At 38.0% G+C, this 144179-nt stretch overlaps 2 protein-coding genes across 5 annotated transcripts in view; one reads left to right on the top strand and one right to left on the bottom strand.

The window, feature by feature from the left end:
* The window catches only part of dpp4.L (dipeptidyl-peptidase 4 L homeolog), a gene marked incomplete at its 3' end in the record, with an annotated part of 23187 nt that extends 7449 nt beyond the window's left edge, over positions 1 to 15738 (top strand). The window contains 17 exon segments of the mRNA NM_001086459.1: positions 7442 to 7531; positions 8797 to 8888; positions 8975 to 9049; positions 9311 to 9363; positions 9845 to 9917; positions 10077 to 10197; positions 10343 to 10503; positions 11249 to 11352; positions 12606 to 12735; positions 13192 to 13230; positions 14066 to 14170; positions 14465 to 14532; positions 14998 to 15045; positions 15665 to 15719; positions 15722 to 15724; positions 15726 to 15732; positions 15734 to 15738. Of these exon segments, the coding sequence (NP_001079928.1) occupies positions 7442 to 7531; positions 8797 to 8888; positions 8975 to 9049; positions 9311 to 9363; positions 9845 to 9917; positions 10077 to 10197; positions 10343 to 10503; positions 11249 to 11352; positions 12606 to 12735; positions 13192 to 13230; positions 14066 to 14170; positions 14465 to 14532; positions 14998 to 15045; positions 15665 to 15719; positions 15722 to 15724; positions 15726 to 15732; positions 15734 to 15738 (1229 nt within the window).
* A 12336-nt stretch (positions 15739 to 28074) lies between these two features.
* On the bottom strand, positions 28075 to 132796 carry slc4a10.L (solute carrier family 4, sodium bicarbonate transporter, member 10 L homeolog). Of its 4 annotated transcripts, XM_041576030.1 has the most exons (26): positions 132477 to 132796; positions 96862 to 96943; positions 79011 to 79157; positions 75030 to 75168; positions 74082 to 74242; positions 71743 to 71931; positions 61586 to 61674; positions 54483 to 54640; positions 53536 to 53623; positions 50464 to 50610; positions 49661 to 49761; positions 48827 to 49001; positions 48568 to 48701; positions 47826 to 48071; positions 45863 to 45968; positions 44596 to 44757; positions 43930 to 44043; positions 43461 to 43622; positions 42422 to 42673; positions 41082 to 41150; positions 39061 to 39234; positions 38785 to 38907; positions 37151 to 37218; positions 35982 to 36098; positions 33487 to 33522; positions 28075 to 31736 (listed from the first exon to the last, which is right to left on the bottom strand). In XM_041576030.1, the coding sequence occupies exons 1-25, from the start codon at positions 132522 to 132524 to the stop codon at positions 33510 to 33512; spliced, it is 3264 nt and encodes a 1087-aa protein (XP_041431964.1). In that variant the 5' UTR covers positions 132525 to 132796; the 3' UTR covers positions 28075 to 31736; positions 33487 to 33509. The 4 variants fall into 4 exon arrangements, with proteins under 4 accessions (XP_041431964.1, XP_041431962.1, XP_018092348.2 ...); XM_041576028.1 differs by lacking the exon at positions 33487 to 33522; XM_018236859.2 differs by lacking the exons at positions 33487 to 33522; positions 132477 to 132796 and adding an exon at positions 109867 to 109936.
* Between the last annotated feature and the right edge of the window lie 11383 nt (positions 132797 to 144179).

Raw genomic sequence — 144179 nt, 5'->3', positions numbered from 1 at the left:
GTGTACCAGTGTAGGACTGGGCCTCCTAGCGCCCACCAGAGAATCTGAAATTCAGGGCAAACTTATTAGATGACCGAGCAGCAAATAGTATTGAAGTTATATAGGCTTATTTTCACTTACGGCACACCCAAACCCCAGGGGAGTATCTGGCTTCCTGTGTAGACTGGCTCTTCTGCCGATAACAGACACCTTTGGCCTTGGCCCTCATCTACTCCAGTGTGTGCAGGTTCTACTACACAAGAATCCAGTAATCCCTCAGGGGCAGGCAAGAGAGAGAGCCAAATTTATATTCTGGGAAGGAGCCAATCTGGAGAAGATCTGGGCCCATGTGGGCCTTCACTTATGTGGTCAGAAAGGGTGGGGTTTGGTATTTTGTGATCAAAAATGATTTTTTTTTTTTTTCTGAGCTGTAAACCACTACATCGGCTTCATTTTGTGTTTCTGTGTTCATTTTGAGTATCCGTTGTACATAAGATTTGGTGGCAAATGGAGTTCTGCAAGGTTGTTCTCTGGGAGACAAGTCTGTAGGTTTTGTTCCTAATCCTGGAAATGATCCTTTACAAAGAACTAGCTGAAGTGGTTTTAATGCTATCAATCACACTGCATTAGAAAAGACATAACCAATTCAATGAAATTAGAAAGCGGGCCCTGGTAACATAACCGGACAGGGGAGGGATGGTGCGATGATGTGGTTATGTGAGGCCTGAATTTAGGTCCCAATGGGTTATGGGATACTTAAGCCTTCTAACCAGTCACTAACTGGTCTTCCTGAATGGTGGAGCAGGTAGTGGACACACCTTTCCCTTACATACCCCTGTCCTCTGTCATTAAAGGGTAGTTAAGGAGGTGGTGTTGTGGGTTATTTGTCATTTTCAGCTTGATGGGATCCCCCTTTAAAGAAGGGTAGAAGCTGTAGGTAAGGTCTGATTCTAGTAGCTGTGGCTATAAGCCGACATTGATTAATTCATAGGGAAGAGGTATAAAACAGATGGGGAGTGCTTGGAAGGAAGAGGTAATCATGTAAGATATTTTGGAAGAAGGGGAAGAAATAGACATTCAACATAGTCAAAGAAACGCAGATCAGACACATTGGAGAGTACAATGAATAGATACCAGCAGTTGAGAGGCTAGAATGTTATGTTCACAAAGGAGTGGGAGGAAGTAATTTACATGGCTTATTTAAGGTAAAGACAAAGTTGTGCTGAGCATTGTACAAAATTATTTGAGGAATATCCTCAAAATATCCAAAAAAATTTTAAAAATGTAGTCATGATGAGGGTGGGAGTGACAAAGGGAAGTATAAAAAGGCTTGATTATCTTTGATTTTGTCAATAGCAATAGAGATTCAATGACACCTTTTTGTCCATTAGACTCACTAAGGATAACTTTGAACTTCATAACAAATGAATGAAAACACATAATGCTTTGCGCTGGATACCTCAGTCCAATACTTTACCCAGTATTTACAGAAAACTAAAGATGATGTAAAGCAGGCTTCTGAATAACCTTTTTTTCACTTAGGTTATGAAACAAGCCAATCTAAGATATCCACGTAGGTTTGATGGAAAAATCACAGAGCATGCTTATCTTTTTGTTAAGTGATGTCCAAACCTCTCCACAAGATATTCTTCATGCTAGTACCGACCAAAGATAAACTGTAGGGAATTAACTGATCTGGAGGAAACATGCTGAATAATCATGACATGACAGACAAGTAGTTGTTAGACTAATATAACTGAAAGCCAATGATTCAGTAGAGACAACAATCAGCATTATGAACTAATTAACCTTGTCAACAGTTTGAGCAAAACCAAGTCACAGAGGAGTTGTGTAATATATAAAATCTGCCTAACTGCTAGTTGATCAAGAGGATGCGAACCCCCCCCATCTTATGAGTTATTGTAGAGTTAACAATGGTCAGTACCTTGTCTTTTGTTTAGTGTTATTTTACCAGAATTAGGCCGTTCAGTTTGGCTCCATATCTACCATTCTAAATTCAAGGAGAACATTTAAAGTGATACTGACACATGCCTATATATCTTATAGGAACGTGTCTGCATGCTTTAAGGGTAATGGTCCAAGAAGATTAATTGTCAGCGATAAATCTCCTCTTCTGTGGCAACTAATCTCCTGTAAATCCATACCCACTGGCAATAAAGCAAATCGCTGGTGGTAAAAACCTACGTGTCCATTCAGTTTTCCAAAATCGCTTGAAGTTGTCTCCTAAAGAGACTTCAGAAGACTGAAACAACACATGGGGTTTACTACTGGCAATTCATCTTTATCACAGGCAGGTCAGAAAAACATTTACAGGAGATTAGTTGCACACAGAACAAGATATGTATCACTGGCGATAAGATGCTTGCTTTTAAACAGGTGACCAGTAAATGTTACCTGCTGTTTGGTTGCTATGGATTACTGCTCCTTGGCAAACTTGGTGCCTTTTTATTACAAACAGTAACCCCTTTAAAGCCGGTAGGATTATTTTGCCTTCAATATCGATTGATGCAGCGTAGTTATGATCAAGTACAAGCACTGTTTTACTATTCTATTAGAAGGAAAGGAAGGATTTTACAAAAATTGGATTATTTCTTTAAAATGTATATATATTGGAGATGTCGTGTTGTTCAGAGCTTAAGTTTCTGGATAAGAGCTCCCATACATGTATTTGAGGTATATTCGAAAGTTGCATTTTTTTTCACTATGCAAAAAAGTGAAAAATTACACTTAAAAACTCTTAAGACTGTTTGTATTTCGCAAGATACAAACTTTGCTTTTCACCCAGTGAAATCTGTTAGAAACAAAGCCATTCTCATTTGTTTTCAGTTGGATACACAGGAAAACTTTGAGAAACATCTGGCAATCGGGAATTGTAAATCATTCTTAAAATTATTATTTATGTTTTGGCTTCACAGTTCGTGGCAGCGGACGGGGTTTCATGCAGAGCATGAAGTGTGGGGAAAAACATAATTTTCCACAATGAAAAAGTAACTGTTAGTGAGTTATTAGCTGTTGGTGATCTAATCCTTCCACTTCCTTATAAAACAAAATCCTTTATATTGCGACTTGGTACAAAATTTACTGCTTAAGACTCAGATTTAGAGTGGATCATTACGGGAGTCTGTGACTTGTTAAGTTTAATGATTTATGGCATTTTTTATGTCGGTAAATGGCCAATTAAATGCTGCATTACCTGTGCAGGTGAATAAGTGCTTTAAACTTAATTCTCAGTTACCTAATGTGTTTAAAATAAAATTCTATTATTTGGAGTCAGCCAGAGATCGTTACCATTAACTGCTTATATGTCATTAATGTTGCTATTAGTCTCATGGCACATGTCGTTCATCTGTCTGTCATTTTTTAATTGGGGAGGTATGTATAAACCTGAGCATGCAGCTGCTCATTTACTTTAATGACATGATGCATGCAGGGTTCAGCTACTTCTGTCTGCTAAAAAAATATTGTGCCATGAGCTTTAAATAGAAAAAAAAACAAAAAAACTAGGAATTCGTATTGCACCTCTGGATTTCAGGACTAGTGATGAGCAAATTTTTTCACCATGCATAGGTTTGTGGCGAAATTCTGCATTTCGTCATCGATGGATTTTTTCACAAATCTGTGACACAAATTTGCCGCGAATAAACACGCATTCACTTCAATGCAATTGGTATATATATTTTGCTGCAAAAAAAAGTAGACTTAGGGGCCGATTCACCAAGGGTCGAATATCGATATTCGACTGGGAATTAAAATCCTTCGACTTCGAATATCGAAGTCGAAGGATTTTAGCGCAAATAGTTTGATCAAAGGAATAATCCTTCGATCGAACGATTAAATCCTTCGAATCGAAGGATTTTAATCCAACGATCGAAGGATTATCCTTTGACCAAAAAGACCTTCCCCATAGGCTAACATTGACTTCGGTAGCTTTTAAATGGCGAACTAGGAGGTGGAAGTTTTTTCTTAAAGAGACAGTACTTCGACTATCGAATAGTCTAACGATTTTTAGTTCGAATCCTTCCATTCGAAGGTCGAAGTAGCCCAAAAAACACTTCGAAATTTGAAGTTTTTTTACTTCTAATTCTTCACTCGAAGTTAGTGAATCGGCCCCTTAGTTTAGCAGTTTCGCAAAGTTTCTGCGAAACAAAGGAAATTTGCTCCTCACTAGTCAGGACACTTTAAATTCAACTTCCTTATGGTGGTCCAACCTTTTTTTAAAAAGCCTCCTTAAGCTCATATAAAGATCAGACAATATTGCCGTAAATTCAAAACCCCTAGAACAGCAAATTTTGTACCCCAAATCTTAACCTGACTGGCCAGTCTGTGCTTTATCAATGGAAACAAATGTCCATTTTCCCCAAATGTTATCCTAACTTGGCATATGGGTTTACTCCCTACTGCCACAGTTCTAGGGGAATATGTATTATGCTGTGTAAAAAAAAATTCGCTTAACAAAAAGGTTGTAAAAAGCTGTGTAAAATAAATGGAAATTTGATCACATTATGGTCACTATTGCTCAGAGATTTAATTACTTGCGCATTTGCTATACATTTTGGGTGATTACAGGTCACTAGATCCAGTATAGCTTCAGCTCCCTCATTTTCTAATATGACCTCCTCCTTTATATAAGCTTTGAAATCCTGCCTAACAAACACATACCCCTCCTCCTTTTCTATTGCATCTGCCCCACCGAAAGACAGTATAGCCACTGATATTAACTGTCCAGTCATGTGACTCATTCAGCCATTTTCCGGCAACACCAAAATCATATTTTCCCTCCAGGGTCGGACTGGGGGGCCCTGGACCCACCGGGACTGTTGTCCAGGGCCCCCTCTGCCGCCCGCCCCCTACTGTGAGGCGCCGTTTGGGCCACATGCATGAATGCGCAGATGGCACTGCACGGTTTTCATATGACCCCCCCCAGCCTAGCTGCTACCCCGGCAATATGCCCCTAAGCATTTGCCCAGGGTAGCAGATAGGCTGAGGGAGGGGGGTCTATGTAGGGTAAGGTGGTGGTGTTTTTGTTTTTTTTTTTAACTTTACTGTTGAATTGTCCTTTAGACAGGGAGGTTCCAGTATTAAATGTATATTTTCGAATGCAAGGTGTCTGAATGGTAAAATGGGAGAGCTGGAGGGAAAATATTATTTTGGTGTTGCCCCTTGGTGCAGATTCTGTCCAGTGGAGTTCACGGCAGCCATCTTCTGGCTCTTCGTTACAGGACCTAGGCAAGCTGGCAGAAATTCTCCCATTACTATTGTTAATTTTAAAAAATGTGCCCCTTAGAACTATATCACAAACAAAATAGACAAAAATAATGTATTAAGTGTATCCACCAACTTATCCCACCACAGAGAAAAGAAAAAGTTGTTCATCTCAGGCAGGTAACACTCAAAACACACAGCACTTATTACTTTTATTTCACTTACTTCCTCCTTGCACCCAGCATTGCCAGCATGAATAGCAAAACACCATTATTTACAGCATTTTTTACACAGTGAAGCCTGGAAATGTGTGGTGTATCCTTCTGCTGTTTTTACACAGCATAGTAAATATGCCCCCTAGTGTATTTGGGGAGGTCAGCCCCACATTTTGGGGGGCCGCTGTATTAGACACTGATATTTTGAGGCTGCTTTTAATTGCTACTTTTTTAATCATCTACTCACTCCCCAGTATGGAATTATCCTACTTACCTAGCAACCAGACAAAAGTTTGAATAATAGACTAAAAGATGAATAGAAAAGAGCCTGAACAGAAAGATGAGCAGCTTATAAACAATGATGACAAAACTTGAGTATGGATCTGTTTTTCAACCCTTAAAATTTTCAGTTACTCTTAAGACATGATATATCAACGTTCAAATTCAAATGTTTACAGCAAGGTTCAAGATTTGTAAAATAGTTTTTTTTTTTAAATTCCATAAATTTTTATTTTGGCAAATAGTCCTCTAATTGTCACTGTATTAAGAATGTGGGCATATATCTTTGTACCATGGATATCCATGATCAGACATCAACATTGCACCATGTCGGAAAATTCATGGTACATCAACAGATTAGGAAGTAAAGAAGAGATGCAGCTCTTGATGTTTCAATCTCTTGAACAAATGGTATTATGGAAATGTGGCCACTAATTCATATTAGCTAGTGTTTGGCCACTTTTAAAAACGGGGCAGAATAAAGGTACCTCTACACTTAAATATACATTCTACCCTGTCTATATCCTTTTTACAATTTTTCATTGGGGAAATGGTCTATTTGCTTTCAACTGTAGCACTTACATCCCCATGGCTAGGATTATCTTTATAGTGACCCTGCACTATAAAGCCTGCAAAATTAGATTTACAATGTATATCTCCAGAAAGTATACAAATTTGTTATTTATAACACACCTAGTCCCTGTATATGTTTTTGCCTTCATGCAACACCCAATAAGTAAATTCACTTCTGTAGTATGAATTCTGCTCCGTGCCAGGCAGTACAAAGTAAGGTGATTATGAATGCACTACTTACTTGGAGGGTAATGTAAAAAAGTGCAAAGTTTGCTACAAGCTCAGTAACTCTTGACAACATAATAGCCTCTATTTACTACGCAAAGATTTGACTGGTTGCTTTTGGATACTGGACCTGCAGAAACTTGCTCTTGTGTTCTGTGGTGAGGGTAAAACAACATGCCAAATGCTGGTATCTCACAGATGTACAGAAAGAAGGTGTGGGCTCTACCCCTGGTGTCCATTGAAATGGACAGTGGACTATGGACATGCAAAGCATTAATGAAGTCCACCCCATGTTTATATTTCCATAGCAACCAATCAGTGTTTTTTTTATACTCTCGAATAATGGATACACATTTCTGCTTTCTAAACAGTACAGTGTGGAAATTTTAACATTACTCTGGTTATGGTTTATAGTCCTTTGGAAATACTGGATCCCTGTGCAAATTGTTTTGGCATATTAACCCATAGTAACCACTCTGCAGAAGACTGATTAAAGATAATGACTAACTGGTTGCTTTGATGAGTTATTGCACTGGTACAAATTTACCCAATGAGAGTACATAAGTCTTATTCTGTGATAATTATGGTGTTTCTTTACCAGCCAAGTCAGCAGCTGAATGGGTTTACAACAACCTATTATTAACATTCTAAAAAAAATAAAGCAGTTTAATTTACAAACCACAGCTGAGCAATAAGGAAAACAAATTACTAACTCAGAAATTGTTGCATATCCTAATACTAGCAATGTTTCTACTTGTGTGTTGACCACTACACTTTGGAAGCCATCCTCTAACACAATTGTTAGCAGACATGATTTAGGATTGTTGCATATGAAACACTTTTTAAAACAGAACATGTGATCTGGTTCTGATATTTTTCTTTGACGTTTTATGGAAAATGGGAATTATACATTTTATATTTATATCTTATAAATTTTTATTCAGCAGAAAAGGTAGATGAGCGCAAGACATATACACTGGAAGACTATTTTGGCGATGAGTACAGGCCCAAATCATTTGGCCTAAAGTGGGTTTCAGGTAAGCGTTTTTCTGTTTAGATGTAACCAATGAAGGGAGGAGCAGATCTCCTTGAAACTCATTTTGGTATACTGTCATGTAATGCTACCCTATTTACCCCAAAACTACAAAATCTCCTGCTAGCTAGTCACTGGCACTAGTGAGGGTGGCACCCAAATACTTATCCCAACAAACTGTGCTTACAGTCGAGTACATTTCTACAGTAGGATCCAAACCTCTGGGGAATATATTTTTTCCATATAACAAGTTAACTCTAACTTTAGTGGTATCGCTGCGGAGCGCCGTTCAAAAGCAACAACGGAGTCTGGCGTTTGAATATCAAATTTTCGGCTTTATTGAGCGCATTAAAATTGTAGAGGGGGGTTACAAGTTAACTCTACCCTATATAACACACTTATAAGTAGCCACTTAGTTTGCTCTTATATGATTGGCTCCACACGGTCTTCTCCATATTCCTTGGTTTGAGGGTTATAACTATGTGAAACATCCTTAATCCCCCAAAATAGTCAAAAATAAATCAGAGCCTAGGTTTGTCTAATTAGTACATCCAGTCAATTACCTTTGACAGATGGTATTGCCTAGGCCAATGGCACTTAATGCTTAGAGTTGAAAAATAGCGAATTGAAGATTGCATTTAAGTGATGTGAAGAGGGAGAGCATTGAACATGTGCTCTACAGTTAGGAGTTGAAATAGCACATAGAGTGAAGGGAGTTTAGATAGGTAGAGGTTTCAACAAAAGGATACATTCTCTCAAAACTTGTTTCTTAGAAATCGGTCAATGGAGTTTGAGAGAGAAAGGAGAGATGTTGCAAAACAGAAGTACTTAGCAAAGCTGTATATTGGTTTACAATTTCTAGAGAAGGAAAATGTTTACACAGGTTTTAATTAGCCTTTGTCTTGTCATTGATGGGTTAGTGGAAAAATCATGACCATTTTGCTGTTATCTTGAAGGTTACTTGGTAACATGTATGCACAGTTTAGCATAGGCTTCTGCAGGCTTGAACAATGGCAAACTGCACGAACAAACCTGCTATTCGGCAATGGACTTGGTCCACCAGAGAACCTGTCAGTGCCCAATGATTCTTAATTAATGGGTTGGGATCCAAAATTACATCACCATACTCTAGAGATGGAATTCTCTCTTTTGCTATCTGATGTTTCCTGTCTCAGACAATATGGTACCAATGTAGCAAAATGGAAATTAAGAATTTTTCAGAATTAAGCAATTTAATTGTGTTTATTTTTATTTTTTCTCTTCTTCTAGAAAATGCGTTCCTCTTCAGGGCCAAAGACAATGTGCTCATTTTTAATGTTGATAACGTGAAAACAACAGAAATAATTTCCAATACCACAATTGTAGGTCCAATATTTATTCTTATTAAGAACTTATGGACCAAATCAAACTTCCTGGTATTAAATTATTTAATTTGTTCATTCAACAGTTTAATAGCAATTCTTCATTTTATACACTCTCTGAAGATGGAAGATTTGCATTGTTGCAGTATAACTATGAGAAGGTAAGAGTGAACGGTGCTTTGTGGATCATGAGGTATCAATGTCTGATCCATATGTACTTTAATTATTGGTATTGAGTTTGCAGTAATCCTTACCATACAATCTGTTGGTAGCATGTTGGTTTAGTCTAGCAAACATTTCATAGGTTGTTATGGGTACTCAACCTGGAGTAAACTTTACAATGGTTATTTTACTGCCCCCCAGTGTGTTCCCCAATGAGCCTTAATTGTCTTTAATCATGATTGTGTTTTGGTTTCTTCCAGATATGGAGACATTCATACACAGCTTCTTACCATATCTATGATGTTGAAAAAAAGTAAGTTGCTTCACTTTGCAAATTTGAAGCTTTTTTGATAATCCTCAGTAAATATCCAATGCCAATAACCCATGCTGTCCTACTCTTAGTTCTCCTATGGCATTTATAGGCTCTCTGTCTCTTCCTTGTAAAGACAATTAACTTGCCCCCTGTCCACCTGTAGAGTCTCTATGTGAATGTTTCTCTTGTATAAGACCGCTCAAAGGCTTTCATGGTCTCATAGTTTCAAAGTCTGAATGCATTCCTGGTGGACTCTGTGATGGACTCTATGATCTCACGGACTAGTACCTTGCTGTAATTTTATGGATTTAAATATTAACCTGATGTCATAAAAGTTTATAGAGATAATGATCATTAACCTTAGCCTTAAAATCGAAATCAAGAAGCTGTAAAATGTTTAATTGTATTTACTGAAGTGATAGGAATTGCTGTTTAGGTATAATTTTTTTCTTATTTTTAAATAACTGATTTTTTTTCCCAGAGAAATTGTGGCTTCAAACAAGCTTCCAGACAAAATTCAATATATAACTTGGTCACCCATTGGCCATAAACTGGTAAGTTACATCTTTAGAAATAAATCTGCAAATGGTTTTATGAATACAAATTTCTATGGTAGCAAATAATCTTGGGGTTGGGGGTTGGTGTCAATTTTGGTATCCCTCATTACTGTCAATGCCTGTGCCTATAAAGTCAATGGTTCTTTTCTACCACAGGCCTATGTTTGGGAATATAACATTTATATTAAAGAGGTGCCAGGAGAAAACAGTACCATGATCACCAACAATGGAGAGCACAATAAAATTTTAAATGGAATCCCAGACTGGGTGTATGAAGGTAAATGTTTAAAAATCAAGTTTTCAAAATTTACATTTTAGAAAAAAATAAGAGTGCAAATTGTCAGCAGCACATTGTTAAAAATAGACCTGTGTGGGACATGGCCAATCTATTCTGAAGAACTAACAACATACTGTGTTTACAGAGGAAATGTTTTCAACAAATTATGCTTTATGGTGGTCAACAAATGCAAAGTTTCTGGCCTATGTGGAATTCAATGATACTGATGTGCCAGTTATAGAATATTCTTTCTATGGAGAAGATTCTGATCAGTATCCACATACGGTTGTTATCCCATATCCAAAGGTAAGTAGTTAATGTCTTTTTTTTTTTTTTTTTTATAGTGTATTTTCTTTACATCAGAATATATTCAAGATTGTGCAGTGTTTTTGTTTTTGTTTTTTTTTAAATTGTAACAAAGTTTATTAAGAATGGAGATGTAGTAGGGAGAAATGGTGCCTATAGTAGCAATGGGGTTAATAGTCTCTGGGAAGGGACTGTAGCTGTTGGATAGCAGGTATAGTAGGGAGAGATGGTGCCGAAAATAGCAGTGGGGATAATAGTCTCTGGGAAGGGGCTGTGGGATAGCAGGTATAGTAGGGAGAGATGGTGCCTATAGTAGCAGTGGGGATAATAGACTCTGTGAAGGGACTGTGGATGTGGGATACCAGGTATAGTAGGGAGAGATGGTGTCTATAGTAGCATTGGGATTATAGTCTCTGGGAAGGGACTGTGGGATTTCAGGTATAGTAGGGATAGATGGTGTCTATAGTAGCAGTAGGATAATAGTCTCTGGGAAGGGACAGTGGCTGTGGGATAGCAGGTATAGTGGCGAGAGATGGTACCTGACTATGGGATAGTGGGAGTGGTGGTGGTGGTGGTAGTCTGTTGAAAGGGACTGAGATGGGAATAGGGACAAGAGTAACACTGTAAATGGAAGAATACAGAAGACTGCATATAATACATAGCTACTAACAGAGCTAATTTCAAAAAATGTAAGCGGTTCTACAGTATACTGTACCTGTTAATGTAACTGTTTGGTTTTTCCAAGGCAGGAGCTAAAAACCCCACCGTGAGACTGTTTGCTGTGAATACCTTGTCCCTTGCAGTTGTCAACCCTGTGGAAATTGTTCCACCAACAGAATTAAGAACTATGTAAGGAAATAAAATTCACTTAGAGTGTAATGCACTGTATAACTAGATTTTATAAGGCACTAAAACCACACACGTCAAGTGACTTGCATTATCTGTATATAGCCTAGTGCAGAGTATTCATTTGTATAACACACATTTATAGTTATGGGATCCGTTATCAAGAAGCACAATATCCAGAAAGCTCTGAATTACAGAAAGGTCATCTTCCCATAAACTCCATTTTATCCAAATAATCAAAATTTTTAAAAATTATTTCCTTTTTCTCTGTTATAATAAAACTGTACCTTGTACTTGATCCAAACAAAGATATAATTAATACTCATTGGAAGCAAACCCAGCCTATTAGGTTTATTTAATATTTAAATGTTTTTTTAGCAGACTTAAGGTATGAAGATCCAAATAACGGAAAGATCCGGAAAACCTCCGAGCATTCTGGATAACCGGTCCCATACCTGTATCTGGAAAATATTGAATACACAAATTCCATCCACTGCGTAAGAATATACACGTATATGCTGTAGCATTCTGACACGCTCAATATTCTAAACTAGAAAGTGCTGAGCGTATAAAACTAGTTTGCAACATGCATTAGAAGAAATATCGGAGGTCTGCCTCAAAGAAACATTTAACACTTACACCATCTAGTGGTTAACTGTAATACAACAAAGGTTTTAACATCTTTTATTCTTACATTGTTATATCTATTTGTGGGGTTTTAGTAGGTGTTTTCATGGCAAAAAAAAAAAAATCAAAGAACTAAAATATACTGTGTAAGTATTCCTATTTAAGAACAGAAGCAATGTGACAATGATTCCCAGATCAAGGAAAGATTAAAATGCTTTAAAGGGGCGGTTGACTTTTGAGTTAACTTAAGTATGATTTATAGAGTGATATTCTGAGACAATTGGTTCTTATTTAGTATTATATTTGGCTTTTGAGTTAATTAGCTTTTTATCCAGCAGTTCTCCAGTTTGCAATTTCAGCAATCTGGTAGCTAGGATCCAAACTGGCCTATGAAGTAGAAATAATGAAAAAAAACCTATAAAAAAAATAAATAATGAAGACCAATTGAAAAGTTGCTTAGAAATAGTCTTGCTATAGCATACCAAAAGTTAATGTAAAGGTGAACCACCCCTTTAAAATGCCCTTACAAGTACCCTCATTGTGTTTGGATAAGAAGCTGCCTGCCCCTGTATCTTGAGCTTCGACCGTATAGCCAAAAGTATATTTCTGATTTTACAATATTTTCCCAGTGACTATTACATCAATGGAATTAACTGGGTGACCGATGATAAGATGGCTATTCAGTGGCTTCGAAGGATCCAGAATGTTTCGTTACTTACTGTGTGTGACTCTGCAGGTGCAGCATGGAACTGTCAACCGGTAGGTCATCAATTACCCTCTCAATTAGATAGAATATTCGGGTAAATTGAAATAAGCTATCTTTATTTGAGATGCAACCTACCAAAGGGAAGGGGCACATTATTATTTTATGGGTTAGATAAAGTAAACTTGTCAAGGCCCTTCATTCCTCAACACCATGTAATGGTAGGCAGTTCAGGCAGAAAGCAACTCAATTGCTTAACCATATTCGGTGCATGGACAGCTTTTGTTCCATTGGATACAGGGGTAAAAAGTAAGACACAAAAGCAAAAAGAGTGAGGGTTTTGACTTATAGCAAGCAGCTCAAAGGTTTCAACTCAAGGGGATAGTTTTGTGCATAGGGCAAGATTTGTATCACAGAACCTTCGATTATGTTGTCGTAAAGTGACCTTGTTCAGGCCTTAAATACTTCAGAGACTGATGTTAAACACTTTTTTTTTTCTTTTTATTTACCAGCCAGTTTATGAACAAAGTTCCACAGGCTGGGTCGGATATGTAAGTAAATTATTTTTTTTTAGTTCATTATTATTAGAGCTTATGCAGACTGATTCTGTGAGGAACAAATAAGAAATGTTCTAATGTTTGGGATAAACAATGGCACTTTTACGACTTGAGATTTCTTTAGGCACCAATGGAAGTCATTTTCTGACTATACAAAACCATTGCAGCTGCACTATGCGCCCACTCCCTCTACTACAAGCTTCTAATTAGTGGGTCAGCCTTACCAGCAAACTATTTCATAGACGAGCCCAATCGGTCAATAATAAAGGGGAAATATAATTTCATATTAAGTATAGGTTAATGTTCTAAAACGAAACTGCATCTCCATAAATTATTTAAGGCCCTTGTACAGTGATATATATACTGCCATACCGCCATATTACTGGTGATAAAAAAAAATACCTTAACTGAAATAAGAGTTTGTACACTATTAAAGATACATTTCTACCCTTGAATAGCTACCTAGCAAAGACCTTAATGATGTAGGCAAAATATGAAAGGTGCTACAGTACCAAACATTTACTGGTCTGCTGTTTAAAGCAAATGTTTCATTGTTTGCAAAGGACAGAACAGGAGCAAATGTTGTGCCTGTTTATGAAATTCACAAGTAGGAGACCAGCTCACAAACCTGCCACTAATGGGTTCAGCTTGACCATCCATCATTTTTCAGTTTACAGCAGAAATACACTCTTCTCCTGGCATCCCACTGAAAGTTGTTTGAGTATATGATTACTTCTCTAACAGACCACACAAGGTTCCAAATTAGTATGTACTCTGTATTCATATTTCACAAGTGTGCTTAATTGAAAGATTTTTTTTTTCTCCTTAGTTCCAACCTTCCTCTCCGTACTTCACCCAAGATGGCTCAAAATACTACAAGGTTATTAGCAACAGAGAAGGCTACAAACATATCCATTTGTTTGAGGGATCCAATGTAAGTTCTACCTTCTCATTTGAATGTGGAGTCATTCCACTACCCAGGGAGCTAATCTGACCTGAACATGGACATTGTATTGGTGTGAAGATGCTAAGCCATCATCAACCTGACACTGATTATGTAGCCTTGTTTGCAATCTTCCCCTACCCCCATCATTCCAATCTTGACTAATTCGTCAAATTGTATTTAGTCAACTATTTCAAAGCACAATATTCTGTATCTCTACCTATCATTGCAGCACATAGTATTTCCATTCTAATTTTTCTTTTTTCTTTTTTTTCTTGCTATAAGGTACCGATTCCTATAACCAGTGGGAATTGGGAAGTAACCAGCATATCTACAGTAGCCAGCAACTTTCTGTAAGTAATGCCAAATAAAATACTTTTATTTGAGCTATGGATTGAGCAGACATGATCTCGTCATCTGGCACACACTGGAAAATGGGTGTGCATCCCCCTAAGCTTAGCTTCTCAACAGCTGCTCAGAGCACACTTGAGTATGTGTAGTGTAACTGACACTCCTAACAAAATCCAAATTTTGTACCCACCCACGCATGCATGAATCATTACCATTATAGTCAACTGAAACTTTAGGCTGCTGCAGGAAGTATATAAAGTACAGCATTTCTACCCATATTTGTTTTTAGGGTTAAGTTTTCCTTTAAGTATAAACTTCAAGTTAGGGCATTTTGGGGCATGGGGGTGATATAGACAGAGCTCCTTTTCACAGCTTTTCTAACCGGAGCTTAAATTCTTTACTTTAAAGCAAAACTGGCCAATTTAGTATGGAAAAAAATTCTTAAATACATTTTTGTTCTGCTTTAGGTACTATATAAGCAACGAAGGATTCCCTGGAAGAAGACAACTTTATAAGTAAAGATTTTTACTTTTTTTGCGCTAAAGTGCAAGTTGGAAGATTGTATATTTTCTTCAAGCATTCTCTGAATGTGACATAAAGAACTGATAAAGGACATATTCTAAGGGAAAAGATATACAAGTTGTGGGGTAACTCAATGGGGTTTATTTACTATGGGCAAAACATGGTTTAATGCATTAAAGAAATGCCATCACCCATGTTTTCTGCATTTAGTACCTGCCAAGCACATTCAAGAATTGGGTGAGTTTTGTTGCAGGTGATGTGGTGAATAGTAATAGGCACAATTCAGGAATTAGCCCAGGGCCCATAGTTCTGGGTGAAGGGCCAAAATTCATAACAATAAAATGTTGTGATCATTTAGTCTAAAACAAATGTATGTGAGCAATAATATGATCTCGGACTAGGTAATAGGTGAGGGTCCCAATGCTGTTAGTCTGCACCCCTGCCTGGTGGATTGCTGCTCTGTCACATAAGAATGTCTTTCATTGATGCCTTAATCACAAAGCTTATTTTCATTATGTTGAAATCCTATACACAAGTAGATAATGTAAAGAACATACAGTTGACCGTTGGGTGCACGTGTTCTACATTTAGGATGCAATAATCTTTCTGCAGGATAAGATTAGATGGTGGCTCAAACACTGCTCAATGTGTCACCTGCAATATCCGGCAAGAGAGATGCCAGCAATACTCTGCATACTTCAGCAAAAACTCCAAGTACTACTCATTGAACTGCAATGGTGAGTAAGGATGTGTCTTCCCTATGTGTGACATGGACGCCAACAATAATTCCCAACTGGTTGTTGAGTGCAACGTGCTCCAAAAGCAGGTTTTTATTGATACTATTGTGTGATTGCCTCATCTGCCCCTTTTACATTGGCTATTTGTGACTTCAACAATTTAAATGTAGTTCGCAGAGTGTCATCTGTATGCTCTAACTTTTGACACACTCATATGTACGTGTGTTTTAGGAAGACCATAATAAGCCTCATAATTTACACTTCATAATTTTTTTTTATATGCTAGGTCCAGGAATTCCTATTTACACTCTCTACAACAGCAGCAATGATGATGGTAAACAATTTATTTTATTTTCCCTAGAAATATTCATATCTTTGTCTTGTGTAACAGAAATGTACTGCCTGAGAAAGAAAACAGGCCGACTTTTTCCTCAGATGGCTTTTAGGTGACCAATTAAAGGCATACACAACTCCAGTCTCCATTCTTTGACATTGACAGGAATGCAGTGTGCATTGTACGCTGCAAATGCATTTAGTGTCTCCACCGTATGCAATGTTTGCTTGCCACCTATGTAACTTCAACTATTACCTTGTATCTTTAATGATCATGGAACTACTCTGACTTCTTAAATCCTTATACTGAACAGCAGAAAAAAGATTATCAGTTCGGTCAGCTGATAAATATCGATTGCATGCCTTTCCATTTATCTGTGCCAATATGACTGACCATGCACTGCTTAATTGCTGTTTTCTCCTTTTGCGTTCTGCGCAAGAGTCACCCCAGTATTTGTTGATTGGACATTAAGACTCCTATGATTGGTCATTTCAGTTTTCTTGCCTGCTAATTTTTTTCTTGTAGCAGTAATGTTTGGAAAATACTAGCTTAAATAGTGGATGACTATAATAGGGGTCAGCCTGGTAGTATGCATGTGTGCTAGATAGTATCAGTAGGTGCAAAGTGAAATAAGTAACCGTTAATATGCTATGATTTTTTTTTCCCCCTCTGTTTAAGAAATGCATGTTATGGAAGATAATGAAGAATTAAGAGTACTGTTGGATGAGGTTCAGATGCCCACAAAAGAAAATAAATCAATCACAATAGATGGCTTTGGTATGTACCTTCTTTGTCTGCATTCTTTACAGACCATTAACGTGTAACTCATAACAATAGGATACATATACATTAACAGACGTAATACAAACACTGCATTAAGCAATAGGAGATGAAATTTAAAAAATAGATTAAAATATTTAAAAATTAAATAAAATATGTCTTTGAATAGTCCAGTAAATAAATATTGCAGATGCCATGATTATGGCTGGCTAATTAGTGAGATGAATAAGAAGTCCTATAAAAACCAATGGCCACCTTCAATGTAACAAACCAACACATGGACTGGATGGACTTGTTGACTCTTGATCCCATGAATTTGATACAGGTATTTCACCTGTTATTCACGATGTCGTGGACCTGGGTTTTTCCGGGTAACTGATTTTTCCAAATTTTAGGATCTTCATACCTCAAGTCTACTAGAAAATTATGTAAATATTAAATAAACCCAATAGGCAGGTTTTGCTTCCAATAAGGATTAATTATATCTTAGTTTGGATTTTTTATTTATTACAGAGAAAAATAAAAAAAATGGGTTTCCAGATAATGGATCCCATACTTGGTTATGTAAGTAACAAGAAAATTATCTGAGAACTATTTATTCAGTTGAACCTTTTTTTTTTTTTGTTATAGAATTGTGGTATCAGCTGACCTTACCACCGCACTTTGATAAATCAAAGAAATACCCTTTGTTGATTGATGTGTAAGTATTGTAAATGGGAAGCTGAGGTTTCAGTTGACTGATGGAATTATTGTAAAGTGTGTTATACATTTCTGAGACACAGAGACTTCTTTATAAAGGCATTTCATATGCAGTGGTTGTGCTCATGACGCACGGCAAAGGTGGACATATTTCTGTAGAAATACATGGATAAACTCTTGGGTTATAGGGGTCCTCAGCAGAACATTCAAATTGTGTGAGTTGGGTATACAGTAGCTTTAAAGGGCACGTAAACCTGCCGTATAATGATCCCGTTGCAGTCACCAGCTCTAGACTGATTTAGGTGGTGGCCCATACTTGAGTACAGATGCAAGCAGACTCTACAGTATGGATCATGTTCTAATATAGGGAATTTACTGAATATTGGCATGATTTTTATGTGATACTAGCTAGAAACAATTTTCAAAATGCATCCATATGGTAATCATATGAAGAAAATAGAAAGCCATCTGTACACTGGTGGACCCCCTGGAAAGCTGGGGAAAATTGTTTTATGATTTCGCTTGAAGAATTCATTACTGATTATTATTGTAAAAAATGGTGGTGCAGCACTCCAATAGTACAGGGCCCCAAAGGCCAAGACTGATGGATTAATGGCATTGGTGCTAACTTGTACCAGTGCAGTTACCAATAGGAATTAATCACCAAATAGTTTACATCTGAATGTCGCAATATCACAGCAATCTATTTAATCATTATAGATACGCTGGGCCGTGCAGTCAGAAAGTAGATCAATATTTCCGGTTGAACTGGGCTACATACCTGGCAAGCACAGAAAAGATTATTGTGGCCAGTTTTGATGGAAGAGGAAGTGGCTACCAAGGTGATAAAATCATGCACCAACTATATCATAAACTTGGAACATTGGAAGTCCAAGATCAGATCGCAGCGGCAAGGTAAGTTTTTAAAACTGTAAGTGTGTACAATCATGTCTTGTTAGATGGCTATGCTTTAATGATGTGAGATGATTTTATTATGTATCCAGTTTATAAACATACAAAATATTTTCTCCTTACAGAGGATATGTATATTCATCTAATCTAGAACCTAGAATCTAGACACATGATTCTTAGTAAAGTAATATTTTGCAGAGTAACCTTTTATGTAACACACATGTGTGCCATAGCCCTAATAGGTCCTGTTACTCCTGATAATTAGACATGTCCCTATAAGCCTTTGGGGCAGTCCAATAAAGTCTTAGCAGGGTAGGTGGGTGTTCCAGACTTGTTTCAGCCTTCTACTTTGTGAGGATGATAGATGTTTTTCAGGTTTGTAGACCTACTTATATTTACCATTTATTTAGTGTAGCGGTACTATACTTCACTCTACTTCTTTAATTCAAGGGCATCATGGAAAATTAAAAACTTATTATTGTTCTGTGTTTTTTCCAATGAAGGCATTTTACAACCCTGGGCTTTGTGGATCCCAAGAGAATGGCTATTTGGGGATGGGTAAGTGTGCATCCAATACATATTCAAGTATCCTACACTGAGCTGCTCAGCTAGTACCACTCACCAGTTAAAGGTTATGTACATAACCATTGTTACTCAAAAAAGTATCAATAATGCTTACTACTAGCACACTTTAACATGTAAATCAGGATAAATATGATTGGACCTATAGTCCAGCATCAACAGGGAATGATGATAAGAGAATGAATTTGTTATGCAGACCCTGAGCTAGTGCTCCGCTTCATTGATACCCCCACTTGCAGCTCCCTTGAATTGGGCACATATACAATAGATTAAAATTTCAACAAAGCTGAAGGACAAACTTTTTTGGCCCAGGGACAGGAATTAAGGTGGTGGCTTGGTGCTCACTAGAATGTTAACCCTGGCTGGTGGGTTTCCAGTATAGAAGAGCACAGGCTTGGGGCCCAAGACTGGCAATTATAATTACTGGTGGGTGCCTAACAAATGATCACTCCCTAATGATGGTCCTTTTTAGATCATTACAGCAACACTGCTTTTTCTAAGATTTCTGCTTCTAGTGGCTTGTTCATTGCATGAAGATCCTCCTGTCTGCTCTGTGTGCCCCCTTACTGTCATGTTAATCGTTACTGTGGTTTACAAAATGTATTTATTTTAATTTATATTCCGACAGTTTACATTGTGAGTAAAATTCAAACACACCATGAAACTTCTATATGTATAATATATACAGCATCTAATGCCTGTTATAACTGGTGCAAAGTCTAAATTCTAGTTCCTCAGTAACCAATCGGTTTTACTGGTCTGCTGTTTTAAAGCAAATACTGTTATTGGATGCTATGGGTTTTTAAACACTTCAGCAAACATTGCACCTTTTACCACCATAATTATCTATTCTGCCAATAAATGAGTCTGCAACAGCTCACTCATTTCTTTCTTCTATTTCCAGTCTTATGGTGGCTATGTAACGTCTATGGTACTTGGAAGTGGAAGTGGATTATTCAAGTGTGGAATCGCTGTGGCTCCTGTTTCAAGCTGGCAATATTATGGTATTTGGTTCAAATCATTTCTCTTAATAGCTTAATTGCTGTATTAAACAATGCAGAGCAGTGCAAATGTAGCTAAATAGACAGGGCAAGAAGTTATTAATCATCGCCCTCTTAGAGAAGCTCCTGTATAAATAACTTTATCAACCTGGGAACCTGGCAGCAGCAAACACAGGGAGAGAAATAGCTCCTTATCCCCCTCTATTTATTTAAATGAAGGATACAAACAAAACCAATTTGCTATCCATAATTAAAAAAAAAACTGGTGGAATACTTTGATTTAACCCTTTTTCTTAGCTAATGCTGAATACATGATTATAACTATGACTTGAGTTTGTCATAATGATGTCTTTAGTTGGGCCAAGTTTATAAATAATACTATACTACTAATCCATTTAATGAATGGAGGGGTTCTCTTCAGCTTTATTTCTTCTATCTCCAACAGATTCTATTTATACTGAGCGATATATGGGCCTTCCTACACCAGAAGATAATCTAGATCATTATTTGGTAAGGAACCAAAGTCTTTTGTTAACATGTTTGAATGTGCAAATGTGTGAGGTTGGTTAGAAAGAACCCATAAGGGTCATCCAAAATCCAGGAGATGCTGGATTTGGCATACTTTTACAGGTTCTCCCTAATTGAGGAAATTTGGGTGCGTGTGTGTGATTGGTGGGGTTGGATGATGGTATCAGAACATATGTGTAGATGCGATTGGAACAGCTGTGGCCAACATGTTCACCTAACTATCAAAATGGTATCAGTGGACTTATAAGGATTTATGATATGTCATGTAAATATTGGTCATAAGCAAGACCAAAATGTCCTGGCAAAGAAGGGATTAAATAGATCCCACAAACACAAATCACCCTCCACCCATAGGGGTCCCATAGCTGTATATAAACCTTCCCTACTTAATATTTTTGCTCCCCCTAGTTCTCCAGAGTACTATAAATTGTATCCATACTCTGATGTCTTTCTTCCTTCCTTCTCTTGACCACAGTTTTCCTTTACTCTCTACCCTTTCAACTTCCCACCATTCTCTTCTTCTTCCCATTTCTTTTCAGTGCAATTTTCTCTTAAATTCAATCTCGCATAACCTCATGTACATAACCTCATGTACCAATCATTCCCATGTCCCATTATCCCGATTTATCCTTTCATCAGTCACACCCCAAGGACTTCTCTTCTGAACAAGCACTATTCTCTTTCCTTAAAGTTCCCTTCTCTTCAGTGCTCTGCTTTTATCTTCTTCTTCTACTTCACCAGAATACTCTCTGCTGCAGGAGCACACTGTTCATGCGTGGATCCGAGATAATTAATTTTAATTCTGTCTGAGCAGTGGCACATATTTCAACTACTTGGTTCATCACTGCATTCTGTATTGTATTTGGAGCACATGCTGAACTTATGTGAAATAAGCGCTCCAACTCTGCAACAACACAGTGGCTGACACACACATTAAGAAGGGGTCTTCTCTACTGTGCCTCCTATGGTCAAGTCACCAAGGGGTAGACCTTTGTCTACCTACCCCTAGTTCTGGCCCTGACCTCAAGCTTAATTACAGTTAAGAGAATTCTCCAGTGTGAATCATTCTTACTAGCTGTACTGCAGCCATCGCTTAATATTATTTTGTATTCAAACTTAAGAAAGGCAAATATAATGCTGTTTACAGCTAGAAAAAAAAATAAGTTCATTGCTTTGCAATATTTTGCAGTGTGAAAACATATCTGTGTATACAAAGTTTCCTTTGTGTGAATTTAATGTAGCTTTTGGGAACCCAGAAACTGTTTAGCAACCACTTCAACAGTGGAAGAAAATGTTTGCTCAAAAAAGATTATGCCATCTTCAAGCATGTCCTAAAAGTGTGCAAATATAATTTGCAGTGCAATACCAATCTACTGAAGAATATTACTTTGGGAAATGTAGCATTAAATATAGCATGTTGGATTAGCTTAGTCTATTAAATATAGTAATCGCTCATTTGTGTAGGTTCCAAATTATGACAGGTTAGCATTGGTCTTCCAGAACCCACTGCAGCTTAGGCACATCTGTTTTCTACCAAACCTGCTTTCATACCTATTTTTGCAAGGTTCTGTAAAGTTCTCAGGAGGTTGCGCAAGAAGTTTAATCTATTATTTTTATTTCTGTGATTTTTTCACTGTTCATATGTGATTGTGTTTTGCAGAGTTCAACAGTCATGGGTAGAGCACAGAAGTTTAAGGATGTTGAGTATCTTCTTATACATGGCACAGCAGATGGTGAGCAGCAGCTAATTAATCTTATAGCACCAGTGACAGATTTCTAGCATCAAAACTGACAAAACAGAAGTTTGATGGCCAAATGTTGCATCACTGGACTGAAATGAAATGTTTTTTATTTAGCATTAATTTGTCTGCAACTGTCTGATTAGTAAAGCAATTATTCCTGAGAGGTAGAGGCTCTGGGAAATTGCCTTGATAAGCATAAACCCCTTTTGTGTATTGCTGGGAAAATATTTATAGACTCTGGAATAAGAATTTTTATGTTCTTAATTGCATTGTAGGTTACATTTTAAGCCAGAAAAAAACACTTATTTACTTTTTTTTTGTTGCTTTCAGATAATGTCCATTTCCAACAGGCTGCTCATATTTCAAAGGCTCTTGTTGATGCCCAGGTGGACTTTGAAACAATGGTAAGGATTGTTCTGCTACAATAATTTCTGTGATTGTTATGGGCTTGACTATTAACAATGCCGGACTTGGGCAGTCTGTGCGCAGAAACACATTGCTTCGCTTATATTCAAACACAAGTGCAAGCGTACACAAGGCTGTGTATTGATGCTGTATATTAAAGGTGCTTGCATTCAAACATGCTCATTGCATTACCAAAAAAAACACGGTGGACCCAGGCTCTTTTGGGCCCCGCTGGCCCAGATCCGTTTCTGCACTTCCTCTTATTTCCGCTGCAGCATCGAAAAAGTCATGAGCATGTATGGGGGTGCGGGGGGGTATCGATGGCACAGAGGAGTTTGCAGTTGGGGGCCTGGAGCATGGTGTGGGGGCCCCTGAGGCTGTGGGCCCTGGGCCCCCAGTTCTGAGCAAACAAAGATCTATGTGTACATAGGGGCAGATTTATTAAGGTCTGAGTTGTGTTTTCCATGAAAACACAAGCTTTTTTTTTAGTTGGACTTTTTCGGCTAAAACTCAGGTTAAAAAAAAAAACAACTTTTTTTTTTTTTTTAAAAATTTCGAATTTTTCGAGATTATACACCTACCCTGGAAATATGTGAATCTGAAAATACACCATCTAAAACCTGGCGAGGTCATGTTGCAGTCAATAGCATTCTACCTGATAAATAACCCCCTAATGACACAAGGGAACCCTGGAGCTACTGTCATCCTGAATGTGGCAGTAATTCAGAGTTTCCACAGCAGGCTGCATTTATAGGAAAGACAGACTTGCTCCCAAGAATCATACGCTAATGTTTTTTTAACACCAAGGGGCACATTTACTAAACTCGAGTGAAGGATTTGAAGTAAAAAAAACTTTGAATTTCGAAGTTTTTTTTTTTTGGGTACTTCAACCATCAAATAGGCTACTTCGACCTTCGAATCGAACGACTATTCGACCATTCTATAGTCGAAGTACTGTCTCTTTAAAAAAAACTTTGACTACCTACTTCGCCACTTTAAACCTACCGAGCACCAATGTTGGCCTATGGGGACCTTCCCCATAAGGTTTCTAAGTGATTTCTAATCGAAGGAAAATCTTTCGATCGAACGATTTTTCCTTTGATCGATCTAAGTATTTGCGGTAAATCCTTCGACTTCGATATTCGAAGTCGAAGGATTTTACTTAACCCTCGATATGGTCCTCCAATAGTCCCCTTAGTAAATGGTCCTCCAATAGTCCCATCATTCATGTGAACGGGTGCAGTGCAACAATACTCAGCCTTTTTTTGCTGCCCAGAAATCTTTCATGTTCTTTTCAGAAGACTTTATTGAAAGACCATTTCAATTTGCTAACTAGAAAATGCAGGTATATTATATGTGGGTGAACTGGCCTCCAAGCCAGGAATTCAAAAATAAGCACCTGCTTTGAGGCCACCAAGAGCAACAGCCAAGGGGTTAGTGAACAACATGATGCTCATGAGCCAATTGTTGAGGATCACGGACTATATATTTAAATCTTCAAAAAGAGTTTTTAGCCTCAACTATACTTGTAAAGCCTATAGAACTGTACACCTAGTTTTTATGAAGTTAATTTGCCTCCAAGCCAGGAATCCAAAAATAAGCACCTTCAAAAAAACTTCAAAGCAACATAAAAAAAAGTTAGCCTTCACTATAGTTGTAATGCCTATATAAGAAACTTCAAAATAAGAAATTGCAAAATGCCTTATGATTTTGGAAATTGTCACATTATTTTTGCATTAATTCTTAAAATTTCTATCATCTGTTTTCCCATAGTGGTACACAGACAAAGATCATGGAATTGGAGGAACAGCAAACAGGCATATCTACACCCACATGAGCCATTTTTTAAAACAATGTTTTAACATCCAGTAGAGGCAAATACTTCTATGCGTGCACAGAAGAGCATCTCACCCATCAATAACTTTTCTTGGCCATTCAACTGTGCACTTGGGCAAAGCATGATGTTTACCAAGCAAGAAAATATAGAACTGCCTATTTAAACTACTGTATTTGGTGACAATTGGTGCTTGTTATCTTGAAGGTGTACTTTCATCCACTGAAGTTTTGTTTACTCTTATGCTATTGACCTTTAAAATTAGACACATAAATAAAAATGTTTTGCCCCATCTACTACATTCCCCCAAAACTAAAAACACTTCATTAAGTAAGGTTAGTGAAATTAGGCATTTGCTTTCATAATTCAGCAAGACTAGAACGTTTAAAGCAAACTGCATTGGGGTTTTTTGGGTTGCTCTATAGTTATATAGGCAAATACAGCATATGTTACTACATAACCCTCTTCGTGAGTTGCTATGAAGTGCTCACCAGTTGCTTTTACATAGTCCTCTGAATATAGAGTTTAGCTATTGTGTTGTAGTTTTTTTGGCTAAAACTGCACTAAGCAACAAAAAGACTACTCTAATGTGTTTATTTAGTATTTATGGAGAAGATTTATTCAAAGAAAATTTCTTGACTACGTAAACCCTTTTCTCTGGCTGCTATTACACATCTTCCTTGAAGGGCACACACCATTATAGTGGGAAGCTTTACATAAGGGTTGTTTGTTTAAAGTACAAACATAGGTTACTTGAGCTAGTGCCCAAACCAATCGAATAGCCCCATTTTGTACTTAAAAGAAACTAGTCCTAAAGAAACATGTTTAGTTATTGGTTGCTGGCACTCTACTGATTATGGCAAATTTCTTAAAGCTCTAGAAGAACATGACATGGTTCCTTACACATATCATTCTTTAGGCTGTGCTGCTTATTAGTATTATTATCATTAATAGAAATAGATCCCTAGATCAAGATTTAACAAATTTAGCCCTTATTGTAAGCCTTTCTTTAAAAGCCAACTTTATTTTTAATTAACTTCTACCCTTTTGTTATAGTGATTCACCTACTAAACCTACCCAAAACAGTTAAGTCATCAAAGCACTAGATCATCATCTCCCAAAATACATTATCTGGGTATTAAAATTTAGTCTGCCTATTGTTACCAATAGGAATGAATATTACAGAAAAATAGCTCAAGGCATAACAACCCCTGTAAGGGCTATTCAGACCTACTATTATGACAAATGTTTGTGTTATTCCAAAAACTTGCATTTCTGGTGGCCCCTAGTATACTTCTGGTCCATCAGCTTGATATTGCAGGTTAATTAGGATTATTGGATTTCTAGCTGGGTGTTGAGAGCCTGATCTTCTCTCATTGTGACTTGTGCTTAAGAACAGAGCTCTGTACCACATTATCCAACATAATTTTGCATTTAACTGAGCATCCAATGTCCCTTCATTAATGCTAACAGAATGTAGTATTACTCTGTAAAAGCTGTAATTATTCTGTTTAAAAATGGTTGTAGTTGCTAGGTAGATGGGATGCAATGACGCCAAATGCTGTGCCACCACTCAGAGTTCCCAACATCTTAACTTAGCCTAGTCCCCTTACTCTTAGTCTTTTATACCAACTGAAAGTTAACAAACACCAGGAAACATCAAACTTTTTCAAATAAAATTATTTTAAAATGATTGTGTTCTGAGCTTAAAACGCTTCACATTTACATGGCTTACTGTACCTCATTGTTTTACATTTAGATCTCTTGTAAAAGTGTGCTGCTAAACAATGTAATAAAATAAATTTCAAACAAGGTGTACTTATTATAATTGCATTAATAAAATAATGAGACGATACTAGGGCGACTACTGGAAGAGTTTTGAAGGGTCATAAAATATGATTGTACCCAGGTTTAAAAAGTTGTTTGCCCATGCTTAATTACAGAAGCGGAAAGAATTCTCCAACATTTGATTAAATATCAAAGAAAAACACAGATATTTAACACTAGAATACATCATTACTAATACATGTTATGCCTCCAGTGACAATTACAGAAGCAAAGAACAGGGAGATAAGATACAGAGAAGGCATGTTTGCCACTTCTGCTCATGCTTTGGATGTTTTACCCACGAGTGTTGCTTTAAGAATCCATCAGATGATGCTGGACTCCTGGTATGCTTTTAAAGGGACGTAAATATTCCCTAAAATGTACTCTCTTGCAGCCCCTAGCTCTGCACATTTGGGGGCCCATTTACTTAGCTCGAGTGAATGAATAAAAAAACTTCGAATTTCGAATGTTTTTTTTTTGGCTACTTTGACCATCGAATGGGCTACGTAGAAACTTCGACTTTTAAAAATCGTTCGACCATTCGATAGTCGAAGTACTGTCTCTTTAAGAAAAAACTTCGACCCTCTAGTTCGCCACCTAAAAGCTACTGAAGTCAATGTTAGCCTATGGGGAAGGTCCCCAGAGGCTTAGGTAGGTTTTTTTAGGTCGAAGAAAAATCGTTAGATCGATGGATTAAAACGATTCGAATGATTTAATCGATCGAATGAATAGCGCTAAATCCTTCAAAGGATTTAACTTCGACAGTCTAATATCGAGGGTTAATTAACCCTCATAATTCTGAGCTTCTGGATAACAGGTTTCCGGATAACAGATCCTATATCCGTACTGCAATTAAAATTCCAAAGGGCAGCTCTAGTTCTATGTTAAGTGCCTGCAAAAAACTATCACTGTATATGAAGCCAGGGGGCTTATTCACAAGTTACTAGATTTTGGGGGGTTAAAAAAACACAACTGTGGAAAAATTGTCATGGGAAAAAAAAATTTTTTTCAAAATGAATCAGTTAATAGTGCTGCTCCAGCAGAATTCTGCACTGAAATCCATTTCTCAAAAGAGCAAACAGATTTTTTTATATTCAATTTTGAAATCTGACATGGGGCTAGACATTGTCATTTTGCATTCTAATGAATATGCAATTTTTTTTTAAAAAAAATTTTATCGAATTATCACCACCTAAAACCTAGCCACGTTTTTGATTTTTTGAAAAACAATTGTGAAAAAATTGCAATTATAGGAGAAAAATTGCAAACCAAATTTTAATAAATAATAATTCATAGATGCTGTGTAAAAGATGGAGAAGTAGATTAATAGTAGTTAAATGATTGGTTTATATAGATTTTTCTACCTTCAGGATTCAAAGTGAATTTATGGTTTAAAGTTTGTAAAACCTATTTAAGAAGGAGTTGCTTTTTTCAAATCAAAATAGGTGCACTGTTTAAATTTTTAATTGTATATACAGAAGTATTATGCTGTATAGGCCAGATTTTTATATTATTTTTTCACATTGCACATTTTTAAATTTTTTATATTGCAGAGATGTAAAACCATTCTCAACCCCGTCCCCCATGTATAAGTTCTTTCCGTATGCCATGTGTGACTGGTTTCTAATAACGCAAAGAATAAAAGGTACTAAATATTTATTTTCTTTATGTAACCTGAAGGTGAAATCACAACGTATGCACAAGCACACATTACATAAACATCTGTAATAAATAACATCAAAACTGTTTTTCTTTATTACTGTAAATATGAAATTAAAGGGAAGCTGAACATCACGTAGGTTGCATTCTGCATACTTTTTTTCTGCAGTTGAATTGGCTGGAATAAACGAGAATTTCACAAACATTCACTGACAGTCACATAAACATAAACAAAACTTAATTCAAATACTCAATGGAATTGTTTTTTTAAAGAATCTGAGTTTTCCATGATGCTATCTGCTGCTATTCTTCCCTGGTAAGTAGTGCGCATGACCATAAAATTCATTTGGAATGTTGAGATGCATTATATTGCTTAATTGTGGGTGTAGTCAGTCACATAGGGTCATTATCCACTTGACTGCTGGGGTTTTCATTGACTATACAGAGCAAATCAGCATAACACTATGCCAGTGCTGGAATTTACTAGGACTAAGCATGGTTCAATAGGAATCTTTAAGGGTATAGAAGGCCATTATAGAGTACAAAATGCTCTGCAACACACACTCCATCTCATTAAACTGGTGGGGAAAAAAGGTTGTTTCATATTTCATTAAAACATGAGCATCGAAAGTCACACATTTACATTTTTGTAGGTCCTTATGGTTAATAACAATAAATAATACAATGTACGCCACATACATAAAAACAGTAGCAAGTGACAGATTCAACATATGTTAAAACAATAATCCGAGACTAATGCAGCGATGCCGCTGTGATCTCCCAACTCTAATGGGTTCATAGCGGGAGAATATTTATTAGCCATCGATGGTCCGATTCGTTTGAAATGATGTCAGAAAATCTGATTTCTTTATCTAGCTTCCACTACCCTTTTTATGTAGGATTTTTTTTTTCTAATTTTATTTTAAAAATGAAAAGCTTGGGATTTCCCAATACAATATTTATTTTTTAAAATAAAAAATAACTCGCCACCTAAATCTAATAAGATTTAGGTGGTGAGTTGTTCATTTTTTTATTTCAAAAATAAATATTGTAGGGGGAAATCCCAAATGGAGAAAAAAAGGCAATTGAAATCAGAAAATACAACAAAGTTGCAAAGATGTTGTCTGATCTTGTTTTACCCAGACATCAATGGATCATAAATTTTCCCGCAAAATGCTGTGACAAGAAAACCTACACATGGGGTTAGTTCATAACACTTTGGCGACAAACAGAGATGTGCATTATGGTTCCTTGTGTAGAAATCAATAAAAGCCAACAGGAATAGTTTTAAGGGATATAATGTACAGAAGTGTAAAATGTATATACAAGCCTGTTGGCATCTCTTGTAAGGAGCTCTAATGTTAAATTTAATTTGTAATACTCATCTCCACACTCAGAACTGAAAATACTGATATTTGACTTTCTATGAGAGAGCAAAAGTAAAAAAAAATAATTTTATATATCTAGGTATTACAAAAGTATTGTATTGTTTTGTATTTTGCTGGAGTTGTCTAAATATACTTACATATTTCTAGGTATATAAATATGTACACAGTCTCAAAATAGAGCCCAGAATCTTGCGGTACAAATTATTTTTGTTGCTATTGATTGAAATTCATTATCTGTACTATAGCTATTGTTGCCAAAATAGTGGGTAATACTAAACTTTTAAAATAATTATATTGTTTTTGCTTTTTAATTTCATCTTATAACAAGGTTTTTCTAAAATATAAAAAAAATATTTTGACTTGTAGCCCCAAATGTCTGGAAGTTACTGTATTTTTAAATATTGTGTATTGTATGCTATGAAAACAGTTGACGTAACAGCAAAAAAGTGTCTTCACCTCAACAAAGTTGCTTTCAATGAATTTTTAAAGTTAATTTCACAACTTGATAATACAAAATGAGCTCAGTTACAGTTACCTCATAAATAAAAAGCAACTGGCATAACGGTTCTGAGGTCTTTCATGCAAAACAAATAGTGGAGAATGTCTTTTTCAAGATATAAAAAAAACTCCTCTTATGATCAACATGGAAGATACAACTGTGCTCATAATTTTTTTCAACTGAATATCAATTTTGAATAGACAAGACTGGGAGAATTTAATAAAAGTAATATGTGGAATAAAATTCATAAAGTTAAAAAAGAAAATGTACATAATGAAATACAGTATTCCATGGCATTTGTTCAAAATGTCAACATTTTAAATGCGTTTAAAATACATATTGTTTTCTTTCTTTTTGAAAATAGTCTGCAGGTTCTGAAAATTTATATTTTAAAAATATGCAAAGGCGATTTGTGTTTATTTTTCTGTTAATAACTCTTATTTATTTCCCTCATAAATGTTTTTAGATTTATTTATGTTTTTTCCAACCAGAAGTTCTTTCTATATGACTTACTGCAAAGTACAATATATCACATACAGCTACTAAAAGGACTAGAGGAATAATTCAGGGCAACAAGCTAACAACTTCTGACCTGCAGCCAAATGAGGTGATGCAAATTGCAAAAAACATGGTGCCTTGCACCATGCATTTTGCACTTGCACCCCTATCAGTAATTGCTTTGAATAATTGTCAACCAGATCTGATATTTAGAAGCAGATTTATCAAAATTCTGTAGTTTAAGGGTTTTTTGAAATATGTAAAAATGCATTTCTGGTTTTAGATTATTCTGAATAATGGAATTCCAGATATAAAGTCCCATACATGTTTTCTAAGGAGGATATTATTTGCAACCTTTCTCTGCTTTTAGTCCATTAAGACCAGAGGTACCTTTGGGGTATGTGCAATATCTGAATGAGATTAATTAAATTCTAAGATAGAATATCTGTTAAGCTCTAAACTAAATCTATCATCTGGTACATATACAGCTATATACATTAACTGCCAAAGTATAAAAGTGAATGAAATTGTCAAAATTTATTAAAAGGTGAATAATTAGCCTGGCCTATTCTGCCTCTAATATGAAACCATAATCACATGGCTTTGTTGATAATGCCCAAGGATTCAAAATTTTAAATTAACCCAAAAATTCAAAAAACCATACTTGTATTGCATTAAAATTAGCCCAATTCAGATTTGTTTTTCCTGTGATTTTATAAATCAGTTGTGTGATAAAATTTCCCCTAGAAAACAATAGAATGTGACTGATCAACAATTTCTTATGAAAAGCCAGTAGGAGAAATGGTAGATTTGGAAATAACATAATATCAGGAAAAGGTTAATAAATGTGATTAGAACGGCTGAGAAAATGTCAGGAAATCCCAATTCAACCTTTGATAAATCTCTAAGTCTGATATGGCCAATAGCAGTGCAAGTAAGCAGACAAAAATGGTGTGCAAATGTGTAGCTATGTAATCCATAGAGTATTCTGCAAAAAAAAAAAAAAAAATCACTTTTGCCTAACACCCCTCCGCATAAAAATACTTTATTGCTGACTCATCTGACAGTGAAAGGGGTACAGCTTCTGTTTAAAAATAGTTATATATTGCACTGCTAAAGGATGGGACAATTTCCAGCTGAGTGATCCAATACAACACAATTCATCTTCACCTCTTCTAGTAAAAATAGACTGAAGAGCAAGTCAGAGACAAGTCTCCCTGTCGAATCCTTTCCCTGAGGCAGCCTTTTTCTTTTTCTTGCTAGAAATTAAAACACAAAAACAACAGTTAGTAGGAAATGTTCTTGAGGAACACCGTACACCAGCACAACACTGTCCCATGTCATGCAGCACAACATGATTTGCAAGCCATCAAGACTGGCTTATTTTAGTAACTACATGCAAGCAAAGAAGGTTAGTTCCATGCAAACATTGGTTTTACATTTATACTGTTACATCTACTATTGTTATCTCATAATTAGGGAGAAGGTAAGTGCACCATTTCATAATATTTGGATTGCAAGTTAAGGTCTGTCAAGGAAAATTCAGACGATGTGGTTATACGGCTGCTCTATTGCAAAATCCAACGAAACAGCCATCAACATTTATATAATCTAAATGGGCAATTTTATTATGCAGATATTGTGTATTTTTTCCTACAATTACAGCCAGGGAATCTTTTCAGGGTACATTAAGCTGTTCACAGCCATTCAATTTGGTAAGTCAGCTTTACTGGTTCCCACCTTGTAAGGCCTATGTTGGATTCTGGTAATAAAATGACCAATTTCCATTATTAGAATTAATTTTGGATTTTTTTTCAGGCAAGTCACAAAATAATTAACTGGCTGCGCTGCCTGGTACCCTTGAGATCCAATCATCTGTCCCTTTGGTTCCACGACTGAATCAACATGTATAATTAACAGTAGTCCTAAAATTATTTAAATTTTGTTTCAAGAGCACATTATTAGGATATGCAAATATATAAAAATCTGATTCAGTGTATATTGACATACTGCCTCATGTGATCAAGTTGCCCATTTTAGGATTAATGCAATTGTTTGTAGTGATGTAGCATTCACTTGTTCCAGACAGGAGAGCAAAGGGTTTAGGCGACCTGCAGAAGAACTTTTTTTATATCCCATCTACCAATACTGAAGGTTCTGGAGGCACTGAAAACCCTCTAGAAAGCATGTAACAACAGAGCACATACATACATGCACAGTAAGACGCAGTCATTAAGTGATGTCATGCAGTATTTTGGGATAACAAAAACAATTAAGATCTGATTTTCTGTTCTTTACCCAAACCAAAAGTTATTTTATAGAGTACCTTTGTAACTGAAAATTATATTATAGCATTATATAGTGCATAAAGTACCCCCTCTTGGAAAATATAAGGATATTATAAGTTACCGAGGAGTTCCATGACTCATATTTTGCAACTGGGGGTACTTTATTTATTATAATACACAAGTTTTAGTGAGCCATGTGACAGAAATTACATCAGAACTCACAGTTTATAACTGATGACATCAGAACTCACCGTTTATAAGGATATAATTTACAAGATAGTCATGGCTTTTGGGTATTATATATATATATTCCTTCTGTGTCTTAGCCATAAACCTTTAGTGAATTTCAGTTCTTGTTGCATACCTAAGGGCTGATTTACTAAGGTAGCTGTTTACTTGCATTTTGATATTCTAACTTGTAGTAGTGTGATCAAAGCTTATTGTTAATTGGTAAATACTGGTGCGGTTTAGCACCTATGTTAGTATATCAGACCCATTAAGTTCCATTTCTGATGTCTAAAACAATAATTCAGGTTTCTTTTCATTTTTGTTTCCCAAAATGTATGGTTTTTATAGAATTTAGTCCAATTGCCAACTGAAATGGCTGCAACCCAAAGCTCACATGTGTGTTCCAGACCTTTCAGTTAACAGAGGGTTTGATTAATTGAGCAGGCTAGCAATGAAATGCAATTTAGGGCAACTTCCATGGCTAGGATCTTACCTTTAGGAATCAGCTTCAACAGATTAGGAAGGGGAGCTTATGACAGAAATGCAATATGAAACAATTAAGTACAATATGGTCAATTTTTTGTGCTAACTATAATAAATTTACATAACATTGTGGCATGCTTTAAATTCTGCGTACATAGACTATGGACAATGATAACCTTATTATGTCATGTAAATTATAGTGGGCTGAAAAAATTTATAATTGTATTAGAATAACCTCAATGTACTAATACTGCATATTAGAAGAAATTATGCCCAGTACAACTATAGGAAACAACGAAGGATGCAATTATGCAATTTATAATCAGTGATATATTTTTGAGGGCCAAGGATTTATTCCCCTAAATTTCAACTTTCAACTTTCATTTTGCACACTCACTCTGATATATGCAGATGACCAGGAGAAAGGGTAACTATATTTTAGCACATACAGCTAACTAGTGTTTGCTAATTAAAGGGAATGGGTAGGAATATAGTCCAGGAAATACAGGGCTTTTAATAAGGACTGGTATTTAGATTTTCCAAATTCTGATACTACTTCTCCTCCTATCTATATTACCCAGCAATGTAGCTATTTCTACTGTCTATGTCTGTGGAGCAATGAGTTCTAAATGAAGAATCCTGGGAGGAAACCACAATTCTTGTTCCTAAATTTTGAAAATCTGGTGTCCTTTTTTTGTATTCCTATTTTTCAAAGAAAAACTGGAGGGCTTAGTTACCAAGTGCAGGGCAGGGTGAAAACTGCAAAAAATAGGCATGTTTGCCTTACCCTGAACTCTGCAGACTGGGTGCAGGTCTCTGCACTCCATTTTTTGGGGACGCTGACACCAAAGGGAGTGATTTTGTGCTCTGGCACGGGTGTAGGTAAATAACCCCTTGGATCGCTTTCTTTGTGAAAACATTGGGGTTTCAATTGTATTGTTTCTATATTGCATACTATTTGGTGCAATGGGTATAAAAATGTGTGGCTATGCATTTTATAAGTAACACTCTGTAATGGAAGTAATATTGGAATTTTGGGACACAATAATAAGACATTTAGGGGCAGATTTATTAAGGGTTGAATTGTAAATTCGAATTTAAAAAAGAAAATTTTTGGTTAAAACTCTCAAATTAGAATTGGGAAAAATCTAAACTTGATTTGAATTTGAAAATTGAGATTTATCAAACCTAGACCCTTGGAACAATTCGAATCCGACTATTCACCACCTAAAATCTGCCGAGTTAATGTATAAGTCAATGGGAGAGGTCCAGTGACCCATTTGATGATGTTAATAGCCTTTCTGACATTCGAGTTTTTTTCTGAGAAAAATAGATTTGAGTTTAGTGAAATTCAATTCAAGTTTTCGGGTCGGTAAAATTTATTCGAGTTTTAGATATTCGATTTTTTTCATTAAATAACCTCCAGATCGAATTTCGAGTATATTTTAATTGATTCGAGTTTCAAAAAAATTCACATGAATTCGAAATTCAAAATTCAACCTTTGATAAATGGGCCTCATAATGTGGTAGTTGCTGTTTACACATCAACATATTTAATTAATGAAAAATTAATACATTTATTTAAAAAAAAAATTCTAAAGTTAATAAAAAAGAATAATTTTCTTTATTGTGATGATGAGTTACATATAATAGAGTGCAATCTGAATGGGCTAAACTTATCTACTGTATTTGTATTTTTCAAGTAATATTTACAGAGCATTCGCAAAGCACTTACATTAAAAAGGGAACCAACTTTTCTGGCAAATATACTTTTCTTATACATAATATTCTTATCTTAGCACAGTGGTTCATAACAAATGCACAATGACTATAGCACAGTTTTTTGAAAAACAAAACAGTGACTGTAAAATAGTACACAATTCTTTTATATGAAAAACGGAGAAGCCAAAATGCATTACTGTTGACTACACAACAATATATATATAAAATCAAATGGAGTAATGTAATGTAAAAAAGAGGCAACATTTGTGCAGGTCTAGTAACTCATAATCAGATGTTTTCCAATCACTTACTACCAAATGCTACATGTTGATGGTTGTGATATGCTATTAGGTCTGTAGCAAACTTTACAACTTCATTTAAATTAGCCCAAAAGATGTTCAGACTTCACCTAAAATCAGCTCTGTGTGCTGTACAATCTACATTAGCTTGACTACAAGGACAAGGAAAGCAGCAAATGTGACAGTTTGGACATTCTGAGATAATGCACTGAGATAATGTGCCTCAAAACTATTGGAAACTCTTGTTTGGATTCTAGAACATGAGTTCATCTTAGGTGATGTTCCTCTAGGGCATTATTCTCTATGCAAATCATGCATAGTTAAAGCAAATACAATGTGTACCTGGCCTGCAAACCAGACTTTTGTAATCTATTCTAGAATGCAAAGTTGTTCCACAGCTTCAGTGAAAATAAGGTTCTCCAGCTAACATAACATTTAATCCGATACAGTTATAAAAGAAAATACAGAAGAAAAAGATTAACACCTTTTAGTGGGTATGCTGGATTCCTTACTCTTTGAATTGTCTGAGGTTATGAGCATAGTCTTCCACACAGATGTTTTTGCCATTTCATCGGAAATGTTTATTACTGACGGGTCCTCCCTGGGCAGAGATAACACAATAAACAAGACAATGGCAGAGGATTCTATAAGAGATGTCTGAGTTTACCAGGTATACACATTTATAGAGATTGGCTTTTCACTTCAGGTTGGGAAAGGGACAATATATACACACTTAACTGATGAAATTGCACAACCCTGAGCCATAATTCCCTCCTCAGCAGCTATACATTGCATTTACCATATATACACATGATTGATCACAATCATGCCAACATTTCACATTTAACAACTGTGGAGACCTAAGCTATGGTCTCCAGCAATTATCGGCCTATATATGTATATATGAATCACTCTAGGAGACAATGGGTTAATTGGGGATAGGCTGGTGGTCACATTGGTGTATGTGCTGTAGGTCACATACACCATAATGCTTGAACAATGGGTGGCAGGACTAATGCCCCACCCTGGGTGAAGACCTGGTGAAGAACTGTGGCCTTGTCATATACGTGACGTCACAACAACCAGTCAGTAGATAGCAATTTGATGAGTTTCACATACTACAGTGTAATGATATCTCAAACATGAAGCACTTCAGATTGATTTATTCAAATGTGGGTTATAAAATAGCATTTGATTTTTGTGGTGGCCTTATCCAGGAGAACTTATGTCTCTACTGATCAGTGTTTGCATACATTCTTGTGGTTTGTGCTTTGTTGCCAACATAGTGATCTGATCTCTTTTTGTGTATACTGTACTTTCCAAATAGCATATTTTGTCCTTTATGCTGTATATTCACCAACTTGCAACGGGTGAGGGCAGGCTGAAGTCCTGTGCTAGGGTAGGGCCGGACCTCAATATTACCTTGCTTCAAGGCAGGTCTTAACTCCAGGACCCCTTGCATCCTTAGGTCTATACTTTGGGTCTTTTATGCAAGTGAACCCAGTTCACCAGAGCAGACTGAACTAGCATACTGGAACAAGTGCAAGTTGTATAGGTACAAGGCATTAAAGTGAGAATAATAGCATGCAGGAAAGTCTTTGCATTCACAAATGAGCCATCAGTTCTTTGTAATGAGTTGCACTTGTACACTACCTGAAATTCTCTTCAAGTGGTAGTTGCCCTGTAACCTCATCTTCCAGTACCAACATGCTTTCGTCTTCCTATAAAAAAAAATAAGTTTTTGTATCTCAATTTCTATATTATTTCAGCATTGCTAAACAAGTATTCCTCTTTATAATGCACGTGCGATATCATATGTGAAGCTTCTTATATTGAACTACTTTGGATTGCCTTAAAGGACCAGTAACATCATTTTTTATTTACAAAAAAAATAATTAATATACATTACTTACCCCCAATATGCTGCTCTTTCCTGCTGTTTCAGTAAGACATCCGAAAAAAATCAAACCGGCGCTGTCCCACAGCGTCCAAAGGGTCTCCGCCATCTTCTAGCTTCATCTTTCTTCTTCTCCTCTACGTGCGCGCAGCTGTGTGCCTCTTCCGGGTCTTCATGACGTCACTTCCTCTCTCACTACTGTTCCCTCAGCGTCTGTCTATGCAGCTTTCCCCGTGTCCCTGTCACACAGCCTTTGCCTCCTTTCATGTAGCATTACCCCTTCGTGTTCCTCTCCCCCCCCTTCCTCTCTCTGCTGTTCCCTCATACAGCCTTCTCCCCCTCCTCTGTGTTCCTCTCACTGCTGTTCCCTCATACAGCCTTCTCCCCCTCCTCAGTGTTCCTCTCACTGCCGCCTTCTCATTTCCTCCCTCTCCATGTTCGTCTTACTGCCGGCTCCTTTTCTTAGCGTCCCATGTCAATGCAGCCTTCTGCCCCCTCTGTGTGCCTCTCACTGCCGTTCCCCTTACCCAGCCTTCAACTTTCTGCCCCCTTCCATGTTCCTCTCTCACTGCGTGCTCCTCTCACCATCGCTGCTGTCAGTCTAGCGTTCACTCCCCTCACCAACTCGTAAAACAAAGTAAAAGAAAAAAAAAATTACACGGCCAGAAAAGGGAGAACGTCTGCGCTGGTTGCCGGCTGCTATGCTCTGAAGCTCTTCTAACTTCCGGGTTCCTGCCGGAAGTCCTGGGAGGAGGAGCACTGCCTGGGACGCGCACGTACTGCAATGAGTGAAGATTGGTCGCCAAATCGCCGTTTTTCTAAAGTCAGGTCAGATCATGGAGGGGACTTTTTACTGGGGACTTTTCAGGTAAAAGGAGGGTGAATATGGAATATCTATTAGGTCAGGGGTATTATATGCAGGCTGTAATTTTTATTTGTTTAATAAAAAAAAATGATGTTACTGGTCCTTTAAATACAGCAATTTATATTGGAAGTCCCTGGTTTAAATCCTAGCAGAGATTTCCAAGACTTCTGCAGCAAAATAATTTTGTATACAATTTTGTATACAGAGGTAAAGAGGATGTATTCTTTCTCTTCTGAATTCTCCAAGACTGCTGTCTACATTCTATTATGTTATAGCCTGTAATGTTAAACCAGACTACATATTACCACTGTCTTGGGAAGAGATCTATAATACCATCAATATGACATATTTCCAGAGGGAAAATATGCAAGCTTTTATTTTAAATGATTATAACTAATAATGCTACATTACAGCATGTTATGGCATATCAAGAAAGGAAATGTAGACCGCAATGTTTTAAGATAATACTATGCATGTTTATTTAAACGAACAGAGAGACATACTCAAAAACTTGATTTGAGTTACCTCTTTTTGGGCATCCTCCAGTTTCTTTTTCTTACTTTCTGGCATTAAATCATCAAGCCAGCTTAGTTCCCGTTTGGTGAAAAAAAGGTCCATTAATTTCCTTACAAACACCAGAGCTAAGACCTGTGTAAAAAAGATAAAATACAGAAAGTCACAAAATACACAAAATCCTCAATGAGTGCTGTAATCCCAAAGTCTTTGTGAAACCTTACAATTGATAGAACTTTGTTTTTTTCATCTGACAAAATTATGTAAAAGGTGGCAGAATTCTCTTACCATCATTGGAAACACAATGGCAGCCCTAGAAGCTTTTATCACCCACAGAAGTATAAGACAGCTGAGCTGAATGATGGTGAAGAGATGAACCTTACGGAGGGGGACATGCCTTAGGTAGATGAAATCTGGCTGGTGCTTTGCAGGCATCCAGTAGAGCAGTGTCCGATCGAAAAACTGAGAGAAAAATACAGTTTATAGTATAGTTATAATATTGCTTCCAGGTGCCCAGTTATACATAGTAATGCTGCAAAAAATAAATTTACCCCATTCAGCAGCTAGGTGGTGCACCTTTCCTCCAAGCTATGGCCTAATCATAAAGTGTTTGAAAAAAAACATCATATACCCTACTGTAATTCATTAGATAGTAGAGGCCTATTTATCAACAGTCTCATTGTTGTAAACTCACTTTCTCTAAAACCATGAATGCCATGGAATTTATTAAAAGATCCAAATAAAAATAGTATGAATGGAAAATTAAACTGAACGATCTTAAAAAAGAAATATGAATACATCTGACATGAGTTTTTTGGACATTTCCTAGCTGAAAAAAAAGCTTATTAAAATTATTGACTTCTATAGGACCCTTGACCACTTTTTGGTGGCAAAGTTTTGTATTAGTGTTTTTCATGGTTTTTACATTTCATTTTTTTTTCCCTGGAAAAAAATGAAGAGAAATTTGTCATTATTAGAAAAAAAAATCAACACATTTGCATTGATTCCAATGTAGTTGATGTAATTTTGGTGGTTTTGTTAAAATATCACTGAAATTTTGAAATGTTTTTTCATGGTTTCACAAATTTTTCAGCACAGGAGAGTTTCGTTCATCACTTGACATTTCACGTAGCCTCTTTACAGCCTTACTTCTAATATCAATAACCATTTAGGTGCGATAGTGTTTATGCATGTGCACAGTGGAGGACCCTTGGTGTTGCAGCCCCAGTGGGCTCCCAATGCTCCAGTCTGACCCTGTGTGATCCCTCAGGGATCCCTGCACACTGGGGAAAAATCTATTTGCCTGTGTAGGGGACTGGTAAATTAGTCTCCCAGTATTATTTAGCAGGCAGTGCCCTAGTTTTATAGATGCCTAATTGGGTCCTAAAATACATTTAGGAGGGGGACCTGTTTCCTTATCCTGTTTAAAGCTATGCCCCTTGCAGGGACTGATACTGACCAAGTACTGTGAGTATATGCTATCCACTGTTGCTGTATGATCCTGCTTGCTCTATATGTACACTCCTGTGTGGATTATACTGTTCAATAAATATATTCTCTGGGTAAGTTATAAGCACCACTGGCGCCCAATTATTGTACCCTGCACAAAGTTACAGTTATACTACACCCTGCCCTCCACGCCGTTTGCGAGGGTTTACCCCTGAATAATTAAGGTCTCATCTGGAGCTCAGTTTTGGGGATGAAGCTCATAGTAGAGAATGGTGCACTCAATTTACTATAGTGCTACACCTTTTATAGGACACTTTGTATTAGTTACTATGTTACAAATAATATAAATGGGATGTTTTTAAGAGTAGAACCTAATGCTCGGGGGACAATAACGTTTTTAGATTTGGAACTTTTGTGGGTAAAAGGAGCAACTATCCGGAAACAAGATACATCGCTCTTTTGAAGAAGCCAGACTGCGAAAAATGTTAGCGATGAAATAGGAGTGTGGAAGCAGCAGCCGGAGACCTGAGACACGAGTGCTGGAACAAGAGAGACGCTAACAGACTCAGATCACCAGACGGATGCGCTGCAATGTTCTTAAAGCGATTTTAAAGAAGAAGTGTAAATTTTACTATTTATTAAAACTGTTTAAACGCTTCCACACATGTTGCTTCATTTTACCCACTAAGGATACAAGAACTTTATAAGCGAACCAGGACACCTACCAATCTTAAAGCCATTCTTTAACTTATTTTTTGTAAGTATGATCACCTGCTAAACTCAGTAGGAAATTGATTGTGGAACTACAACTAGACACCACGGGTGCAATTTCTACTTTTCAATACCCTGTAACACAATACCTGAATTCCCTTTAGTGATGAGGATCCCATGTAAAGAAAGACTCCATAGAGGACTGGCATTGGAATAAACTTCATATTGGAAGGAAAGAGAAAAAAAATAATTAGTTAAACCATGATAAATGACTGGTACCTAAGGTAACATAATAAAAATCTCTCTACATCTTTAAGAAACACAGGGGAGCCATATTGCTTACCTTATTGCCAGGTGTCCATGGCTTGGGCTTGTTCATGCCCAGTAGAGTATAACTTTTTCTATTGCACATGTGAGCATAAGTCTGTCCTAGAGACACCTGAGAAAGGTATGTGTGGGAAAGCTAATGACTGGATTAACTGGGGGTGTTTAAAATATTGCACCTCCCAAATGAATCCACCTTAGCACTATCCATCTTTTCTTGTCCTTGAAAATGTGTGCATGTACTAATATAGAGCACCCATTGTTTTCCCTAAAACAGTAACTACTGCTTTATTTCCAAAACATTTTCTTAATGTCTTAATACTCTAAATACCTCTGCAGCTCTCAATTAGCACATTGGTTAATTTATAGAATTTAAAAGGGTGTGGTAGCAATAAGTGACATAACACGACACATTTTACCATAATTACAATGGCTTTTTCATTTATGATTCTATTTACTGTAAGTAAAATGTTTAGTGTATTGAAAATATCCCAGATGTCTGGTTGCATCTGCAGCACCATGACCCCTTATAACTATCATCAGTGATTGCAATTTCACTCTTCTCTCTCTTTCAATAATTGCCAACATTTTTGCATATAGTGACCCCATTTTAATTAAAAAACATTTCAGGAATACTACATAGTTAAATACTAATTATATTTTAAAAATAAAAATGAAATGAAAATAAAGCTATAAACGAAACCCCTAGCTCTCTAGAGTAAGTGGATCATTCTTAATTAAAAATGCAAGAAAATTCATCAAATGTGAAGAGTGTCAATATACTGTTTTTCAGTTGTTCTGTGGTAGCAAAACTAAGCTTAAAGCTTCCAACTCCAGTTGCAGGAACAAAGAACATGGAGCCATATTTACACAGATCATCTGGGATTCTCATTGCAGGATTCTCTTGCCTTTATTAGGTCACCAAAGAAACAAATTTATTGTTGTTTGATGTTGCTTAAGAATACAATCCTAATGTGTCAGGATTGCAGTTCTCAGCATGTAGTAACCCTTGAGAAAAAGGAGTATGCTGGTTATTGAAGTCCAGCAAAATTTTAGTAAAATAGGGTGGAGCAACAGGGTTTAGAAAACTTTTTACAATAAACCATTAATAGATATGAGCACGCAGGCCCAGGTAGTTTGACCACTTCTCTGTTTCAAACATTACCTGCAAAATCCGTGTCATGAAAACAGAAGAGCCCATCAGAACAAAAATCAGGAGCCCAGTCACTCTTTGCTCACGGATACCCAAAAACTTAGGTTGTTCTCCTGGCGCTGAGCACTCAGATTCCAGTTTCAGACTGTTGACATGTGTTATAGAGAGGACAGTAGCAGCTACAAACCATGGAAGTCCCATGATAGAGCATACACCAAGCATCACTCCCACCATCAAAAGATCAAGGTGATAGCCACATCCTTTCTGCAGAAAGGAAAGAAGATGTTGGATGCAAGGTTAAAGCTTATAATGCAGAGGGGATATAAAACATAATAAGGTCACACAAAAAAATACACACACATTACACAGTCATGGGTTATGTATAATGTCCTTGAAATTCTCAATGCTTTAAATATATAGGAAAAAAAATCTGAGTACTGCACTGAGTACCAGAAGAAACCAAATGTCCACAGCTATAGTAACTGGTAAAACTAAAATAATAAAAACGACCTAGTTATGTTATTCATTTTAATGCATTTTGAATAGGGATGTAGCGAACTGCCGATTTGGTGTTCGCGAACGGCAAAAAATGCGAACGTTCACGAACAGTTCGCGAACTTCGAACACCCGCTAAAATCGTTCGATTCGAACGATCGAAGGATTTTAATCGTTCGATCGAACGATTTTCATTCGAATCGAACGATCGAAGCATTCGATCGAATGCTTTTCATTCGATCGAATGCTTTTCATTCGATCGAATGCTTTTCATTCGATCGAATGCTTACAATCGTTCGAACGAATGGAAATCGTTCGATTTTTAGCGGTCGAAGGAATTCGAATGGTCGAATGGTCGAACGATTTGTATTCGAATCGAACGCGAACTCAAAATGCGAACGTCACGCGACGTTCGCGAACATTCGGCGGACGCGAACGGTCGAAGTTCGCGCAAACATCCCTAATTTTGAAATGCATGCAACCATATTTGTAATAATGTAATATACAAAATGTAATGTTTACATAATAAATACTATATTTGTAGCTTCATTAATACCTTTAACTTGTGTTCTTTCCTGTTGATAATAACAGCTGTAATCTGTTGGTCCATAAAGATTAGAATAGTACATAGGAAAGATGGAACGATTGCAGCAACTACTGTCCACCAAGGGTTGCGTCCTAATGGGTTAACAATCCAACCACGATCATCTCTTGTAGGCTAGGTGGAAACAAAAAAAAAAAAAAAAAAAAAAAAAAAAAAAATTATATATATATATATATATATATATATATATATATATATATATATATATATATATATATATATATATATATATATATATATATATATATATATATATATATATATATATATATATATATATATATATATATATATATAGTTTTATTTTTGCTCAAAGTTACATAGACCTGCTGTTTATATTCTGAAAGAATAATGTTATACTCTGTATGGTAAAGCTTTCAGTGAACTGTCACACATTTAATTGCAGCATAACGATATTTACCTTGAATTCATTTGGGACTTGTAATTTAGGAGATGGAATTCCAATACAATAGTCAATTATTACCATGGTCAAGATAGTGAGAAAAACAGCAAAGTCACTGATGTTGGATCGGACCTAGACATAAATAAAAATAATCTCTTACATACAAATAAAAAAAAAACTTGGGGGGGGGAAACAAGGCATTTATTTTTCCAAAATACATTTTGAAGCAGGGGTTATTTTTATGAAAAATTAACTTTCCATTTAACTTCTAAATATATTTATTTTATGCATGCTTGTTACATATGGGTGTGGCCATGAAAAGCATGACACAATATGGTCTACCCATGATAGCAGAAGGGTAAAGGCAAACCTATGGTTGTAGACCAATGTGGGCATGCACATTGAAAATGCCTGTAAACTGTTCAGCTGAAGGCCTGATGCTATCAGTAAGAACTGGTTTTCTTTTTTTTTTAGGTCTACACAGGGCATGCACTGTGAATATGCCTGTAAACTGTTCAGCTGAAGGCATGATACGATCATTGAGAACTGACAAATATTGCCTTCCTATCTTTAGAACTGTTTAGGAACCTCCAGGTACCCTAATATACAATGTCCTCATATAGGATATACTTGTATAAAATAAAGATACACAATCTGAACATGTATTTTATTGTATTGTATTACCTTTGTTGGGAAATAGCGGCTGGTTTTGAATTGTTTCAGTGTCGATGACATTGTAACAGTTGCAAAGAATAAGATGACTGACCAAAAAAGCACATCAGGAACATAAGGCCCTTCGTGTCCGCAGGCTCTACCGATAAAATCTCCTTGGAATTTATGGCAAGCCTGTTAGGGGGTGGACATTAGTTTAAATTAATTTATTTTGTGAGAAGAAAACACTAGATTGATAGTTTAGTTGATCCAGATCAAGAGTTTTTCAGAAGTCTTTTGAATCATTGTGCAATATTAGAAACATTTCTTAGGCAAAGCTCAAGAAATACCCTGTCAATTTCCACATGTGTAAGATGCATAATGGGGTAAAGAAAACAGAACAAGCTTATGAAATGGGTTACTTTTCCAAATACATCAATCTGTGTCCATCTTTGTGTTACAAAATATCTCTAAAGCTCAAGCCGATTTCTTATAATACAATTAAAGCATAAGGATCCACCATCTGAATGATTCTACTAGAAAAGAAGCATGGCTTAAATTAAGCTGTAGAGGCTAACAAAACAATTCTGAAAGTCAGCGCATATCGCAAACAGCTGGAAATATACTTATTAATAGAAATATAAGCTTTCAAATATATTTTTGCATCACTTTAGATGTGCCATCTGCCATGTGTAGACAGAAATCCGCTTTTGTTCAACAATGTCGTTAACTTGATTTCTGTAAAGCATATTTTGATCACTGATGCTCGGCCATTATTTAGAGTACATACAGACACAATGGATTAGGAAGTCACGTTTCTTTCAAGCAATAATGACCATTTGACATTTGGCAGTAATGGTACCCATAAATCATGACATTATTAAGCGCCACTGTCTGTGCCCTAGAAACTATCCTGGACTGAACTGCTGGTAAACACAGTTTATCTAAAGCCTTAGTGCTTCAACCATTGTCAGAAAGCAGCTTTTCTTGTCCACAACTAAAATCCCAGTGTAAATCCAAAATTGATTCTATATCTGGTGCGGTCCTTAATACTGATCTACCACAAACTCAGAGGTTATTCCTAGTTCAGGATGTAGTAACAAAAGTTAAATTTTCAACCATTGTCAGAAAGCAGCTTTTCTTGTCCACAACTAAAATCCCAGTGTAAATCCAAAATTGATTCTAGATCTAGTGCGGCCCTTGATACTGATCTACCACAAACTCAGAGGTTATTCCTAGTTCAGGATGTAGTAACAGAAGTTACATTTTCAAAAAAAGTTACAAATTAATTTTTACTTACATCCACAGTTAGGTTGTTCCATGATATTTCCGAAGCAGTTATATTAGATGCCTTCCAATAATTCAGGGTTTTATTGCTGGGATTTTCTGGCTCCATACAACTACATCTGGAAGAGCAAGTCAGAATCTATGGGGGGGATAATCTTACAAATTGTATAATAATGTTCTTATCAATATAAATATATCAAAAGATAAATATAAATTGGTTTTTAACATGTTGGCGTAGTTTGAGGAACATGCTTATATTATCCGAATGCCTATGAAGGGTTTGCAAGATGCTTCCATGGCAGGGTCAAGCTTTTCTTAACTGTGAGAATATTAGTACTCTCGATATTCCAGCTCTAGAACCACCCATCTATGGAGGTGGAAATCCAAGTTTAAAATGTTTTAAAAGAAATCTTTCCTTATGAGTTTCTTTATAATTCAAGACACATTGGTACATACTGTTGCATGCCTATTAGCTGTCCACATTTGCACACAATTTTGCTGATATCTTTAATTATTGACCATCAGGGAAAGTATGGACAATTTGGGAGATAGTTTGGAAAGCTTATTCTGTGACCTCTCTCACTACAAACGGACTTGATTCACGGACACATTCTAATTGTTCCAATTAGTGCATCCATCTTTTATACCTCTTATTATAACCACTGCTTTTTAAATAATTGTTTTTAAATATGAAAATAAATAAAGCAAAGGGTGACATGCTGAGATATAGAAGATATGTATAGTTGAACATATTCCCCTTTAAATATCCCTTTAAGATTTTTTGTTAAGGTGTGGGGTGTGTATAAATGATATACTCTGAGGAAGTGCCTGCTAGTAAGGGCACGAAACGCGTCAGTGGTGTGTTATATGCACTGTGCCAATGCTGACAACCTTTTAAATATGAATAAATAAAGGATGTGAAGAATTTTAAACGTATCCAGAATGTGTCCGTGAATCAAGTCCGTTTGTAGTGAGAGAGTTGAAGGAATCCAATGCCAGGATGTGGGACTGGAGGTCACGTGAGTAGCCTGGACGAATGGGGAGCTCCACACTCGCAGCGAGAAAGTTTGGTTATTCTGTGACCTGTTAGGTAACAATTGATATGTCCACACTAAGATTCGGCGGATTTTGGCTTGAAATAAAAAGTCTCTTGTTTCTTTGCCAAAATCCGCCAAGTCTGTTCACGCCAGAGCCGACACAAAGCTTCGGGACACGAGAAGACAAGAAGATTCGGCTAGTGGTTAGGAGCTGAAATCAGTCGATTTCGGCAGGCTGATTTCTGCACCATCTTGCCCTAACCTTAGACTGTTGATATCTTGGATCAACGGTTCAAAGCTAGATAAGCTCCTGTTTGATACCTTTAGTTCTCTTCATTGATACATTGCTTGATTATTGTTCTGGTTACACAAAAACACCTCTACTACATATATGCTAAAGGTTCCTATAAACTTACAAAATGCATTTATTATTACAAGTTAAAGATATAGAAAGAAATTTGTATTACAGATGAAATGGGGACTGGTGTAAAGGTAATAAATATTGATATACATATATTAAAATTGCAGCATATCCCCACCTTTTCCTCTGTTTTTGCAATTTTTCCCATTTCAACTGTTTTAATTTTACCCACCAAAAACTGACTTTTTCAGTGATTTCCATATTGTTTCCAAAACAAAAGAACCTTTAGCTAACTTTTGACAAATAAGATTTATTAAATTCCATTACCCTGAGTATTTCTAATGGAAGTAATAGGAAGATCCATATATACAAATCACTAAATAATGTTAGTGTACACCATCTTTCATAGAAAATATATTTGCATCAAAACATATTTTATTCGTTATTTTTTAATGTAAAAAAAAAATCTAAATTGTCTGTTGGGAACATGTATCCAGAAATCAGATCTTTTCAAGGCTTTCTATGTTTTCCTTGTCTACTGGAATTCTGAACTTATAGGAAAAGGAGACTATACTTACGAATACTGTGTTAGAAGTTCCAAATTATTATTCATGTTGATTGGATATGTCTCACCTAGATGAAACAGCTTTTCTAAGGCCTCATAAATGAAAATGATGCAGATGAGAGCAGCAAATGCTTCCTCTGTAAAGCGGGTAATGTAACACACGAGGGAACTTGCATCAGTGGCGACCAGGAAAATGCAATTAAAAGCAGTCCAAAGACCTATGCTTGCCCTTAATGAAAGGTATGATAGGTCGTAATCCCTAGGAAAAGAAAAAAACATACATGAAAAAGGAATAGACCAAGTGGTTATTTCCCTGTTAAATATAAATATATATATATATATAATACACAAAAGCCATGAATATCTTGTAAATTATATCCTTATAAACGGTGAGTAGTGATGTCATCAGTTATAAACGGTGAGTAGTGATGCAATTTCTGTCACATGACTCACTAAAATTTGTGTATTATAATAAATAACGTACCCCCAGTTGTAAAATATGAGGATATTAGAAGTTACCTCGGAGTTCCATGACCTGTATAAAAACACTCGGCCTTCGGCCTCGTGTTTTTATATGGTCATGAAACTCCTCGGTAACTTATAATATCCTTATATTTTACAAGAGGGGGTACTTTATTCACTATATATATATATATATATATATATATATCTTTTTTCTGTATTATATGTACTTTTGCTTATAGTAAATTATTCACTTTGATGCCACACATATACTTTATATTGGAGAGACTTACTTGCAAAACTTGAATAATATCTTTTCAAACACCAACACTGGTCCTGTGCTCCCCAAAATTGTTAGCGGCTGTCCACCAAACAAGGAAAAGGCTATTCCTGTCATAGATGCTCCAAAAAGAGATTCTATTGCACTCTAAATAAATCAAGAAAAATAAGGGATAAAAAGGTACACATTGGTCCCAGGGTTCATATGTCAAATGTATAAAATTAATACATTAATATACTGCAGCTACAGCAGAGTTAAGGTCCAACACCTACTATACGACCTTCAGTTGCCTCTCCAAGAAGACCTCCAAATGTGATAACAGGAGACATGCAAGCACAGTAAAGGAACAAGACTGAAGCTAAACATTGTAAGCTGATAGCATCCTTGAAGTCACTCCAGAAGAACGGAGCTTTCCTCTTGACGTCTAATATCAGTCCCCCAAACAACCTAGAGTAAAGAATAAGATCAGATGGCTTATAACAATCCTTTAATAGCAAGGTCATAAGTGGAAAGATTGTGTATTTTCAACATCCAAGCAATGCCATAGTCTTGAAATTGTTTGAATTTACGTTTTCTGAAATCTTGAAAATTCAAATGAAAAAATGTGGTTTAAAACCTGACGAGTTTCTATATTAGTGTCTCTCTCTCTCTCTCTCTCTCTCTCTCAAGACAGGGTAATGTACTTGATATAATACAATTTCACTGTATAGGAAGGGTAAGTACTGTATATTTTTTCTATTTCTTTATAATTTATACTACATAAGGCAGTGGTTGTGCGTAGACACGTGCACCATTTTAAAGGTCCCTGTGTGGACCGAAACGTCAATCTTATAAAATAAAATAAGTGTTATCTTGATAAATCCCAGTGTGCTTCAGCTTTCTACATGGATATATAACTTTTTCTGAATAGCACCTGGGTCCTTGCTCCAGTAAGTGTGTGCCACAGCCTTTCTACATATATATATATATATATATATATATATTCCTATACAGTATTCAACGTTCACTTGCCATATTTGTTGTGATTGAAATTCATTCTGCAAAACATGAATGAGCTTTTCCAAATCCAAATCAAAAATAATCATAAAAAAACACTTATAAATCACCTTCCAGTTCTCTGTAACTCTGGTCCACTATGCCCCCCATGCTCCTCTGGCTCACCCAATGCTGCTGTCCCATTTGGAACTCCTGGAGTTTTACGTTTCTCCTAAAAGGAAGTCCATGGAAATGCAAACAGATTAGACATTTAGCAAACATGTTTTTCATAACTAAGAGAACATGGTACTAAGTAAAGTTTTGTTTAGCTTCCATCCATTTCAACCCCAAATGGCCACATTTACTAACAGCTTTAAAGGGGCAGTATACCATGTTCAACATGAGTTCAATAAATAGGACTTGTGCTGAACATACTTTTGGCCTGTTTAAATATCAACAAAAATTGATAGTTTTTGTTATTTTTGATTGAAGCTACTCCATGTTTGGTCCTTGCAAGAGGGATAATTAAATTACCAATGAACAGATAATTCTCTGACACAGAAAGGGGAAAGAATGGGGATTGTATACTAGTAATCAAATTATCTACTTCTCAAGGACCAAACATGGTGTTTAACATTTGTGCCCATTACTACATTAGCACACAGTCCAGTCCATGAATATCTTGTATAGTGATGAACTGCCCCAATGTTGGGAAAATCTGGAAAGCACTGATCTTCAGAACTTCTTCTGATTTCTGAGGATATCTCTGACATTTACATTTTCCATGTTATCTTTAGCCATATTAAACAAATCAAACCTTAGAAATACAAATCAGAAAATGTTTCATTCTGGAATCTCCTGGAAGAATCCGCAAGAAGTCTGACACTCTTAATTACTGTTACTTATAGATTCATAAAATCCTAAGGATCCTTACCTGAGATGGAACATTCTTGGGTGGCTCAATTCGAATTGTAGGGTCCCACTCTCCTGGAGGAAGCACAGTGACTTGGTCTAAAAATTCATCTATCCCAGCAACCAAGTCATTTCGATCCTTAGCTTTGTAAGCAACATCATGAAATACCTAATATTAGGTACAAACACTTAGATACAGTGGCTTGCAAGAGATTTCTCCATTAGCTCATCTTTCATGGAAAAATACTAAAATAATTGAAATAAGAATGACATCAAATACGACAAATAAATGTGTTGAAATGACTAAGATAGGGCAAATTAAAATTTAAAAAGCAAATGGTTCAAAAGATGACTGTGCAGCAGAACTTATGCTTCTCCAGGTCAAAGGATGAACAAGACAAGTTAGATCTCATTAAAGCAGCAGGATCTGGGTTAACAAGTTTCCTGATTTCAAATTTCAGTATTATGAATCAGGGATGCCCTCATCATTCCTCTAAAAAGGAAGACCTTTATTTTATGGGTTCTTCTAGTCTACCTTATGTTATGGTTTCTTCTAGGCTGCCAAGTCTCCTTTACCTCCTGGAGTTAGCATATGCACAGTTTGGTGCCCTGGGGTGCAGGGTAATTGATGCACGAGTACACTGGAATGTGACCCAGATCATTGACAGGACCCTTGAACAACAGGAGTCACAGAATCATGGTTGGAGACTCAGTTCATGGCAGCCACTCAGTTGAGCTATTCAGACATTATGTAGCATTAGGCTGCTGGTTGCAAGGTTGGATGCAGCAGGCTTTTACAGTTTAAGAAGTTTTAGTTAAAGTTAATTACAGCAAGAGAATAATATGAAGTTTGCAAAAGGTTCCTGAATATTGAAACTCATTAAAGGCAGTGGAGGTCCTCAATAAATGTACAATTATGGGGAACACACAAGCAATATAATATAATATTTTACAGAACTGCATTGTAAGGACTATAAAAGGAAAGCTTCCCAATCACAACACATAAATAGCTATCCATCCCAGCATGCAGAGAACTGTGTTAAACATGTCTCTGTACTACACACATATAAGGTCGAATTTCAAATAGAAAAAACTTCGAAATTCAAAAAGACCAACCAAAATTAAGTTGAAGTTTTTTTTCGGTCTAATAGGTTCGTATTCGGCTGAATTCGAATCGTTCGAAAAGAAGGAATAGCGAATTCGATCAAATTCAATTCAAAGTCCACCAATTGCCTCCATAAAGGTCCCCATAGGCTAAAACAGTATTTCGGCAGGTTTTAGATGGCGAATGGTCAAAGTCGAATTTTTAAAAAGACATTAAAAATTTTGATATTCGAATTTACATTTTTTACAAATTCGAATCAAATTTGGACTATTCCCTACTTAAAGTATACAAAAATAGCTCAAAATTCGAATTTCTTTCATTCGAAAATTTACCTAGACCTTTGATAATTCTGCCCCATATTCTAATTATTAGAATTGCCATTGAGTCATTAAAGGCATTAAAATCATAAAAGCCCAGGTAGAGGTTGTCAATAGTGTAGCCAGCCAGACTGCTTTGCCTTCACCTGGTTTTCTTATCCTTGAAAACACAATTTCTCTGAGCGCTTTCTGACTATCTTGGTTCAGTGAGTTTTTCAGGTATATTAAATAGATTCCTTTCAGCTTATTTTCATTTGGAGGCTATGTGAGAAATATTTTGTAATGTAAGACATGTAGTTCTCTTAAATTAAAAATCCTATCGGATTGCTGCTGCATCTATTCGTTAATGTGGTCCTGCGATCTGCCCACCCATATTGGCTACATTACGATCTGATCGTTGGGCCCTAGGGCCCACATTCGGATCAGCCCGATATTGTCCACCTTAATGTGGGCATATCGGAGATCACTACGTTTATGGCCACCTTTAGCAGAAAACTAGCATATTTATAAGTTAGCTGTTTTTGAAAGCATTTTCTAAATTTTATTCATTAATGATGCAGCTTGAGATGTAATTGTAAAAGCACATCCTTACAGAGAGGAAATAACCCTTATATAGTCTTAGTGCATCCTTTGAAAAATGTGTGGAGTTTGTTACCATGCTGACCTACTTGCTGGTAATATTTAGCATCAAAGACCAAAATATGAATATCAGTTATAATAATATTAAAATGATCACGTTCGTTTTGCATGCATCTCTTGGTAAATAGTCATTAACAGATGATGCACCTATATTTTGTACCCTGCCACCTTCAAATGCTGGCATCCAACTTTTGGGTTCAGGTTTTATAGTCTCACGTCTGCTCGCCCCGCCCCTTTTGTGACATCATTGTGATGTCATCGGTAGGTGGGGCGGCACGGGTCTATAAAAGGACCCCGGAAGAGCAGGTGCGGGCGGGCGCGGGTTGCAGCAGGGCGGGTTAGGGTCAGGTGCGGGTCAAGAAAACCCTGACCCCACATCACTAATTAGCACAATGCTCATTCTTTTTTTTGCACTTTTCAAAATAGTAAGGTGTCCATCTCTGGTGCAAAATTCAAACACCTGTAAGAAGAATTACATTTGATTGCTCATGGTCAAGTCAATTCAGTTTTGACTAATACAGACCTACTCTGATAAATGTATCCATACCATAAACCTGTTGGGTTCCTGGGTGGATATTTGGTACATCTTATTTTTCTGTTTATGCAGAGCCTGGTTGCTACGGTAAATTGGACCCTACCAACCAGATATGTTCTACACATCAAAACTGGTGAGCTGTTTAATAAAACACTAAGAAGAAACACATAGCCTTCCAGGGATGACTATAAGAATACATAACTTGTAATGCAAGCTATTATGCTGGATTCTGGAGAAAATGCTACATTGTGGGCAATGTGAATGTTCTTCTGCACATTGTACCTTTGCACTTGCATTTGTAAATGAGACCTATGCTTTATTGTAAAGTCTCAATCCCTCACAGTATGAGACTGACTTTGTTAATTTGTTCATTTTTAACAGCAGATAACTGCCAGGAAAGGCACCTCTCCCTGTAGCAGCAGGACATAACTTTTTATAAAGAAGATCATTTTTTTAAACCTTCTACTTTGTATTTGATGCCCTTTTATTATAAAATACCTCATCTGTCATGAGAGTCGCAATTGATCTTCCAATCTCATGATATTGCTGTCCCTTTCCGAGTGGTCCCAAAAGTACAAATAAAAACCTGCAGGAGATACAGGAGAGAAATGCTATGTTTATCCTCATGTAATTGGCTAGAAATAGGTCAGCGTCTGTGTCAGAAGATGCAGACGACGAGAAGAACTAAAATATATCAGAGTTTTTTTTTTTGCTGAAAAAGAATATTTTTAGCTCAAACAGCATCGAATGTGAGAGTCAGAAAGAGTGATGGAGGTAATTAGTTCCTTTTTAGCAAAATATCGAGCAGGTTGAGCTGAAGATGTTTAAGGCTTAAAATACAATCATCTAAAACCCAATAAAGCCAAAGCCATTATCTAGATTAGGTGTTTAATAACGAGCTGCATTCACAAACCTGGTAATTGCACAGTCCCAGTGCTGTCTGTGTATTAAAATGATATTTTTCGGCTTAGAAGTGCAATAAATGCTAATATTTAATATGATTCCAATACACAGAATATGCTTTAAATGTAATCTACTGTACATGTTATAGGAAAAAAGCAAATGTGCAATGATTAGCCTTGCAGCACTGAGGTCCTAGGGTCAATTCCAGCCAGGACAATATATGCAATAAATATCTTAACATGCTTGCATGGGTTTCCTCCCCCTGGTACTTTTGTTTCCACTCTCGCAAAAAAAACATACAGGCATATTCTTTGGCCCCAAGACCAGACAGAGCAGGTGGTGGCAATGGGGCCATGTCATGGCTAACTGGGTTTAAGTCCTTTTATTTACTGTTTATTTATGACTATCATGGCCACCTCTAAGAAAGTGTTAGAAAGGCTTTGTACTTGCCTCACAGCAGGAATAGCACTGATACTTTACCACATGGACTGCATTTATATTTTAAACATGTACAGTAAGTAAAATTGCAAGAAAGAGCTTACCTAGAAGGAATAGGAACTTCTGTAAGTCCAGAGAGCAGCACTGCTGGTGAGAGTCTAACAAAGGCTACTACAGCTCGATCTAAAAATTCCAGCTCTCCTACTAGAATATTGGAAGCTTCTGCTCCTGGAGGGATCTTCTTCATAAAATGCAAGTCAAACTGTAAAATGAAAAAAAACCTAATGTGAATGGAAACTTCATATTCAATACCATTTAACATGTGTCCCAGAAACAGGGGTCCTAAATCTCATTGTGGGCAAGGTGCGATTGAGCCAGGTCCCCACTCCCATAAGGCCCCTCCGGCACGCCGCTGATTCTGGGCGGATTCCGGGCGGATGGAGGGGGGGGCGGGAGCCCGGCTGCACGTCCCACGCCAGGGCCCGTCCCCCTCTAGTTATGTTGCTGTAAATTTGTAGCATAAATCAACCCTTGTAAGTGCCTACTCTATGGTAATGGTATTTGGAGGTCAGTCATGTTCTATACAATAAGAGCCATTGCTCTAACCAAAAGTCAATGCATATTCTTTGTCCTTTTTTTATTTTATCATTGTATATTGTATTACCACAGGGAACTTTGGTTCAGGGGTATGTTATAGAATGGCTAATTCTAAGTAACATTTCAATTGTTCTTCATTATTTTTAATATAGTTTTTTAATTATTTGCCTTTTTCCCTTTTTGACTCTTTCCAGCTTTCAAATGGGGATCACTGATCCCATCTAAAAACAATGGCTTTTTAAAGCTGCAAATTTATTGTTATTGCTACTTTGTAATACTTATCTTTCTATTCAGGTGATCTACTCATATTCCAGTCTCTTATCCAAAATCAATGCATGGTTGCTAGCGTAATTTGGACCCTACCAACCAGATTGCTGAAATTGCAAACTAGAGCGCTGCTGACTAAAAAGCTAAATAACTCAAAAACCATAAATAATAAAAAATTAAACACATTCAGAATATCTCAGAATATCATCATCCTCTACATCATATTAAAAGTTAAATCAAAGGTGAACAACCGCTTTAAGATAAAATTCAATAAACATAAGATTAACAGTTGTACAATTCGAGGACAGAAACTAACAGAAAATCAATGCATTGTATCTAGACACATAGATGTCTTGAAATTAAGCACTAATGACTCAATACATAATTAATACACAGACCAGGAAAATCCTGTCTATGTTTCAGTGTAATTAAGCTAAAAATAATTTGTAGCAGCAGAATAAGCCCATTGATGTTCCAATAAATATTTTAAATAATTTTTCTAATATTCCCAAATAAAACAAACAGCAGTGTTTTATTCCACAGCTATTATTTTCGTTCCTCACTGGAAATACACATAGGGAAGAAAAAGCCCCCAGGTGATGTGAGCTGTCAGTGGCTATGAAATGATACGGTGAGTGTAGTACCACAATATCAGGAGGGGCTTTAAGTTACTCAATGCTAAGTATTTTCCCAAAGAGCTGACACAATTGCACCGCTCTTTACAGAGATTATACCAAAGTGGAGTTTACAATCTAAGATCCCTGCCACATTCACAGAGACATACACACTATAGTCAATTTTATAAGAAGCCAATGAACTTGCCTGCATGTTTTTGGGCTCTAGAATTGTAGAACAGGTGGTGACAGTAGGACAAGAGGGCGGCAGTATAGCACAAATAGTGACAGTCAGGGGTTATTTACTAAAAGAAAAATTGAGTTAATGTGGCTTTAAGGAAAAAACTTATTCACTGATCTGAGAAACACCTTGAATCCCCACGGTCCTATTGAGGATAATGTAGAAATACAAGGTTAATTAAAGGTGTATTTTCAAACCAAGTTATTCAGAAAGTATACAATTTATTTATCATTCAAAAAATCATTCAAAATTCAAAGATTTTTTGAATGATAAATAAATTGTATACTTTCTGAATAACTTTGAAAATACACCTTTAATTAATCCTTGTTATTTACTAAAACTTAGATTTTTCTGGTCAGGCTTTTTAGGGCAAAAACTCAAAGCTGCAAAAAGCCCGTATCTGAATATCCACCATCTCAAACCTGTCGAGGTCATGTATAAATAGTTGTCCCTATCCAAATTTGAAGATAATGTGGTTTGCGCTGGGTTTAGCCCAATAATCTGAAAAATGTGGGGGTTTCAAGCAGAAACTCGAAACAATCATACGATTCACGGTTTTCGTTCAATTTTATCAAATTTTTTCCCAATCCGACTCATTTGAGTTTTTTTTAATGATAAGGCAAAATCAGTGATGGGAGTTTGGTGAGGCTTTTTTTAATAAAATAATAAGATATAATTGGATTTTAGTAAATAACCCCCTTTTGCTCTGTAAGTATACCAGTGCAATATTACCTCCCCCAAGGGCATTGCTGGTAGGGGCCAGAGTAAATACCCCTCTTCCCCACAATAAAACCATACTGGTTTACTTGTAATGTAGCATAGTAATAACTATAGAACTTTTGCCTCTTATAGAGCCGCAGATTAACCTTGACCCCCAGCATTTACTCTGAAGAGTTATAAAACTATCTCAGCGAGCCAGTTATCTGGAGTGCGCTGTTTCTGTACATCGTGCTGTGCCAGGGACATTTGCTTGTGATTTTTGAAAAGACTTTAATTGTGTTTTCCTGCCATTTACGTTGCCTGGCTACCGCAAAGGCTTATTTTTCCCTTTCTTGATTTATGTGCATGCTGCAAAGAGCTAAAATTAAAGGGTTTCTCTGGTTCATCCCAGTCACAGAACCTAATCTCACAGTGCGACAAGAACAATCTATTAAAAGCATATACCAAGATGTTCTCTAAGACTTGCTGTTCCGTCACATTTCACATATAATAGACATGCTTGAACACACTGACCCCTTAGGTAGAAATCTGCCCATTTGTCAGGAAATATGGTCATGAACTGGTTAATCTCTCTATAGTAGAGAAAAGTCATAAACATATTGTTTGAAATGCAGAGCTACCAACTGCATTTAATTAGCTTTAAAAGGTAACGCGGAACTAGGAAGCCCCTGAAAGATATTTGTGATGGAAGCCTGCTGCTGTGCTGAAAAATGACATGTTCCTGTCTCCTTCCAAAGCACGAAAAGTGAACAGATTTCTTTGCCTTGTATTTTGCATTTGCTAAGCTGATGTTTTGTTGCATTTTAAGAAGATGGACGCTATCTCCCTCATGAAAATAAAGGTGGATTTCTTAGAATGCATGTCAGGTATGTGAAATGATGTACTAAAAGTGTGTTGCTTTTATGTTGAAGAAGGATACGTACCATCGGAAATGTTTTATAGACCACACCCTTTGCAGCCTATCCAAGAACCAAAGCCAAGTTTGTTAATAATAGTGTAACAGTTACCTTGGGGTGGCAGTATCCAGTGCAATAAATGTACTCTTCCCCCACACCTCTAACTTGCTTTTTTTTCTATTATAGATAAATACATACACACAGCCACTGATGTTTATAGTAAAACTTCTAGCATTCTAGGGGTATCCAGAGAAACTACAGAGAGCAATGGAGTTCCAGAAGTATAAAATACTTCTGGGACTCACAATGCTTAAGAAAATAAGAAAATACACCTACTGAGTCCAGAGTCTCAAGCCCAGCAGTACAAATTCAAAACCAACCAACTAATTTCAATCCTTTTCACCCACTTATTTAATATAACTGCCTTGTGCCATTTTGTTTCTTTCCTGTTTTCGTGTGTTCAACTTTACATTTTATCTTTCTCCCATGCTTCCACTTGCAACCTCCCCAAGCCTCCTCCTGTGTCCTCCCTTGCTGACAATAAACCCAAGTATATCTTGTTTAGAATAGCATGCATTGTTGGAGTTTGAGCCTTAGTTACCTCCCTCTGAGTTTTAGGTCTAGGATAGCACTCCTAGACCACAAAACACCACTGAGTATACATAATGCTACACCTCATCGGATTGAACACAGTGGAATTAACTGCAGTCAGTCAAAACCAATATAAACAAATCAGTGGTTTGGTGGTGGACTGCAAAATGAAAAATGCCTAATATTTTTCTTTAACCTGCTATGTAGTCCTTGCATCAGAAGATAGCAGTTTGATAAGTCATTTATGTGTCTTTATTAATCCAAACACAAACCGCAGTGACCACATTTCAAAATTCCAATATAAACTGTTAAAATTGACTTTTTTTTATATTTCATCGGCCATCTGGCTTAGACACTAGCGCATAGTTTCTATTTACATTTACAAGATTATTCATGCAAATTCTGCTGGCACTTAACCAGAGTCTGTGGATTAAAAACCCAAGATAGCTGTATTTTGTCAAATATTTATATCTCAAATGTTCCAAAAAATTAAAAATTGTATACATAAGAAAAGAGTCCACATAAACAGACACTTAAAGGGGAACTGCCATGGCTATAAACTTGCACCCAAACTTTTGGGGATTAAAAAATATTCTTCACAAATAAGTGTTTTTGAGATAGAAATGGTTTATTGATGTGCTTCTTCAACCTAATATTGTATCCTTCTGTGCTCAGTAGAGCTCATTCTTCAATCATTTTTATATAGGCTCATGCTGGAATCAACCAATTAGAGCAGATGAAATCTGTCATTGTCACAGCACGAGTGTGTTGGTTGCAGCTGGAAAAACAATGGTTAAATTCAGGAGCTCCTAAATAAATCCTTGCATACTGTATATAACCAAGTATTGGATAAAAAGAATGAATATTCGAAAAAATGATTTATTAAACATGCACTACAGTCTAGTGACTTTAAACAGCTCTCCTTTTAGTTTAATTAATCTGCCTAACGTTATCTGTAATAATGAAAGGATGCAGATTTATTATATAATCATACAATTATTAAAGGGGACCTTTGAGATAACTTTTAGTATGATGTAGAGAGTGATATTCTGAGACAATTTGCAATTTGTTTTAATTTTTTTATTATTTTCCATCTTAAGCAATCTGGTAACTAGGATCCAAATTACCCTAAATTTGTACCATAAAGAAAGGAACTGCAAAGAAGAGCTAACGAGGTCGCACAGCTATAATAAATATAATTAGATTGTGTGTGTAACTTGGAAACCATGAAAGGAATAATTAATGACTTACATTTTTTTTTTGATGAGTGCAAATAAATTCATTCAAAATAAATTCATTGTGTCCCCACTTTGATGTGTTGTCATTTTTATATCGTGTGATAAACAATTAAGAGTTAATAAAGTGCAATAGTGTAAGGAGTGCTAATTACGTAAGCAACAGTTCGCATTCCACTAGTCTGTAGAAGAAGGAATCACTCAATAAAACATAACATTTAATAGTTCATTTAAAATCAAATTAATGAAATATAAAAACACTTAGTAATGAAAATACTGGTCCCACCTAGATCATTACATCAGCCTATATGCCCTCTAATAGTAGTATGAGTTGGGGTGGGGAGCAGGAGCGTGTCTATAGTAAAAGAAATTAGGTGGCTCCCACTGTGGGAAAAACAACAGACAAACCAACACCTTGTATGCTGGACCTTGAAGTATCGCACAAGTGTTAATTCCAAAATGGTGTGCAAGGAGAGTAAACTGACACTTTGTCCTCATCCCCTATGTCTTGTGTTAAAGCAACACCAAAAGTTTGGACATGAACACAATAGGTTAAATAACCAAAGGTAGTGCAAACAAACAGAGGACAGACCCAATGTACTGTACTTTGCAGCATTATACAGACATATATGTTTCCAATACAGTGTGCATAGAGTAACTGGCACTTTGTCCTATTCCCTATCGCTAGTGCAACACCGAAAATCCAAATTCCCCTAGCAACCATGCATTGATTTGAATATGAGACTGGAATATGAATAGTAGAGGGCCTGAATAGAAGGATCAGTAATAAAAAGTAACAATAACAATACAGCCTTGTAGCCTTACAGAGCATTTGCTTTTTTGAAGGGAGTCAGCGATGCCCATTTGAAAGCTTCAAAGAGTCAGAAGAAAAAGGCAAAAACTATAAAACTATAAAAAATAATGAAAAATAAATGAAAAGCTGCTTAGAATTGACCGTTCTATAACACAATAAAAGTTACCTTAAAGCTGAACCACCCCTTTAAACAACAGCTGAACATAATTGGGGCTCTTGTACCAATGAGATTTAATTCAATGACGAGTAAACCTTGCAAAATATGTCCCTTCTCTGCAAAGTGACCTTTTTCTCCCCAGAATTCTGTTTATTTCCTTAATCCATAAACCTACTGGATCATACTAGGAAAAAAAACAGTCCCCAGGGCTATTGACGAAAAACGACAATCCATATTCAACCATAACTCACCCACTCCCAACCCATGCCCAACTTGACATGCAGAGCCATATTTACTGACCCATCACCCATTCCCAAAGAGGGTGGTCTTGAATAAGCACAAGTCATATAAATGCACATATTAAAGTCTGTAGGTACTGTACAGTACGATAAATAATGTACAATATGTATCATTACTGGACAAATGGAATGCATATCACAAAAATAGGTAATTTATTACACATCATAAAGTACAGCACAACATAAACCACTACAGTTCAGAGAAAATGAACAAATTTGTATGTAGTTTTACAGGGTCAGGCTGGAAGAAGAGCCTCAGAAACAACACCAATTGCATCCTGGCAGACTAATTACTATAAGCCTATTTATCAGGGTGAGCAGTTAATTATTTGGTGTAACAATGTAGCTTGTAAACTCACTAATTTGCAAGTCTCTTTGTTCTGTCTGGATCATATATGTGACTTCAGGAGGTTTCAAGCAGAAACATTTTTTACTAGTTTGTTTTTTTAAGCATGTTTCTTGCAGAAAATTCAGGCTCATTCCAAAATATTCTTAGATATTTAAAGTGTCTTGTCAAATCTTTGTGTTAGTGGCAAAATGTGATAAAGTGTCAAACAGTACAGTGCAGAGAGTCCTTTGGGGATAAACGGTATAGAGAGGAGAACAGAAATTGCTACTCACCGGACCTTACATACACATATATCAAGACAAAATAACTAAACAAGTATCTGACATTTATACACATGAAGCCACAAAGGTGATAATTGTGGAAAAAAATTTATTATATAAATTATATATATATATTCTGAAACTTGTGGAAATGGTAGCGCACTCACCTTTGTAACATCTAGGCTACTGTTCTCTCTGCTGACATCATTCTTATGCTCAATGCAGGAGGGAGCAGACTGCGGAGACACAAGCTGACCTGATAAAGAATAAATTCAGTCTTTTAGTGAGTGTAGTCTTTTAGAGAGAGAGAGAGAGAGAGAGAGAGAGAGAGAGAGAGAGAGAGAGAGAGAGAGAGAGAGAGAGAGAGAGAGAGAGAGAGAGAGAGAGAGAGAGAGAGAGAGAGAGAGAGAGAGAGAGAGAGAGAGAGAGAGAGAGAGAGAGAGAGAGAGAGAGAGAGAGAGAGAGAGAGAGAGAGAGAGAGAGAGCCTTGCTGATTACAGACTGATAAGAGCCATGTTAGGTGGAGCTGTGAGAGTCCATGAAGGGGTGAATTAGATTTCACTGCAAGGCCTCTCATAGGTGATGTGGAGGTCACTATATAACATAACCTCAAACACATTTATCCAGAGGTCTCAAAGACTGGGTATGGGTTTAATTGAAAAATGAGTCCAAACATAATGGGCTTTGGGCACTCGGTCTATCAGATGGGAATTTCTGGGCAGGGGCAGATCACACAGGATTGATATTTAATGCATTGAACTGGATGGGAAAATCATAGTCAATGAATGTGATATCACTTTTCCACTATGTTCCTGTAAGGACTTATGGTTATTATATTCTTGGTCCAGTTCCTACTCACAGGAGGTCATAAAAAACTCAATCTGTGTCCTGCTAGGCCACACCCCTTGCATTCCAGTGGGAGGGGGTGCCCAGTTACCTGATGCCCCTGCAAACTGTAATAAGTAGTCAAATCTTTAGGCTAAAAAATAGAATTTACTTAGGAGCACCCATTTTTGTGGGGGTTTATCCTGTTTGGGTTTTTTCCCTTTTATTTTATAAACTTTGTATTTTTGAATGTATGACTTTTTGTGACATCTTTTTGTTTACTTGCACTATTGTACTTTTTATAATATTAAATATAAAATGTAATAAGCTAATAATGCTCTAAACAACCCTTGCCCTAAAGTGTGTAACTGTGAGTCTTAACTTTCTGCATGCTGAATGGAAATGCTAGTCTGTGTGTATGCTACTTAACCCTTTAGTGGCTGTGGGATCAAGTATGTTGTATAACAAATGAAGGTATCTCTCCTGAGCGCATTCTTTGTATGAGTTTTGTGGGGGGTGGTTGGTGTTTGGGGTGCTGTTTTTTGTTAAATAAAATGTGTAGTGCTGTTGTGTTAGTCTAACCTGTGTGCCAGGTGGGTGAGAGATTGAGTTAGTGACTCCTGACAGAGTTAGTGACCCCCTGATAGCCACACCTAAAGTCACGTGCAAGTACCATAACCATGACACATGTCATTATGAGATAGAACAGCATCTGCAAGGATTACAATTACACCATATTTAGCATGTAAATAAAGACAGCTCACCAGTAGTTACATGGGGTCCAGGAGCACATTCCCCAAACAATAGCATTTACTAAACTACTGTTTAAAAGCAAACATCTAATTAGTTGCTAAGGCTTGCTATACCTGCAAGAAATGTTACAGGTATGGGACCTGTTATCCAGATTGCTTGGAACCTGGGGTTTTCCAGATGGAAAAAAAATGGATCTTTCTGTAATTTGGATCTTCATACATTAAATCTACTTCAAAATCATGTAAATAAAACCCAATGGGCTGGTTTTGCTTCCAATAAAGATGAATTACATCTTGATTGGGATCAAGTACACGTTACTGTTGTGTTATTACAGAGAAAAAAGAAATCATTTTTAAAAATTTGGATTATTTGAATAAGAGTCTATGGGAGACAGCCTTTCTGTAATTTGGAGCTTTCTGGACAACACATAACATATCTGTACTCCCTTTCCTCTGATCTTTGTTTCCTTTGAACCCAATAATTCTGCAAAAACTAAGTTTCAGATTGTCTGACCACTGTGACCATAAAGCATGAGCTGTTTCAGACAAAAGAAACAAAATTAACCATTAGAATATACTGCCTGTTGCATGAACAAAAGTGGGTCTCATTAATGAAGAAGCAGGAAGCAAAGCAGAAAAAAGATGTAAAGAATGAAGCACAAAGACCCATGCCCTATGAATACAACACAGCCAATGGTGTATTCATGAGGGGCAGGCTAGTGAGGAGCATCCCCATTGATGTTTGCACAGGGTGCAAAGTGCAGAAAGCAGAATGCAGCAGCCATTATCCCAGGAGCAACAAGTAAGGAGTACAATTTTGGGCCAATGGTAAATGCTCCCTACTGAGTATAACTGTATTTTCATTTCTCATAACTGCTCTTCCTCACTAAACATGTCATATTGTGTTCAAATATAAAGATACTGTGCAGCAACCATGTGTCTCTAAATAAACCATTCCTGAAAGCAGCCATCTTGCTTGCACCTCCTGGTGCTGGAGGCTACTTGAGTAGATATGAGGATAAGGTTCATAACTGTAGACATCATTTTTCTGAGCTTTAAGAAGGCAAAAGTTCCCAAACACTCTGAAAAGTAGGGACAGAATGAAATCAAATAATATTGGGTCTGACTCCATAAGTGCTCTCTTGGTTACTATAGCAGTTTACAATCTCTACATACATCTGTGCAAGTGAAGGGGCATATGAGAAAACATTTGGACTGCAATGGGGAATAAAAGTGAACCCAAAAATTCTAAAACCCTCTTCTTTGAGAAAAATGTATTGATTCTGCTTTATTGATTTGTTCTGGAATACACACGTCTTGACTTGCAATTCCTAATATCATTTTATAAAACTGCCATGGGGTTATTTCCCATGCCTTTATTATGTCAATCACTAATTAATCACACTAGGATGATGTATTTCTTACCATCTATGACCTTTACGACAGAATGCTCTGCTATAAAGGCAGCTACAATTTCAACCATAAAGCATGACAAGCCTTTTCATTTTCTAGGATTTAAGAGCCGGTGCCTTAAAACAGAATTGCTGAACAAAGACGATTATCTTTAAAAAAGAAAACATTTTTCACATTAGCTTCATTCTGCTGTAATTTCGAGGCAGGCTCATTGTGTCTAGATGCAAGAATAAAGAATGACCGCTGACAGCAAATGGAATCACTCCTACGCCTTTATTTTGCAAAAAATTATATGTATTTACCCAGTAGGTGGAAGGGACAAATGCATTCAGGGGAAGGTAGAGGAGAGAATTATGTTATGCAAATTCCCCAGGGACAATTTTCAAGAGAAAAAAAGCCAAATTGTTTTCTGTAATATGCCGGTTGGCATCATCTACCAGTGTATGAATGTGGGTATGCTGTGAAATGTCTCTCTTAGGGCATGGTACATATGATTAGACGGCACAGAGCTGATCTTTTTGTCCACTTCATAAAAGAAATCAGATGAAAAAATTACTCTTACAGGGTCCCTCTTATTGCCCTAGTATTCTGTGCCAGAGGGACGTGCCTTTCAGGCTTCCTTGTATTTGCTTTACCTCAGACCCCAGCTACTTTCTATGGGAGATTCTGTCCTGTTAACTTTCAAGAATTTATTTTTTAAGATTAAGGTCTGGTGCCTGAAGTCGGGAGCATGTACTGGTCCTGGCACACTGAAATGGAAGTAAGAGAACTGCTGTAGAGGGCATTTGTAGACCGGATAACTCCGGGAAAATTCTTTAAAGATGGTGGTGTAGAACTCCCATAGAAGGTACCCATAGCTGGTGTGTTTTTCAGAGAAGCAGAGCATCAATCCAAGATCTGAGGTAAGGAATTATATTTACTAGGTGTTGCATAACATATTGACACCCTGTGAGTATGACTTTACTCATTCTTTAAGTTGGGCCATGGATCAGAGTAAATCTGTTGTCTAGCTAGTTTAGAAGAATGTAGATAGACAAGAGGCATTGGATTTGGTGGAATCCTTAGCGAAAAAATTTTTTAAGGCTATGCCACTTTTTGACATTTTGCTCAAATCCTGATTGAGTTTGGTATTTGGTTGAATCCAAGAATTTGATATGCACCGAATCCATGAGCTCCTCATTGCCTTTGCCGAAGTTAAAGAGTAAAGCTGGCCATAGACACAAAGATCTGATTGTACGAATTGAGGATTCGTACTATTTTCGAACCGTGTGTGGAGAGTCCCGGAATTTTTTCGTTCGGCGGAGGTCGGTCGTTTTGTCGATCTGACAGGTTAAAAGATTTCTGTCGGCTGCCGATAATATCTCTGCGTGTATTGCCGATCGTACGATTTTCAGTGGGAGACTGTCACTAGCTTTGGTTAGACATAACTTTCATACAATTACTGTCAGGGGCAGAACTTTGGCTGATCTGTTCTTTTGTACTTTATTTGATCTGAATGGTTAGTGGCAGGTCGGGAGATGGGAAAGTCCGATCGTACGATGATTCGTACGATCGGATCTTTGCGTCTATGGCCATCTTAAGGACCAAGGGGCTTCTAAAACAAAGAGAGTCCTGCCAAGTAGGATTGGACCACTGCCAGCAAGGATAACTACTCCTTTGCCACTATAGATGACAGTGACCGAACACATTGCACTTTCCAATCCCTCACTAATCCAAACAAGTATAGCACATTTGTGCAACTGTATTCTAAAGCTGGAGCCATCTACATTTCCACACAAGTTTTGTAGTTGTGTAACATTTATGTTGAATCTCATAGTGCACAAAATAAACTAAGCCAGATCCAAGCACTTTGTCATTGCTACTATTCCAGGAAAAAATGTACCAGCTACACTACTCTTGGTGTGACATTAGTCCATGGACAGAATCACAACTTTCAAAGCTGACACTGTGTGTTGCAACTAGAAGCTACATGCAAGAGAACACACATGCATTAACATACAGTTTAAATAAAGCCAGAGCTCAAACAGTAGATATATACAAATTTACTACCTCAATCATTTTCAACAGACTTTTAGAGGGGCCAAGAGTTAGGAGATGAAATAGGTACAGAGATGAGATGAGCCTGTTAGAGATACATACAACAAAGACAGAGTGAAATAAACAATGATAAGTATGAATGACAACACATACAGTACAAAACAGGCTGGCCCTGGTGAAATTCCTTGTGTGTTGGATCTTAACATGGCAGATAATAATATGTTGCAAATGATGTGCATTATCCATAGGGATTACTGCACCAGAACAGCTGGATCACTGGTCTTTCTTATTTTGATTGGTTCCCCTACCAGTCCCCTGAGGCACAGCACACACATAGTGGCTCTATGTTGTTTTTGGGGTTACTTCCAGTTGCTGTATCTCTGGGCTTGTACAGTAAACCTGAGTATAAGGCACAACGATTTTAACCCATTTGTTTTCCACCCTTCAAGTCTCAAGCTCTTAAGTAGAATTTGCCATGTGTATATATGATTTTACCATACATATAAAAATTTATATTAAATCAAATGTTTTATAATAGAAGACAATCTCAGTTTAGTGTTATTACATGGGGACACTTCCATAGCACAGACTCTGAGGAGTTTCAATCCAGGCAAGCTGGATGAGTCAGTGAAGAACCACTTTTGAGGCACAAAAATAACCCAATTCTTGCTCAAACAGATACAGTATATACATATGTACTACCTCAATCATTTTCAATGGACTTTTAGAGGGGCCAAAGGTTAGAAGATGAAATAGGTACAGAGATAAGCCTGTTAGAAACACATACAACAAAGACAGAGTGAAAGAACTACTTTAGCAGAAAAACAGTAAGTGCTGAGTCCCGTAGTAAATCCCCTTATTCATCTCCCCTGCAGTATCACTGGCACTTATTATACCTAATGCTGAAGGTAAGTTGCAATGAGCACCTCATTCAGCTTGCCTCATGTTGGAACTCCCTCCCTGCACATAAACAATGCTGTGCATCTGAATTTACGACACCACTATAGCATTCATGGAGGTTCCCACAAGTAATAAACATGCATAAAATAATTGTGCACATATACCAAACTGCCACTATAGTTTTATATAACAATACATAGATAAAAAAAATTTATGAGAACATTGTTTTTACATACAATAAAAACAAAATAGATTCCCTGTGGGAAATATTGAGCAATGTGTTTTTGGTCACTAATGTCCAACATTATGGTATCATAGCTAATCAAAATCTAGAAACACAAATACAGTAACAGGGTTAGACATGTCACAGCCATACTAGAGTGTAAATGATTGATGTTGACTAAGGAAATAAATACCTGAAAAGAAAGAATTAGTAACAAATGATGAAACTTATGAAAGACTTTCTGCATACTGATTGGCTAACTTCTCTCCATTTACAATGAACATTTCACTGTTCTACTGTTTTTAGTCCAGCCAATTAGAAATGAAACTGAAACAAATGTTAACAATCCATGTAAAGTAAAGGGAGTCCACTCTCATAAAAATAGTTAAAAAAATATACGTTAGAGAACTAAGCTTTTTGTAATTCTCCAAAGCTGGGATACTTATGCATTTAAACAATCCTGACTCATTCCCAGTAAGTTAAATCTCCCTGACAGGTTTCCAAACTGTCAGGGAACCCAGAGTAATAGCTGGGGGGCCAAGCCAGAAGACCAGTTAGAATGGAATTTTAGAAGAATGTCTATATGACTTTATAAAAAAGTACTACAAGCCTTAAATAAAGTCATTTAGAATGAGATTTGGAGATAAAACTTCACCGAACTATGGGTCATATGACAATTTGTAACCCTGCTGTGGGGCCCTGCCCAAATTAATCCGACTGAAATAAATTATATGAAAAATTATACAACGCCACAATGAATAACAAAAAAGGAGCCACAATTTGGGCCCACATAGTGCTGCAAGTCTGTAATCACAGACTTCTTTAAACAGTAGCACAAGTAGTCATTCCATCATGAAACAGCAGAAAAAGGAAAGAAACACTCTATTCCTGTATGACGTTTTCAGCCTTTATCACTTCTGCCACCACTGCAAGCCAATGAAAAAGAGCAATTAATACTTATTCATATGATGTACTGTATGTAAGATTCTTACTTTGGACTACAAACAGGAGGAGTTTAATGTATAGTTTAGGTGCAAATTTAAGGGCAGAAAAATAAACTGGAGCATCAGCATCCAGCAAGCATTCCAGCATCATTGCTGGCTGGACCCAAGACTGACCACTAGGTGGCAAGATTTAGCTCTCTGAAAAACAAAGGTTAAATGCCAGACATTTGCACCGTAATTGCCTACTATCATCTCCAGGTACATGATGTTTTTCCTAAATGTATACATTTTCAAAAATACACAACAGAAATGGGTATTAAATGTAAAATTTTCAGAAATGAATAGAGGTTAATAGCCCTTTGTATGGCTTTGAAATAAAGTGTTCTTGCCTTACCTTTTTTATGCTAAATAATGGCAGTCGTTAAGGGAGGGAAAAATTGTGAAGGAAAAAATAATAAACGAATAATCCAACCCATTTACATGTCAAATAGTAACATAGTAAATGTTTGCTCTTATAACATTTGTCTATATACTTACGTATATTTTACCACAAATATGTTTATTAAAGGAGAACACCATTTAGCAGTTTTTGCGACATAAAAGATAAAAGGGCATATTTGCAAACCCAAGCACAGTGCAAAAAAAAAAGGCCACAATAGTTTTTTTTGTACTTTGCCCACTGTGTTTGTTGTGTGTAAATAGCCGCAAGCTTCTGTGTTCAGTGATGCATATCCCTTCACTAATACAACACTGACAGCATTAGCTCCGAATTAGTGAAGGGTGGGCAGGAGTAGGCATGAATGCTTCCCCCCTCCCGGCCCCCTTCCAGCACTCACTGAAGAGCACTGGATATCATTGTAGAGTACAGGGGGGCACAAGTGTTTCTAGAATGCTTGTGCGTGCACCCCCCAGAAACCTCAATTGTAATTTAAAATGCAATTCAATCAACTTTTCATCATCTTTATAGAGGAAATTATACCCTCCTTTTGAGATAAGCTCAGTCAGCTGGGCTTGTGTAGAAAAGTTGCAATAACACTAAGGGGCAGATTTATCAAAGGTCGAAGTGAATTTTCGAATTAAAAAACGTTGAATTTCTAAATAATTTTGTGTACTTCAACCATCAAATAGGCCAAATTCGACTTTGATTCGAATTGAAAATACTTCACAAATTCAACCATTCGAAAATCTAAGTACTGTCTCTTTAAAAAAACTTCAACTTTGACACTTCGCCAACTTAAACCTGCCGAATTGCAATGTTAGCCTGTGGGGACCTCCTAGAACCTATAGCCAGTATTTGGTTAAGTTTTGAGAAGTTGAAGGATTTTTTTGTAAAATCGTACAATCGTATGATTGAATCCTTCGACTTCAAATGTTGGACTACCCTATTCAATGGTCGAAATTCGACCCTGACCCAATATGTATTTCCAGAAATGAATACATTTATTTTTTTACACAGACATGATTCAATGTATTAAAAGGAAACCATGATATTTTGCCTAAGGTTGCTGGGACCAGGTCCTAAACATCACAAAGTGGTCCAACCTCTCCCTCGCCTTTTTCCATTAGAATCTGTGTAAAAGCCATTAAATGTACTTCAAGTCCCACAATCCATCATTTCACAATGGAAGAAGGCATGGGAGGGGTTACATGCACCATGGGCCTAAGGTGGTTTGACAGAGTAACATGGCTTCTTTTCAGTCTATGGAATCAGGTATGTCTATGTGCACACAGAATAATGTATATTTGAGTTTGGCCTTAGAACTGACTCTTCGGAAACCCTCTAGAACGAATGAGCTTGCCATTATCTTAAATTTCCATAGGTTCAGACATATATACACTGTGACAGAATGGGTAGGATCTAAAAACACCCCCAAAAAAAGCCTTGCAGCGAACATTTAAGGGGCTACCTTTCACCCCTGGTCTCCCAGCTGCCAAAATGTAATTTGATCACAACTTGGGATAAACTTTGACACCAAATTTAACTTTTCCAACTATGCTTTCAAATCTTTTTTCATTTTAGTCCCAATTAGAGATAAACAAGATAATATCATAATGTTACCATCATAGAAGTTGTTCTGAAAAAGGCAAACCCCAATGAGAATAATGAAATTCATCCCATGGTCTGCTATTACAATAAATACTCCTCCCCCTCTGTTATTTGTACTGAACAACAAACCAGTTTATGAACGTGAAAAGTGATTATGTAGAACAAGGGTGCGAGCCAGGAATACATACCCCCAGTTATATTATTTGAGGACTGTTATGACTTTATATTACTTTGTGAGTAGTATGGAACAACTCTCTCCATACTCTCACCCTATAGTTATCCTACATATATTCTTTTGCCATCTTATTGTATGAAACATGGAAGAACCAGCCTGAGGAAATACAATGGAATCAACCCTGGTAGCCATGGTAAAGTATTACATACATTTAATTTTATGAATAAAAATAGGTGGCCTTGGAACCTTATGGAATAGAATGTATTTCTACACTGAAAGGAAGACATAATTGTATAGGCATATAATCTCCCTTTTTCAGGATACATTTATGGATATTTTAATATACTACTTGTTGAAGCATTCTCCTTAGACCCCATCACACCCCTGATCAAGCGTATAGTCAGTGAAGCATAATTAAAAGTATGTAATGAGCAATGCACCCACTGAAAGCTATATCCCCATAATTGATTTTGCTATTTTAAACAAAATAAATGTTAGATCATAGTATAAGCTGTTCCAAGCTATTACAAAATGAATAATGCTAAAAATGTATTACATTTTACTATGGTAGGTTCACATACATTTTGAATTGCTGGAAATTAAACACACTCAGAAGCAAATTCAAATCAGAGTTTTTGCTGACATTTGAGAAAACCATGGCCAAAAAAATCCGACTTTGAATATATTCTAATTGATAAATCTAAGATTTATTAATTGCAAAATCTCTATAATCTTAACTAAAAGAATTCAGCATCTAAAACTACTGAGCTGTTATAGAAGTCATTTTGTTGTGTATTTTTTTTAACATTTATTTTATAATTCAAGGTGGTGGTGGTGTTGTTTTTTTAAAAAGGTTCATTTTTAAAAAGTTGATTCTGAAAATAAAAACAGTTTATTATAATACAAAAAAATGAATAATGAATAATTTGACATATTTTGAATAATGAATAATTTGACATATTTGATTTAAAATTAAAAAAGTTCTAGTTCTAAAAAAATGTGTCTTACCAGTTTTATCCATGGAATGTGGCTCCGACTGTTTCTTGCCAATATCAGCAAATGACCGGACTATTGGAATTCTGTTGCTTAGTTTCTTCTGGTTCTGATGGTGATGATGTTTCATTAATGCCTCGTGGACTCTGTGACGAACATCTTCACTTAGCTGCCCAGAGGCTACTTGCTGATCAAGAATCATGTCTGCAATAGGTATTAAAGGGTAGGTTATTCCTTTTTATATTTGATATAGAAGTTTATTCTGGTTTCCATATACCTAGCTCATAGGGTTTTTAAAACAACATTGACATATTCCATATAGTAATTATTCTGGTTTCCATATACCTAGCTCATAGGGTTTTTAAAACAACATTGACATATTCCATATAGTAATTAAATCATTATTAATTAGCCAAGTGGCAGCTATAATACTGGAACCAAAAAATTAGAATTTAAGAAACACAGTAACAATAAAAGACGTTTTTTAAATTCAGCCATACATGTAACACCAAGAGAGATGTGTCTAAACAGTAAATGAGGTGTGAAAAGTATCCAGCAATGTGATCACAGATATTCAAATTTCGAGCAATGGACAATCATATTTCACAGTAAGCCCCCACTGGTATCCCTCCACAACATGGCACATGTTACATCCATTGGGAGAGGGTGCCTCCTACTAAAAGTGGGAGGGCATGTGATTTTCACCACTAACTACATAGTAACATAGTAAGTTAGGTTGAAAAAAGACACATGTCCTAACTACTAGTTGATCCAGAGGAAGGCAAAAATAACCCTTCTGAAGCCTCTTTGATTTGCCACAGAGGGGGGGAAATATTCATTCCTGACTCCGAGATGGCAATCGGACCAGTACCTGGATCATCTTCCATAACCCTGTATTTCCTTTATTGACATTGAAACTCATCTGCCACTTAGTCACCCAGATTGCCAGTTTGTCAAGATCCTGCTGCAAGGATGCCGCATGAAAAGGTTTGTGTTATCTGTAAAGGTTACAATACCATCCCCAAGTCATTAATGAAGTTAAATAAAAGTAGACCCAAAACAGAGCCCTGAGGGACCCCACTAAGAACCTTACTCCAAGTACAGAATGTCCCATTAACAACCACCCTCTCTACCCAATCCTTCAACCAGTTTCCTATCTATGTGCAAACAACTACATTAAGCCTAACAGCTCTTAGTTTAGAAAGCAGCCATTTGTGGGGCACTGTTTCAAATGCTTTGGCAAAATCCAAATAGATCACATCTACTGCCCCCCCACTGTCCAGCATTTTTACTTACCTCATCATAAAAAGCAAATCAAATTTGTCTGACATGACCTATCCTTCATAAAGCCATTCTGATTACTGCTGATCATGCTCATATTGCCATTTTCCAAAACATAATACTGGACAGTAAAGAAGAAATGTGCTATAAAAGTAGACAATACAGTGTAGACTGTTTTCTTGCTACCAGTGAGGGGTTAATAATCGTTAGCGTCTCTAGCCTTCATGTCATTCCATCTGTGTTTGATAGTCCCAACTTGTCTGTTAGTTCCAAGCCCATTTACTGTGCAGCAGTTCACATAGATTATTAAATAGTTACTTTGTACATAATTGTTGTCTCATTGGGAAATTCTGAATAGGTACAATATTCAAACTGCAATCTGAAAACAGCAAAAAATGAAAAATGCAAAGTAACATCTGTTGGTTGGTGTTTAGCTATAAAACAAAAGGCAGCCACTCTCCTTGTAGATTTGTAAATAAAATGCAATTGGCCCCATTCTTATCCAGTGAAAAGATATCATTTTACTCAAATCTCTTTTTTCCCCATAGTTGATTATGAAGTCAAGGAAACTGCAATTGCACTGTCAGCTCTTCTTCTATAAAAGCCAGATTAAGATTCAAGGGGATCTAAATGCTCAGCAAAACTGTTCCATTAAGCCCCCTAGAAGTGCAAAATTCTTAGGGGTAATTTATGTCCACTATGAACCAAACCATAACTACAGCTCTTATTTTAAAAAGGCTGTATAAACTTTCTATTGCATTCACCAGCACTCAAATCTAAGTAGTGTTGCACCGAATACACTATTTTTGATTCAGCCAAACCCAGTGAAAGATTCGGCCTAATACTCAACTGAATCCAAACCCTATTTTGCATATGCAAACCAGCGAGGACGGGGGAAAAAAAGCCAGGCATGAGGATTCCTCTGAATCCATTTCTGCTATAAAAAGGCCAAATCCTGGCAGAATACCAAACCGAATCCTGAATTCGGTGCATCCCTAAATATAAGCAGCCCAAATAAAAACACAGATGCAAGGGAATGTAACTTGTTGTTCTTTCATAGCTATAGTTCATACCTGCAATTTCTTCTAAGGTGTTCGCTCTCATGTCTAGAAGAACAGTCCCATGTAGGATACAACTTCTCAACTCAAATAAACTATGAAGTGACAATGTGGCGACATATGGCTTGCTCCATCTTTCACCACCATCTTCAACATCTTCTTCAAACTTCAACCACCTAATGAAAGAGCAGGGGTTTAACTAAGGTCTTATAAAAACTAGTTACACAAATGACTTGGCTAAAATATACTGTGGATTTACTCCACTCAAATTGTCCCATAACTGCAAATAAAAGGCAGACTAGTGAAGATGTGGTGGCTGCCAAATCAGCTCATTTCATTTCTTGTTCTGTAGCTCTCTGGTGGTGACCATCAACACAAACAGTTGTCAGATCGGACCAGATTGACCTCCACTGCACATGTTCTTGTTTGGTCATCATCACCAGAAAGCAAGTGAACAAAATCAAATGGCCAAAAATTGTGTCTGCAAAGTACCAGGGCTATACAGTGCAGGAGTGTGGTTTGGAAAGAGGGCTCTGCAGGTCATTATCATATATATATATATATATATATATATATATATATATATATATATATATATATATATATATATATATATATATATATATATATATATATATATATATATATATATATATATTTTTTTTTTTTTTTTTTTCTTTAATTAAAACTTTTTAATAGTTCATTAAAATGTCAGGAGACTGAGTTAAAAATCAGTTTTAACCCATGTGTGCATGGTGGTAGTTCTGATTTCAACTGTTCATTTATTTAGACTTTTTTATAATTCATTTCAATATTTCTGTTTTGCATTATATTGTACCTATTTTTATTTTTGACTCTATTCAAATGTAGCTAAAGGATGTTCAAGGTATTTACAATATCTTGCATTTCAGATCTGTTGATACTGAATTATTTCAAGCAAAATTGTTTTATGTAACCACTCACCTTGCCATCTCTCTCCATTCTGCATCTTCACCTTCACGTAAGCAAATCTCATCCAGCTCAGTGAAGAGATCATGGGGAATGTGTTCTTCATCATCATCCTCTGTGCCAAGAATAAACTGGACCCTTTGGGATGGTGTGTCTAAAAAAACAGAAGATGGAATGTTACACATTGACTTTTGATTGAGGTTCAGGCATTGCTGTTTGCAAAAAAAGGAAAGTGTTAGAGAGGGAATGTGGGGATGCCAACTCAACCAATTAAAACAGATTTTTGAGAAAAATGTAGTGTGGAAATACATTCAGTTTTGCAGTAACTTTACTTTAGATTTAAAAGGGCTTAAAGTCATTTATTGTCAAACGTATCTTTAACACCTTAACATTCTTTTATCTAGCTAAAATAAGGGTTCCAGCAAAGTGCTTGTACAGGGGGAGGGTGGTGGTGGTAGTAGACTGAAAGGTCACCTATAACCAAAATATTGGTTCCCCCACCAGAGTTGTGTGCTAAAAGATCCTGCACTCTGGATAGGGGACACAACAGGATTTTTGAAAAATACTCTGGAGCTCAATAGATATGTAGATGCACATATTACGTCACATTCATAAACATAATGAGCAAGTGCCATGCCTCACTCAATATGTGCTTGCTCGTCACTCGATTTCCATGCTACACACATGCACATATTAAGGGAGTCAGGACACTCGCTTATTATGTAAATGTGAGTACAGCAAAATGGCCACCCACACCAGAAGAGGGGGCCCTGTTGGGGAGCATTGCACACAATGCAAGAATATTCTTCATAAAATACTATTGTTTCTCACATCTGGAGTGCAGGATGTTAGCCTGTGGAAGAAACATGATCTTTGTAATTTGGCATGGAGCTACACATTACAGAAATGCTTCTTATATGACAAACCTCAGTTTCCAATCATTTAAGATAACAGATCTATATCCCCTGAAAGTGAAATAATTCAAGCAGAATCATATTATAAAAGCACAAATTGACTGCTATTTTTCGACTACAATATTGACAAAGCTGATAGCTTATGCAACTGAACACCTTATTTTTTTTCCTGTCACTTTGGCCCATTCTCAGGTATTACATCTTCAATAATCTTCTGTTCCTTGCATCAGAGATTATTATGTATTATCTTTCTGATTCAACATGCCATGTTGAAAAGCAACGTGACTAGCAGTTCCAACATCCTGACAGCAGTGAAGATGAGCGTTGGGACCATGGACAGCAGCAAAAAACATGAGGTAGGGACAGGAATCCTTTGTTTTCTTGTTTCACTTTTTACTAAAATTAAGATTTGTTGCATTATATGGAATGGTAACTGTTTAAACTATCTTTTATTGCATCTAAGCATTTAAATATCATTTTTTTAAATATTAATGTCTGGATTGAATAAAATATGTTGTTTGTTATTACAATATATTACTATATCATTGTTATTTTACCTTTTTTAGGGAGTTCTGGGGGAGTTCCATTAATTAATGACTGTTGCCTCCTTAAGGTAGGGGGATTGGTCTGCAGAGAGATCCCTGATTGATACTGAGACACAACAGCCAAGCAGGGGAAGGCATTGTGATTTGTTAGGATGGTTTAGGCTTTAATGGTGCTTTTGGCTGCACAAGTGCAACAATTCAACAATGAATGTTGTCAATATATCTAACTTAAGAGCTTTAATGCACCATTAACCTCTGTTCCATCTGCACTTCAGCCTAACTGCAGTATATGGAATGGCTCAACAGAGTGAAAGAGTTTCACAGCAAGTTCTGCAGAGACTTGCTCGGGTTGCCAAAAAGGAAGCTATCCACTCCTGAGAGCAATCTTTCTCTAGAGGACTTTTCAGTTTGCCAAGGAAAAATCTGATTAGCAATGCTGAACCATGCATATTTAATCAGTTATTTGCTGTCACTTAATTACTAAAGGCAAAACACGGAAGGGTTATTTACAAATGCAAGTGCAATATATAATTTCAGGTGCAAATTGACATGCTTTTCAACTTGTTTATTAATGACCTGGAGGTGGGCATTGAAAGTACTGTTTCTTTTTTTGCAGATGATACTAAATTGTGTAGAACTATAGGTTCCATGCAGGATGCTGCCACTTTGCAGAGTGATTTGTCTGAGTTGGAAAACTGGGCAGCAAACTGAAAAATAAGGCTCAATGTTGATAAATGCAAGTTATACACTAAATGGCAGTGTGTTGGGAGTTTCCTTAAATGAGAAGGATCTAGGGGTCTTTGTAGATAACACGTTGTCTAATTCTGGGCAGTGTCATTCTGTGGCTACTAAAGCAAATAAAGTTCTGTCTTGCATAAAAAAGGGCATTAACTCAAGGGATGAAAACATAATTATGCCTCTTTATAGGTCCCTGCTAAGGCCTCATCTGGAGTATGCAGTGCAGTTTTGGACTCCAGTCCTTAAGAGGGATATAAATGAGCTGGAGAGAGTGCAGAGACGTGCAACTAAATTGGTTAGAGGGACTTAAATTATGAGGGTAGACTGCCAAGGTTGGGGTTGTTTTCTCTGGAAAGGCAAATAGCAGGGGACCTTTCTACCCCTAAAGTGGATCACCGTACCAGAGGCCACCCCTTTAGATTTGAAGCAATTTAGCTGGTTTTTCACAGTCAGGACAGTGAGTTTGTGGAATGCCCTGCATGTTGTGATGGCTGATTCAGTTAATGCCTTTAAGAATAGCTTGGATGATTTTTTGGACAGACATAATATCAAAGGCTATTGTGATACTAAAGTCTATAGTTAGTATAGATATGGGTATATAGAATTTAAGTGAAAGTATGGAGGGGTGTGTGTGGATGCTGGGTTTTCATTTGGAGGGGTTGGACTTGATGGACTTTGTCTTTTTTCAACCCAATTTAACTATGTAACTATGTTTTTCACCCCTAATTAAATATTTTTCCCATTATCATTTTCGGTTTGTATCACTTCATTTCAAAACGTCATTTGTATCAAATTTGCTTGGCACAAGTCTGGTGCTCTTAGTTGTGAGGACTCTGTGAGGACCAAGAGCACTGAGGTGGTAGCTCCAAGGTTCCCCACCATCAAAAGGAACAGTTACACATCATTGATTAGAAGAGGCAAGATGGACACATTTGTAACCATTTGGAAGAACAGCGGTGTGTTTGGCAAGTTTAAAGCCTTCCCTTAATGCCCAGGTATAATGTATGCACATTATTAATATTAATTCCCTTGAGGGGACCTGCTATTTTTTTCCCCTTCTCAAAATCTGAGTAATCCACATAGTTATTCAGAATTAAAAAACACAGATGGGCCCAACAGCAGGAAATATAATGGCATTTCTAACATTGCTTATGCCTCTAGTGGGAGGTTAAGATTACACCCCCGATCACAGCTATGGCTTGTCAGTTTTTTTTGTTTAAGAAAAAAATAGAAAAAAAAGTCGCGGCTTCTCAAACTTATTTTCATAAAGTGTTTTCGTATAATCAAAGAGCATGATAAGCAACATGCAGAAATGCAGAGGAAACATACCGTATGCCTTTGTTCCTGTGATTCTGTTTCTTGCTCTAGACACTAGATTGCTTTATCCTAAAAGGTAAAATTCTATTCCAGAACAAATAACTTAATAGTAGGTGGTTGTGGACCCACGGCTCTGGTCAACTAAACTGACCCAAATGTTGCCAATAAGAAATCTACATTCGAAATCTGATTAAAAAAGCCTAATTTTAAAGGTGATTTTTTAAGACCTGCTCCACAAATGAAGCAAACAATTGATTCTGGTTTGCGCAAATCCCATAAGAAAATTTATGTTGACCCAGCGATGACTAAAAGTTTTCCCTTTACATTTGAAATATAATCTCCCCTTAGCCTATACTATGGTTACACAAATCTTACCCTAAATAGCCTTCAAGTAAAGGAACAATTAAAGATAAGTAACTGTTCTTTAAGCTTGGAAGCAACTTGAATAGAATTTCCAATCCCTATTGTGTAGAAGTTCTTACCATATGTAGGTGATTCTCGTCCATCTTCTAGCCCCGAGTCACGTTCCCTATCTCTTTTTCTGTGTTTGTGTCCACGATGCCTGTGACGCCGATGACTTTTCCTCCCACCGAGAGGGACGTGAACTCCAATGAACAATGTTCTGTGGACTGTGGAAAATTAAACATTGTTTTTTAAACTTTACTTGAGTGTGGAAGTCAGATACTGCAATAGATGATATAGACATGAAGCTTATTTTTATTTCTCTTCTTAAAAAGTAAAGTTAGTTAAGTAAGGCACTGAGCTAGTTTTTACTCTTGTATTTTCTTCTTCCTGGGCCACAAAGACATTTTTATAGGGGGTCAAAACCATGTGCAAGATAATCTGTTCCCCCCCAACTATTAGGAACCTCACTCTACCTATTGTTATATCCCTAGAAATTGGGTTCAGGAAACACTGATATAGACATCAAGCTGTCCTGATTGTATAAATAAACAAATGCTTTTGAAGGAAAAATCTACATGAATCATGCACAATTTTTTAATTTATTTTTGCCGAAAATAGATGGTTGCATTAAGAACATTTTTTTCCATTTCAAAGCACAAGTTTTCACTAGTGCAGTAACCCATAGCAACTAATCAGATGTTAATTTCCAAAATTATAACTACACTAACCCCCTGTTATAGATTTCTTTTTCTATTCCAGAGCCGTCTTTAGGGGTGTATATAATTAATTAATTATCCTGGGTTCACAGGTGTCGTACTTTGGAAGAATGAAAGATGGAAAGGCAAGATGGCAGCAACAGAACAAGATGGTGGCAGTAGGCCAAGATAATATATTGTATAATAATATACTGTAGACCGGTGTAGTCTTGCAGCCCTTCAGTTGTACTGCAGTCAACAAGGTGAATGGGTCATAGGTTGCACAGTCCTACTTTATATAAATAATAGGGTCCCACAAAGTCTGATGAAATTGTAAACAAAGATAAATATGAAGTTTCTCCAAGCTAGACCCCACCTCCAAGAATAAAATAACAGAGTGGATTATTAGTGTATGTTACTGCTTATTTGAATTTAAGTTTCATAAAATAAAATAACCAGATATTAATGATTTTGAGAATCGACAGTTTTCTAAAGTCTCTTGCTATTTACAATGGTTAGTATCTAATATAGTGGCAGCTGCCAGCTATTATAGATTGTACAGGTCTTGAGAGTCTGACTTTGTACACAATGTTCCTGTTCTGATACCACCTGACTTATAATTGGCTATTCAGGCAGAATAAGAAACTGAGAGCAAAATAAGATGAAGCAACGGCAGTTCACAGTGTATTGATGGGCAGGAGGTGGGGATGAGAGAGGAAAGGGAATTACATTTTCTAATTCTGCCAGACAGAATGAGGATATTTCCAGATGAGAATTAAAAATAGAACAGAATAGAAATGGGAAAAGAGCACGAAGGAAGGCATGGGAGAAATAAAAAAAGGCACCATAATAGGGCAAAAAACTATATTCAAAGAGAGGAATCATTGAAAAATAGCTAAATTAGTGAAGAATAAGCAACGAGACACACTCCTAAAATGGAGTATATTTTGAATTTATAATTCTTTGGTTTAAGTGTTCTTTTTATTCCATTGTCTGTTTTTTTTAAGCTTTCTAGGTTTTATAGCTCACTATTGTCCTTCTTCTGCTCTTTCATATTGTACTCTCTTTCCTTTGCTTTTGTGCTGTCACTTAGGGGCATATTTATCAAGGGTCGAATTTCCAATTGAAAAAACTTAGAAATTCGAATTCAAAAAGACCAGTCGAAGGAATAGCGCATTTGATCGAATTCGATTCGAAGTTTTTCCCAAAGTCCACCAATTGACTTCAATACGGTTCTAGGAGGTCCCCCATAGGCTAAAACAGCAGTTTGGCAGGTTTTAGATGTGAATGGTCGAAGTCGAATTTTTAAAGAGACAGTACATGATACATATCAATATTCACATTTTTTAATTTTTTTCAAATTCAAATCGAATTTGAACTATTCCTTAGTCAAAGTACAAAAAAAAATAGCTAGAGATTAGAATTTTATTTCTCTCGAAAATTCACCTCGACCTTTGATAAATTTGCCCCTTAGTGTTTGGTATTCCATTTCCCCCTATTCATTCTCTTTTAAATCGGACCTGTCACCCAAAAATATTCCAAATCCTATTTTATCATGTTAGTCAAGCAAAAGAAACTTTAATTACACAATCTAAATTATTTGAATCTTGTTTCCTTCTGTCTGGGAATTCCTAATTATAGCAAGCAGGCAGGAGCCATTTTATAGGCACTGTTTTTAAAGGGATACTGTCATGGGAAAAAAAAATTTTTTCAAAATGAATCAGTTAATAGTGCTGCTCCAGCAGAATTCTGCACTGAAATCCATTTCTCAAAAGAGCAAACAGATTTTTTTATATTCAATCTTGAAATCTGACATGGGGCTAGACATATTGTCAATTTCCCAGCTGCCCCAAGTCATGTGACTTGTGCTCTGATAAACTTCAATCACTCTTTACTGCTGTACTGCACGTTGGAGTGATATCACCCCCCTCCCTTTTCCCCCCAGCAGCCAAACAAAAGAACAATGGAAAGGTAACCAGATAGCAGCTCCCTAACACAAGATAACAGCTGCCTGGTAGATCTAAGAACAGCACTCAATAGTAAAAACCCATGTCCCACTGAGACTCCTTCAGTTACATTGAGAAGGAAAAACAGCAGCCTGCCAGAAAGCATTTCTCTCCTAAAGTGCAGGCACAAGTCACATGACCAGGGGCAGCTGGGAAATTGACAAAATGTCTAGCCCCATGTCAGATTTCAAAATTGAATATAAAAAAATCTGTTTGTTCTTTTGAGAAATGGATTTCAGTGCAGAATTCTGCTGGAGCAGCACTATTAACTGATTCATTTTGAAAAAAAAAGTTTTTTCCCATGACAGTATCCCTTTAAGGTAAGCTGTACATCATTTTAAAACCTGATGTCCACCCCCATGCACTGGCTACACAATTAAATGGTGAAGAGAGGGTGTGGAGAGTGCAATTACATCTAGGAATGGAATAAATGGAAAGTGAAAGTAATTGTCTGCCCTGCAGGCACAATTTGATTGACAGCTGAGATTTTAAATGAGTTTACAACAGTTATGAATGCTTTAATAAAATAAAAAGAATTTGGATTTCATGTTTCATTTGGAAAGGACTTTTATTATACAGCTTTTTATTTCTGGGGGACAGGTCCACTTTAACTTTATATTCTTCCTCCCTTCACATTTTTCCATTATTATGTTCTGCCCTCTACTCATTCTCTTTTGTACTTTATGCCCTTTCTTTTAAACTTTTCTATTTCCTTATGTCTTCAATTTTCTATTTCTTTCCCTCTATCTTGTCACCTGATATCTAGTTAATTTCTGTTTTAATTTTCAGTTGCCTTTTCTCTTTCTCTTTTGAGATCACCTTCAGCCCTGAATCCTCAGATTCTACTTTCAGTGCAGTGAGAGAAGCATTTTATAATTCTATGATACAGGCAGATTGGATTATCTGTTTGTTTTTGTAATTATATCTTAAGAAAGAAGTTGCAGGCTTCTTTGCCATTGGCAACTGGTAAGTACAGGGCCTTGTCGGAGGATGGGAAAGTGGATGCCTACATGCCTCCCCCACCCACCATTATGAACATAGTAGTGCCAAATGCACCCCATAGCCAAAGGTGCCTTCTTGCAAATTTGGTCTTACTATTCCATTGTCTATATTATATTAAATGGTCATTTTAAGGGGCACAGTGCCTTTACTCCCAGAAGAAATGTTTTTCCTTTTAACGGACTTACTGTAAGTTTCCTACTGGGTCTTGGTATGCTGCCAATGTATTAAATAAAGAAAGTATGTTATGACCTAATTTTGAATACTAGTATGTCCTGGTGAGGGAATAATGCTAATCTCTTTAAGACCTGTAAGAACTAAATAGAATACAGTAAATGTTTGTCTGGCTGCATGTGCAATTGACCATGATTAGAGTACAGTTATGCACAGCAAGGCAGAAAATAGTTTCATTTAACCTGCAAGGTCACCCTCAACAACTTCTACAAATTAACTTGCATTATTCAAGCAGAGCCGTTTTAATCAAGTCGTACATTTATGGGGCAGCTAAAACAGAAGTTTATTGTTCAGTCTGCACCCAGGAATCATAATCAGCTTTGCCCACCACTCCCAGTTTCACAGAAAAAGTATTACTCCATTTCTTTAAAAAAAAAAAGAGAAGTGCAATAAGATTCCATTTTTAATACTTATGGCACTATGCTGTATGCAACAGATCAAAAAGTGTCCACTGACAAGGAAACAATGAAACATATAGCAATGTAATAACATTATGTTCATTATAACAGTATTTAGAAAGCAAGTAACCATGATGCTGCCTATACATTGTGCCTTGTACTCAAATCCATGACCAATTGAACAACAATATATAAATAAAAAAAATACTGTATATAGTGTACAATGGATGCTCTATAGTAAAATATAATATTAAATATCTCTGATCTCTGGTAGGGATTGCCTCTATTGGTCATGGTAATACTATGATCCTGCCATCCATTAATGATACTGGAGGCATCAAGTTTCTCATTATATGTTGGAATTGGATCCAAGTACTGCACTGTGAGACTGTACAAAAGGATTTTTTTTCTTCCTGTAACTCACATGCTCTCATGAGCCAAACGTGGAGCAGAACTTTATGAAGCATCTGGGACACACAACCACAACTTTTTAAAACACTGAAATTAGGATGTTTTGCTAAAAACAGGTCAGTCTGTATTATTGACTTCAGAGCATTTACAAACATTAGTGATTTAACATCTACAGCATATAGATCAAAGCAGAGAAGCAGTCTCATTAGTATCATGCCAGGACAGATTATTCTAAATCGGGCAGATTATAGTGTTCACTCTACTATAGCTACAGATTTTCCTGCTACTGGGCCAAAAGCTTGCTATCGCTCTGTAGCAGGGTGAGTCCCAATTGTAGGAATATTCCATTTTCCACGTAATCGTAATGTATATAAGCCATGAAGGGTGGATGGGTAAGCAACCTGCAGTTTTCTATATTGCGTTATAAAACCCCTCTTACTTGGACTCTCTTTCCAAATCCATTTACTGAATATATATTTATATTCTGTATTTTTACTACTCAACCAATCACATTCTCTGTCTTCCTCACTTCCTATATCCCTGACCCTCTTGTCTATTTTGTTCAACCCAAATGCTGCTCAACTACACATAGCAGCATATGACAATATATTATCTAAGGATACACCAAGTCCACAGATCTCAGCACTATCCACAGGATCTGAACTAATCCGTTATGCTTATTCAAACTGAATCTGAACCCTAAGGATCATGGCACACACAGCACATTTTCCTCCAATATAATTTAGCTGGCAGGGAGATGCTCCACTATGCAGTTTTCCACTCACCTCTCCTCCTTTTTTCTTCACCTTGGCAATGACATATCAAATACTGCTTAAAAGAGGTCATGCTCCATTATATAGACCAGGGATCCCCAACCTTTAGAACATCTGAGCAACATTCAGAAGTAAAAGGAGTTGGGGAGCAACACAAGCATGAAAATTGTTCTTGGGGTGCCAAATAAGTGCTGTGGTTGGCCATTTAGTAGCCCCTATGTGGACTGTCAACCTACATTGAGACTCTGTTTGGCAGTACACCTGGTTTTTATACAACCAAAACTTGCCTCAAAGCCAATTAAAAAAAAAAGCTCCTGCTTTGAGGCCACTGAGAGCAACATCCGAGGGGTTGGAGAGCAACATGTTACTCACGAGCTACTGGTTGGGGATCACTGATATAGACAGAGCAACTATGTCAATGTTGACATGTTTTTCTCTGAGCCTACTTGAAGGATTTTTCCCAGAGTCAATTTTAATTAACATTAACATGCTGATCACCTTATTTGGCAAGGATATTAGTGTCTAATGCAAAAAAAATATTCCAAAAACCTCTTTGCACCTCTCAATGTTCGTCTTCATACAAGGAAATCTATCATGAATAATTAGTTACGGCTGACAAAGGCATGATTTGGTTGCATTTTGACAGCGTCAGCTGAACATTATTTCTCTAATTAAGACTTATATTTGCTTACAACAAGCATACATATATATATGACAACACACTAACATTAAATGCATTTTAGCCCTTTGCCCTTGAAGTTGTAAATACGACCTCCGGTATTCTAAAGACCCACAGACTAGAAGGATGTTGGACAGATAAGATCCATTACAATATAACAATGAATTAGACATCTAGTGCAACTTTTTCCTGTGTTACTGAATCTTTTGGAGATATTAGCACTGTGTGGCAATTCCCAATAACCACTAAATTATCTGCATTAATTAGTCTCACTGGGCTAGAAAATTTGCTCCTACCATTGCAAGTAACGCTGTATAAAAAAATTAAATGGCTAACAATAATCCGGTACTGTTAAGAGAACATTATGCCTGCAAGGTAATTATCATTGCTAAAACCATCCGGCTTTATCACCAAGCTAAGTCTGCAAACCGCATTTTCTATGCATCCCAGCCAAGAACTTGGAACACTTTCCAGCAAGATGATCACATAGACAGAGATGCACAAACTGATAAACAAGCTTGTCCGTTCCTCTATTGTTCAGTATGTATTCATTCTCTTGTAAATGTGCTTGTCTGATAATGAAAACAACACAGAGATTGGATTTTTTTTCTTGCTGCCCAAGTTATTACTGCTTAGCATATCTTAACTCGTTTGCTCATAGTCTTATCTGCCCGTAATTCAATAATTGCACCAATGCCTCATCAATAAGCACATTCAAATGACCTTTAAAAAAGGTTTTGAACAGCAAATGCATGTGCCTCTGGGTTTAGATTTGGAAATACACATCTAACTGGAGCCTGCAACTGGGACATGGCAGTGTATGGTGATTGTGCTTTATCTGAAGCACTCATTTACTACACTATGGCTTTGTGATTCCTGCGGCTAATTGAACACCGAGAATGAAAGTGATAAGAAAGCTTAGACGAGGTTCAGCAACCAATCATTGGCTCTTTTAACTATATAGATAAACAAACTATGTAATGGAATAAAATACACAAATAAACACTATTAAAGCTAGTGTTAGTGTTAATATATTAAAAGTTATGAATTCATCCTAGAATGAAGGTCAACACTGAACTCTGCAGTGGTAGAAATGCATTCTGTGGCATAATGAATCATTGGCAGATGCCACCACTACCTGACTGAATGTATAATAGCACCAGTAACAGTGAAGACTCAGAGAGCTACTAGTAGCACCTACTTATCACAGCTATAAAATAGACTATAAAGATAATTGGCTTTGCTAAGACAGTAGGGGACTTATTTACTAAAACTTGAATTTATCTCATATTTTTATTAAACCAAGCTGAATCAAACTCCCATTCACAATTTTATCTTATTTATCAATAAAATAATTTGAAAAAGTTGGGTCGGAAAAAACTCAATAAAAATTAGCAAAACCCGAATCATACAAATTATTCGGACTTTACTCCCAAATCACTAATTTTTTCCGGTTATTGCCTGAAAACTCCAACATTGACTTATACATCATCTCTATAGTTTTGCCTGATTTCCAGATTCTGGCTTTTTGCAGTATTGGTGGGCATAATACATCTCATTTGAGGTTTTTTTTCCACGTAAATTTTTAGTTTTTGTCCCAAAAAGCCAGACGAGAAAAAAATTGAGGTTTAGTAAATAGCCCCCAGGTGTGTTTTAGTAGAGGCAATTCTCAGTATTGTCTATGACTGGGTATTTTGTAGCCACAACAAGTGGCTGCTAAAAGTAGCTCCAGGGCTACTAGCAGCGTTATTTGTTGCGGCTTCAAAATACCAAAAAAATACCCTTCCATAGACAAAACTGAAAATTGCCTCTGCTAAAACACACTAATGGGTTACGTAATAAAAGGCACTAAGTTTGCCCAGGTGCAGTAACCCATAGCAAAGAATCAGCAGGTAGCATTTACTGGTCGCCAAACATCTTACTGCTCCTGGGCAAACTTAGTGCCTTGTATTATATATGGGGGCTAGTGCAAAGCCAATTATCACTACTGTTTATTTTGTAGCCGTGAAAATAGCTGCTACTAGTAGCCCTGTATGTTTTTACCCTAAAGTTTAGGGAAGGACAAATAAAAGGTATTTTCTTCTTTGGGTTAGGACCCCATCTACATTGACTTTTTAGACGATGCCTCATTTTCTACTTTGTAGCAACAGTTTGGGGAAAGCCTTTCCTGTTTTAGCACCATAATGCCCCATGCAAAAAGTGAGGTCCATACACAATGGGTTTGCTCTGATGGGAGTCAAAGAACTTGACTGGTCTACACAGGGCCTCAACCCAACTGAACACCTTAATTTCCTTTAAAAAATGGTCCACCATCTAGCGGAAAGCCTTCCTAGAACTTTCTGAATGTTATAGCAGCAAAGGGTGAGGCACATTCATATGAATACTCTTGGATTTAAAATAACAAGGGTCACTGTTGATAAAAAAACTGTACCCTAAAATGGACACATGTTGGACACTTCTTGCACTTCCCTATAGTTGTGTCTAGTCTGCTGAATCATGTTCAAGTGCACCTATTAATGCTGGGGGACACCGGAGTTAAAACCACCCTGAACGTGGATGTAATTTCAAGGTTCTCTTAGGTTATTAGGTGAAACAGGTTTGCATCAAAAAGTCACACACTAATGCCTTTTTTAAAACCCAGTGCCACATTTGATACAATTCCCACTCTGCTGATTCAGTATGTGATCAAATTTTCTGAGAAGAATCACTGCATTTTTGGTATAAACATGGCAACTTAGAGGTATGGTGATCCAAATTACAGAAAGATTCCTTATCTGGAAAACCCCAGTTACCCAGCATTATAGATAATAGATCCAATGGGGCATCAAAGTTACTGTATTGCTACTCATTCAGCCTGTAAGCTAAACACATAGCAATGGGACTGAACCACATATGGCCAGATTTAAGCTGTAAGCCCCTTTACTATAAATAGATCTATCATTTATTTATTTTATAATTCCTATAATATAATTATTCATAACTTAAAACATTTCAAAATAAAAATGTTCCTGAGTAGGACATTATGATGATGAAGGAGACAGGTGGCGCGTGTTAATTGCTCTCATCAGGACTCATTACCTATTTTGCACATCCAGAATAATGTTTTGTTCGGATAATTATGATGTGAGTGGTGCTAGAGCCGCACTCTGTGCTGTGTGGGTGTTCCACCAACGACGAAATTCCTACTCAAGTGCCATCTATGTATTTATTTCAACTGGAGTTTCTATTTGTTACATTTAGATATGCTCATTGCACACGTCTGATCTTTTCAACCTGGATTGTTGTTCTACACTGTAATAGGGTAATATGCCTTTTTATCCTTGCTTATCCAGAGAGACGCAACCTTTTCTTGTAACCATTTAATCTTCCTGTCAATAGACAGGCTTGTTTCGAGAACAACTTTAATTAAAGGGAAATCTATTTTTCTTTGAATCAATGGGAATCTTCGTATTTCTACACAGTGTAATGGTGCCAGGGGACTTTGGTTCCTCTAAATAAGCCCCTTGAATACAATTATAGTAAAACCTAAAACTCTCCCATGTGTTCCTCCCAGATGTCCAATGTAGACATCTCAACCATAATTACAGGTGCAATTCTCACATGAGAACCAGTGCTATCTCAGTTATGTGGATATTAAAGGAGAACTAAACCCAATTAGCCAACAAAGGGCCCCCTGAACAGGCCTCCCTTATGAAAAACTGCTGCTTTCTTTACAAAATGGTCTACTGTACTTCCTAAAGCAAGAATGGTTTGAGGCCACGTTGTTTAGCCACTTTACTTCCACTACCTTGCACCTCAGTGATCTAATTTGAGCAAGAATATGAACACTAGAGGCTAGGAACAGATAAACTTCTAGCGCACATGCACCAGGGAGCCAGACATGGATCCGCCAACCCCTCTGTACAACACTGGCTGAGGAAGACCAGGGCTGTGTTGGGGAGCAGTTCAGGAGGCCTGCATCATGTCTTCTAAATGGGTTTACTTCTTTTTTACCCATATGGAGATTACTGTGCCAAAAATCTGGCATGCCAAAATAATTTTAATCATTTTGTGGCCACACCCCTAATTACCATGTTCATTTTACAAACTTTGGCAGGTTATGAAAGTCTGAATGCATTTCTGTGGTTTTTATGTGTTATTACAGTTTTGCTAATGAAGGTGAATTGCACTTTAAACTGGGAGTCTAAGTTCTCCCAAGAGACCTGCTTATCTCCGATTGTTACAAAAGCATATAAATATCTATTCTGAACTCTCTGCCAAAAGCCAATTAAGTTAGAAACGTTGTATCTTTTTCTGGCTGTTCAGTGTAGGAGATCAAAAGAGAAAGTCAGGACATTTCAGTGACAAACTGCAAGTTGAGCTGTCAAAATCAGGACTGTCCCACGAAAAACAGGACAGTTGGGAGGTCTGTAGACATAGTGCTGTTAGGCTGTTGGGTGCCAGATTGAATGAAAAAGAAAAAGCACAAAGCCATTGGGTTTTTGTCCCAGGACAGAAGAACAGCATAGCTTTTCAGCTCTATCCTTGATGCTACTGGAACTACAGATACCAGAATACTCCTTGACTTGCAGTGACATCTGTTAAGCACTAATGGACATATGCAGTAATTTATTCCAAATCTACTGACATTCTGGTTTTTATAACAACACAGCCAGCTCACAGAAAATTGAATTGTGTCTATTACTGTTTCGCATTAAAATGAAAAATAGGCTGAGAGAACATTTCGGCAAATGAGAGGCTATTACTGATTTGATTATTGATTTAATTGATTTGTTCCCTCTTCCGCTTTATTCATGCATAACTGTGTAAAATGAATATAGTATTTTGGGCATCATTGTCCTGACAGCCAAGTGCTTTATTAGGCAAGGCAAAGCAAACAGAGTATTCAGTTACATACAGAGGTAGTATTCACTAATAGGCAGAGCTGGCAAAGATTACATTTAGTCTACAGGGGAGTGTCCGAACACAGCAGAAAATTTCCTGCCAGGAAGTGACGTATGTGGAAGTGAGGTCATGCCCACAGTCTCATCTGAAGCTGCACATTCCGTGCTGAGCATGTGCACATCGCTCCACTGGCGCCACTGAAATGTTCTGCACATGTGCACATCAAATTTTTTGCCCACAAATCGTATAAATAGCAGAAAATAGGGGGAATGCTTAAAGTGATACTGACACTAAAAATTATTATTCAAAATATTAATGTACATAAAAAGTTACCTATAGCTCACGTTGATGTTTTTAACTGATAGTTATGCTTTTGTAAGTAATTGTTACTTAAAGTTCCTAAACCTGACTGTTTTGCCAACCTGTCCCTTCTCAACATGTCAGTTAGAGTTTCTAATGCTAACAGACTGCTGAATCTCAAGTATGGCAACCCCCTCATAGAAGAACATGGTAATAAGAAAAGTAATGTTAAAGCATCAGGCAAATACTTGTATGGCAAAATTATAGATAGCATTCAAAGACAATATTATAATAGTTTATTAAGGTTTAATTTCTGGTGTCAGTATCTATTTAAAAGTGATGGGAGACCAGGGAATGCAGCCCAAAAGCTAGTAATCCTCTGAAAAATGGGGTGGTTGACAGCTCTGAATAGGTGAACTAGTCCTCAGAGCTTACTGTAGTACCTCCCTCCAGGAATATCTATATACATAAACCTAACCACTTCAGTACCTATGCTGGCAATTGACACAGCGGGGTAGTAACCTTCTTGGTATGTGAACCTCAGGCTCCACTACTAAATATCCTAGGCCTAATTCTCACTTCTAGAGTGCCCTATTGAGGCCTATCTCTGCCTCATGCTCTCCAGCACCAACCACCATCCAAGAAGAGAGGTCCAAAGAGACGGAACCACATGGTGACTCCACCTTCAAAGACTTGGAGCACCTGATATGCCTCAGTACTGCCAGGCAACATTTTAACCGGAAAGGGAAAATCTTCCCTCTCTCATCTCTAAAACAGGTTAGCCCTCGTCTGGATTAACCCTTCTGGGTACTGCTTAAAGAGATACTGACACCAGAAAATATCCCTTTTTTATATCCATCATTACATTATCTTTGAATGCTATTTATAATTTTGCCATAAAAGTATTTGCCTGATGCATTTATATTACCTTTCTTACCCCCATGTTCCTGTATGAGGAGGCTGCCATATTTGTGCAGCGGTAGTCTGTTAGCATTAGAAACTCTAACTGACATGTTGAGAAGGGACAGTCAGGTTGGCAAAACAGACAGGTTTAAGAACTTCAAGTAATAATTACTTACAAAAGCAGAACTATCAGCAAAAACGTGACCTATATGTAAATTTTAATGTAGATTAATATTTTGAAAATAATTTTTATGTGTCAGTATCACTTTAAAATAAAGGTAAGCAAAACCTTTACCTTCCTACATTTATCATTGCTTATTAAATATAACCCTATGGCAATCTGGAAGGAAAAGAATAATATTACATAAAGCCTATGTGATACAATTCTGGGAAACCTCCCTTCCCCCCATAAAACCAGGGAATGGTTTCTGTTGGGAATTCACTGCATTATGCCTTTATTGATTGGAAGCAGGCTGACGACATCAGACACAGGGCAGAGGCAGATGTCAGTCACTCACAGCCCTGCTGCTGCTGGCAAATCTGGAAAGGCCACTGTAATGCTTAGATTAGCTGTTGTGCTACTAAATAATCTCCGCTGCTCCAAAGAATTCCAAACAGAGCCCTATTCATCAACCGCTGGGTCACAAATCATACATCAGACTGGCTAATGATTCCACTGTTCTATGAGTTGTATCCAGTCTACTGTACATTTTTTGAGGAGTCTGCTGTCACTTAATCTTTGGCCATATATATTAGAAGACAAGTTTTAGTTTAATTTTTTTTTAGTTTAATTTTTCACATTAAGATTCCCCTTGCTTCTGTTATTGTCCTTCTACTCAGGTCTTTTAGTGACAAAGGATGCAGGGAATTGTGGGACTCTTGGATGGAGAAATGCTGGCTACCCATGAAAAGTTACAATTGGTAAGAATAATCAGAACAAGCAATGGAGAGAATGCTAATAGACAGGTTCTGACCTGACAAATTGTATTTAGTGTATGCTGTATATGTGAAAGTTGCTTATTTTCTATCACTACGAAGATCTGGGCAACCCCCCAGTTCGTTGGGTGACCCAACGTCTATCAAGTGGCAAGGCAAGAGAATTAAATACATACGTTTTCATGAGATGTATTGGGGTGAAGGTTTAGAGGAGCTCCGATTGAGCTTTAGGTATAAAATCAACTTCCATTGTAAACAATGGAATGGATCCCTTCTATACATACTGCCAAATGCAGTCTTGCCTTCTTTTATATTATGGTATGCCATTTAGCAATGGGCACCAGCATATCCATAGCAAATCACTTTCTCTATATTAAGTCCCAGTTGGTACCCACCAATGTCTTTTCTATATTATGATATATTTGTTTGACAGTTGCTTCCAGTTTATTTAGTCCTGTTGATTTCTAGATTTTTTGCTGTGGTCGTGCCTGACCTTCACTCCTGCCTGCTTAACCCTTGCATTGGCTCACAATTATTAATTCAATCTGCCGCAAACTCATAATATTCACTGTTGACTTTGGTCATTTGACCTTGGAAAAGCTCCAGTATTGAATCCTCCTCCTGGTCTGCTATACACTGCAGCCTGGTAAGATAATATGATCCATCTGCACATGTACCATAGGGTCCAAACCCGAGGGAAAGTTTGTGGCTATTGGAAGAGATGTGCACAATGTGGGGGGGGGGGTACAGAATAGACATGTATACTGTATATAGATAGATAGATAGATAGATAGATAGATAGATAGATAGATAGATAGATAGATATGCATATATCTGCTGTATGGGTTCCTGCCAGTCTTCTCTCAAGCCTGTTAAGTGTTATGATTTCACTATGTTCCTTTATGGTTTTAGGGTGCTGGATGGTAACAATAAAGTGCACAGAACAGCATTCTAATACCACTGAAATTGTTTGGTCTTTTCCTAACTGCAATTGTCTACTACTATGGGATCTGTGACTGTCATTTTTCTCTGTAATAAGAAACTTTACCTTGTACTTGGTCCCAACTAAGAAATAATTAATCCTCATTGAAAGCAGAACAATCCTATGGTATTTAACTGTTCAAAGGATTTTTTTTTAGCAGACTTAAAGGAGAATTCAACCCTAAACGCAAAAATAACCCTACCCCCCCTACATAGACCCCCCTCCCTCCTCCACCAGTCTAAGTGTTACCCTGGGCAAATGCCCCTAGCGTTTTACTTATGCCTCGGTGCAGATTCATGCATCAGAGTTCCCAGGCGCCATTTTCAAGCGATTTCGTAGTCTTCGGAATGAGACCGTTGATTCAGCAATTTCCGGTGGGAAACAGAAAATTGCTCCAACTGACATGCCGGCCTCGTTCCAAAGATTTCCGAAGAGAAGAAGATATCGCCTGTGAACTCCGCTGGAAATAATCTGCACTGAGGGGTAAGTAAAATGTTAGGGGCATTTACCCAGGGTAACACTTAGACTGGGAGGAGGAGGGAGGGGAGTCTATGTAGGGTAAGGCGGTAGGGTGTTTTTAAGTTTAGGGTTGAATTCTCCTTTAAGGTATGGAGATCCAAATTTCGTAGTGATCCCTTATCTGCAAAATCCCAGGTCTTGAGCATTCTGGGAATGTGCCCAAATGAACATGCAAGGATGATTGCAGAGCAAAAATGTGTGTGGATGAATAACACCTATTGGGTTCCACACCACCATCATGGATTTTAACAGAACTGGACTAAGGTGCCAATAGTTCTATGGGTGCAAGGTTTTGGCTTCAGTTGCATTGTCATAATTCGTTTACAAGACAAGAAACAGATGACAAATTTAATTTAGAGAAATGTAACAGAGAACAGCACTGGTGGGATTGTGGTCAGAACTGGTAACTTGCAGAGCTTAGGGTTGTGGGTTAAGGTGCATTAAGGCTCTCAATTATAATTATAAAAGGCTTCTTCAGTAAAAAACCATCCCTACAAGTACTACATCAGTCATCTTTCTCTTCTCTTCCAAGGGGAGATTTATGTGTACTTTTAGCTTCCTAATATTATAGTGCAATGAACATCAGTAGGGAGCAGGTATTACTTCATAAACCCAAAAAAGCAAGATTCTCATTGCTTCAAATAAAATATTGTTGCTGTAGAAATTCAGCCTTAATTTTGCTGACCTGTAATTAACAGCATGCTTTAACCCATAATATGTCTTAACCATAGTACAAGCATACAAGATGCAGTCAAGACAACTGCGGACGTCATACACCCCCTTTAATGGGCATATAGAGCATATAAACATTATTCTTCATTATTCTGTCAACTTAATTAAAATCCAGCAAGAAGGGAAAGGTACTTGGAGAGTGTTCAGTCGCAGCAGGCCAATATAGAATAAACCCCAAGGGAAAGCTTAATGTGAATGAAACATTTCAGCCTTTCTGCCGGATGAGAGAGTTCTACCTAATCTTGCAAGTCCTCTCTATCTATATCACAAAGCCAAACAAAGACCTTCAACCTACTGACAGTTGCTACTGTGCCAACTGCTATTATTTTCTAGCAAGGGGACTTGAGCCAGTTTTTGCCCTTTGCACCCTGCCCCTCCATTCTAATATGAGCCCATCCCCTTACAAACTTACCATCTACAATCGAACGGCCAGTATTGTGTGCCTATGGCAAAGCAGGCACCAAGTATGGATGGGACTGGCACCAAGAAATAAAATGCCAAGAAATAAAAATGACACAAGCACAAAGAGGGCTGCTGTACATCTGTACTTTAGATAGCCTTGGTTGCCCTTTATGTGGCAATAAACAAATCATAAACCTTACTTAAAAGTAAAGATATGTTTCCTTTATGATAATACATAAAACACATTATGATTCTACCAGTCCATTGTATTATTACACCAACCTCAAGTGTATAAGAACCTCCTGTGTAAGCACTACACTCCCCTTAATGTGTTCATATAGTGTAAACAGTGCACCGCTGTGCAACCCCCGAGTGTAGGCAGCAATAAGTAGCTAATAAGCACTGACCATCTGGCAGCACATGCCCTAGTTTTTTTCTATTAATGTGAATTCTGGCATGCTAGCATTTCTACTATGATCCACTTTAAATATCAGTCTGATCACTGAGTCTCATTTTCAAAGGGTGGCCAATGTATTTTCCACATAGCAAAAGCCTCTCCTGTGCCATGCAGCCATTTCTGACAATAAAATATCACATGCTCTCCATTGCCTGTTATATATTTATATACATAGAAACCATCTTTCCACCCCATCCCCCATATCTCACAGCTGTTTTTATAGCTGCATTGCTATGGTGCATAGGGATTAGGGGATGTCAGACTAGTAGGTTACAATACTGCATTCCTACAGTGAAAAGAAACAGCTGATTCTGGGAAATCTAAAGAGAATGCCTTAATGATCAGGGTTCTGAGTTCCACTCCACCATCATTTAACAGGACTTTAAGATGGAAAGAAGAACATTTTTGGATGGGTCCAAGGTTTTGGCATTTGTTTTTTTTAATAAGCCATATATATTAAATATATTGTAGACTGTTCATGACTGGAACACTACTTGGCATGGTGCCCTTGAACTGACCCCCCTCCATCAATTTATACCCATGGCATTTGCCACTTCTATCCTCGCGTTGTTATACAGTGTAACATTTTGTTGCTCCATTATCTACCTTTTTTACCCATCTGAACCTTGGTGCCAAGGGCAAATGTCCACTGTAGGATACTGTAGGTCAAAACTTTTACAAGGTTACATTTCTCATGGCATTTATCCCCCCATTCCAGGGCTCATTTCGCAACTGCTGTCTTTCAAAATAGCAGAGCAATACATAAAACACAACACTGATGCCCCCACCCATCTCTCAATCCACACACCAACGAATGCACAACTCATTGAAGCTCATCTCTGTACCCAAAGAAACTGATACCATTGACATATGGCAAAGGCAGCAATGAAAATATGAAATAAAGTCCAAAGTAATGAAAGTCCCGGTTGGTATGTTCCAAAGTCCAGCAAAAACACAGTCGGGCTCTCCTCTTCCCGTTCAAGCAAATAGGTTCAATAGGATGAGTTGCTGTATTCCTCAAAAACAAGTTATTGAGGACGGAACAAAACAGGTTAAAATAATATAGTGTAGTAATTCTATAAATAATTTAAAACACCCTTTGTGCTGTTAAGTGATTGATTAAGTGGTATAATTACCACGTGCTGTTTTACTTCCAAAAACAATAACTATAGAAATAGATAAAAACAATAAACTTAGTGTATGTTGCATAAGTCGCAACACATAGTAATGTGAATTATGTGTCTAATAATGGGTCTAATAAGCAGGATTAGTTTTGCCAAATCGGCAACACAGTGACACGGTTCCTTATAATTCACATTACTATGTGTTGCGACTTATGCAACATACACTAAGTTTATTGTTTGTATCTATTTCTATAGTTATTGTTTTTGGAAGTAAAACAGCACGTGGTAATTATACCACTTAATCAATCACTTAACAGCACAAAGGGTGTTTTAAATTATTTATAGAATTACTACACTATATTATTTTAACCTGTTTTGTTCCGTCCTCAATAACTTGTTTTTGAGGAATACAGCAACTCATCCTATTGAACTTATTAGCAATGAAAATATGGTTGATGGGTGAGAAAAAGCAATACAGATAATAACTGGCTTACCTTCTAAATCTTCTTTTTCAAAGTGTGTTTTCAGAAGAGAACGAGTTCCACCTCTGTCCACCACCGCCTCCTCATCATTTCTCTGCAAACAAACAAAGGGTATTACAGCTATGTACAAGCCTTTACCCAATAGAGCCCATTTACAAAAATGGGGCCAGATACAAAGTACAAAGTACCCTGTTTTTGCCCAGTGTTTGCTTCTTGTACCCTCAGGCAAAGCTCTTTGCACAAGGCCTTACATTGCACTTTGTATGCAGCACTGCATTTGTTCACATAAATGGTGACACACATGGTGACACACGGGATGACATAGTAACATACAGTATTGTAGACTGGCCCCAGTCTACTAACAAATAGAAAGTAATCAGGCATTTGCTTTCAATATTTTATCTGTTCCAAACAAATCAAAGCTGATTGGTGGCTAGAAGTTTCCCCAAAATCTACAGTGTGATTTTATATTAGTACTAAAGGTCTCTATCACTTTGCCCTGTACATTCTCCTAATAACACAAATTATTACATTTTCCTAATCGCTAAACTAATATCTCTGCTGTTCAGGGCAGGTAAGACGGCCTCATTAAACAGCTCTTGCTTCTGTAATTGTCTTAATTTAAATTGCAATGAGAAGAGGGAAGAGAGGTTGGCATTTAGGATCAGCTATAAACCCGCATTATGAGAAGCCCTAGGAGACAAGCCAGTGAAGAGTGAAATGCAATGTTCTACAGTACAAGGATAAAAGAACCTGAAGCTCTCCTTACATAACCTTTTAGTATGTTGTATATGGAACATTTCTTAGCAATTTTGCAATTGGTCAATGGTAGTGGTGAGGTTTTTTTTAATTATTAGCATTCATATTGTGACTCATTCAATTCAACCAGCTCAAAAGCTGTCTGGTTGTTGGGGTCATTGACCCTGGCAACCAGATAGATTACATTTAACCCCAAGAGCTGTAATGTAAATAAAAAATAGATAATGAAGACCAACTACATATTATTTGTTCTGTTGTCTGCACAATAATAAGGGGTATTTCTTATTAAAAATGATTTTTATTAAACAAAAAATCAACCAAACTCATAACCACAAATGGCATTAATTTACTATGAATACAAACCAAAAAAGCACTTGCGTGAAAAGTCGCGAGGCAATTCTAAATAACAAACAGCCACATAATTGTGTTTAAAGCAGTTAATAATGCTATGTTTGAGGGCTTGTGTTTGTAAAATGAATAAAGAGGGGAGGGAAATGATTTGGATATTGGGCCTCTGGTCCAAGGATTTCTAGCGGGCCCATTGGCATCCCAGTCTGACACGGATTATCAAAATAAAACCTATAATACTTGAAAGTACTGGTATCTTACTGAGTAAAAATCATGCTGAAACGTATTGACCTTGTTTAAATCAAGGCGAGACTTACCTCGGTGTCTGGGCACAGCACATATTTATGAAATAATGCCTATTTATTTTAAATTGCAATTTAAACCAGTTACAAGCAATATTTCAGGCTTTTCTTTAGAGGCCCTTCTGATATAATTACACCAGCAATGTATTTCATGCATAGCTGATATAATGAAAACAAAGTGAGACATCTGTCATTATTAGTTATATTTATTACCCAGCAATGTTTGTTGTGCCCACTGTTCATGACAGATTCAATGGAAAAAAGTAATTTACCTCCTGCTGACCAGACCTCAGTATATTTAAAGGGGATATAAACCTTCCATAAAACACTCACATTATACTTCCTAGCTCCCTAAAGTACACAGAACAAATATAACAGAGGTGGTTTAGTCCTATATAAATCTTTTTTTCAACATGAACTTATGCTGATTGCCCCTGCAAAACTCTTTGTTGTAGGAAAGGGGGGTCGCTCAGGGTAAAGGCCCAAATCTGATAATCGGCCAAGCAATTCCTTTGCTTATACATATGATGGAAATGAGTGATGCTTTAATAAATGTTCAATCCAACCATAAACATTCCCTTTAAAGGCCAATAAAATGGTTAAACACTTGGGGTACCAATATGTTAGGTACACCCAATGTATTAAATATCTAACCTTTTGCCCTGAACCAGTGCTTCTGTTTGGGAAAACTTTCTTACCTAGTGCCCCCCTGCTATCTTACCCTTATTTCCCCAAGATTCTCAATTACCTTTATTTAGACTTCTCGACTTGTGCATTATCACAATAGTGACATTTTTTGACTTTGAGCATGCATAAGTCTAAAAACACTAACCTATAAATTCTACAGTTTCCACATGTTTGCTGGCATCATGCTGGCTCAGAAATACAAAAGAACCCTTGCACTTAAAGGGATAACTATTGCTATCACCATTATATAAGTGTTGCTGAGCAGAGAGACCAGAAAAAAAAAACCCAAACTCTCCAAAATACTATACAACACAGCAACACTAGGCAACACTGCTCTGCAACAACTCAAACAATAAATCAGAAAACAAATCAGAACAGAAACATTTACTGTAGTGTGGCACCACAACCCAATAACTGCAGGAATGTCCCGACAAAGCCACAAAACAGAATGTACTCATGGAAACTAATACACGAAATGCTGGAAATGCTTGCCATCAGATTAGTCAGATTTGGGAAACAAAAGAAAGGTATATTTGGAATATTGCTGAAATAATCGTGCTTAAGGATAATCACTTTCCTATTAAGAAGAATGTAAGCTGGATCAGCAGAGGGGGTAGTTGTTTAAACCATAATAAAATGGATAATGGTTGGAATGGAGTTTGAATCAAAATAATGTTATAGTTTTGTAGTTTTGGCTAGTGGGGAGAAGATATCAACAACCAGGCCTGGATTTATATAGCAGGTGCCCTAAGGCCCCTCTCACAACTAATCGCCCCCCTCCCCATTGCGCGCATGTGCAAATCTTCCTCACTGGGTCCGGAGCACAGGGCTTGGCTTATTGAAGATCTGTGGTTTTCCAGCAAATTTCCCATAATTTCCATACGATAAGTCTACTAAAAAAACCTAAAACATTATATTAATTCTTATTTATAACTCTGGCCTGAGCTAGTGCTTTATTGGTTGGACCAGCAGGAGGGTAACTCTATCTAACAAGTCTAAACTGCAGGGGGGCCCAATGACTGAGCAGAAATATAATTTTACTTATCACAGTTTTAGAAATATATGTGGCTGAAAGCCACATGGATAAGCAAGGACACTGAGCACAAATACAGCAGTTATATTTTCATTGTACTGTATTAGTACAGAATATTGAAAGTAATCTCCAAGATAACATATTATTTGCATTTTTGTCCAATAAATATTTGCATAGGTGCAAATAATCAGAGCGGTCCTGCAGAGAATTGACTAATATATAGTACTCTACCATACTGCCCCTGCCATTTACCCAGTCCCATTTATAGTTGGAACAGAAGAATTCTCCATTAACCATAGACACAGTGGAAAGCTTTAAATAGCAATTTATTTATGCAGTCTCTTCTACTGTACGCGCCTATGGGAAACAGGCCCCTGGGCTCATGAAAATGTAATTATTTAGCCCATTTACTTTGAGATGCTGAATTATGACTGACTGCAGTGTTTCCCATGAGACTTTTCATTAGTTTAGCAGTCCTAAGCATCATATTGACTGAAATGAGTCAATTTCATGTGCTGTACTAAGAGCATGAACTAAATGTAGGGATTCCTCCAGTTAACTGCTACCCTGTCAACCTTAAATATATATATTCTGTACATGACTTTTCACAGGCCTTGCGTTTCTTGCTCATCCAACCTGAGCTTTATCCATCTAATTACAACTTGAAACTATTTCATGTTGACCACACTGGCAGTCTTGTAGGCTGAACATTATTAGTACAGCCAGACAAGCTATGGTCAAATGGTCTTGCATGAACCTCCTTAGTAAATTATGATGATTGCCCTTAGGGCAAGATGACCATTCTATAGCTTTTATGTCTGAAATGTTAATTATTGACAGATCTATAGATGACAGATAAACCCATTCAGTTTGCATTTAGAAACCATGTGCAGTATTATCTTTCCCTGTCTGCCAAACCAACCTACGAGAACCGGCCCAGCTTTTCTCAATGGTCACATTCATGATCATTCTCTGCCGTAGGTATATTATTGCATTATAATATAAACAAGCGCCATGCATTATGAAGGTGCTTAGTAATGTCATCCGTTCTAATCAAAGTTTAATGTAACATAGTAAGTAAGATTGAAAAAAAGACACACGTCCATCAAGTTCAGCCTTTTAGTTTTGTCATTCCTGTCACATGACTCACCGAAACCTGTGCATTATAACAAATAAAGTATCCCTTGTTGAAAAATATGAGGATATGAGAAGTCACCTTGGTCATGGAACTCCTTGGTGACTTAAATGAATACTCTAATATTATACAATAGGGGGTACTTTATTCACTATATTTTGCTCTCTGTGTAAAGGTGGCCATACACAGGCCGATAAAAGCTGCCAACAGACCAAGTCGGCAGCTTATTGGCCCATGTATGGGGCCCTCCGACTGGCTTCCCCAATCGATATCTGGCCGAAAGTCGGCCAGATGTCGATTGGACAGGACTAAAAATCCGCATCTGTTCGTTGATGCAGTCCCGTGATCCGACCACCCATTTACCCTTTGTTATGATTCGATCGTTGAGCCCTATAGCCCACGGTCGGATCAGCCTGATATTGCCCACCTCAAGGTGGGCATATTGGGGAGAGATCCACTCCTTTGGCGACATTGCCAAATGAGCGTATCTCTACATGTATGCCCACCTTTACTGTTTCTTTGCCAGGTATTAATGGACAAACCACTTAGCTGGGAGTACATCTTCCATGTGTTTGGGAACATCAGGAGTCAACCATTGGTACCTTTCTATCCATTAGGATCATTAGGCAAAGATATTCTGAATCCCCAAATGCTCTCCTTGATTTTGCAGTAATAAGCAACTGCACAGGTTCTCAGCAATGATAACTGATCAAGGCTCTGTATATCTGTAAAACTCAAAATCCCAGGTTTGCCAGGTCAACAGATCCATAGACTATGGGTCACCTTAATATACTATCAGGCGTTCTACAATAAACGCAATGGAGAATGCATATTGATGCAATTCATGAAGATATGTACATCCAAATAAACATAGTTATCAATGCCTCCACCCTGCCTTTTTTACTGACTGTTGTGTATCTGCCCTTATTGAGACTGGGAAACCCTGGAATTTCCACCCTAAACCTGGCGGTAGCTGCAAGGTTTCAACAGTGAGTTATGCCAATAGGTACATAATATACAATTGGTACACTACTCTAGTGTAATGTAACCCTGACTTTAAAAAAATGCTAGGTGCAGCGTGTACTTAATTTTCTGTCTAAACACAAATGTATTTAGAGCCATTTTGATGGAACTCAGACAGAGACCACGATTAGGCTGGAACTATGGGGAAGACACTGCTTTATGGGTAAAAAAAATAGCAATTTGTGTCTGCAATTGAACTTTGCACACTGAACTTGCTCTGGGCACTCAATGAATAAACTCCATGAATAAATGTATATACTAAAAGAAATTCACCAGCTTAGCCAGAGGGCACACTGGCAAATTGATGAGAGAGAGATGCTGCAGACAAACAGATATAGATAAGTGATAGATAAAATTAAACTATATTTGTTGAGTAAGTATCTGCACATGCAGACTGTAATATAGAATACTTCTCCCCTAAATATACATAGTAAGGGTAACTGCTACCTTTTTGCGTCCTAATTCACAGCATCGGCACCAGCATGAGAAAGATTAAAGCCATCTGCCTCAATGTATCTATACAAATCTAGAAAGCAAGACAGTTTATATCATTGTACCACTGCGTTTTGGCACATTGACTCCCATGTTGAATTAACCTCTCTAATGAGCATTGTTCATTGTTGTGAAAGGTTAATAAGTCCTGAGATAATATCCTTCATAACCCTTCTCAATTGACTAGAGCCCCTTGAATAGGATGCACCTCATATAAACTGCAAGATCCAAATTAAGGCATGTGCCTTCATCTATTTAGATGGCATATACTGAAATATCCCTGCAGATTCATTCTGATATAGGAGGATGAAGGAAAACAGCCCTCAGGCCTTACCTGGTGGCACAGAGAATGGAACAAGTCACTGCTCCCAGATAACATGGCTCCTCTACTCCCAGAATCCACTGCACTTTGTATTTAGGACTTCAACAGAGCATCCAAAGCCCATTGACTTTCTTATCATTAAATTAATGTATTAAAGTGAGAAGTATTAGGTTTTGCTTTTCTTTTCTGATGAGCAGGTTCAGACCAATGGCATTGTGGTGTCCTCCATATGTGCACTGTGTGGATACTAACGCTGTATGAACAGGCAAGACTCCCTTGCCTGAAGCTATTCTGTATCCAGCAAACACAGAGCATGTCGCCTCTGTCAGCTCATCATCATGGCAAAATCCATCCTGTGACCATGGATTTGCTCTCTATCTCTAACCAACCGGGGGACGGGTCAGCTGATGGAATCTGCACAGCAAGTATCATCTCGCAGAGGATTTATAGATTGCATTAGAGGGAAGGAACAGACTGTCTAAGGGAATGTAACAAATATGAAAATACAATGTTCACCCCCCCCCCTCCACCTTCTCCTTAGACATGTGTTCTGTCACTGAGTTGATTTGTCAAATTGTATAAATGTGTATGTATGGCAGATGCTCTCGTTGTACTGTGGAGCCTCCTCCTCTCCCTTGCCTTGGCTCTTGTCACTTCACAATGACTAACAGCATGTGTCACTACTGTGCAAGGGGCGATGATGATGGAGGAGAATCAATCTGGCAAACGTGATCCCTTAAATTAAATCAGAATCTCATGGGGGAGGGGTGGTGTTTGTGTTTTTAAACACAACATGTGATTTGTTAGACATTTTGTCAACTGAGAGATTTTTAATTTCTGAAATAAACATTTAATTATATTTATAGCTATTCATAACCTGAGCCTTCTCTCACTCTAATCCCAGAGGAGGTTCAACGGGCACATGTATCCATGGAAATGAGGAACACCCGGCTACTTACAGTGGGACTGGACTGATAACCATGGTGTTGAACTACAGCTCCCACAGACCCACGTGAACCTACATTTAAAAAGTATTTATCAAGTATCTGAAAGCATTTCATATAAAGCAAAATATTAAAAACGGTTGACTCTGACCCTATTCATGGTTCTCTATTGAAAGTGACATATTGCCAGTAGTCCGCCAAAAATTGCTGGAAGTTGAATACAACTACATTTGAGTGCTGTTCTCAGTTAAGTGTGGCAGCCCTACTGTCTTGGGGACACCTCATCAACCAGTGAATTTCGAGTCGAGCAAAGAGGAGTGAAAAGTGTAGGACATTGGGATTAATAAATAATATAAATGTTTTACTTTATCATTTACTTTTTTATATATATATATATATATATATATCGGGAATGGGGCATTCATATTTGATACACTTTGATGCATCCTGCCATTTTGTTTTATCCCATGTTCTTTAATTTCAGAATGAAGTATTAAAGATCAAGTTTTAATGTATTTTCCCCAAGTTAACACTCATAATCCCTTATATACAGTATACTCTAATCTCCTATGGGATGAGTTGCGCGCCTTTTACACGCTAAATGATTCTCCCTCTTCTGTGAGCTTTATTTGTTGTTGCATTTATTTTGGAGCAGTCTGTCCACTACCCCCACTGGTGTTGACATCCACCCATGGGCAAACTACAACCCCTAAAAGCCTCACATGAAGTCAATGGTGTTAACCATTTGGGCCTCATTAACAGTAGATTCACTGTTCAGTCATGCTTAAGTGAGGACATACTGAAATCCTACAGTGACAAGGTTTTGAGAGACCAGGATTTAGATATATCTTTTATTTAATAAATAGACACCTTAATCTTTCCTTCTCATTCTTGATGCCCTTGTCCTTATTTGAGATTAAAGGGGCACTAAACTAGGGTTGCCACCTGTCCGGACCCGGATGTTAAAGGGCTGTCGAGTCAAAAAGTCCTGCACGGTTTTCCAAATAAAGAAAAACGGGCAGGAGTTCCTTGATTGACAGGGCGATTGGCCAGTAGGCGCGTCATGGCCCCGCCCACTGACATAATGGCCCTTCCCCGGTCCCAGCCATACGGAAAGGTGGCAACCCTACACTAAACCCTGCAGTGCTGCACTGCTCAATCACACTTTATTTGTGGTGCTTCACTTAAATTGTTGCTGGACTACAAATCCCAGAAATACTTTAAGACATTATCAGGGTTAAGGCATGTTGGGCGCATGATGGGAGCTGTAGTCCAGAAACATCCGGGACCAGGTTGTATTCTTTTAGTCTATAAAACGTTCCCCCGGCTCTCCAGGGCTACAGCAGATATTAAAATGCAAAATAATCCTCCAATAAAAATCCCAGTTTATCTGTTTAAATCTGTTGTTCTTTGTTCCTGCATTTGGAGGGGGTTGTTAACCTTTAAATTAACTTTTAGTATGATGTAGAGCAGGGATCCCCAACCTTTTTCCACCCGTGAGCAACATTCAGATGTAAAAAGAGTTGGGGAGCAACACAAGCATGAAAATTTTTCCTAGTTAGTGCCAAATAAGGGTTGTGATTGACTATTGGTAGCCCCTATGTGGACTGGCAGCCTACAGGAGCCTCTATTTGGTAGGACACTTGGTTTTTATGCAACCAAAATTTGCCTCCAAGCCTGGAATTCAAAAATAAGCACCTGCTCTGAGGCCACTGAGAGCAACATCCAAGGGGTTGGGGAGCAACATGTTGCTCACGAGCTACTGGTTGGGGATCACTGATGTAGAGAGTGATAGTTTGAGACAATTTGCAATTTGTTTTAATTTATATTATTTACGGTTTTTAAGTTATTTAGCTTTGTATTCAACTGTTATCTGGTTGCTAGGATTAAAATTACCCTAACAAGCAGGGGAAATTTTATTGAGCAATATTGCTTTAACCCTTTAAGTGCCAGCAGAATTTCACATTTTGGTTACGCGAAATGCCAGCCGTTTTTTAAACATTTTGTGCTCTCTCACTTTAGGGGCATTTTCTGAGGGGAAACCTATAGTTTACCTAGGAAAACTATACATTGTTTTTTTCGGTAGAAACTGAGCTTTCTAAATCTGCCTGAGTTTTTATGTATTTCCACCTGTGCTAAAAAATTTATAGTGCTAAATACCAAAAAAAAATGAAAAATTACCATTTTTCATATTATATCAATTTATACCAGAAAAATATTTCATTTTACGGATGAAAATCCAACTGATTTGGAAAGCCTTATGTCTCTCGAACGTGCCAATACCAGATATGTATAGTTTTAGGGAGATTTAGGACTTCTGTACAGCAAAAACTCCCTGCAGTATATTACCGAATTTTGAAAGCACTAAGGCAGAAAACGGCATGCTTTAGATTCCAAGGCAAAAAATCCTGAAACCGTAGGTTTACCCCAGAAAACCATACATTTTTGAAAAGTACACATTCTGCTGATTCCAAAATGGGTAACTATGTCTCTCTACTCCCAACTACCAAACATAAAAGCTTGTCTGAACATAGCGGTTTTTCTAGAAAAATTTCAAAATTCTGAAAAATCACTTCAAAGGTTTTATTTTGCTGCTCCGCATATCCCAAACTATATTAGGTACCAAGAAAAAGCACCTGAAATATGATTGCCAGGGGTCCACTGAACAGTTTGATACCCATTATGCATAGGTTTACCAGAGTATCTGGCATTTAGAGACACCAATATGAAGTTAGCACATCCAAATTGTTCAGGTCTTTACTTCAGCTACTGAAAAATCAACACATTGACTGCAATTTTTGTGGGGTAAAAACACAGAAATATACGTTTAACCCCCAAAACCATATATTTTTGGAAAGTACACATTCTACAGAATCTAAAATGGGTACCCATGCCTTTCTGCTCCAAACTACTGAGTCGCAAGGCTTTCCCAAAATTGCCGGTTTTGGTGAAATATCTGAAAATTGCCTCAAAGCTTCAACTTTCCAGCACCATATCACCCAGTTATCATTACGCACCAAGAAAAAGCACCCTAAATATGATTGCCAGGGGTCCTCCAAACAGTTTGGTGGCCATTGTTCATAGGTTCACCAAAGTATCTGGCATTTAGGGGCCCCAAAATGAAGTTAGCGCATACAAATAGTCCTGTGGGTAACTTCAGCTAATCAACATATTGACTACATTTTTGTGGGGTAAAACACAAATATATGTTTAACCCCCAAACCCATATATTTTTGGAAAGTACACATTTTACAGAATCTAAAATGGGTACCCATGCCTTTCTGCTCCAAATTACTAAGTCGCGAGGCTTTGCCAAATTTGGCGCTTTTGGTGAAATATCTGAAAATTGCTTCAAAGCTTCAACTTTCCAGCATCGTATTGTCCATGTATCATTACCAGCATAAAACATCCTAAATATGAACGTCAGGGGTCTACTGAACAGTTTGATGCCCAATATGCATAGATATACCAAACTATGTGGCGCACAGAGACCCCCAAATGACAATAGTGTATATACATTTTCACGGCTGACGCGCTGGCTGCTGCAATATAACCACCTGGTGTGTGTATTATGCGACATTAGACCCCCCTAACAGTACAGAGACCCCAGAAAACCATATATTTTCAGAAAGTACACATTCTGACGAATCCAATATGAGTAAATATGTGTTTCTACTGCAAACTGCCAAACTGCAAAGTACTGCTGAACGTAACGGTTTTTATCAAATTTCTGAAAATCGTCACGAAGCTTGAATTTTACCCCATTATATGCCCCACAGTTTGTAACGTATGAGCATAAAACATCCTAAATATGAAGGCCAGGGGTCTACTGAACACTTTGATGCCCAATATGCATAGATATACCAAACTATGTGGCGCACAGAGAACCCCAAATGACAATAGTGTATATACATTTTCACGGCTGACGCGCTGGCTGCTGCAATATAAGCACCCGGTGTGTGTATTATGCGACATTAGACCCCCCCTAACAGTACAGAGACCCCAGAAAACCATATATTTTCAGAAAGTACACATTCTGAAGAATCCAATATGGGTAAATATGTGTTTCTACTGCAAACTGCAAAGTACTGCTGAACGTAACGGTTTTTATCAAATTTCTGAAAATCGTCACGAAGCTTGAATTTTACCCCATTATATGCCCCACATTTCGTAGTGTATCAGCATAAAACATCCGAAATATGAACGCCAGGGGTCTACTGAACACTTTGATGCCCAATATGCATAGATATACCAAACTATGTGGCCCACAGAGACCCCCAAATGACAATAGTGTATATACATTTTCACGGCTGACGCTCTGGCTGCTGCAATATAAGCACCTGCTGTGTGTATTATGCGACATTAGACCCCCCCAACAGTACAGAGACCCCAGAAAACCATATATTTTCAGAAAGTACACATTCTGATAAATCCAATATGGGTAAATATGTGTTTCTAGTGCAAACTGCCAAACTGCAAAGCAATGCTGAATTTCAAATTTCTGAAAATCGTCACAAAGCTTGAATTTTACCCCATTATATGCCCCACATTTCGTAAAGTATCAGCATAAACCATCCTAAATATGAACGACAGGTGTCTACTGAACACTTTCATGCCCAATATTCACAGATTTACCAAACTATGTGGCGCACAGAGACGCCCAATTGGATATATTGTAGATAAAATTTACAAGACATAACAAAATAATACAGAAAGTGTGAAATTCAAATAAATTACTAAAATCCAATAAAACCACAAAAATCTATGCTTTTTTTTTTCAGACTAGTGTAATCAGACATCAGAATTACAGTTTGAATATTTTAGCTTGGCAAAATAGGTTTTACGGACAGAATAAAGCAAGCAACAGTTATGCAGCGCTGAAAATGTAATAAAATGGCTAACAATGCACCAAAATCCCCAAAATTTCAAAATAATCACCGAAATAACATACAAAAGGTATTGCACAGTACGGTTAGCGAAAACGCTATTCGCAAAGGCAATAAAACATTTTTTTCAGCCAAAAACACAACAATGCAATATGGAAAAAAAAAAAAAAAAAGCTACACAACAGTGTATGTGTGTGTGCATGTGTACAATTGGTAAATTGCATGTTATGTGCATGTGTTTGTGTGTGCAAGTGTATGTACCCCCCCCAAGTGTGTGTGACCCCCCTGATCCCCCAAAAAATGTATGTGAGTGTGTGTAAGTGTAAATCTAACCATGTATTAGTGTATAAAGTGTGTGTAAGTGTATTTTGTGTGTGTGTTACACTAACCTGGGGTGTGTAGCTGCAGATCTGTGTCCATGATGGCAGGAGGAGTGGAGAAGCAGGAGGGAGTCGCCAGATCCGTTGATCCGATGCGTGGGCGTCGCTGGAGGGACCCGGAAGTGCAGGCAGCAGCAGCAGCGCGCAGACACGTGCGTCTGTTGCGTTTATGGGGCCCCTGGACGATCGCGCCCCAGGAGCCCCTTTCCCACCCACTCCGCTTGTTGCCTAGGGGGTTCTGAGCGAGCGGGGAAGGAGCGAGCAGCATTTAAAGCCGCTCCTGAGCTCCCCCGCACGCATATGCTGCAGAACGTAGAATCTACGTTCTGTGGCATTTCAAGATACTTTTCCACAGAACGTAGATTCTACGTTCTGTGGCACTTAAAGGGTTAAGAATACAACCCTGATGTTGCTGGACTACAGCTCCCAGAATGCCTTAACCTTGTGTATGGTTTTAGGTAGCTGGGATCAGTTTCCTGGGGATAGCACAGCCCATGGCACAAGCACAACTCGTGAGAGTATAGTCTCTTTTTGGCAGTTTAGTATCACTTGCAGCAGAATAAACAAAACAAACAATTCAAAATAAAATCCTTGCCACTTAACGGGCTTCTAACTAACACAGGTCAGTTCTCCTAACTAACCAGGAGTAGGCCTACCGCCTTTCTCCTCAAACCAAATGAAAAGGTAATACAAACAAAGTTCCAACCTTGTAGGGATTCCAATATCTCTCTGTGCTCACACAGACAGCTTCCCTGTGTCTTTCTCAGACTGCAGCTCTCCCCCTCTGGCTTGAGCTGCCTTTTTAATTATTCACCTGAGGTGCCTCAGGATAACACAAAAAACCCAGGCTGGATTAACAGTCCCGGAACCACTCTGTTAGGAACCTGGGGCATAAATAAACTCCCTCCTGAACTTTCCCAGGTATCCTAGTAGTGACCTCACCACACTTGATAATATGTCAGTGCTGCCTGACTGGCGGCCCACGTGAAAGTCTGACATGAAAGTCTGCCTGCTGCGTTTTTACCTTGTGTAACATTTAAAAGGTATCACTACAGAGATTAATTGGCTCCTGCATTGTTTACACCTCAAATTCAGATTATAAAACCCTGCATTGTTCACACATGTAATTCCCCCTGTATTGTTCACACATGTAACACCTCTATTGTTCACACCCCTAAAGCCCTGTCCTGTTCACCTGTTCACACATACAAAATGCTGATGGGTATGTAGTACATCTTAGAGTGGTTCTGATAGGTTTCCCTGTTTTCTGCTATGTTCTGCCTTTCCTATGCTCCTTGGGTGTGCCATACTCTGCCTTCCCTATGCTTTCTTTGTGTGTCATGCTCTGCCTGCCCTATACTCCCTGGCTGTGCCATAATCTGCCTGCTTTATGCTCTTTGGGTGTGTTATACTCTGCCTGCGTGTGCCCTGCCCTGCCTGTGGAACATAATCCAGGTATGGGTTTGTTAGCATTTGAAAATAGTTGCTAGGTGTTTAAACATATGCTGGGTGGTGTTATCCAGGCCTGGACTGGGATTCTAAATGCCCCCCCCCAGCCCATTAATAGTGACTGTCTATGGCATTTTACAGCAGCCACTCTGGCATTTGGCAGAACCCACAGACTGCCAGTCCAGGCCTGGTGTTATCCACAGGGGAAGATGAGGTATATGGATTTAAGAGTATGTCTCCATATGACAACTTGTTTCACATATGAGTGATAAGTGAGCACCAACCATTTGGTTTTTTGGTGTGATACCACAATTAATGTTGACATGGTCTTGTTGTAACATGGGTGTGGTTTAAATTGAGTGTGATTTAGAAATAGGGAGTGGACAACACTGGCTTCCATTATCGGCCCTCCACTAAAGCATGTAGGCCAGAAAAATTCCGGCCCTTAGTATCACAGAAGTTGGACAGCACTGCCTTATTTAATGGACCAAGATATTTAATTTTACATTGTGTCCAATTGCAGAGAGTAAGTGGGTGCCAGACTGAACTACAGGTTAAACTTCAGGGAAAGTGATTTTTTTTAGGGAGCTCAGTTTTAATGTTCCAAATGAGTGGGTGCCCCCTATAGAGAGAAGATTGTCCTACTAGCAGTATTCTTTTCAAGGAACACGATCTCTCTGTTCTGTTTTTCTCAAGGTTTTTGGTTTGGTTACTTTTTTTTTGCTTAGTCGTTAATTACAAATTATGATAAGGCAAGTACATTAAACATGGTTTTCCTAGAAATCCCTAAACCTAACAATCTAATACTGTGACCTTCACATACGGACTAAGCAAAACAGAGATAGAAATGTACAGTGCTGACGTGGGAGGGGGAGCATCGGCAATAAGGGGAAACATTATATTATATTATAATAACACATGGGGATGGTGGACATCTAGTACTTGTTTGGTCTGCCCATCTGACGCCCACAATGGCTTGCAATAGAGTGCAACTTGCACACTACTTACAATAAAGTTTTGCTTCTGAAAGAATTCATAGCTTAAGCCTAGTGGCACTTGCCAATGATTCCACCAACATTTTGTTCCTAGCACTTTACTCCATTACTAACTAAGACCTGTCTGAGAGAAAATGTCTTTGAGGAATCTCTGGAATTACTGTGAAACAATTTTAAGCACCAAAAGGAGTTTATGGAATGACAACTCTCAAAGGTAACCCCTGTATTGCTAAACAATACCCATTTCTCTGCATGGAGCCAATTTAGTTTTTATCCAGGAGGGATTCAATGGATAGTGCTGTCAAGCAGAGGTACGTGAGTAATGAACCAGCTAGTAACATTCCACTTTAGCATTTATCACAACACATGCTTTTGGGTGTGTTAGCAAGAAAAATGTCTGTATTTTTTCTAAGCCTCAGTCAGAAGGTGAATTATATTGTTAGCAGCTGATAATTCAAACAAAGAATTTTAAACACAGGGAGAGTGCAAGCCTCAGCCAATGTTCCATTCGTTATATGTATATACAAAACACCATCACTGGGAAGACCCACTGTGTTTGTGGAAATCTAAGGCAGTAATCACCCACAAGACATCTAAAGCACAGCTTCAGAATAAAATAGAGAAATATATACTCTTTCGCTTTCCCTAAAACGAACCGCTTTTTCTTTCCCTAGTTCTCCAAAGTAGGTGTTCCCAAGCTTAATTATATATGCAAGAGATTTCTCTAGTGAATATCCTCCTTGTCAGCTGTCAGTCATCTTCTTGGTATATAACATACTGAGATTACTACACAATTTTTACTTAAAGAAGTAGTAAACCCTGCTGCACTGCACTGCTCAACCAAATGTTACTCATTTCTTGACTACAATTCCCAGAGTAATGTAACATATGCAGTTAGGTCCTTAAATATTTGGACAGGCAACTTTTTTTTCTAATTTTGGTTCTGTACATTACCACAATGAATTTTAAATGAAACGACTCAGATGCAGTTGAACTGCAGACTTTCAGCTTTAATTCAGTGGGTTGAACAAAAAGATTGCATAAAAAATGTGAGGAACTAAAGCCTTTTTTTAAAACAATCACTTCATTTCAGGGGCTCAAAAGTAATTGGACAATTGACTCAAAGGCTATCTCATGGGCAGGTGTGGGCAATTCCTTAGTTATATCATTATCAATGAAGCAGATAAAAACCCTGCAGTTGATTTGAGGGGGGGGGGGTGCTTGTATGTGGAAGATTTTGCTGTGAACAGACAACATGTGGTCAAAGAAGTTCTCCATGCAGGTAAAACAAGCCATCCTTAAGCTGCAAAAAAAGAAAAAATCCATCAGAGAAATTGCTACAATATTCGGAGTGGCAAAATCTTTAGTTTGGTACATCTGGAGAAAGAAAGAAAGCACTGGTGAACTCAGCAATACAAAAAAAGACCTGGACGTCCACGGAAGACAACGGTGGTGGATGATTTCAGAATCATTTCCACGGTGAAGAGAAACCACAGAAAAACATCCAAACAAGTGAAAAACACTCTCCAGGAGGTAGGTGTATCGATATCCAAGTCTACCATAAAGAGAAGACTGCATAAAAGTAAATACGGAGGGTGCATTACTAAGTGCAAGCCACTCATAAGCATCAAGAAGAGAAATCCTAGATTGGACTTTGCTAAAAAAAAAAAAAACATCTAAAAAAGCCAGCACAGTTCTGGAAAAACATTCTTTGGACAGATGAAACCAAGATCAGCCTCTACCAGAATGATGGCAATAAAAAAGTATGGAGAAGGCGTGGAACAGCTCATGATCCAAAGCATACCACATATCTATAAAACATGGAGGAGGCAGTGTGATGGCTTGGGCGTACGTGGTTGCCAGTGGCACTGGGACACATACAGCCAAAGCAACCCAGGAATTTATTAAAGCAAAGAAGTGGAATATTCTTGAATGGCCAAGTCAGTTACCTGTTATTTTTGAGCCCCTGAAATGAAGTGATTCTGTTGAAAAAAGGCTTTATAGTTCCTCACATTTTTATGCAATCTTTTTGTTCATCCCACTGAATTAAAGCTGAAAGCCTGCAGTTCAACTGCAACTGAGTTGTTTCATTTAAAATTCATTGTGGTACAGAACCAAAATTAGAAAAAAAAGTTGTCTGTCCAAATATTTATGGACCTAGCTGTAAAAAAGGTTGAGGCATGCTGGGAGCTGTAGTCCTTAATTATAAGTTATATTTTTCTGTGATTTGTAGTCTAGCAAGAACTGAGTACAGTTTGATTGAGTAGTGCATTGCAGCAGGGTTTACTACTTCCCTTGTAGTCCAGTATATGTGATAAAAAAAATGAAGGATTTCATTGCTGAATACCTTTTCAATTAAGAAAAAGAATGCACAGAACGAGTTACATTCAACTAAGTTGAAACTGATGAAGAGGGTACTACTTGGAGACTATGTTAAAGGTGTTAATTATTCCATTGTGTAGTGTTTAGGGCAGAGAAATGCCTCTATCAATAATGAGTAGAACAAAGACCAGGGACTTGGCTGTACACAGAGCAGGCAGGGTTCTTACTGAAGGATCCATTTGCTAGAACAACTGGGAAAAAGTTTGATTGAGCAGTGTTGCTTTAAGAATCCATCTCTATGTTGTGGTACTACATCACCAGGAATACTCCAGACCTTCATAACATATTGGAGCGGAGCCACAATGCTTTTGAAGTTTTATGTTCACATTATGGAACATAAGCACCTGTTGGTTTGCTCAGGGTACATGTAGGTCTGGTTCAGATGAAAAACACTCCCTTTACTCAAGGAAGTTTAGGAATAATATCATTGAACTGGAATGGTGACACAGTTATCGCCAACAATAACACATTCTGAATTGTGTTTATATAGTGTATGTGTTATTTCCTTGTGTCCAAGGTTTTTCCAACTCTCCTGGTCAGTATTACCCGATTAGATAGAAGAATTAGACTGTAAGCCCTGACTGGGGTTTATAGTGCCTGAACAATTATTTGTGTAAATCTATGTGTAATCTTTCCAGATTGAAGGATGCACATAACACATCCTGTTTGTCTCCTATATGAAATACTAGGAATAGGCTGTACAGTCCTAATTATTAATGACATTTATTTTCTGAAAAAAATCATTCTGAAGACCCATGAGACAAAAAATACATATGGTCACTTTGAAAAAAACCTCTGATACAGTCTAACACCGAAAATATATTTTCTGGACCTCTCTAAAGCAAACTAAATTGGAGCCTGATTGGAAGGAGAATGATATGAGGCTCAGGATACAACACAAGAAATGAGGAACATGTGACAAATGTGACTGCAGAAAATACAATTCATTTAAAGCCATTCACCACCTGGAAGGTTACCATGACAACTAGATGTATCTGCATCTTAATTTATCTGTTTCTGCTACAGTGAAGGCAGTCTGTCCATTTTCTTTCATTAAATGCTCACATCTCATGGGAGTTGACTTGAACGGTCAACTCCCCAAATTCTTTTCATTGATAGCATCTCAAGAAGCTCAAACCACGACACGGAAATGATCTCACAATTACAATTGTCCCTAGTTTTTAGAAAGACAAATAAACCTTTTGATATACAAGCAACCCTTTCCACAGGCCAACCACCCCAACTAAAAGGCCCCCAAATGAGTTAATGATTAACTATGTTACATCCTGCTCAGGGCTGGACTGAGAGTCAAAATAGGCCCTGGCATTTCAGGTACAAAGAGGCCCAATCAGCCTACACAGAGGCCCAAACAGACCCTACCAGCCCACTAAATACTGACTTTCTATAGCACTTTATAGCAGCCCCTCTGGCATTTGCCAGAACCCACGGATTGCCAGTCCGGGCCTGATCCTGCTAGGATTCTATGCTTCCTATCTGTATTTCGGTCACAGGCATGGAGAGAAATAATAATTTTTATATAAACTAGGAGGGAGGTAAAGAAATATTATATCTTTACCTGATTTACACTAGATAAATACAATGTAAAAATAGCTATAGTGGCCTTCGTGGCTTGGATCAAATACTCAAAAACATTTTGAATTTTTTGCTGTCAAAGATTAAGGAATGAAGAAACAATACATTCCAATGCCCATAATAAATACATTAAGCTTTCTCTATGGCATGTTGCACTATCTCATGCCCTGCAGTGAAAATGACACAATGCAGAAAATATACCCCACAGCAAACACAGACATGTATTAATCAATATAATAACATGCATCCCCCATTTGAGGTTCCCAAAGGTTACATTTAAGGTTAAGTTTACTGTGCCCCCGTCACAACTCACTTCTCTGTGTTTCCTATTATCCAAAGGGACACTAATCCGAACTTCTGAATCCAAGCACATGCCATTGAGATCAATAGAAAAAATCTGTTATTCTGTTCACCATCCACAGAGCTCCATGCAAATCTTGTGCCTTTTTTTGATATAAGAAGATATTTAGAGGGGTTGTATTGTCTGATGCAATTATTATATCAGCAATTAGTTTCAGCCTCAAAACCAAGGACATTTTTTTAACTGTGATCATTTTAACATTTAACTATTGATTAGTTAAAGACTCCACAGCAGAGTACTGATGTCTATGCGATCCCTTTATATCTAAATGATAAAGATAATAATCTGAGCAAGACTTCCAATAAACGCTCATCAGACACACACGCTCCAATGCAATCCTCCCTTATATTGCATCATTTCTTATTGTGCTTTGATTCTAAGAGGATTTTATGCTCTACCCACAACCTAATCTATAAAGCTTCACACCATTCAGTGATCCACATATATGCAGAATCCACTTACAGCAAAAATGGCAGTTTTAAAGGAACGCTACTTTTGTAATACTTCTAGAAAGTGCCTGTAATCCTAAATAAATAGAAGAAGAAATGGCTTTCTGTGAAGAACGAGGCAAAATCTACGGGAACAATCCACAAATACATAAAAGGTTTATTATATGATTTCAAGGTACGCTTCCTTCAAGCACATCTTGAAAAACAAGTAACAATGATGTCTACAGAGACGTAAACCTTACATAGCAGCATTGCTCAAAAATATGCTGGCAAAAACTGGATGGAAGCTGTAGTCCAACAAACATTGATGTTTTTAAATGGGTTCTATAACTCCCCAGGGAGTTTTATACCACCCCAAAAATGATTATTTTGCTCTTTTGATGCAAGAGAATTCTCCAGTGAGAATCACCCTTACCACCTCTACATCAATCATCTTCTTCGCCCTAACAATATTTTGAATTTTGATAGTTCGAAGTATTACAGGTATGGGACATGTTATCCAGAATACTAGGGATCTTGGGTTTTCCAAATTACAGCATGCTCCCACAGGCTTCACAGATACAAAGTCTGTGGGAGATTGCACAGTTGAAGCCGATTCCTGACTAGGCCCAAATGTGCATGTTCCAACAGGCTTAGTGTCAGCGAAGAGACCGGAAGAGAATGCAAATAGGCAGAAGATGGCGTCTAGGAACTCTGCTGCTCAACTCTGCATTTTAGGCTCAGATTTATTTTCAGGGGCACCTTTCTGTCTAATACACAGTGCAGGGAGGGAGATGTGAGGGGTGATGGAAGGTAGTTAAGGGGGCTGTTATTATTAGGGGGGGTAAGTTCTCCTTTAAAGCCTGCTAGAGCTGTTCATCAGAATTTTCCTCCTCCTCCGATTTCTGTTGAAGGTCAGCCTGAATATTTGGTACAGAGGTTAGTGGTGCTATATCTGCTACACTGGAAAGGTTATGATCCTGAGGAGAGATCTTGGGTTCCCGCCTCAGATGATCTGGCTAATTGGCTCAAACATCAGTTTAATGCTAAATTCCCTGATAAAGCCTAGGGGTCTGGTGGCCCCTTCTAGAGGGGTGTGTAATGTAACTATACCTGGTGGTTTAGAGGGGTCTGCGCTCTTCTTACTAGTTGCGTGTGTTCTCTTCATTTTGACACGAGTGTCATTTTATTCAGGAAATTCAAATATTTAAAGGTGTCTTGTCTGTTTTTCCTTTACCCAATGTATGTCTATTCTAGATAGTTCCTGGATGTAATTCTTAGTTGATTGACTGTTCCTTGACCCTTGCCTATCCTTTACCACTCCTATCTGTTGCCTGAACTAACCATTGTCTGTTTACTGACTACCCTTAAGGACTCCGATTCTGTACTGCGCTGGCCAATTGGTTCTGAACCTGGCCTGTTCCATGACTATGCTTACGCAATCCCCATTCCTCAAGTCACCTTTGCCTGCCCAGAACCCTCGCCTTGGTTCTCTCACTTTAAGACCTGGCAGCATCCGAGTAGCGAAGGGTTCCTCCTGATGTGAAAAGCGGCAGCGTGAGCCAAGACTGGAACCTTGGCGTCTGTTCTAGGTTTTGGGATAATGAACGTGACAAATTGCTTTCCTGATAACGGATCCCATACCTGCATTACAAAGCTTGCAGCTAAGGTTAAAGCAATTTTGTTGCACTCAAACAATGTTGTTTTCTTCTTCATGATAGAAATGGCACCTGATTCAATTAATTTATCTATGCTTTATGATAAAATATTTTCAGGTTATGACTTCTGATAGAATCTGATAGAAATATAGGAGTGTATATAATTGTAATGTTTGCAGATCAGTTTGATGCTGTCGATGGGTCAGCAATGGCTGTTAAGCATTGAGTCCTTGTAGCATTTCCAACAGCTTGTTATTCATCCCCTGTTATCTCTAATAATAACATAGTACATACAGATATCAACATTGTAAGGCTCATTCATCACTGGTTTTCTCTCCAGCTTTTTTTTCAGCTACAAATGGTGCTTTTCCTTTTACATTTGGTATAAGGAAAGAGGAGAAAAAAACAAATTTATTTTCCTGGCAGGGAAAAGGTTGAGAATGTTTAATAATCTTAAAAATGCCCTTGTATTTTCTTTTATGGAGAGAAACAATGCATTATTTATTTCTATATTCCCATACAGACTGTTGGGATGGTGCATGTGCAGAGCTACTGCCACGTTTTCCGGAAATGTGTGTTCTATAAAGTAGGCCACTGTGTCCCTGAGGGCTTTCTGTTAAAAGAATCCCCTTTTTATTCAATGGATGTGTGTAGTCTATAAATAGGTGTAAATGCACTTTACCTCTTCTTTAAATATCTTGTCAGAAAGGAAAAAAGGATAAACGGTTTTAGGTGCACCTCAGAAATATTGTGGGCACAGCTGCGGGGCCATTATCCAGACAACATATGAGAACAACATTTTCCTATTTAGAGCTACTATTATTACTTTCTCTGTAATAAAAGAACATTCCCTTTTACAGGGAGGTTATTAAATGGGGTATAAACACTGCTGCACCACACTGCTCAAACCAAACACACAGTATAATGACAGTTGAGACATGCTGGATGATGTAGTCCAGCAATATCAGGGTTGTATTCTTAAAGCAATATGGCACAATAAAACTTTTCCACAAATCTCTACAAAAAAAAATCCTCCAATGAGAATCCCAGCTGATCAGTCTAAATCTGTAAAACGTAAGCACAGTTTCCCAACAATGAACCAATCTGTCCTTTATTCCCATGTTTGATTCCAGTGAAGACAAAAATAACATAATTATGCCATAATGATGCCTCATATAGTGCTGAATTATTATTGGTCAATTCTTTTGCATTCGTGGTGACGTTTTTGATCAGAAAAATTCTTGTTTGGTGGAGATCTAAATTACAGAAAGATGCCAGGCCGCGTTAATTCTAGATAATAGATCCCATACTACACCGAATGTGTGCATGGTGCTGCAGTCCTTGAATATTTTACATTCATCTGTATGGTAGGTGTATCTAATATATACTGTATGCATATATATATATGTATATATATATATATATATATATATATATATATATATATATATATATATATATATATATATATGGTAAGAAATTATTGGATTGGGGAGAGATTTTCTGAAATACATTGTGATGTAATGTTTATAACAAATGCACCATGTAAATCAACCAAATTTAAATGCAATAAATGCAAAGAAACACTAGTGTCCAACCACAAAATAATACACACACAGAGTGCTGTAACTCTCATGTCAGATCTCTCCCACCCATCAAAATCTTGTTCTATTGTTTCCCCAAAGACAATGGATTTCAGTCTCTGCCATGCTCTTTGGAGCTGGTTTAATAGGGATCACATGCCATTTAGAAACATCAGTGAATAAGGGCTGTCAGAGCAATGTGAATTAAAGATTAAAAAAGATTAACTGTTAAACGGATTTTATGTAAGAAGTGTAGGTTACATTCCTAGTTAAAAGTTGATACCCCTTACAAACATTTAATACCATGTATTTGTGTGTTCATAAAGTATATTATGAATTTCACATGATACTAGAAAAAGGAAACGCTGCAGTAAATAAGCACAAGGAGCAAGTGAATCTACATAAGGTGTCCCCTTCATTGATAAAGCTATTAACAATGCATCATGTTTCGAAAGGTTGGACAGGTCTAATTGAGCAGTATTATGTCTGCAATAGCCAGTGGCTTCAGTGAACACGGAGGTGATGTTTGGGAGGCGTCAGGCAGAAGCTTATTGGCAAAGAATGATCAACTTGCTTGTTTCATGAGCCAATAAATTGACATCTGTAGGGAAGTCTAAAAACAGGACAATAGATGCAAATATGCAAAGTTTGTCTTTAATGTTTATGCAGCCCAGACAACAAAGCTATTGTCCTGTTGCAGAATATACCGCTATGGGATCCGGTATCAGAAAATCCACTATCCAGAAAGCTTCGAAAATCAGGAAGGCCATCTCCCATAGATTCACATAACACTATTTTTTTCAAATAATTCTACGTTTTCTGTAATAGCACAATAATACCCTATACTTGATTCCAACTTAGATAATATTAATGCTCATTGGAGTCAAAACAATCCTATTGGGTTTATTTATTTTTAAATGTTTTTAAAGTAGACTTAAGATATGCCCAAAGTACTTTTTTTGTCCTCTAATTGAAAGACTTGTGGGATCCTCATAGTTTTTGTTTATGACTTAACTAAATAATACAGGTCACTGTGATCTTTTCTCTATATCCTTGCGACAATACACAACCTTTGCCAAAAAATGTATAAGTAACACAACATCCTAAACCATGAGATGTATGCATGTTGTACTTGTCATCACAGGTCCTCTAACCTCAAAGACATAGGGGCAAATTTACTAAAGGGCGAAGTGGCTAAGGCTGGCGAAAATTCGTCATTTCGGCACTTCACCTATTTACTAATGGTCACTGGCGTAAGTTCGCTAGTGAAGGAGATAGACTCGCAACTTTGCACTCTAACGCCAGGTGAATTTTCGCTCTGGCGAAAGAACGTTGCTACGCAAATTCACTAAGTCTTTTATTTTAATGACCGTTACCTCTATCACCAGACTTGCCTTCGCCACCTCAGACCAGGTGAAGTGCAATGGAGTAGATAGGACTTGCTTGAGATTTTGTTGAAAATTTTTCTAAGTTCCAAAAAACGCTGGCGTCTTTTCCTTTTTACAGGGTGATAGGCTGAAAAAGATCTAAAAGATTTTTTGGGGTACTCTCCTTCCCTCCTACATTTGATAACATATGGCACATAAACTATTTTGTGGGCTCATGTGTAGGCCATTGTACTTTAACTGCATGCAATATGCAAATTAGCCAACGCTATCGTAACTTCGAACTGCTGATCGTATTTTCGCTGGAGCAAATTCACAAGCCTTCTGTACCCTGTGCGCAACTTCGAATCTTCATGAATTAGCGTTGTCCAGACGAAGCCAGCACTGGCGAATTTTCGCAGGTAAGTAAATTTGCCCCTATATTGGGACTATTTATCATGCTATGTAAAAACTGCAGTGAAGCATTATGTTGCCCAGAGTAACCAATCAGCAATTAGATTTTAAAACAGTTAGAACAGATCTGATTGGTTGCTGTGAGCAACATCACTGGAAATGTTTCATTCCACTTTTTATACAGCATGATAAATAGACCCCATACTGTACAAACCTATCTACTGCCTAGGTGGCCAAATGAGGCAAAGATCCACTTGTGGAAATGTCCACTATGTCTTACCCTAACTCTATCAGTGCTATCGAATATAACCATACAAACCTATACAGATATCCTGTTGGCATAAACCAATGAACATGTAGCTAAATAAACTAAAAAAATCTAATTTAGTTTAGAAATGCTGGTAATGGTTAAAACAACATGAAGCATTCGAATTCAGTGCATATGTCATGTCCGGTCTTCAGTAATCACAAAAATATTTTAAGTTGAAAACAAGAGCTCTGTAATGCGATTGCAGAACAGCCTGCAACAGATTTCCTGACTGTAGAACATGATGCACTTTAATTTCCACGTCAACAGATTGATTGTATTGCAAACGGCAGCTGCTGTCCAAAACGATGCCGATTATAACGATTACTTGGATTGTTCCCTAATGTGCGGCTCAAAGCTTTTAACACCAAAAGAGGACATGAAATTATCATAAAGCTTTTGCAAAAGGGCAGATTAGAGCATGGTAAATCAGCATTCTGATACCTAGCGATCTGCGAGTTTTGATTACATTTCTTATGCAGAATAGAAGACAGGAACCCTTATGCCAACTTAGTATACAAAGTGCAACAAACAGTTGCAAACTGCCATGTTTTCCATACTTTGCAGCCTGCATTTATCTGACATGTGCAGATCTCCGCATCTCCAGAAAACACAGCAACCTGTGTGTACCCCATGAATGCGCATTCAGAAACAATGTATTCCTGAGAATCGTGTGGTGGGAGGCATTTAGGCCTTATCCAAAACCATCAATTGTTTTCTTCATGTTTTCTTCACGCTACACTCTGCACCTGCAGGTGATACAGGAGATGCTTAAATCTGGTGTCGTAGTGAAAAAACCCTATTATTTTCTTCCTTCTTTGCCTTTCTATGTATACACTGGAAAAAAAGTTGCTTGATATACAGCTTGTATCTGCAAAAGCATGCTCCACAACCATCATTTCAAGAACTCAATCTATAAATGATCAATCAGAGATGCCATTATGCTGACTATATGGGAAACAGCAAGCAGTGTGGCAGCACCTCCTCAAGAACACAAATGTAATGACTAGGGATATTCTGTTATTGAGTCATCTTTGTTTATACAAGGGCAGACAATATGTGACAAAATATATCATAATTGCAAGCAAAACTCTCCTAGACAAAGACAACCCCCGTTCAGAGGAAGGCTAGTGATGGACACCCCTGTTGAAATAAATGGTCTGGTCTCCTTCATCCTTACAATAACAAGTCATCTTGCTCTCGGCTTATCAAACCAATGTCATTTCAACCTTGTGGCTGTGCAGAAATAGAAGAGGATAGAGTGGGAGCTGCAGAGGGAGAATTATATGCATTATTCTGCCTAATTGCTCACACACTTCACTCCTCTACATATGATTATATATGATATGATTATATTTTAAATAGATAATCTACTTAGTAACGCCGAATGCAGCATGCAGGCCAAACTGCAGAAAGAATCTCCTGCTTCTCCACAAAATATGCTTTTTGGTATCCCAATGCAATTCAATAATGATGGACAGTTGGGGGCAGATTCACTAAGGGTCAAATTTCGAAGTAAAAAATACTTCGAAATTCGACCCTCGAATTGAAATCCTTCGACTTCGAATATCGAAGTCGAAGGATTTAGCGCTAATCCTTCGATCGAACGATCGAAGGATTTTTCGTTCGATCGAACGATTAAATCCTTCGAATCGAACGAAGGAAGGAAGGATTTTAATTCAACGATCGAACGAAAATCCTTCGATCAAAAAAAGGTTAGCAAGCCTATGGGGACCTTCCCCATAGGCTAACATTGACTTCGGTAGCTTTTAGCTGCCGAAGTAGGGGGTCGAAGTTTTTTTTAAAGGGCAAGTACTTCGACTATCGAATGGTCGAATAGTCGAACGATTTTTCGTTCGATTCGTTCGATTTCGTTCGAATTAGAACGAATTTAACCAATTCGATGGTCGAAGTACCAAAAAAATACTTCGAAATTCGAATTTTTTTCATTCGAATCCTTCACTCGAGCTTAGTGAATCGGCCCCTTAGACTATCTAAGTCTGACCCTATCATTTGTACTTGGAGACAAAAATAAGTCCACAACTGTTCATACTAGAGTTTATGTAGAGCGTACACCGTGCACTATCACTTATAAAGGCTAGGTCTTACTTGATAGCCAGTCATAGCTTATTATAATATATAAATAGACATCAGCACATTGTGTACAAGTCATCTTGCTCCTAGCTTATTGTTTGTAATGGTTATTTCCATACACATAGATAGCAAGATCTTAGAAAGACATCCTTTTTAGTAGAGCTGGAATGCAGAATATAACCAAAGTTCATAGTAGTTATAAAAATGTTTTGTTTTTTTTTAAAAAATGGTTTAAAGATCCAAAAAAGAAATATTCCATAATCAAAGGAAATATTCTAAGCAATTTCTAATATATTTTATCATTCCATTCAACCATTTTCAATGGGTATTAGCAAACTAAATTTTAGTTGCAATAGATAGATTAGATAAATAGTGAGTTTCGATTTTAATAAATAAAAACTTGCCCACTTCTTTTCATACCTATGGGATTTTTGGGAGCGTATTATTCAAATGGTGAGTTCGAACTTTCACCCATTGGTAGAAAATGCTTCTAAAAATCCCAAAGGAATGAATAGAACGTGGGTGAGTTTTTGATTATTACAATCTAAACTCACATTTTGATAAATTTGCCACTAAGTGTGTGAATGTGATCTCTAAACCCAGCATAGAGATCACATTCACACATTAACCACATAAGCGCAGGATGGTCCACAAGTGTAGACTACGCAGAATAATGAGCCGTTTGTATATAGTTTATTGTTGTGAAAGAGTCCATGAAATTTTTAGGGGGCCAGTAACTTCTAGTTACATCACTGAACACTAGTGTTGACTGTAAGATCCAGACAGAAATACTTAGTACTAAACTTGATGGATGATGCTGACATGTGGCAAGCATGTTTGCATTAAACTTCATATTCTATGTTTTTCTTAGATATTTGTCATCTGCAAAAAGACATATACTTTGCTCCCAGTACTGTGCCTGTGTTCCCTTATCTAAATAATCTTTAGTGTAGGCCACAACAAGGATTCCAGAGATACTAGTCGCATCTCTTTCTTGATGTGCTCCTTCGCCATTCTCCTATCTATCAGCCACATAGATACTTAATAGCAATACACCACAGTATTATCCATACACACATTTGTGGAACAGTGACAAGAACTTTTCTGAAAGCTTCATTAGATTTATAACAGCAGTTAGATGTGTCCATATTCTAATGTAAAGCCATGTCATCCTGTACCAGAAACAGAAATAAAGCAGAAAAGTACAGATCATATAACCGATGCCTATTAACAGCAATAGCCAATTACTTGAATCTAAAATCCCACCTCTTTTGAACCAAACTGTTGTAATATTAGTTATTAAAGGGATTTTTGATATTAAATCCAATAAACACAGACACATAACACACAATTAAGAGAGGAGGATTTTAGGATAAAAAGCAGTATAGGTGGAGAGAATAAAGATATAAGGGAAAATATGCCTCAGCACCTCTCACTCCAGTTTCTTTTTTTGTGCCTTCTCTTTCCTTAACTGCAAAATTACAGTACATACTCATACATTTATAGTTAAAAAGCAGAATTTATTGTCACATATTAAAATCCATTAGACCCCACAAAAAATCCTAACAAATTTCATGCTTACCCAGCACTTGATCATAGGAATTGGATATTAAATCCAATAAACAAAGACACATCTAACACACAGTTAAGAGAGGAGGATTTTAGGATAAAAAGCAATATGGGTGGAAAAGGGTAAGAAAGGAAAATAAACCTTAGCACCTCTCCCTCCAGTTTTCTTTTTTTTTGTCCCTTCTCTTTCCTTCTAAAAGAAAAACTAAACCCTAAAAATGAATATGAATCTCTATGGTAGAAATGATTTAGGTCTTTAAAGTTGTCACAGTAGTTTGCCATCTTGGATCTTATTCTCAGTGTCCATGACACATCGGCGCCTGTTGAGAAGCTAAGCTTAGGGGTTGTTGAACTGATGCTACAAGGCTGATTATTAAATGCTGATGGTAATTGAGCTGGTTTGTGAGCTGCAATATACCAATAATTATTTACTAATCAACCAAAGCCTTATAGTGTGACATGTATGTATATATTCAGTATCTTGTGTGTTGGTCCCTAAGCTCAGTAAGTGACAGCAGTACAAAGCATGTACAGTGAACCAGCAGAAAAGAAGATGGGGAGCTACTGGGGCATCTTTGGTGGCATCTTCACTTCTAAAGGGCTGTGGTTGCCTTGGGCTGGTACAGAAGCCGAAAACATAATGTACAACATTTCTGCCTTACTTCTTAAGTTATGCTTTAGTTCTCCTTAGCTCCTTTAAATCCCTTTCTAAGAAACAGTGTTATATTCACAAACAGGACTAAAGGGACTAAAGGGAGCAATCAGAAATTGATTGATGGATGATTAAACCTGGCCATACACTTGAAGATCCACTCCTTTGGCGAGGTCACCAAAAAGCAGATCTTTCCCCATTAGGCCTACCTTGAGGTGGGATGCATGTAGGGTTAGCACCTGGCTGGTATTTTACTGACCTGGCCAGTAAAAATGATGGTCGAGTCCAATGTTATTAATAGGGAAAAAAGATAAATATATAGAAAGGCCAGTATTTTTTTCTGGAAAAGGTGGCAACCCCAGATGCATGGGATGCTTGAGATGCATTACAACAAAGTAGATACAGGCAGTTGGAGTGAGGACAGCATGAACAAGGCAATGTGGACCTGTCTGATTGATATCTACCCGATTTTTGGCCAGTTATCGGTCATTGAAGCCCATGGGGGTGCTATATATGGGCCAAAAAGCTGACCACTGTCAGCAGCTTTTATCTGCCCATGTATGGTTACCTATGCTCTCACTGCTGATATTGAAAAAAACTGCATACATATGTTTAGTTTCCCTTTAAGGGTTTTTCTGTGGTTTAAAAAAACTAAGATAAGATAAAATTAAGACAAAATTCATATTTAGTCAGTCTAATGAAGCCAACGAAGTATGGGGCACTATTTTATACGGCACTCCTGAGATACTCCTGCTGCTAACCTTTTACACCCCAATACCAACAACTGCCAAGACAACATTACCAGTGAAAATATAAAAGGCCACCCAGACAGTAGGTTTTAACTGGTAAAGAGAGATTAAAGTCTGATGTCACTATGGGGTACATTACTGTAACATCTTCAGTACAACTTTTATTTGTCCTTTCATGTGATTTCTCATTTTTTATCAAAACAACATTTACCTATAATGAAGATGTAATAAATAAATACACAGTGTATTGAGCAGAAATCAAAAATATGAATTATGAGCATCAACAAACTTTGCAGTCTATGGGATCGAAGCCTGAACCATGTCACGTTAAATTACATACATGCAATTTGGCATCTGACTTGAATACAGTCAATTAATGGTTTGAATGCAGTAGATCATGTAGTTAGAAGATCCTGAAAACTAAATGTCATCATTGTCTGTATTAAGTAGATATATTATGCTAATGCACAAAGCCTGGGAGCTCCAAACCATTATAACTATTAAAGTTGTCCGACCAGAACCAGCAAACTTTCCTGTTGTCTACAATGTTCTCAAGGACATTTTCAGTTCAAGGACAAATCTATGCTCTGTCCTGTAAGCAGCCCCGATTCCAACCCCAAATCTGTGGTTTTCAGCTTACTAAGGTTCGTTCCCCTCTTTGGTTAGGGCAACTCTTAAGTACCAATATAACTGATACATACCTCCCAACATTTTGGAAATAAATGTTGGTGTGCGTAGCGCAGCAAAATTTTTAAGACTATGCCCATTTTTGTGGCCACACCCCCTAATTATTATGTTAATTTTACAAAATGTTGCAGGTTATGAAAGTTTGAACATATTTCTGTGTTTTTTTCCCAATTATTACAGTTTTGCTAATGAAGGGGAATTGCCCTTTAAGCTGTAAGTCTAACTTTTCCCAAGGGACCTCCTTATCTAAACTGTTACAATTAATTATTTGCTTAACTGTTACAATTGTTACAAAGTATCTTATTTGCACCTGTTAGCTGTTCTGTGCTCTCTGTCAAAAGCCAATTAAGTTAAAAACTTTGTTTCTTTTTCTGCCTGTTCAGTGCAGAGAAAGTAGCGATTTTTCAGTACAAACGCGGGACTGTGGGTTGAGCCGTCAAACGGGGGACTGTCCCTCTGAAAACGGGACAGTTGGGAGGTATGCTGATATGCATGGAAACACAATTCTATATCATCTTACTATAGTTTTAAAAACATACAGGGCAACAATTACCCCAACTGACCGTCAGGATGGGACCCCCAATTACTATTTTGCCTCCCCCCCTTGTTTGGATCCTAAACATTACAAACATAATAGTTGGATTTAGTGGCAGAATTAATCACAATCAACTATTATAAAGATATCACTGCTGAATACTGTGTATTATACCAAGTACAGTAATAGATATTCCTTAATGACTCTTTAATACAAGAAACTTAACTGAGAAAAGGTGTCTGGTTACATTTTAACAGCCTAATTGAATTATGGATTTATGTTATAAAAACATTGTGGCTGCCTCGGGAGATGGAATAATGCATTACTTTATGGAGGTAACATTTGAAAGCAATTCAAAGCTGCAAAGGGAAACCAGCGCTCATCCAGCACGAGGTATAGACAGACAAAGGGGCAAGAAATTGATTCTCATATAGTGTAGTATTTTTTCATAAATATAGTCCACCCTTTTGTGAAATTAAAATATTTCTAAAAAAGGTGCCTTCTCCAGAATATGCTATTTGCCGTGCTTAAACTTCACACAATAGGTGAGTCTAATGTGAGGATACTCACGAACGTTTAAACGAAGTTTGGGCGTTTAGAAAGATAATTGGACGATCATCCCCTCAATTCTCTCCAACCTCTATGGCTTAAAAACAATGCGCTGACATAGTGTAAAATCGTCACTTTTTTAATCCCAAAAATAACATTAAAATCACACTCACAATGTTGCTGTTAAAATTTTCGCATTAAAACAAAAGTCACCAGTTCGGTATCTGTTGGAGTCACTTAGGCAGCCGGTGTAGATGTTTTTGCCGGCGTCTCGACCGCCTCGTGTATCCCAGTGCGCTCGTGGATGACGTCACTGCCCGACGCGTTTCGTCTACTGACTTCCTCAAGGGCTTCGAAAGTTTCAGTGCGCATGTCACCTTATGAAGAGATATCGGATCCGGCTACGTATTCCTCCCTTCCGCTTCTCCGTCCTACTTGTTTATATGTTGCTATAGCAACATCTTTCCAGCGAAAAGTCTCCTTTATGTTACCGCAACCCAACAAACTATTTCAATCGCAGGGGAGACATCATTACTGTCCCTACCGATGGATAGATATGTCCCCATGTTATACAGCCTCTTCACTCTTTACCATAAAAACATTCCAACAGTTCCCACATACAGCGTAAACAGCATAATTGTAATCTAGATCATTTAGAAATTTCAAATGGGCCGCAAAATCCAGCTGGATTTACAGCCTAGAAACCTTTACGCCTAAAGGACTTAATGTAGACATCAATTTGAGAGCTTTTTTATAATTTAAATGGAAGTAAAAAATATGTATTTGTATGTAACGACCTAATTGCCCTAGAATTATAATTTTGCTGCCCATTTGAAATTTCTAAATGATCTAGATTACAATTATGCTGTTTACGCTGTATGTGGGAACTGTTGGAATGTTTTTATGGTAAAGAGTGAAGAGGCTGTATAACATGGGGACATATCTATCCATCGGTAGGGACAGTAATGATGTCTCCCCTGCGATTGAAATAGTTTGTTGGGTTGCGGTAACATAAAGGAGACTTTTCGCTGGAAAGATGTTGCTATAGCAACATATAAACAAGTAGGACGGAGAAGCGGAAGGGAGGAATACGTAGCCGGATCCGATATCTCTTCATAAGGTGACATGCGCACTGAAACTTTCGAAGCCCTTGAGGAAGTCAGTAGACGAAACGCGTCGGGCAGTGACGTCATCCACGAGCGCACTGGGATACACGAGGCGGTCGAGACGCCGGCAAAAACATCTACACCGGCTGCCTAAGTGACTCCAACAGATGCCGAACTGGTGACTTTTGTTTTAATGCGAAAATTTTAACAGCAACATTGTGAGTGTGATTTTAATGTTATTTTTGGGATTAAAAAAGTGATGATTTTACGCTATGTCAGCGCATTGTTTTTAAGCCATAGAGGTTGGAGAGAATTGAGGGGATGATCGTCCAATTATCTTTCTAAACACCCAAACTTCGTTTAAACATTCGTGAGTATCCTCACATTAGACTCACCTATTGTGTGAAGTTTAGGCACGGCAAATAGCATATTCTGGAGAAGGCACCTTTTTTAGAAATATTTGAATTTCACAAAAGGGTGGACTATATTTATGAAAAAATACTACACTATATGAGAATCAATTTCTTGCCCCTTTGTCTGTCTATACCTCGTGCTGGATGAGCGCTGGTTTCCCTTCGCAGCTTTGAATTGGATTCTTGTACAAGTCTGAGGGAGAACAGACATCTTTGGAAACTGGCAGAGGGAGCGAACCACCAAGACCTTTGATATCCTTTATTGTGTTAAACATTTGAAAGCAATGTTCTTTTCCATATTAATTATGCTTCTAAATACTTCTGTTTAATTGCAGGCATCTATAAGTCATTGTGGCCTGAGCACATTGGATCACTCTCCCATGCTGCCACTCATTAAAAAAGAGATAAACAGCATAGTGATGGTGGGAGATTCCCCTACTGTACTTATATATTATAAATGCTCATTTTTCCCATACTTTATTAATCCCACTTCATTCTATATTCAAAAAACATGTTATTTTCCCCTGCAGTATGGACAATGTAAATTCTTTGATTCCTCCTGTAGATACAACATAAATGCTATATATTTTTCAGCTCCCAGCATCCCACTATAGCCCTGCACCCACTCCTGTCTGCCATCATTTTTATAAAAAGGCTCAGTAGCATTTCGTGCAGGGGTGGTGTGAGGGGGAGGTCTGTGCAATATGCATCATTTCTGCATCAGGTCCTGAAAAGGATGTCGTGTGACAGCAGTGGAGATGCATAATGAACCGTATACAGTGCTGATGGGGGGTTGAGCTGCCTCTAAATGATAGCAAGCCTTACAATGTATATATCTCAGGGGATCACCACATTATTACCAATTAATCATGTAAATTAAGCTATGCCCTGTGCCCTAGTAATGGACTACTGCAGTGTACATTAAAGCAGTGAAGCCGGCATGTGCTACCGATTGTAGCAAGATAATGTCTGTTCTTCTTTCTTCTTGAAGGCTGGAGTCTCAGATGCAGGACAGCAGGAGCAGAGGTTGCCCACCCCCTACTACATGAATTGTAACTGTATGCCCCTGTACAGAGGAGGGAGCATTTGGTCTTTTTATGGTTTGGCTAATTTGAAGCCTCCTTTCCTTTGAATAAAAGCAAGAAAGACTGGCCAGAACAATTAGATCCACACAGGTGCACAGAGACTCATTCAACCCTCTGCTGTCAAATGACAATGTCTGCAATGTATGGGATCAAAGGATCCCCCTGAGTTGTTCTGCTTTCTGTGCACGACAAACATCTCTGCCCTCCTCCTGTTCCCTGCACAGACCCCATTAGTGAGCAGGCTGTAGGCTGGGATCTGAGCCATGCTTTATTTGCAGTGTATGTTCTAGCACTGATAGGCCAGCCACACACTACTGCTGCCAAGCTACCTAACATCTGCTTTTAAGACCTGCCACTGTCATAAACCAAATGGCTAGCACTGGCACCTCCTATATACCTAGAGCTGACACAATCATAACTTTGGCAACCAACCCCACATCACCAGTCTAACACTGGGAACAAGCAACCTCCTAACATTGATAACCACCCAAACCTCTTTCACTACTGTAACACCACAAACTGGAACCATTCTGTGCCTGAGCACTGGCACCCTCCTGACCCCTAATGCTGGCACTATACTAACCTCCAGCATAGACAACCTTCTAGCCCCTTGCACTGGTACCCCACTAATCTCTACTCTAGCACCAGAAATAACCTAAGACATAGTGCCATCCTAATTCCGAACCCTACTTACACCTACCACTGGCACCCTGTTAACCTCTGGTTCTGGAATTAGCACTGCCACCCTCTTATACTCTTATAGCATATTCTTATACTTAGAACTGTGCCAGCCTCTAACACTAGTGTCTTCCAACGCAGGTACTGGTACTATCCTAAACCAAACACCAGCATCATGGCAAACCCTGGCACAACCAACAGGTAAATATCACTGGAAGCAACCTGACCTATATTCCACAATAACCTATTAGCAATGCCACTAAACATACCTCTAGCATTGCCAAAACCATGTATGTATCCCTGAAACCGACATGCCATTAGCCCTGGCACTTCCTTATATCAATTTCTGCTACTTGTACCATTACCTTTTGGTCTGCACTGGCATTATCCTGACATGTAAAACTGGCACTATCATTAGATTTAACCCATGCACAAATAGGATCTTTAGTGGCACAGATCTATTCCTATAGCAATAATAGCATCCTCACATGGTGCAATGGCACAGTCACTTCCTCTGCCTCTGGCCCGGACCATTCGAATATTTAGGCAGGTGTCATCCCCCCTAATACGGCCTTATTATCTAGTATTGGGTAACGTACGACAATGTGTCCCTGGTACATGCAACCAAGCGCGATCATCTCGCCAGATGTGCAGTGATGACTTACCGTGGGCAGCAGCGGTTCCATTTGTGCTCCTTGCTCTTTCATCTCCATGTTGCAGGAGGTCTCAGGCTTTCCCCGATTCTGCAACGACTGTGATTTTCTCTGCAGCGTCTTCTTTACTGTTCCAGTAGCTCAGCTCTTCTTAGTATTCCGATCAGGTAGCTCTGGAGTAGGAGGAAATTACAGCCCGTGAGCCTCCCCAATCACATGCTGCCGCTGCTGCCTCTGGAGTGTAAATTGTCTGGCAATGAAGTGCGAGCGGTGCCGGTACTACTGGTCTCCAAACCCAGTGCACTGACTGAATGGCTACATAATCTCCTGCAGACTTCAGTCTGTCACTCCCACATGCGATTCTACACAGGCTGAGAATTTATTGACGAATGAGGGTCAGAGAGAAACTCAGAAAATACAGTTGGGAATATATCCTCTGGGAAGGGGCTGTGGGATAGCAGGTATAGTAGAGACATATAGTGCCTATAGTAGCAGTTCTTCAATATTTTGATTGAGTTTTACAAAGCATAAAAGATGCACAATGTAGCAGCTCATATTAAGCTTGAAAGAATAAATAAATGCAGCTGACAACACAAGATTATATAACAACTATATACATATAAGATAATAGTTTCTGTGTAGGCACTGTGGCTGTGGGATAGCAGGTATAGTAGGGAGAGATGGTGCCTATAGTAGCAGTGGGATAATAGCCTCTGGGAAGGGACTGAGGCTGTTGGATAGCAGGTATAGTAGGGAGAGATGGTGCCTATAGTAGCAGAGGGATAATACTCTCTGGGAAGGGACTGTGTCTGTTATACAGCAGGTATAGTAGGGAGAGATGGTGCATATAGTAGCAGTGGGATAATAGTCTCTGGGAAGGGACAGTGGCTGTGGGATAGCAGGTATAGTAGGGAGAGATGGTGCCTATAGTAGCAGAGGGATAATACTCTCTGGGAAGGGACTGTGTCTGTTATACAGCAGGTATAGTAGGGAGAGATGGTGTCTATAGTAGCAGTGGGGATAATAGTCTCTGGGAAGGGACTGAGGCTGTTGGATAGCAGGTATAGTAGGGAGAGATGGTGTCTATAGTAGCAGTGGGATAATAGTCTCTGGGAAAATACTGTGACTGTGGGAGAGATGGTGCCTATAATTAGCAGTGGGAATCAGTGGCGGAACTACCAGGGTAGCAGGGGGAGCGAGCGGGCCAGGGCCCACACCCCCTCAGGGCCCCCCGGCAGCCCGTGTGCCACTAAAATTCGGGCCGTAAATCTCGTACGGAGGGGGGCGGGGGGCCAGTCCCCCTCTAGTTAAGTTTCTGGTGGGAATATTTGTCTCTGGGAAGGACTGTGGCTGTGGGATAGCAGGTATAGTAGGGAGAGGTGGCTCATGTGAAAATGTTTGGCTGGGGTCCTGTGCATCACAGGCCACGCCACCCGTAGAGAATCGGAACCCCACACAGCTGTTGGGTCTGCTTCCTTTGTAGTTATGCCACTTCTTCCAGAAGGCAAAGGTAATGCTGTGCTATCACTGAAAATATTAAAAATAAACCAAAATGATCCAAACACACCCATAAATGCTATTCATATTCAGTCCTGGCGATCACTCCTGTATTATACATAGCACTGCAGGGATGTGTCTACTATAGGGACTGCTTTGCTCTTGTACATGGCTTCAGGTGCCTCTCTGTCACCTTGATGGCTGGAATCACCTTTTGTGTTACCATGGAGATGAAATGAATGTTGACTTTTGCTTGATGATCTTTCTCTCTCTGTAACATGCATTTGCTGCGCGCAAGCAGTGATATTTGAGTTCAGCATGTTATTCTGAGGGTCTAAAACTTTCCATGCGCAGCAGAGGGGCAAGTGAGGGAAATAGTTCCATAAACTGTCAATAGAAACCCCAAATTCAAATTCAAGACAGTTTAATGGAAATCACTATTTTAGTTGTATTTTGGGGTTCGTTGTTGGGAAACCCCCCAAAAAATATTATATGTATGAATAAACTGTAGCTGTATCACTAGCTGGGAATGTACATTGTAAGTTATACTGTAATTCAGCTTAGTTTAAGACTTAAAGGGAACATACCTCCTTCCCTGTTTATAAAGCAGACATTCTCTCATCCTTAATTACAGATGCAACATGATTCTCCAGCGTGTCATCCCAACTAGTGCTCCATCTGTCGTTTTAGTCTTACTGTTATCTGACATATTGGGATTACTGAGCAATATTTCCTTGCTAATATCACACAAAGACTTCACAAAGGCAGCTATAATGCTGTTTAGGTGTTTAGAACTAGAATAAATGCATTTCTTTCCTGTAGCAACAATCAAATGAAACCAAGAATATAGAGTCAAGAGTAACCAGTTCCCATTAGATAATATTCTTCCAACAGTTGGGCCCCTGGACCAGTCTTATTGTAAAAGGAATCCAGTGGCGGAACTACCGGGGGAGCAGGGGGTGCGATTGGGCAAGGGCGCGCACCCCCTTAGGGCCCCCCGGCAGCACACAAAGTTACATAGTTACTGCTATCCGTCGCACGCCGCTGTTTTCTTTGCGGAGAATCGCGTATGGAGGGGGGTGGGGGGCCCGGTGGCATGTCCCGCGCCAGGGCCCGCCCCCCTGCAGTTACGGAAGGAATCCCTCTCTGTTAAAGGGTAGTTAACCCTCCTGCACCACATAATCCCAAAATAATGTAACATATAATGATGGTTGAGGCATGCTGGGAGCTTTAGTCCAGCAACATCAGGGTTGTATTCCTAAAGCAATATTGCACAATAAAACTTTTCCAAAACTTTTCCCCAAATCTCCACAGCCAGCGACTGTTTTAAAATGAAAAAAAAAAAAAATCTCCCTGTGGTTGGAGTTGAAAGCTTTAAGCACAGTTTCCCAGCACTGAACCAGCCTGTCCTTTATTCTCATGCCTGATTCCAGTGTAATATAATGACCCCAAAATGACATAATAACCTCTATATGTAAGATAACAACAAGATACCTGACGTACTGGGAATCAGCATTATTATTGCTCAATTTGTTTGCATTTATAGTAAAGTTTTTGATCAGTATGATTATTATTGATGAATTTTCTTGCATCTATAATTGAATTTTTCTGCAACATCTTTAGAGAACTAGAGGGTACTGTGGGACAATGTTACGGTTGGGTTTAAAACTTAAACGTAAGGTATCCTAAACTCAGAACTAACTCTAAAGACCCGGTCACGGCTCACTCTTGTGCCTGTAGCAGCCGCCTTTGGCTTCAGGATGAGCCCTCTGCTACTCAGATGCCACCAGGACTTAGCTTGAGAGGACCAAGGAGAGAGTTCTAAACAGGCTAATGAACCAAATGTATGCGGCTAGGACGTGGGAGCAGTCAGCAAGGCGTGAGCTGGCAGGGTCAACCAGATGGGTAACGCGGTACCAAATCAGATAACTGAAGCAAGGTCAAGGTCACAAGATCGGAATCCAAGGAATAGTCAATACTGAGGTAACTATGAATGGCAAGGTCAGAAACAGGCAAGAGTCAGGAACTCGAATCAGACAAGAGAAGAGCACCCAGAAACTATAGGAATAGACCTTAATGTTGGGCAATCAGAATGGAACATTTGAACCTATAAATATTTGAATCTTCACTCCAACCGCAATGACGTCACACCGCTAGCCGAATACAGCCTAGAATGCAAGAGCAGCGTGAACCCGGAAGCACCAGAAAGGATCCACCATGTGCATCAAGTCGTCTGCTCCAGAGGATGCAAATGAATCAGGCATCCCCGCCGTGAGCACCCCCACTGTAACACCAGGTGATATTCTTACAACAACCCCTTTAATGCTAATATTGCTCCCATCATGCTTTAAAAGGAGACATATACTTTCCATATACAGCAGCAGTACTCTGACCAAATGTTGCAATACTACAGATTCCAGTATTCACCAGCATACGATGAAATTAAAAAGTATAATGGGAGCCGTAGTTCAGCACAATTAGGAATGGATATTTAAAAGGAAACTAAACGTAACCATTATATGCTATGCAAACTTGTGCCTTTTCTCCTTTTTCTGGCTTGAATGGCTGCCCCCATGGCTACACAGCAGCTTGTCCATATAAAACTATAGAAGTGTTTCTGAAGCAAACACATAACAGTGCAGGGCAACAGTACATCATATTTTAATTACTTTGATACACTTTCATTTTTGATGTTACTGTTCTTTTAAAGCTCCCAACTCCAGTTGCAGGAACAAAAAACATGGTTCCAGATGGGATTCTCATTAGAGGATTCTTTTTTAATTCATTTACAGCCATTTTCCTGGGAGAACCGAGGAAAGATTTACTGAGCAATTCTAAAGGGATTTGCTTAAAGTGGACCTGTCACCAAGACATAAAAAGATGTATAATAAATATCCTTTAAATTAAATTAAATATTTAAGCATTCATAGCTGTTATAAACTCATTTGAAAATCTCAGCTGTCAATCAAATATTGACTGCCCCTCCTCTATGACTTAGGCATAGAGGCAGGGCAGGCAATTACTTCACTTTCCATTCAGCACTTACTAGATGTCACTGCACTCCTCACATTTCCCCACTCTCTTCACCATTTAATTGTATAACCAGTCGCATGGGGATGGACATCAGGTCCCTCATTCTGGTGCACAAACAAGATGTTGAGATGACACAAGGCTTGTCTTAATAACAGTGTCAACAAAATGCCTCCTGTCTGCTTGCTATAATTATGAATTCCCAGACAGAAGGAAACAAGATTCAAACAATTTTTACATTGTAATTAAAGTTCATTTTGCTTGACTAATATAATACAATAGGCTTTGGGATTATTATTTTTTTGGTGAAGGGTCCCATTTAAGAACAAGTGACATTTTAATGTACAGATTACCTTTATACAGATTGATATACCCCTTATTGCCAAGTGGCAGCCCATACACAAAAATAACCAAGAATAAAAATGTAACAATTGAATTAACAGTTTCTCTGCGCTTCTCCAAAGATGAAATGATTCTAGAATGTATTATTTGGATGATTTTCTTTGCATGTATTATTTGATTGCATAAGGTTGCTAAACTTACCTTAACTCACCCCATGGTGCTACGGTCCTTGCAGAGCCCTTGCCTCCTCCACAACGCTTCTCCACTCTTCCCAATCCAACACATACTGTCAGTTATGTACTCCCCCATGGTTCTCAAATCACCTTCCACAACATTCAGCCATCACTTTCTTAGATGTCTAGTGAGTCATCGGGCCTTAGACCTTTCTCAGGGCTTGTTCCTCTCACAGATGGTCAACCCAGCGTAGCATTCGCTTCTTGATAGGAATGCACTGAATCCTTGGTGAAAGATTCGGCCAAATACCGAATCGAATCAGAATCCTAATTTGAAAAAATTCTTCTTTTGTGGTGGAAAGTCACATGATTTCCCTACCCGCCCCTAATTTACATATGCAAATTAGGATTCGGATTCAGTTCGAATCCGAATCCTGCTAAAAAAGGCAGAATCTTGGCCGAGTCCGGAACCAAATCCTGGATTCGGTGCATCTTGATACTTCTTGATGAATGCAAATTCACACTCTCCCTGAACCTGTATGTGGTTGTATATTCTCCTCACCTTATGCTCCCAGGTGTTCAGCAGGTGCTCATCTGGTGCTGTCATCATCCCGGCCTCACTCCAGTAGATAACCACGGGCCTGATGATGGTCTTGTGGGGCATTGTCTTTGTTTTTTGTGTCAGGAGCCACAACTTCAACAGGTGCTGAAGGCTGAAGTCTCCTACACTAATTCTGGCCTTAATATCTAGATCAGTTTCGTTCCTCTCTGTAATCTGGGATCCCAGATAATTGAACTTAGGTACCCTCTCATAGCCGTAGTGCCCTAACTGAAGTGAGCCCGGCCCTGCTTGTGTTTCACTCCTTGTCATAAGCATGTACTTTTTCTTCTTCTTGTTGCCATTTTTACTCTTTACTCTATTGATGATAATGAGATTTGAGGTCCCTCCTGCTTCCTTCAGCTTCCACTGACCTGGCTAATTCCAGTGATGTCTGTTCCTCCTTAACTAGTCTTTGGAAATTATATTTTGTCATTACTCTGGCTTGTGCATTCCACAGCAGAGATATTCTTTGGCAGTACTCGAGTTTGACCTCAACTTTACATCCATTACATCCAAGCCATGCCTGTTGTCAATCAACAAGTGGTCGATTTGATTTCTTGTAAACCCATCTGGTGACTTTCAGGTCTGTTTATAAATGTCATTGTGTGGGAACTTTGTACTGCAAACAGACATGCCCTTGCTAGTGGCAAACAAACTAGTCTATAACCGTTATCATTAGACTTCTCGTGTAACTTCTCTGCACCGATGGTTGGTCTGAAGGCTATGTCTTTGCCTAGCTTGGCATTCTTTTCACCCAGTGCTATCTTGACAGCATGCTGTGGTGCATCATCATATGCTCGTTCCAACAAGAGCTCATAGAATTCATCCTTCACAGCATCCTCTGTTTCTTCAGCAGGTGCGTGTGTGCTCACCAGTGATACACTGAAGAACCTAAATCACACCCGCAGCATGCTTAATCTCTTATTAATTGGCTTAAATCCAATAACATTAGACATTAACTGATTGAATACAGCAAAACCTGTGCTGAAGGTGTTCTTTCCATGTCCACTGTAGAAAAGAGTGTAGTCTCCACTTTTGAGGGTGCCCCTTCCACTCCACCTCATCTCCTGTAGTGCAGCTATTTTGATTCTGTATCAGGCTAATTCGAACAGCAAGTTTGTCAATGCTTGTGCTCCAAATGGGCTAAATACATTCCATGTGGCTAAGTTTAATCCATATTCACACTTCTGTTGATTGTCTGTTGTATCTGTCCAGTATCTGAGGCCTTGTGTCATAACAAAGTAGTTTTTCTAGGGTGGGGTTGTTGGCCCCACGCCCTATTCCAACTTGGAGGACCAGTAGGTTTGTTTAGGGTAATTCAAATCAAGTCTTATTTACGGCACAGAAAAATCTTCTTTTAGTCACAAATTAAACTTTCTGATAGATTCTAAGCGAAAAAAAAACAGTGCAAAAAAAATGATTGGTGACTTTTGCGGACTTTCAGAGTGAGCTGTTGAACCTAAAGCCTAGCATTAGCAGTCTAAAAGTGCTGGTATGTCATTTCCAATGAGTGCAATATATGAAACATATACTGCATTTTGTTTTATTTTTACTTTACCAGAAATATTGTTTTTCTTTCAGTAAATGCATTATATTGTGCCGGCTCCTGACACCTACTCACAGCATGTCTAGTGACTCATGAATAATCTGATACAAGAAGAACAAAGAGTCCTCCGTACAAAGGAGAGTTTATTTTAATCCCTTGCCATGCCTAGAGAATAAAGGGTTCCTGCATGGTATAGCACAGGCATAAAGCAATTGACCTCAGGTAAATGACATTGGGTCCTATATATTCTACTGCCTTTTAGAGATGAGCCCAATGCCAAGTCTCCTGAATTGTGCTCAGAAACAGTGGTCTGTAAATCAGCAGAAGCCTCAGTGTAAATCCAAAATCATTCACTAGTTGACTGTAGTATTGTGAATTAAAATCATATATACAAAGTGTCACTCTTTCTAAAAGTCCACTCTTTTATAATGTTAAAGGGGATATAAGCCCTCTTTGTTTGTGTACCCCTTTATAACCAATCTTCTAACCAAACAGTCAAAAATAGAGAGTAATTGGAAAAAATCTTTATTTTCAGTGAACAAAGCTGAAAAAATTGTTGGAAAGTGAACAAACCCCTTCATTTTAATCAGGAGCTTTTTAACCTGCCTGGATGATTTTGGAGTGTGGGAGGAAACCAAGAGAACATACAAACTCCATGCAGATAGTGCCCTTGCTGGAATAGTTCACAGGAGCCCATTATCGCAGGGCAGGAGTGCTCCCTACTGAAACACTGTCAAGACAATATGGTTAATTTATTACAGCATCTGGTTCATTGCTGCTCTCTGCTCTGCTCTCTGGGTTGAAAAAAATATGGAGCAAAGCCTGGGTCGGACTGGCCCGGAAGGCATTGGGGAAAATACTCAGTGGGCCCCGGCCCTCATAGGCCCAATGAACCAGACCTGATCCCGCCTGCTCTCCACCATCACTGCCCCTGATCTCCCCTTTCCGATTGCAGAAGAAGTAAGTATAAGGTGTGCATAGGAGAAGGAGCTGGCAGTGGGTGAGTAGGCTGCAGGGGCCCCAGAAGGGGTGTGGGGGCCCTGGGGTAGCAACTCCAGTGGACCTTGCTCATTCCAGTCTGTCTCTGTGCAAAGTGCAGAGTATGGCACTGTATTTAACATCTGCCTGCTTCACCTTGTGACCTGCCAGTGTTCCATAGGTTGCACATGTGAATGACATGCAAGTTAGAGGGTCAGACAGGCAGAACTGCCATCAGAAATCTCAGGGCCCCATACGACAAAATTTCCTGGGCCCCCTGGGCTGCAGCCACCGCAAGCTCCACCTACAGGTCCGCCCTCCCCAACCCACAGGTCGGCCCCCACCACACAGTAAAAAAACAAAAAAAATTGGTGGCTAGGGTTCCCACATGTTAATAAAAAATAAAAAGATATTGGTGGTCAGGGCCCCCCATAAAAAAACATTTATGGCCAGGGCCCCCCATTAAAAAATATTGGTGACTAGGACCCCACATGAGAAAAAAAAATTGGTGGCCAAGGCCCCCTCCACATTATGAGAAAATTGGTGGCCAGGGCCCCTCAAACGTACATGCCTTCTCGAAGTCAGCAGCTCTCAGAAAGATGGGGGGCCCGGCTAATCAAGTAAGTGTGGCGTGACCGGGCCCCTTTTACCCTTGGGGCCCCCTACAACTCTCCCCCATGTCCCCCCCTGATGGCTGCCCTGCAGACAGGGGACACCAAAGTGCTGCCATCTGCCCACCCCTGAGGAATACAAGGCCAAATGCAGGCCATTAGGTATTCAAGGTAGAAGTACAGATCTTTGCATTCCAGCCTACAGCATCCCGGCATAAGAGAATGAGAGCAGCTCCAGAAGCAAACTCACTATTGACAGGATTGAGTATTTGGTACTGAAGTACTGAATATTTATAACATGATCAAAGTATGTTTCCGTCTCTATTTGCATCTCTATTTCTATGGATTATCATCAGTCCAGGAATACTCTAAGGAACAACTGTAGCACCATCTGCTGGTGAATGAGCAGCAAAGCAAGTCAGACGGGAAAATTTATAGCAAATACATTAAAATAAATAAGAAGAAACTAGGGATGCACTGAATCCAGGATTCGGTTCGTGATTCGGACAGGATTCGACTTTTTTCAGCAGGATTCGGATTCGGCCTGAGGCAGCAGCAGTAGCTGCTGCCCCCCCTCCCCCAGAAATTCACTCTGGTACCCACTGGTACCTAGTGGGGCGCTGCCGTCTGAGGCGACAGCCTCAACTCGCCTCATTGGCGAAGCACCCCTGGATTCGGCCAAATCCTTCTGCCCGGCTGAACCGAATCCAAATCCTAATTTGCATATTAGGGAAATTGCATGACTTTTTGTCACAAAACAAGGAAGTAAAACATGTTTTCCCCTTGCCGTCCCCTAATTTGCATATGCAAATTAGGATTCAGAGTTGTTTCGGTATTCGGCCGAATCTTTCACAAAGGATTTGGGGGTTCAGCTGAACCCAAAATAGTGGATTCAGTACATCCCTAGAAGAAACATAAGTAGGAAAAAAGATAAAGGTAGAACCCTACAGTTGAAACAGCTTTTATATTGTAATTGTAACAAGACCTCATAAGCATTTCACTTGTCTTCATGGGTTTGTCCTCCAATAGCAGGTTAACGAGGCATCTACAAGTCCAGGAACAAATGATGTTTATAGATAAATTCAGCTATACACTAATTTGCCCTACGCTGTGGACGCACAAATGGGTAGCATTTTCCTTATATAATGATTGGGTGGGTGAACTATTTTCTTGTTATTCCATATAAGTTTTTTTGTATACTTTCACCCAGCAGGCACACACACGGTTTTAGGTGTTCTGTTCTTTATTTGAGTTATATTTTCATTCCGTAGTTCTGTACTACACACAAAACCTTTATTTATTTATTTTTGCCGTCAAGTCTTGTAAGGATACATAAACATGTAAATTGGCGCCATCTAGTGTTTAATAGACAATACTACTTTTTCTAATGCTTTACAGAAAATTGATCAAAAGGTAGTCTTTAAAGGGGCTGTTCACCTTTGAGTTAACTGTTAGTATGATAAAGAGAGTGCAGTTAGTTTTCCTTTCTTATTATTTGCATTTTTTTGAGTTATTTAGCTTTTTATTCAGCAGCTCTCCAATTTGCAATTTTAGCAAGCTGATTGCTAGGGTCAAAATTACCCTAGCAACTATGCATCAATTTGCATGAGACACTGGAATATGAATAGGATAGGGCCTGAATATAAAGATAAATATTAAAAAGTAGCATAGCAATTACATTAGTAGCCTCACAGAGCATTTGTTTTTTTTAAGATGTGTGACCCCCATTAAAAAGTAGCAATAGCAATTACATTAGTAGCCTCACAGAGCATTTGTTTTTTTTTTAGATGGGGTCAGTGACCCCCATTTGAAAACTGAGCTGAGTCAGAAAAGAGGGCAAATCAAAAAAAAGCTATTAAAAAATAAGACCAGTTGAAAAGTTGCTTAGAATTGGTCATTCTATAATGTATATGGGCCTTCCATACCAGTGGTGATCTTCCCAAATATTGCTGTCATTATGCTCCAACATATATTTTCTTAAAGCATGCTTGGAGCTGTCTAGTGCTATCAATAATAATTGTTCCATAAAACTGGCACCCAGCAGTCCTGGGCATGCGGGCAAGTCATACAAAAGGAACATTCCAGGAAAGATTCTCATTTTAGATATAAACATATTTTTGAGACAACAAAACTAAACAGTACTAGGTTTGGGCCATCTGAAAATGTATTACAGCTTAGGGTAGGACTACACAGACGATTTCCGCAAAAACACGATGCGCAAAAACGCAGGTGTCACGTCAGATGCGACAGAAATAAGGTAAATAATGGAAATGTTGGATGAAGTCGCAGCGTTGGTCCAATGAAGTCGCACCGTTGATCAACGCTGTGACACCATCTGACATTTCCATTACTTACCTTATTTCTGTCGCGTTGGATCGAGCGGAAATCGTCCACATAGTCCTACCCTTAATATTAACAAGGCAGCTTTTCACAGTATCTCTAATTAAGGGTTAGTCACCTAGAGCACTATGGAGAGTTAGTGGGTGCAAATGAGAGAGTGTGGCCCCTTTAATTAACACACTTTACATTCTCTCATAATACATTTATATTAGTGATCTATTCCTGATGTTGCTTGGCTACAGCTCCCAGTAAGCAGTAATAGTTTTAATTGAGTTACTGGGAGTTCTTCCCCAAGACAGAGCTCTACTGTTCAACCATGGTTTACCCACTGTGGGTGAGGGATTTTGTAGGCAAACACAGCAATATTTTTGCCAGCAGCTTTAGGGTTAATGCTGTCAGGCAAGCATCTGCATTGGCTTCCAATTAACGTAGCTGCTACTGGTTTTAAAAAGTTTTGGTTTCCAGCACACAGGGTTGCCTGTGAGAGGAAATGGGAGCACCTCAGTAAAACTGGTCTGATAGAAGCCACAGTGTATTGAACAGGTTAATACATTTGTTTTGTTTTGTACATCAGGTTCAGAAAAGCTGACCCACGTG

The sequence above is a fragment of the Xenopus laevis genome, chromosome 9_10L, assembly GCF_017654675.1.
Source record: "Xenopus laevis strain J_2021 chromosome 9_10L, Xenopus_laevis_v10.1, whole genome shotgun sequence".
NCBI classification, from domain to species: domain Eukaryota; kingdom Metazoa; phylum Chordata; class Amphibia; order Anura; family Pipidae; genus Xenopus; species Xenopus laevis.
This window is presented reverse-complemented; position numbering and strand designations above follow the sequence as displayed.

Bases quoted from the DNA above. Each gene is read 5' to 3' on its own strand.
- slc4a10.L (XM_041576028.1), bottom strand. From the start codon at position 132,524: ATGGAGATGAAAGAGCAAGGAGCACAAATGGAACCGCTGCTGCCCACG. The intron at 96,944-132,476 runs GTAAGTCATCAC...GTTTGTTTGCAG, and splicing joins TGGAACCGCTGCTGCCCACG to AGAAATGATGAGGAGGCGGT. The intron at 74,243-75,029 runs GTGAGTGGTTAC...CTCTTTCATTAG, and splicing joins GAATGGAGAGAGATGGCAAG to GTGGTTGAAGTTTGAAGAAG.